At 45.7% G+C, this 144,179-nt stretch overlaps 1 protein-coding gene across 2 annotated transcripts; it reads left to right on the plus strand.

Moving 5' to 3' along the window:
* Positions 1 to 386: 386 nt before the first annotated feature.
* On the plus strand, positions 387 to 83,541 carry SLC28A3 (solute carrier family 28 member 3). 2 transcript variants are annotated; one of them, XM_074994170.1, is made up of 18 exons: positions 387 to 452; positions 20,305 to 20,403; positions 34,550 to 34,629; positions 44,914 to 45,005; positions 47,429 to 47,618; positions 50,705 to 50,849; positions 53,605 to 53,718; positions 55,971 to 56,048; positions 62,436 to 62,516; positions 62,635 to 62,715; positions 63,762 to 63,887; positions 64,833 to 64,963; positions 65,844 to 66,012; positions 68,309 to 68,506; positions 73,999 to 74,080; positions 75,664 to 75,762; positions 79,857 to 79,980; positions 83,206 to 83,541. In XM_074994170.1, the coding sequence occupies exons 1-18, from the start codon at positions 387 to 389 to the stop codon at positions 83,324 to 83,326; spliced, it is 2,076 nt and encodes a 691-aa protein (XP_074850271.1). In that variant the 3' UTR covers positions 83,327 to 83,541. The 2 variants fall into 2 exon arrangements, with proteins under 2 accessions (XP_074850271.1, XP_074850270.1); XM_074994169.1 differs by lacking the exons at positions 387 to 452; positions 20,305 to 20,403; positions 34,550 to 34,629; positions 44,914 to 45,005 and adding an exon at positions 45,834 to 46,000.
* The last annotated feature ends 60,638 nt before the right edge of the window (positions 83,542 to 144,179 follow it).

Here is a 144,179-nt window from a genome sequence, read left to right on the forward strand (position 1 = left end):
TGCTGCCTCGGAGATCTGGACAAGTAGGACTTTCTGTGCACTGCATGCTTTCCTTGTATGAGTGAGTGAAGACTAGGTAAAAATACATATTTGCTTCTGGATCACTCACAAGGCATTTTTGTTTTCTTGCACGCATCAATGCATCTGTCCTTTTAACAGGCTTGGAATTCTGCTTCTTACCTTGCCTTTATGTGCAGGGGAATGTTTCAAAAGAGCTAGGAGGTGGAGTTATGATTAATGTAAGAGCAAAATGGGAGTGGTCACAGCCAGGTAAACCTTCAGAAACAGAATGGTAAATAGATTAAGTATTTGCTGCCTGCCTGCCATCCTGTGCCCTTGCATTGCTTTGGAGAGACAGCCTGAAATCCCCGGTCCAAGCAAAACACATGGAGCTGAAAGAAAATAGCAGTGCTCTTTCGGGAGCAGATGGATTCTATAATCCTTCCTTCCAGGTAAGCCAGGTTTTTTTATTGTTGTTTTTCTTTTGTTTTTTGGTGTTTTTGTAGGGGGTTGGAAAGTAACTGATAGACTCTTGGAACCTGCACTAAGAGAGAACATTTTCTGCTCTGTGCATACAAATACTTCACAGCACACTTGGAGGCAAATCCTGTCGGTTTGCCAAGACACTTGAATAAAGGACTGAACGCAGCCGGCATGCTTACAGAGGCTCCATTTACTGCCTTCCTTTGTTACCCAGAGTTGCTGGGATAGCTGAGACACATGTTCGCAGTCAGCCTCCTGACTTCAGAGAAATTCACCTGTGCTCGTAGATTGCCACACTGACTTTTCGCACTCAGTTCTGAGCATCTCAGCCTAAAACCCTATTCAGCTGTTAGCAGTACTGTCAATTTGCTGGGCCTACTTTTGTTTGCAGCTGTGTGTTTTGGAATTCATTATCGCTGTGGTGCAGACACCGGCCCCATCAGAGCAAAGAAAATTAATACAGTATGAGGAAGTATTAGACCCCCAAAGCTTAAGTAGTAATCAAAGAAACAGCCTTACTGTAAGAGAAATAGTCACGTACGTCACCGCTCAGGGCAAATCTTTCTGCTTCTCTACGTGCAATGCCTGTAGCAGAATGGTGCTGTTGCAGCGAGCGCCAAGGGGCACATAGGATTTAGGGAATCTGCTCAGGGGGCCCACATGCTAAGCACAACATGGAGCCCACCTTAGCAAAAGTTCCCTGCATAACCATGCATTGCAATGGCAGGAAAGAGCAGCAAGGCCAATGTATCCTCCCTCAGGCCAATGTACTGGTCATGGTCACCTAAAGTGCTGGGACACAGATATGTGAGAGACAAGGCTCTGACACTGCTTTGCTGTGCAGGGACTCCTTCCTTTCCCTCCGCAACTACAAGCCTGCCTTGCTCCAAATTCAGTGAGCGTAATGAGCAGGAAGGACAATTAGCTTTTGCTGTTTGTGGGGACATGCGTATCAGCCAGTCAAAATTCACATAAGGCATCAAGCTTGTATTACAGGGCATCTAGAATAATACATTACTCCTATGTTCTGCATTCTACTGGGACCATTCATACCAACCAAATATTGTCTGTGACAATAGACTATAGCTGTTACTTCACACAGTGACTTACCAAGAGCTCAGAAGCAAAAACAGAATCTCAGATTACCTCAGTACCTTGCAATTTTGATAGTACATCTGAAACAGAACAAACTGAGCAGACAGAAGAGCATTTACATTCTGTGAAATTGAGGCAGTAGCATGCACTTTGGACCTGATGTGACACGAGCAGTCCACGTGCCAGCTGATCATATCTGAATTTGACCAGTGGAGACACTTTTGTTGGAAGAAACTAAAAAGCTGCCTTATTTAGGGATTCTATTTGTAATGTTACTTATTCCCTCAAAAGACACAAATAAGAAGAGAATATTTAGCTTCCAGTGCACAAAAATATATCACTGGGGAGAGGCCAGGGGAAGAAAATAGGCTCTTCAGCTCTCCCTAGTTCTTTCTATTTCTCTTAATCATACAGTAGGCCATTATTCTCTTCAAAGACGTGATGCCTAAGAGTTTCTGTTGCACTGGTAGTATTATATTAAACCACCAATAATTTCTGTGCTACACAATAAAAAGGTCAAAGTAGTCAGCAGTTTTCCAGGCCATAAACATGAGGGCATTGAGGAAAGTGATTAATTTTATTTAAAACTCTTTTTAAATCAGTGGTACTACCCTATAAATATAAACTCTGATGTGTATGAACTGTTTAATGATTAAACCACAAAATAACAGAAAAGACAGACAAAAAAAATCTGCTGTGGTGAGTTTGTTTTAGAAAGTAAATAAGACCGCTTTCAACAGTACTCCAGTGGATCTGATTGGTAACTGGTTTGTGATGTTTTCCTTCATCAGGCATGAAAGACCTACTTGCCTTGCAATATGAGAGACTATGCTAGGACCAAGGAACTATAACACAAGTAAAAATAGCAGTTGCTTTAACTTATTTTTATTATTTGTATAAATATTTGAGCTGCTTCCATCTCCGTTTGGCTATGGATATTTTAAGCAATGCACATAATCCCAGCATTCTCGCTGAACTGCGCAAACAAACTTTTTTTTTATACAATACACTGACAGGAAACACACACAACTTAGTAATCTACTGATAGCCTTGACCATGTGCTGTCTGTCTAGTAACTTTATTTCTAATATAGCCATCACTGTAGCATGTAAGCAGGTACCAATTTTTTCCAAAAAAAAAAAAAAAGGTAACATTTAATGTCTGCAAAGGTTCCTTCTTTAAGCCCTTGCTCTGTCCAGCTTCCCATAATGTTACATGGATTCCACTGGACCTCTTTGTAGCAATGGCCCCAATGAATGCACCTTTCCTTCCAGCTGTTTTGTGTTGGTACGTGTGCCTAAGAAACTGCAAGTTTTAGGGATGGCTACACTATCATGTGGTCACCAAAAACAGCATATTGGTGACAAAACAATGAGCATTTTTACACTTCAGTATGATTTTTTTTTTTTGTCAGGAGAAACACCCATTTTTGTGACAAACTTTCACACTAACAGAGAGGGAGCCATGCTAGACTGTATACTATCAAAACAAAAAGCAGTCAAGTAGCACTTTAAAGACTAGCAAAATAATTTATTAGGTGAGCTTTCATGGGACAGACCCACTTCTTCAGACCATAGTCAGACCAAAACAGACTCACTGGTATGGCCATACTGGGTCAGACCAAAGGTCCATCCAGCCCAGTATCCCGTCTGCCGACAGTGGCCAATGCCAGGTGCCCCAGAGAAGGAGAACAGAAGACAATGATCAAGTGATTTATCTCCTGCCATCCATCTCCTGCCCTTGTAGTGAAGGCTAGGGCACCATACTTTACCCCTGGCTAATAGCCATTTATGGACCTAACCTGCAAAAATTTATCGAGCTCTTTTTTAAACCCTAATAGAGTCCTGGCCTTCACAGCCTCCTCCGGCAAGGACTTCCCTAGGTTGACTGTGCGCTGTGTGAAGAAAAATTTCCTTTTATTAGTTTTGAACCTACTACCCATCAATTTCATTTGGTGTCCCCTAGTTCTTGTATTATGGGAAAAGGTAAATAATTTTTCTATATTCACTTTCTCCACACCATTCATGATTTTATACACCTCTATCATATTGCCCCTCAATTGCCTCTTTTCCAGACTGAAAAGTCCCAGTCTCTCTAGCCTCTCCCCATATGGGACCCGTTTCAAACCCCTAATCATCTTAGTCGCCCTTTTCTGAACCTTTTCTAATGCCAATATATCTCTTTTGAGGTGAGGAGACCACATCTGCGCACACTACTCAAGATGTGGGCGTACCATAGTTTTATATAGGGAAAGTATGATATCTTTTGTCTTATTATCTATCCCTTTTTTAATAATTCCTAACATCCTATTTGCTTTACAACTGCCGCTGCACACTGCGTGGATGTCTTCAGAGAACTATCCACTATAACTCCAAGATCCCTTTCCTGATCTGTCGTAGCTAAATTTGACCCTATCGTGTTGTACGTGTAATTTGGGTTATTTTTTCCAATGTGCATTACCTTACACTTACCCACATTAAATTTCATTTGCCATTTTGCTGCCCAGTCACTCCATCTGAAGAAGTGGGTCTGTCCCACGAAAGTTCACCACCTAATAAATTATTTTGCTAGTCTTTAAAGTGCTACTTGACTGCTTTTTGATCTTCACCCTTATAAAAGAGTGTTGGTTTTTTGTTTGTTTGTTTGTTTGTTTGTTTGTTTTTTCTCTCCCCTCCCTTTGTTGCCAACAAAGGGCCAGTGTAAATACTGCTGTTTCGTTTTGTTGCAGAACTGGCTTCCGCCAGCATTGCACCCAATGCCTGCCCTGATGGCATTGCTGTGTGTTTTGGTCTTTGCCACCCTACAGGCATATGTCCCTCCATTTTCAAAGCTCTTGGAAGAACCTGACAGCTGCGTGAGCTGCTTTGTTTGGGAACAAACAAACAGACGGAACATTGGAATGCTCCTCAGCCCAGGCCGGCTGCCGCTGCAGAGGGAGGCGGATGGGCTGCTGTGCTGGGTGGACATTCCTGAGCAGGGAGGCACACTGGGATGGGGACAGCACACTGTGAATGATGGTTCCCCTAACGTGAACATGATCTGTTGACAGAGGGGGGCAAGTGTGAACCCGCTCTGGATATTTTTATTCCATTGCCTTTTGGGTGTTGACATAGTCTCAGGCTACCTCTACAGTACGAAATCAATTATAATCATTTGAATTTATCTTGTAACGCTAGATTATAGAAATTCAAATTTAAGTATGCTCACCTCCTCACATGCTCCCCACAAAGTTGACTTGTTGCTGCCCCAATCAATTGGCAAACATCGACTGTTGCGGCAGTGCATTGTGGGAACATATCCCACAGTTCCCTCATCCCTGTAGCATTCTGGGTGTTTTCACTGGTGTGGCATGGAATTAATGCCCTGCACGTGGTTGGGGGTATTTGACATCATTTTCCCACGTTGCATTGGCCTCATTCCCCTCCTGTGGAAAGCAAACATCCACTTTTTCAGGGCAGAAGGAAGGAAAAAGGAGGGCATCAACAAAGATTGCCAAATTAACAAAAATCTCTTGCTCTATAACAGCATTGCTTTTTAAAACAGTAGTTTTAACTGAATTCTCAAGGATTTCATAAAAAGCAGCAGGTGTCTGAGTCTTCTCATCCAGCCCTCCATCCACTGTCCCCCCTCCCTTGGTCCCTGAAAATAATACAGGCACAATGCAAACTTGAAAAAAGAGTAGACAGTAAAGATTTTGGGAGAAACAAAGATTTTCTGAGGCAGGTTTTTGGCTTGCCAGTTCATTTACAGCTTCTGTGCCCTGGGATCGCCTAGTAGTGTCTCTTCTCCCCTCCCCCTCCACCCACTCTTCCCTGTGTTAAGGGGGCCGAAGTTAGAAGAGAGACAACAGAAAAAGTGAGGAAAAAGAGATGTGGCTTCCCTCTTCGCTACACAGACATGGCCAACTCTCCAAATTTCATTGCCATTGTGGGGGGGGGGGTTGATTATTGGGGAGGTTGAAATGATCAGTTGATGTGGTCCCCAAAAATCATTCTGGGTGGTGGGGTGTGGAGTCCGTGGCTTGAGGGCCACTTGAACTGTTCCCCCCAGCAGCACCCAGGCCCAACAATTCATAGCCACTGGGGAAACACCCCCTGCTCCCCACCCCCCGGTGACAACTAGCCCCAGTGTCCTTGTTGTGGGAGGGTTTGGGGGAGGCGTTACTTCCAGTCAGCCACCATGCCCCACAATTCATAGTCACCGGTGGAGACGTCTCCCAGGCGGTTGCAAGCCCCCCAGAATCTTAGCCACCTGGGGAGGCTTTCCCTGGACAGCCGCCAGGCTCTGCAGCCTTAGCTGCCAAGGGAGACTTTCCCTGTTGGCAGCCAGGCCTCTCAGGTCTTAGCCACAGAGGGGAAGATTTCCCCTGGGCAACTGCAAGCCGCCAAAAATCTGTCCCTCCCTTGGAGCCCTCACTGCATGCAAGCCAGGATGTAGTGCTACGGGGCAGCACGGTCAGCACCAAACGGCACGCATGTCCTCTTATTGGGTCTGGGGCTAGCCACGTGATGTGGTTGGGTGCAGAAATATCCCAACTGCATGGCACCTGTGGAGGAGGAGGAGGCCTCTTAGAAGTTTCTCAGCCTCTGTACAAGCACAACCCCCGCCCCCAACAGCCTAGCTGCCACATGGTATGGCAGGGCAACAGCTGGGGCCAGGGAGCACAGCAAAAAAAAAAAAAGAAAAAAGGAAAGAAAAAAAAAAAAAACCAAGTGTCACGTGGCTGAACTTCTATATTGGTTCTGAAAACCATTTTATATGCCCATTGTGGCTATTTGCCCCAAATATTGTGCTAGAGGTGCCATGCAAGGTGTCAGATGAAGGCTGATTATGCCCTGGATCTGTGTATGCTACTTGTGTGCCTCTATCATGTATGTAGGGAAAGTGTTAGAATTTCAGCTCTGCAGCTGTGTGAGAAACGTTTCGGTGCTGAGGCGCTCAAAGGGACATGTGGCTCCACCCCTGCCAATACAATAAACTGAGCAGAAGCCCAGGTGGCCAATACCCATTTTGTGATGGTGGGATTTTCCCACTGGGGCTGCAAAAAATGGAAACTCAGCACAGTGACCCACCTGGTCAGGTGGTAAGTTAAGGCCTGTGGAGAACAACAGAATTTTCCCTCCACATATGAAAAGCTATCAGATGGGGCCCCGGCAGGTATTTTCTTTGTTCTTCTGTCCTCGGGAGTTAAGCCTGTCTGGACTGGGGGCCCATCCCTCAGAGGAATGATGTGGATTTAGCAGTGTCCATCTCAGATCGTTCTGTCTCATGGCCTTGAAGGGTCCATGTCCCAGTATATGGACCCCAGTGGGCCAGATCTACAATGCTCCAATGACTGAATCTATGTAACCTGAAATGAACTTTCAGACACACTCAAGAATCGGCAAATATCATTGCTGGCCTGCAGGGGTATTTACAACTGATGCATGTAAAGTATTGCGTTAACAATTCTCTCTAAGCCTGTCCTTTCTTTGTTATTTATAAACCCTTAGATATTGGATCTAAGGATCTGGCTTTTGCTTGGTAGTTTGGGTAAGATCCAAGTACACATTGACCAGGGGCTGGGGCTGGGCCCTTCGGGGCCTGGGAGGATGTGTGTGGTATTTAGTGAACAAGGCTTAAGAGCCTCTCGCCTGAAGTGGGGTTGTTGGTCTGGGCGGGTAGAGCAGCTGAGAAGTCTGTGGGTTTTTCTTGTGTGGCTTCTGGCTGGCCAGTGGGGCTGGCAGAAGTGCTACGGAGACTGGTTGGGTTTGCCTTAGTGAGACGGAAATCCCAGGCTGGGGCTGTGAGTAGCTGGGATTTTAAGCAACGGTCCCCTGGAGTGACTTCTCTAGCTGTGCCCAGAAACCCCGTCCTATCACAGCAGGTGCTCAGCTAGCAGAAGTAGAGACAGAACCATGAACTCCGTGCAGGGGCTATTTGTAATGGGTAGATGCACTCACAGCACTAATAGCAAAGAGAGACATTTCTCAGCCTCTCATACAAGCATGAGCCCACAGCCACAGACTTGCTGGTCCTGAATTGAAATTCATGGTCTTCCTGTTAATGAATTCCTGCACCCCTGGAGAGCAGCAGCCAGAGCAGGGTATTGAGGGGTACATACTCAACACCTCAGGAGGCTCATAAAGTTGATTTAAAGACGTGGCACTTCCATTCAAACATTTAGATTCAAACTTGACACTAGACCCAGCTGGTTTCAGTGATGTTATGATACTGATGGTATTTACAGTGAAGACAGGCATGTTGTAATATTGAACTAACTGCCTTAAATTTGAATTTATCTCCTACTGTAGATGTAGCCTGTGTCATCTAAGCACTTTTCCCTCTTCAGTAGCAGCTTCAGCTTCCAAGAAGTGCCCCTAAAGGAAGGCTGATGAAAGTTGTACAGCAGCCTCCACACACTTGGAAAATCCAGCTACACTTAAAACCATTCCCAGGAGATGGCCCCGTTTAGTGCGTGAAAATCTTTTTGAGGTAGCAAAGAGGAGTGGTGGAGCTTAATAAATATTGGGTGCTTACAGGCACGGCTGACAACCTGTGTAGCTCCTCCTTCACTAAATTTTATCCATTCTCCATAGCACCCTCTTACCTGAGCATGTAACACAGCTGGAATGCTGCAACTACAAAGCCTACATGCTAAATTCCTTGTTGCAAGAGATACCTAGAAGCAGGGCCATAACAAGGGTCAGGTACCTGAGGCACTCATCTCAGGTGCCACTCCTCAGGGGGTGCAGTTAACTGGCTGGGGAGCTCCATCTGAGCTGCATGTGGCTCTTTAAGAGCCATTTGCAGCTCGTAGTGCTGCTGGAGGCTGATGCTGCAGGAACAAAGGCAGCTGCAGCTCCAGCTGGGAGGTTTGGGGTGTAAAGTTTTGAGTGGGAGTCACTGGCTGCAGCTGCTTTTGTCCCTGCACCAGCAGTCACCAGCAGCATAGTGACCTGCAAATGGCTCTTAAAGAGCTACATGCAGCCCAGAGGGAGCTAACCAACCATCTAACTGCACCCCCAGGGTGCCCCTGCCCTGGCTGCAGCTGCTGTGGGCACTCACAGTGCCTCCTTCACCAAACTTGCTGGCCTGGGAACTCACCAGCTAGATTTATAGGGGTGCTGGGGTCTGCCAGGTGTGTGGGATTTGGGGGAGAAGCTGGGTTGGGGGGCGGTCAGGGAGCTGCTGGGTGAATGGGGCTCCGTGGAGAAGTTGGGTTTGGGCAGCTGGGGTGGATGTAGAGAAGAGGAGCAGGCTGGGGTCAGTCTGCCCCCTGCCACTCCTTCCGCTTTATCTCTGCTACCTGTCGCCCTGGCTAATGCTCCCTGCCCCGAACCATGGAGGATGCAGCCTGCTCAGCCAGCCGCCCCAGCCCCACTGCCTGGGTGCCAGTCTGCGCAACAGGCGTGAGGGGGAAGCAGGCACCAGCGTCACCCGAGCTGCCTCCTGCTGGCTGTGGGTGACGCCCCTTCCTGTGACTCACTTCACCTCCCTGCCTCCTTATCTTTATGACAGATCAGTTGGGATTCCTGCCTGTGAAGGAACCACAGTGGGGTTCAAATTACTGTTTATTTTCTGTCTCTCACATGTAAAGCCTAGTCACGTATACACACCGCTGCTCTGGCTGGCTGTTAAACAGAGAACACACTGAGCATACCTGCTCTCTGCCTCTCTGCACATACAAGGTAGTGCAATGGCCTTGTAAACCCAGGCTGTGAATTCAGCCCTTGAGGGGCCTTTCAAGGTTCTGGGGCAGGTTAGATTAAGAAAAAGTGGGTGAGGGACGGCGATAGGCCCTGCTGTGAGTGCAGGGGGCTGGACTTCATGACCTTGCAAAGTCTCTCCCAGCTCTCAGACATGTTTTTGAGTTTTCTTTGGGAGTGAGGGAAGATGGGGCAATGTCTGTGTGGCTGAGCTGCCAGCACATCCTCCCCTAAGGAGGAGAAACTGACAAAAGTACAGTTTGATGTTGTTAAGGGCTGTCTCGTATTCACATGCGTTGAGGCTCTTGAAGCATTGATTTTTTTTTTTTGTAACTGAATTTGAAAAAAAATGGCTGTTCTCGCTATTTGGGTGCAGACCCCTGCTCTAGGCTCTGGGGTAGGTAATGCCCCCCTCACTAGAGCCAACATGCAGATAACACTCTCTTACATCCCTCCCCAGGGGGCCACCTGGGAACAGAGCTCAATCCCTTCCTTGCCTGAACACCTCAAATAACTATCTGTCCCAGTAACGACTCGTGGCAGGGTCATTCTGATGGGCCGTGCGTCCAATTTGTTGTCTCCCCACCTGGATAATGCACTTTCTGTGTAACTCTAATACTTGATGCTTAGTGTGTTGCCTGCCCTACCCATTTCTCCTGGGCAGGCCAGGTGCATCTCAACTGCATCTGCCTTGGCATGTTTTGCACCTACTCTTTAACTTTCAGACAGATGTTATACAGCTGGTGTCTTCAGGTCCTGGGCAGTCCTGAGTCCCTCATAACTATAATAAATAAATGGGGGTTTTGTCATTTATTATTTATTTCCCCTTTTTTATGAAATAACTACTATGAATTTATAAACCTTAGGGGGTAAAATTTTATATTCTTGCCTCAAGTGCAAAATTTGCTAGTTATAGCACGGCCTTGTAGCTAGGACTCCTGAATTAACACAAACCATTTTTTTAATGTCTTCAAGCTTTTATTAGAGATTTTCATTGGAAGAATTCCCCATCAGGCATGTAAATCATTGTGTATGTTTAACAATAGAGCACTGCCTTGTGCTTATGGAACAGAATGTCTTTGTTAGACACTGAAATATCTGTATCCCATGTGTCTGTGGGGTTCTCTGTATGGTTACAACGTACCTAAGTAATGTTGAATGGGGGCTATGCAATATTGTGTGTTCTGGAGCATGGCCATTCTTAGTTGGTGGAGTGATTTTGTCTGGTTAATTCTGATAACTTTGAATGCTGTTAATGTTAAGCCAGTGAACACCTCCCTGGTTTGATCATCTGGACATCTGTGCTGTGCTGTTGCCTAATCAAGGCTGCGTCACTAATGCCACAGTCTATCCATAAATGGGCTGTCTTGTGTAACAAAATTCAGTTCCCACCCTATAACCAGGGGCTAATCTGGCTCATCTCTCAAACACCCTAATTGGATTGTTATCTAAAGATCGCTCAAAGTTAGTGCTAAGACTGTGGGCACTCCTTAGAACTCCTAAGTCATGGTTTCCCAAACTGGGGGGCATGAAGAAATTCCATGGGGGTAGCAAGGTGACCTAGCCCCCTCCACCATTCTACCCCACCTGAAGAAAGATCTGGCCTTTGCTTCCGGCTCTCGGCCCCTGCCATTTTAAATGAGTGACCTGGCACAGTCGCTATAAAAAGCAGGCAGCTGACAAAGACCCAAGTGAAGCTGGTTGCCCTCTGTAAATGAGTGACTCTGGGTTGCGGGGGGGGGGGGCGGCGGCCAGGATGTGATTAGATGGGAGGCTGGGGGTGCCTGGCTTTGTGGGAGGTCAGGGGTGAAGCTCGGGTAGGCAGCTTGCAGGACTTGTGGGGCTCAGGTGGCTGGCCCCAGCAGTGTGGAGCTTGGACTGGTGGGTGGGTGGCTGGCCCTGGCAGCGTGGACCTCAGGAGGCTGGCCCTGGCAGCACTGGGCTTAGGCAGGCAGCTTGTGTGGGTGGCTGGGGGGTGATTGGCTGGTCTCGGCAGCACAGGGCTCAGGCAGCTAGTGGGCAGGTGGATATCTGGCCCCAACAGCATGGGGCTCGGGCGGGCGGCTCTGGCAGCACAGATCTCAGGCAAGTGGGCAGCTGGCGTGGGCCCATCTGGAGTCTGACATGGGGCTCAGGCAGCTGGCCAGCTGGGGCTGCACCAGGCAACCACAGGGGGTCAAGAAGCATTTGTGCTTATGTTTAATTTTAGACAACATTTTGATATCAAGCTTTTGTGTTTTATGTCAAATTATGAATTGAATTTTTTGTTGGTAAAGAGGAGGTTGGGGGGCATGAGGATTTCTCTAAAATAAAAAGCGGGGCATGATGCCAGAAAGTTTGGGAACCACTATCCTGAACAATAAGTTTCAGCTCCTCTTTCCCAGACCAATGGAAGGTAGCACATACTGAGGACTTGCTGGGGGGACTCCTATGCATTCCAAATCCCTTAACCTGTTAAATAACCAGCAAATACAAAGCATAAATTGAGTTAAACACAGAAGGTGAATGGCACAGCAGTAGGGAAGTCAGGAGGTAGGAAGACTCAGGCTCCCACGAGATGAGAACCCAAGACAAGCCAAAGGGCAGACCAAGATTATATTTCTGATCCTCTGTGACTTTTAAATGAGAAGCTTCAAGAGTTGTTTGTTTTCTTTCTGCTTCAGGTATCAGAGATGTAGCTGGGCTAGTCTGTGTATCTTCAAAAACAAGAAGTCCTCTGGCACCTAATAGACTAACAGGTTCTTTGCCCACAAAAGCTTATGCTCCAAAATATCTGTTCGTCTATAAGGTGCCACAAGACTTCTTGTGCTTTCTGCTTCAGTTCCTCTGGTTTTACTTCTCTACCTGTCAAAAGTGTTGTCTGCTGTGACAGCGAGTGTTGTATTTCTTTTTAGTGACAGGTCCCAGAGGTGCGATACCGCGAAGGATGAAAGACAAAGACGAACATAGACAGCAGGGGGCCAACAGTTCTATAGTCTGAAGGCCCTGAGTTTATTATTCTCACAGCTTTTATAACCAAGTGAGAGCACATTATTATGAGAAAAGCAGTCAGCTACAATATAACTGGCTCAGCACTTCTATCTCTAAAAAAGCCACATCAATCCTCCCAGTCCTTGAACATGAACTCTCAAACACCTAATTAAAACAACACAGCTCCTTGCGGTTTGCCTACAAGAGAGCAGGTGTTTCGTTTGCAAAACATGTTATGTTGCTCTAGATGCCAAGAGCCCAGCCGGGCCTGGGAGACACGTGGGGGGGAGAAGGCAAAACTCCTTCAAGCGAGCCCTTTCTTATTGGTTTCCATAAGCCAGGCAGTGCAAAACCCCAAGCCCAGTGGTCACCAGCCTTTTTAAGTACACGTTCACCTTTTTGAATTTAAGTGCAATCCAGGATCCCTGCTTATTTCCCTACTCCTTCTTTGCTACCCTGCTCACTCCATCCTGACTCCTCCGCCCTCACTCCCTTTCACCAGGCTGGACAAGGGGTTGCAGTGCTGTGAGTTGCAGGCTCTGGTCTTGAGCCAAGGGTTTCAGAGTGTGGGAGGGACTCTGGGCTGAGCCTGGGACAGGAGGGAATTCAAGAATGAGGCAGGGGCTCAGGATGCAGGCTCAAGCTGGGCATCCCTTATATCAGGCAGCTCCAGGGTCATGCCACAGTGGAGCTAACGCAGGCTCACACCCACTCCAGCCCTGCACTGCTCCCAAAAGCAGCTGGAGGGGACAGCTAGGCAAGCCAACGTGAGGCGCAGATTCTTTTAAACAGAGAACAATTGCAGTCTGAGAGGTCTTTGTCTCTGTGGCTGATGCAGGGGAGACAGAGAAATGATTGCTCCTAAGCAGCTGGAAATAATCTAGTAAATATCCTGGACATCTCATAATCAGCCATAGGTACGTAAGTAGAAAGAAAATGTTTAGTTAGTTGTGATCAGGTTTATGCTTGCTTTGAAAATGGTGTGGACTTTTTCAGATTCTCTGGTTAATTATTTGATTCTTTCCCCTGTACTCTGTCACTTCCAAGATGAATCCCAGAAAAGTAATTTTCTGTGCTACACCCAGAATGTTTTTGAGGAGTTTTCTCTTGTTTTGTGAATTATTTTTAAGGCAATGATCTGTTTCTTGTGTCCTCAAGAAGGGCATGTGTATATTCATGCTTTAGACTGAAAGGTCAACTATCAGATTACAGTTCTTTGTTTCCAAGCTCTCTTCTAAGGGAGGATTAAGATCTTGGGGTTACCCCACAGGGATACATCCCAAGTGCGTCGTCCTGAGCTAAAGGGATTTTTTTCTCACTTGGGTGATGGCAGTGATATTTCTCCCGCCCCCGGGGTAGGGAGTCTGTGACCTTTGGAAACTTTTTAGGCAGAGCCATTAAAGGCAAGGTATTTGAAGGATTTTACCGCAACCAACTTCCTGCTCTCAGAGCGTTGGAGTGGGGAGGAAGCCCTGACAACCCCTTCTCTCCCTCTTCTGCCCTGCTCAGGAAGCAGGAGGCTCTCGGGGGGGGCAGCTCCAAGAAGGGCAGGAGCAGGACCACCTGTCAGAGGCTCCAGGATCTGCCAGTCGATCCTGATCTACTGATTGGTGACCTCTGCCCCAGCCCATCTGTTACAGTGGATGTGAAAGTAAGAATGTATCCCAGGCTTATAGCTGCCTTGTTCCGCATAGCTGATTTAAACATCTTAAACTATTGAATGTACACCAGTGAGTTTAATTTACACTGTTTCTGCATCTTCACATTGGGCCCACTGAATTTAAATCTGATAGATCCTCTTCCATCTCTCCACTGTATGTGGGAGGCCGTTTGTTTCAATTCAATACAAAAGCAATGAATATTTCTCTTCTTTGTTCAGTAGCTTTGATACCTGTCAGCATATGCTGTCAACAATTGATTTAAAAGTTCCAAATTCCTGGACATCACAAGACTGTCCTGGAAGAATCTGTCTCACAATACAAGCATATTGATGCCTTTATAAGAACAGTGACATGCTAGTTAATAGAAAAGGCAGGATTAAAAAAAAGCCAGGGGAGAGAGACCTGGTGAATCACCTCTAAGACCTCTTCATTTACCACTAACTGAATAAACAAATGCCTGAAACATTGAGGAGATGGACTTTACCTGTCAAATAAAAACCAAAGGCTCTGGATACCAGACAAGAAAAGAACATGAGCAATTATGTAGTTATATTTGGACATGTAAGTACCGTGATTGTGCAAACACATCAAATATTTCTCCACATTAAAATCAACCAAGTGTCATTTACATATGTCGACACTGGATACACATTGAAGTTCATAGTCACCATAACTAATCTGTAACAACAATATCACAGTTTCTTCCTCAATAATCTGTAACCTTCAAGTTGTTCCTCTGATGCTGTGATATTAGCCCATCTTTCATCATCACCCGGAAAACATTTTGTGTGCGCACTATGTCTAGACAGAATAATAAACAATGATAAAGGAAACTGTGCTGGCTTTGTTTAACAGATTGCTGTGGAGTCACATCTAGAATATTCTTCAAAACTGGTATGCTAGAAGTGGGGGAAAGAGACAAGAGAAGCAAACCAAATGGTTCCAGATTTGAAGTGCATGGTTATGTAAAAAGGATATGCCAAATAAACCCCTCTCCTGATGCTAAGAGGACATCATTCAGGTTTACAAAATAACTTCACTATCGGACAAGCCCTTCACATTCAACCAGTTGCTAGTTTGCTACAAGGAAACCCCAAAACTGTGTCTAGACTAGCCCCCAATTTCAAAGAGGGCATGGTAAATAGGATGTTGGGAGATTACTAATGAAGCGCTGCGGTGCATATGCAGCACTTCGTTAGGCTAAATCTCCCTCGCGGCAACTTTGAAGTGTGAAACTTCGAAGCGCCAGCTTGCATGTAGTCGTGGGTACTTCTCGACTCCTCCTTTTACTCCTCAAAACAGCACTGTCCTGTTGCCAAAACTTCAGTAAGTGGCTCGGCACATGTAGTGGTCACAATAAAATCCCTAATTAGGGAAAATTGATGGTAGGCTTGATTTTTCTTTTTTTTTCTTTTCCCCTTTAAAAGCCCACTGATGCCAATGGAAACACTCCCTTACTTCAGTGAGATTTTCATCAGTCTCTACATAAATAGTCAAGCCCTACTAAATTCAGGGGGTCCAGAATTTGGCCATATGACTTGTGATCACGAGGTTTCTTTGGATGGTTGTTTTTGTTTTTTACATTGTGCGATCCATCATATCAGCAGAAAAGGTTGTTATGAAGCATGAGTATTGTAAAAGTTAAGCAAAACCTTGATGATCTAGTTATTTTTCCTCTTTCAAATGAGAACTTACATTATTTAAGACAAGTATCAGAGAGGTAACCATGTTACTCTGTATCTTGGATAACAACAAGTCCTGTGGCACCTTTATAGACTAACAGATATTTTGGAGCATAAGCTTTCGTGGGCAAAGACCTGCTTCATCAGATTCATGAGTATGTGGGGGGGGGCGCGTTCAGAGGGGTATTTAAAGAGTGGTGTCCGGGTAGAAGGGAGGACCAGAGCTGACAAGTTCTATTCAGCAAGGTGGAAAAGGCCCATTATCAGCAGTATGTATCAAAAGAGGAAAGAACAAGTCACATCAGACAGGGAATATGGCCCGTTGTCAGAGTCTAATGCGGAGATGTTAACACCTGTGGCAGAGAAGCTGCTTTTGTAAGGGGCCAGCCACTCCCAGTCTCGGTTTAATCCTTGGTTGATGGAGTCAGATTTGCAAATAAATTGCATCTCAGAGATTTCGCTCTCCATTTGAGTTTTGAAATTTCCTTGTTTTTAGGACTGCTACTTTGAAATCTGCTTGAGTGTCCAGGGAGATTGAAGCGTTCTCCCACAAGTTTCTGTAAATTACCGTTCCTGGTGTCTGATTTATGTCCATTTATTCTTTTACAGAGAGACTGTCCAGTTTGGCCAATGTAAATTGCAGTGGGGCATTGCTGGCACATGATGGCATATATTATATTAGTAGATTGTGTAGGTAAAGGAGCCCCTGATGGTATGGTTGATGTTAGGTCCTGTGATTATATCACTAATGTAGATATGTGAGCAGAGTTGGCAGCAAGGTTTGTTGCAGGGATTGGGAGAGTACTTCAATCTCCATCAACCAAGGATTAAACAGAGACTGGGAGTGGCTGGCCCCTTACAAAAGCAGCTTCTCTGCCACAGGTGCTAACATCTCTGCGTTAGACTCTGACAATGGGCCATATCCCCTGTCTGATGTGACTGGTTTTCTCCACTTTTGATACATACTGCTGATAATGGGCCTTGACTGAATAGACTTCATCAGCTCTGATCCTCCCTTTTACTGAGACCCAAATCTTTAAATACCCCTCTGAACCTCTTCTCCCCCCCGCCCCCCACAATCCCCAACTCACTCATGCATCTGATGAAGCGGGTCTTTGCACACAAAAGTTTATGCTCCAAAATATCTGTTAGTCTATAAGGTGCCACAGGACTTCTTGTTGTTATTTAAGACATGAATTCTGTGGGCCATATTTACCATGATCTATGAAAGTTGTGTGGGGCTTGATGTAAACATAGTTAATAAAATAACTCACTATGATTTTAGGTTATTGCAAACTCGTCTTCACCTTTACTGGATTTCAGAAGACAGTTAGTTACAGTTACTTTTAGACATATGACACTTCAAGAGTTTAATAGTTTGCATGTTTTTGTTGCTTATTTTATGAAATGAAATGTAAATGAAATGAAAGAAAATCCTACAAAATCCCTAATTTATTCCAATAAGAGAGGAGTGAAAACTTCAAGGAAAATGCCTCCCCTTTGGCCATAAAGATATAATTACCTTCAGGTTCAATTGCACAGACTCTCTGGCATGCAGCTTTAGAACTTCTGTTTTGCTTTAATTTTTTATGTAGTGAGAATGAATTGACTTTTTGTCTTGCATAAAATATTCTGTCAATGAAGATACCATAGATTGTACTCTTGCTAAACTACCCACCAGAGAAGTCTCCTCTAAGAGCAGGATACTTCCCCCCCCTTCATATGTGATGTGAAGATAGACTTTTTTGAGTATCTGAAAGAAAATGTCACTTTTTGGATTTATCGAGACCACAAAAGCTGAACCAGGAGTCTCTTGCCATTATTTCTTTTCCTCCTCTGCTCAAGGAGAAAATTCTCAGTTTGAACACCACACAAAGAATTCTGAGTATACCCTTATGAACACTGATTTTTATATAGCCTGACATACTCTGTTTAATTTTAAGGAAAATATGCATAGGTGGGAAATACTTTGGTATATCTAAGCTCATGTAACCACTTAAATGGTTGAAATGGAAATTTTTGATTTTTATTCCTTAAATGCTTAATGCTAGGACCCTCTTTCAGGACAACAAAAAAGCAATTATGTAGCACATTAGACTCTCAAAATAATTTATTAGGTGATGAGCTTTCATGGGACAGACCCACTTCTTCAGATCATAGCCATACCAGAACAGACTTAACCATTTCTGGACCTCTGTGCTTTATATATTATCAAGGTTGACAGGTCTGATTTGCCAGCCTTTAAGTTTTTCTGAAGAGCAGAGGGACAGGGGCAGGGGAAGGAGGGGATTGGGGAAGTTAATTGTTAAATAAAACTAGGAGGTGCCCCTATTCAAGGATTGCCCCTCCCTTCCTTATGCTCCCTAACTGTCAGCTGCTCTCACCCAGGGGTGGGCCCCATGCTTCAACCATGTTCCCAATACAGAAGTTTTCCCTTCAGTGGCATTGTCCTTGGGGGAAGGTAAGGCTGGCCAGTCAGCTGCCTTTGCAGAGATGTGGGCATCTGGCGTTTTCCTGGCCCTGCCTGGGAACAGGGGCTGTGGGGTTATGAGGTCATAAGGTGATGACTTCTTTGTAAACCCCTGGAACAGATGAGAAGGATGGTAACCCTTGGGTTTCAAGACACATTTCAGCCTTCTTTATAAGATATCTAAGACACAAGCCTCCTTCTCAGCCTTAGCTGGATCCTGTTAACTGCTCTTCCATCGTTTAGCCTTTGAACGGTAAAGTTCTGCATCTTAATTTCTTTATTAATAAAGCTGTTATAAGCAGGACTGTTAGTGACTTTAAAAATATCACTGGCACTTGAACCATACATAAAGGTCAAAAGGCCAACTTTTGGCACTCAGCCTCAGAAAGGGGCTGATCCCAGCTACAGACCCTGCTTTGTGTAGCTGCAGCCTGCACCTGGGCTGCTTATGTTTCTGTCCCATCAGGATGTGCATTCAAGACTGCACCCCCAGACTGGAGCTGGAGTACACAAGGTGTGGCAACTCTACATTTTCTGCAAGACTGACCCTTTTGTAGAGTGGCGCTGCCACCTTTTAATAAGGATTCAAATTTATCTGAGGTGAGATGTTGCTCAGCGCACTCACTGCAGCCTGTTCATCTCATTTCAACCAAGCAGGTAAAGCATACAACAAACAGGCCATAACACAGCATTGTGAAGAAGCCATCTTCCATTTCAGCACTGCTCTTCAAATGTGATGACATCAACATCAGTCACGACTTAATACTTTCCCAAAGCACTGCCACTAGACTAGACTTAAATTGTTCTTGTAATGTTAATGAGACATTGAAATGCTATTGTAATTTAAGGTACTTACAACTTCTGTTAAACACCGGCTTGTTTAGACTGTTTTAAACAAACCTCAGGGAAAAGAGAGAAATATTGGGACTAACTGGAATTGAAGATACTTAGCATTTGTTTATTTGCCTGTTTCAAGAGCATTCAAGTGAATAGATGAGTGCATAAGAAATAATGCTATTTCAGTTGAGTAACCCTTAAATGGCTCATTTTAAGTAACCGAGTGAAATATTTACTTCAGGACAGGGGGCGCAGGTTGTACAACTTAGCTTTGTCCAGCCCATGAAATTCCCTAACCCAGCTCCAGGCTCATGGATGTGAGAGGGTGGGGTAAGGAGGGCAGTTGCATGGGGCCTGGCTTTTCAAAGGTGCCCAGAGCTCCTGATTGCTTAAGGGCAGGGATAGCTCACTGGTTTGAAGGTTGGCCTGCCAAACCAAGGGCTGAGCTCTCAACCCTGGAGGGGGCTGTTTAGGGATCTGGGGCAAATAGATTTAAAAAAATGCTGCTTGGTCCTGCCAAGAGGGCAGGGCACTGGCCTCAATGACCTCCCAAGGTCGTGTCTCTCCATGTGTCTGCCACTGCTACTGTGGCAGCAGCATTGTCTAGAGCCCCAGGCCCCTTTGAAACACTGCAGAAAAGCTGCTCCACACACCTCTGAGACCTGGTGGGTAGTGTCCAGCACCATGCTCCAAGAAGTCCTAAAATCTACTGCCTGTAGTCCCACCCCTTCCACCTGATGGCCCACCCCTTCTGGAAGGTTGGAGCAGCCCCCCACACACACCTTGCCCCCAGCTCACAGTGGCTGTTGGCAGCACTGCCCATGTACAAGCTCTTTTTATGCACTGAGGTTGGACTCATTATAAATAGAAGGAGCAACATACTTTGCTCTTAACCTACCTACAGAACACTATCCCCATCACAACAGAGTCATCTCTGAGGTGTAATCTTTGTTACATGCTTTCCACACAGACATATTGACATAACTGTTTTTGCTTTTTTTTTCTTTTAGCTTTAATTTTTCTTTCTTTGCCCTTTTTTACTAATGACTATGTTCTCACAAGGCTTGGTAAGAACCTCATCTGACTAAAACAGTGGAAGTGATGTCCCTGAATTCACATTATTATTAGGACCATTATTAAGATTTGGCATCTGCCATTTCTTGTTTCTCAAGAGCAAGATTTTTGTTTTTTAAGTAATTTGAGGGATAAAAGGACTTGGCACCGAACACCTTTAAAGCACTCCTTTCTCTGCCACTCTGTCCAAGGGTTTTGCATGCAGATCAATATTGAAGCACAGAACAACTTTCTGCCTCTTCTGTTTTAAAGTGCAATTATACTGAACTATCACTACATTATAGAAAGAGGTTTTGATTCTGGTTTTGAACTAACATCTTATTTACAATGTTGCTATTTCTCAGAACAGCTCTGAAGATGAAGTTATAAATGAAGAAGGGCTAAGAAACCATTCCTTCAGAAGCGGGAATTTACAAAATACGGACGCTGTGCCTACTAACCCAGTAAGGATTATGTTTTTCTTCAGATGAAAATAATATCTAGTTACTAGAGTAATCATGTTTACACTCAGAACAGACCACAAGCATAACAGGGTTAGTGGTACCATCCACACAGAAAAGGACTATGCATTTATGATAGTACAGATTGAACCTTTTTAGTCCAGCATGCGCTGGTCCAGCAACGTCTGTAATCAGTCATGATTTTAGTTAGCCACATATCCACTTAACCTAGGTGTGACCAAGTTTCCTGCGGTCCCATAAAGTTTGTTTACAGCATCAGTCCTGACTCTGTGTTCTGTGCTGTTGCATGGTTCTAAATTACCCCTTCTAAGAGCCCAGTAAGCAATGAAAGTGTTGATAATGCTGCTAGAAAAGATTAACCTCTTCTGGCAAATTCTCTGGTTCAGCACTGATCAGATTCCTGAAGATCCTGGAACTGAGATGTTCATCTTGTATCTCCAGGAATAAAATAAATAACTGAATCAGAAGTGAAATCTGTAAACTAACAAGTGAGCCAGTCTTCTTCTCAGAAATCCTTTAAAAAGACATGGTGACATTGACATCACTACCAACATTCCTGAAAATGTTTTATAATTTTGTAACAACTCTATCCAAAATGTACCTGCAGCATATCAGTGCTGGCCATGTTGAGTACTACGGGCAGAGAGCTGACATGGTATGTCTGCACTTTGAGTTGCAGATATAACTTTCATCTTGAGGAGGCATACCCATGCGAGCTCTGAATAAGCTAGGAAGCTGCCAACAGCGCGAGCAGCGGGAGAGGCTAGCCATGCCAGTACACACCCAGCTTCTTGGGTAGGTACGGGCAGGGGTAGCCAGCCCTGGGGTGAAAATAATACATTTTGATAGGGGGCCACTCCAAGATTTTGGTAAGTGGTCAAGGGCTGCACTTTTCAATGGATGGGGTGCAGGGACAGCGGTTGGATGCAGAAGGGAAATCAAGGTAGGGGATTGAGGTGTGGGGTCTGAGAGGGTGTTTGGGTGAAGGAAAGGGTAGTGACCTGGGGCGGCAAGAGGTTGGTGTGCAGAGTTTGGGAGGGGATATGGTGCAGGAGAGGGTTCTGCCTTCAGGGAAGGAAGTAGGAGGAGGTGCAGAGGATTTGAGTTGTGGCCCGGGGCAGGATAGGGGTGCCGCAAAGTGTGCCGTGTCAGGGAGGAGGTATGGGTGCAGGAGAAGATTCTGGTCTGGGGGAGGCATGTAGGAGGGAGTACAGGGTATGGGAGGGAGCTAGGGCTGGAAGATGAGGTGCTAGATGCATGGTTTGGCCAAGAGGCACTAACCTAGGTGGTTCTTGTCCAGTAGGACCCTCAGCCAGGCTCCCTGCCTGCCACAGCCCCAGGCCACTCAAAGTGACCACCAGCTGGGGCCATGTGGGGGGAAGACTTCACGCACTGCCCAACCTCCTGCACAATCTTTGTTGTTCCCATTGTCCAACTCTCAGGTTAAAAATATTGTAGGCTTAGAGGACATGGAAGTGTGAAACCCCTAACAGATGCTTTCAGACACAATGAGTCTGCAGCCAAAAAAATCATGTTCCAAGTTTATATTTTTAAACATTTTAACCAGTAGCAGTAGACTCGGGGATATTTAGAGAAATTGGTAATGTTGTATAACACAGTTGGGGTGATGGAAGGTGTTACCATTCCACTGTGTGCCAGTTCACTGAATATATGAGTTGTTACAGACCCCAGCTATAGAACTGCAGCTGTTTGTGCTTTTAATTCTGGAGGTTGCCTGATGCATTCGGTCTCTGTTGGCTCAGCCAAGAGGGCTGGTGTCATGGCTGCACATAAGACAGTCCCACCTGTCCCTTCTGAGGCAAGTTATATCTATATTTTTGAAACCTTAACGTATTTAACAGCATATTTGTTTATTGCCTACTTATGACTAGGAGACGGGGAACAAAAGAAACCCACTTTACAAACAGGCCTTATGTACCAGCTCCAAATAAGGGGATTTGCCAGACCAGGGGAGGTCCCTTGTTACCTGCCCCCAGCCAGCCTTTGCCCTAATTCCAGCCCCAACCAGCCTCCTTACCTCCAGCCCCAGCCTGGATGCTGCCCACTGCAGCCCCCTGACACGAGCCCCACTGCTGCTGGCCTTGGCTCTGACCCCTGGATGCAGCCCCAATGCCCAGGGCTGCGGCTCTGCAGCTGCATCCCCAGCCATGGCTCTGCTACCACCATAAGTGCTCTAGCCTGAGGTTCTCTGGTCTGCTGGACCACAGATGTTGCTGGACCAGAGACTCCCCAGTTTTCAGCGCTAAAACCTCTAAAATAAAAATCTTTAAAAAAAAAAAATTAACCCAAAGAGACTTCAAGAGTACTGGTAGGGTTAGCTTATGCCCTTATGAACCAGCCAGAGGGTTGAAAGATAGGCACTGGGCTTAGGAGAGCTGGATTTGATTCCTGGATCACCCACACAGTTTCTGTGTGATTTGGGGCAAGTTGTTCACTCTGCCCTTTTTCCTTAGTTCCCTCTGTAAGGAAATGGGGATAATGCTGCCTTAGTTCACAGAGGTGGTATGAGGAAAAATATCTATGAATGAAGATGAGGGTTAGATAAGAAAAGATCGTTTAGAATATGAGGGGTATTCTGCAGAAAGAGTCAAAACAAATATTGTTCATCCAAAAACTGCTGAAAAACCAACATTTTTCAGGGCATGGGGGGTTTGTATTTTTGTTGATAGCAACAAAAAGTAAAAGAAAATGAGGCACAAATCATAACATTTGTGTTTAGTCAAAACTCAATTACCCATCTCCAAAAAAAAAAAAACCACCCCAGCTTTGACTGAAATTTTCAACCAACTCTTCTTACATGTGTATGTAAGATAGTGAGGTGAATACAGACTTCAGGTTCTCAGAAGTAGTTTGTGCCTCAGGCAGAAACTGTTAAATGTCTTTTTTCCTACTGATTTAGGAAAGCAGACTGACACAGATGAATTTGCAAGCAACAAATTAGAACCTTAATACTGTATTTTAAATAATCAATTATGCAAGCAGGTGCTCTCTGTTGTTTTGAAAACTCAGAAGTTATTTGGCTATACCCTGACATAAACCATTTGAAATTAATTGGTTCAAATTCCTGAGTATATTAGTCTACAGATGTGTTCTCCTGTTCAAAAGACAGGGAAGTTATCCCCAGAACATGATGTTCTGTGTAGAGTATTATCCTATTGCACCATCTGTGCACTCACTATATGATGATTTCAGAATTGTACTGGTGTTCTGGAAGTGCCTTTCAATTTTATGCATCTTTCACAACAGGGGCTTCAGATTCTATGGAGAGCTAAATACATTTACAAGGGTTAGGCTGCTTCTACGCATGCCACCTCCTGTCAAAGATGGCATGGTAATGAGGCAATTTAAAGCAAGCTAATGGGGTTCTAACATGCGTTTTCAGCATCTCATTAGCATAATGGCAGCCGCATGAATTTCAAAGTGCAGACTTTGAATTGCAGATCAACAGCGTAGATTAGGGCAGCTTTGAAATAAGGCCCCACTTCAACTTTCTCTTACTCCAATCTAGGTTTTTTGGAGTAAGGCAGTTTGTAGAAGCAGCCTTTTGAGCTTGTTTACATTGCACTACAGTCTGGATGATGGGGTGTGATTTGTAGATCGTGTTAAGTGTTGCACTTTACCTGTCTCGTGGAGACCCTGCTGGGACAAACAACTGTCATGCAAACCAAGTGCCCGTTAGTTTGTGCCAGCTGGGTCTACATGAGTCACAGTACTTCAAAGCACTTTACAAATCAAACCCCATACTCTGGACTGCAGTGCTGTGAAGACACACCCTTAATCCCTGTGAAATGAATTTTATCTAATGAAATTAATTTTGGCCTATTATGATCTACCACAAACAAAAGGCCAAAGCAACATTTTTCTCTACATTTTGGCTCTTGTTGATGTCTAAAGCAATACACGTGTGAGTAAAATTACTCACCGCCATAAGCTTTGGTAGGACTAGGCCCTTAGATCTCTGACATCACATGACATCTGACCATTATATAGCACCAGCAAATGGCAGGACAGTAGCACGAAAACCAACATCCTGTAACTTTCTAGTAGAGCTGCAGAGTGTCTGTTCTTTGAAGGCTTTATAACTCCCAAGAGTACTACCTTCCCAGGGCACTCAGAATCTTATTTTAGCTCCCACTGTTTTGGGTAATGTGGCTCCACGTTTTAAGCATGACTATATCATGGCAAAATTGAGAGTTAGGAGTTATGACTTGGGAAGGTAGAATGAAAAATGGACACGTTTTCTCTTTTTGTGATCACCTGTAATTTAGCTTTGAGTTGCTTGAATCCACCAATCCAAAATGAACAGATACAAAATAATTTATCTGTTGAGAAAGTGGCACTTTGATGGCCTCATGACTTTAGATCCATCAGGATAGAACCCTGCTACAAGATGTACAGTGACAAGACTCCTTCGCTGACGACAACTACCTACAGTGTGAATGACTTGATTCACATTTGATCATTTTATTTCCCAGTGAATACCAAAAAGAGAATAATCAAAGTTAAGGGGAATAGGGCAAGTAATATACAAGAGCCCAGCTCTGCACAGCTGAAGGGCTTTCAAGTCCCTCTCATGCAACTATGAATCATGAAGACTAAAGCAGAGCTCTATCCATGGAGCTTTGGACTATCACACAGGAAAAGGCAGTCAAGTAGCACTTTAAAGACTAACAAAATAGTTTATTAGGTGAGCTTTTGTGGGAGAGACCCACTTCTTCAGACCATAGCCAGACCAGAACAGACTCAATGTTTAAGGCACAGAGAACCAAAAAACAGGAATCAAGGTGGACAAATCAGGAAAAAAAAATGTCAAGGTGAGCAAATCAGAGTGTAGAGGGACAGAGTGACAACTTTTAACCCCTTTATTTCCTAATGCCACATTAATTATTTTTATTTAATTAAAATTAGTTTTCCCAATGAGCAGTTTTGCTTCATGTAGTCTTCCTGGAAACTAATTTAGGGCATTCCAGAGCTTTTAAGGGTGTGTATAATATGCAGCAGAAAAAAAAGTAGTTTGAACCGGGAAGGGGAGGGGAATTATGACAGGTCTTGATTTACAAACTAGTTTTGTGAATGCTGGTAGTATAAATATTCACAGTGTACAAAATCTAAAATTACTCCGTATAGGATTTCTCCAAACTACCAGTCCAATTGAATAGAGCTTTCTGTTTGAAGGTAAGTGTATAGTCCCCAGTATAGTTGCAACAGTACATAAGTTTAAGAAAACGTAATCCTACTTAACAATATAATTTCACACAGTAATCATTCCAGGCACACACCAAGTAGTGAAAAACTGATTATTACAATCTCTCTTTCACATGCTAAAATAACACATTGAAAGGGGGTAAAAACAAAACTATATATGGGCACATCTTTCCTCAATTCCAGAAAATTCAGTTAAATATGGGAAATGTTCAGTTACTTTACAGTTTTCAGTTGGTAAACAGAGAACACAATTTATACCAAGGCCTCTTTTAGCAATTCTTCCAGTATAAAAGGGTTCAACAGGACACATACATGGTGGGAGTGGTTTGAGCATTGGCCTGCTCAACCCAGGGTTGGGAGTTGAATCAGAGAGAGGGCCATTGAGGGATTTGGGGCAAACAGATTAAAAAAAAAAATCTGGAAGGGATGGTGATAGGTTGTGTGATGAGGGTGGGGGACTGGCCTTGATGACCTCTCAAGGTCCCTTCCAGCTCTATGGCTGCATCTACACAACAAGATAAATTCAAATTTATTTCTATCGATTTTCTAATTTTGGAATTTCTAAGTTTGATTTTGACCATCCTCACTTCACACCTTGCTCCCCACATAGGCGAGTCACTGCTGCCACATACATATTAGCTAACATCAACTGTTGCAGTAGTGCATTGTGGGAAGCTATCCCACAGTTCCCTCATCCCCCTAGCATTCTGGGTATGCTTGCTGGTCTTGACATCTTCCCCCATTGCATTTTCATCATTCCACTGTTGATCCATTGGAAATAATGAGGAAGGCACTCAAAATTACAAGAGAATTTTTGGTTTCCCCACATATTACATTGCCAACACAGGTGCAGTGACTGTATTCTCAACTGGTCATTCCTCCCATCTTTTGCCAAAATGTGATCCCTGAAAATAATGAAGGGGCCTGGAATGTTAGATTGAGAAGAATGTAGGAGGAAAGAATTTTTGGTTTCCCCATACATTACATTGCCAACATGGGTTCAGCAACTATGTTCTCAACTGGCCATCCATCCTACCTCCAATCTTTGCTGAAATGTGATTCCTGAAACTAATGCAGGGGGAAGAATGTAGGAAGAAAGGAATAATCTTTGTTTTCCCCTATGTTATTGCTAATGGAAAGGGTTTTGGGCTTTCTGGTGTACTATAAGGCTTCTGTGCAATGACTGTTCTCAACTGGCCATCCATCCCACCTCCCATCATTGCCGAAAAGTGACCCCCTGAAAATCACCTGGTGACCAGGAATGTTAGATTGAGAAGATGGTAGGAGGGAAGAATTTTTGGTGTCTCCCTACAGTATGTTGACAACATACGTTCAGCAACTGTATTCTCAACTGGCCATCCATCCCACCTCCCATTGTTGCAGAAAAAAGAATTTTTGGTTTTCCCCTGTGGCAGCAAGCCCAGGTATGGGCCAAGGGCAGTGGCGGGGGCGGGGGGCAGCGTCACTGGATGACCAGTTGAAATATTCTTCCCCCATCAGCAACAAGCCCCTTAGCCACTCGGGGAGACTTTCCCTGACAGCAGCAGTGAGCCTGTTAGTGGCCAGGGGAGACTTTTTTCCCCAGTGACAACATCAAGCCCAGGTATGGGCCAAGTGCAGGCATGTTGCTGGATGACCAGTTGAGCTGTTCATTCCCCATGGTAGCAGCAAAGCCCCCCCCAGTATCTTGACTGCCAAGGGGGACTTCCTCACAGTAGCAGCAAAGCTCTCTCTTTCCTGCATGACTGGCAGCATTGCCAGCACCGAACGGCAGGCACATCCTTTTGGGTTGGGTTGGGTTGGGGGCTACCCACATGATGTGCCTGAGCGCAGGAAAGATCCAGACTGTGTGGCACCTGTAGGGAAGGGAAGGGAAGGGGTTCACACACAAATGTAAACTGCTGAGAAGAAGTTTCTCAGCATGTTATGCAAGCACGACCCACAGCACAGCCTTGTTGACATGTGGGACGGCGGGGCAAGGGCTGGTGCCACGCAAAGCAGAAAAAAATAGCAAGTGTACAGACAGTTGTGAACTCCTTTCAGAGGCTATTTGAGTAGATGCACACACCACACTAACAGTGTAGGAAGAAAGAAGCCATTTCTCAGGCTGTCATACTAAGATGAGCCCACAGCTAAATGCTGGTTGCTCCCACTTGGAAATTCCGGCTCTTCCTGTTACTGAAGAGCAGCGGCCAGAATGTAGCAGTGAGACAGCCATTGTGGGTTACACAGAGGACACCTCTGGAGACTAATAAATTCAGTTTCAAGATGTGGCGCTTCCACACCAGCCTTTAATCAAACTTCTGAATTCAAGCTTGATGCTGCACCCATCAGGTAACTGTGATTTTTGTAATCTCAAGATTAGTGCATCCAAAATAAAGCTAATGGTCTTTACAGTGAAGGCATTCACGTGGTAAAATCGAGCTAACTGAATGAAATTTGAATTGCTTGCATAGTGTAGACGCAGCCTGTGAGATTAGGTATATGTCCAATACACTGCCAGCATTGCTAGGAGGACACTAATGTAAATTCAAATCAGGTCCAAAAATTATAGCTGAACTTCACAATAAATTTGATATTGAAATATTATGATAAAATTATGACACTTTGATTTATTTTGGTTATTTTCTGTTTTTTAACATTTCAATGTTACGAGACAAAGAAGAATGCTTTATGTTGTGATGTATTGAAAAGAATACATTTCTTATATGTTTCTCCTATATGGCTCTATGTTTGTTTATATATGTAGCAGGTCACATTGGTAACTTTGACTGAAAGGGGCAGAAAGAGCAAAAATGATTGGAAAGTAACTGGAAATGTATATTCACAAATACCAGTGAGAATTCCATGTAAGGAATAGAGTGTATGTGCTTTCATTTATGTTAAATCTGATGATGGTAACAAAGAGAAACTCAAATGTCCCATTTTACCTATAAAATTATGCATTTGTTTTTGGAAAACAGTTTCTCATCTCATCTCTATGTCCCATCCTTGCCCCCAAGCAAACTGACTCAAGTTCTCTTTCACCCTTGATGCCACTACTTTAAGTCAGGCTCTCTTCCCCCAAGCACCTGCTTCAACCTACCGCTTTATTTTCCCCCAGTCTGCCTTTTGTGCCCTCTGCATTCAAACAAGTGACTTCTTCCTTCCCGCTGACAAGTGCCGGCAGAGAGTGGGCTCACTGAAGCTACGTCTACACGTGAAGCCTACATCGAAGTAGCGTATTTCGATGTGAAGACATCGAAATAGGCTATTTCAATGAATAACATCTACACGTCCTCCAGGGCTGGCAACGTCTATGTTCAACATCGACGTTGCGCAGCACCACATCGAAATAGCCGCAGCGAGGGAACGTCTACATGCCAAAGTAGCACACATCGAAACAAGAGTGCCAGGCACAGCTGCAGAGAAGGTCACAGGGCTGACTAGCGCTTCCGGGGCAACAGCTAGCCACTCCCTTAAAGGGCCCCTCCCAGACACACTCAGCCTGCACAGCACACAGTTTGCAGAGCCATAGGTACGCACACCTCAGGCGACGCAGTCATGGACCCCCAGCAGCAGCAGCAGCAGCCAGAGGTCCACCCAGCCGCCCCTGCAGGAGCAGTGCTCGCCCTGCTCCGTGCCATGCAGGAGGCAGCTGAGCACCTCCTTGCCACAGAGGAGGAGATGCCCGCAGGGGAGGAGGACGCAACCCCCAACCCTGCAGCACCCCGACTCCCCCCCGCACCGCCTCATACGCCGGTGGCTGTGGAGCTACCCCACCAGCACCGACTGGTGGGAGCGGCTGGTGCTTGGGGAGTGGGACGACGACCGCTGGCTCAGGAACTTTTGGATGAGCCGGCAGACATTTATGGAGCTATGCCAGTGGCTCACCCCCGCACTCAGGCACCAGGACACCGCCATGCGGCGTGCCCTCCCTGTGGAGAAACAGCTCGGCATCGCTGTCTGGAAGCTGGCCACTCCAGACAGCTACTGATCTGTGGGACAGCAGTTTGGCATCGGCAAGGCCACCGTCGGGGCTGTCCTCATGGAGGTAAGAGGACCCATGGGGGGGAGGAGGGGGAGACAGCCCTGGCAGGGGAGGGCCACACACACACACCCTGCACACCCTTCATTGGTGCTCTCCCATGTGCTTCCCCTGCAGCTCGTCCGCGCCATCAACGCCATGCTCCTCCACAGGCTCGTGAGGCTGGGGGACCCAGATGCCACCATCGCGGGCTTTGCCACCCTGGGCTTCCCCAATTGCTTCGGGGCTCTGGATGGGACTCGCATCCCCATCCGCGCCCCGGAGCACAGTGGAGGACGGTACATCAACCGGAAGGGCTACCACTCAGTGGTCCTCCAGGCCTTGGTGGACAGCCGGGGCCGTTTCCAGGACATTTATGTGGGCTGGCCTGGCAGCACCCACAACGCCCGGGTATTCCGGAACTCGGGCCTGTGCTGCCGGCTGGAGGCGGGGACCTACATCCCCCACTGGGAGATGCCTGTGGGGGACACCACCATGCCCCTCTGCGTCATCGCAGATGCGGCATACCCCCTCCGGCCCTGGCTCATGCACCCGTCCACGGGCCATCTGTCTGCCAGCCAGGAGTGCTTCAACCAGTGCCTGAACCACGCACGCCAGGTGGTGGAGCGCTCATTTGGCCGCCTCAAAGGGCGCTGGAGGTGTCTCCTCACCTGCCTGGATGCGGGCCACACCAACATCCCCCAGATTGTGGGTGCGTGCAGCGCCCTACACAATCTGGTGGAGAGCAAGGGCGAGGTCTTCTTCCAGGGCTGGGCTGTGGAGGCCAGCAGGGCCGCTGTGCAGCCACCCACTGCCCCCAGTCGCCAGGTGGACCCTGAAGGGACCCGGGGCCGGGAGGCCCTGCAGGCCCACTTCGATGAGGCCGCAGGTTGAACACTGCCAGGCCCCCCACTGCACCCCCCCCATCCTCCACAACACTCCCTGCCCCTACGCCCACACCACGGAGCACCCAACAGCACCCCCCCCACACACTTTTCTTGGACAAATAAAAGCAGACATTTGTTTGTGAAATCAAACTACTTTACTGAAACTCTTTTCTTACTAATAATAACTAAAGGAACTTCTAAGTAACTTAATATACGTGTATGTATATATGAACGAAAAAAAACAGGGATAACAAGGAAGGGGAGAACTATTTACATTGGGGGGGGGAGGATCAGACTGTGCAAACGGGGGTCACAAATAAATAAATACAAACTATATACGAGGCCGAGCAACAAAACAGTGGGGGGAATATATACAAGGTGGGGGGCATGTCCTGGGCCCCATGCCCCTATAGTCCAGCACTGGGGGGTGGGGGGCCCGGATCCCTGCCTCGGCCGCAGCCCTGTCCAGGGCTGGCTGGGGGCCGGGCGCACTGGTAGATACGGCTGGCGAGTGTCAGCTGGCCCCAGGTCTCCCTCGGCGGAATGGCCCTCGGTGGTGGGGCGACGGCGGACGGCCCAGCGACAGGAGCAGCGGGTGGCGCAGCGGGTGGAGCATGCAGGGCGGGCGCAGTGGCAGCCGGCACGGCATGGGGGGCCAGGTAATCCGCTATGCGGTTGAAGGTCTCTATGTAGGCCCCCTATGCCTCTTGGAGCCAGGCCAGCGCCCGCTCCTGCAGGTCGAGCCGGCGTTGGTCCACCCGCAGCCGCTGCTCTGCGACCTCCACCTGCCAGCGGTGGAGGGCCAGCAGCTGGGGGTCCGTCGCCGGCAGCTGCTGCTGGGTCCGCCGTCTTGCCCGCCGTGGGGCCGGTCGGTCCTCCGCCGAGGGGCTGGCCTGGAGTGATGGCCCCGGAGGGGATTCCGGAACCACTGACGCCTCGCTGGTGCTCTCCAGTCCTTCTGATGGTGCAGCTGCAGAACACAGGAGAGGGGGAAGAAGAGTGAAGACAGGCGTTAGTGTGGGTCCCGAGCCGTGGCCCTTGTCCCCCCACCCCTGTGCTGCAGGTTCCCCATCCCTGGGAGATGCTGCTGTGATGGCGTTCAAGGGTCCCCCTGCACTGTACCCCGTCCCCTGGCGGGAGTGACTCACACTTCACTCAGCAGGTCTGACAGGAGAGGTTTCTTAGGCAACAGATGCCCAGTTTCTCCCAGAAGTGACAGTACAGCAGTCAGAGACAGTCCTTCCAACCCATCCTGGGGAGAAGACCCCAAGGGGTGCCCCTCTGGGGTGTAGCTTTCCCCCTCCTCAGGCTGGCTGCCTTCCAGCTCTCCCTTCCCCTAGCCTCTACCTGTGGCCCCCAATTCAAAGCCAGCTCGGCTCCTCCCTCCTCTTTGCTCAGGGCAGAGGTGTCACCTGCCAGTTGTAGCCCCAGGATCATCTTTAGCCCCTGGGAGCTATTCAGCTTGTTGCTCATATCTAGCCTGAGTCTCGCGTTTGCACTCCCCCCCAGCTCCATCACATGCTGCTGCTGCGGGGTGTCCCATACCCTCCTCCTGCAGGACCCTCAAGGTTCCGCTCCCCCCTGCCCCGGGGATGGGGCATGGCACTGTCATGCTGGGGGGGGAAGGGGCTGGTGCACTACTGTGAGGAACATGCCACAGCTGTCCTTGGGACCATGGTCATCTGGGCATGTGGAGGGCCCTGGCCATATATCTATTACCCCTGCCCCTCAACCCCGGGGGTGTACACCAGGGGGGGTACATACCTGTAGGTCCACTCCCACGGTCAGGGGACACCTGGGGGGGGGGCGGACGCCCAGCTGCTGCTCCTTGATGGCAGGAGGAGGATCTGGAGCCCCCTCTCAGTGGAGGAGGAGTCCCCCTCCTCCTGCTCCGGTGCCCCGGGGGTGGACTCCAGGGGGGGTCCCCAGGGTGCGGGGCTTGCCTCCGGGGCGGACTCTGGCTCCAGGGCCTGCTGGGGCTCCTCAGCCGAGGTATCAAGAGTGGCTAGAGGGGAGGAGGTGTGCCAGGGGCCCAGGATGTCCCTGAGCTCCCTGTAAAAGGGGCAAGTGACGGGGGCAGCCCCAGATCGGCCGACCACATCCCGGGCCCGGGCGTAACCCTGCCGCAGCTCCTTGGCTTTACTCCGGACATGGTCCGGAGTGCGGGCAGGGTGACCCTGGGCAGCCAGGCCCTCGGCCAGCCGAGCGAACACATCCGCGTTCCGCCTCTTGCTCCCCATTACCTGGAGCACCTCCTTCTTGCCCCAGAGCCCCAGCAGGTCCCGAAGCTCAGCCTCCGTCCAGGAGGGGCCCCACTGCCGCTTCCCGGCCTGGCTCCTGCCCTGGCTACCCTGGCTCCCCTTTGGGGGGGATTCCTTCAGGGTGCTGGGGGGGCTGCCGGGTGGCCATGAGGTCCTTTGGGGGTCGGGGTGGCTGAAGATCAGCGTGCAGGCTAGCCACGTGTTATTGCTGCTGCCTGCACGCGCTCTCAGCTTCCTGCACAGAAAGGGAGGGGGTTGGGACCTTTAAGGGGTCGCTCCACGCAGCCACCATTGAGCTGAGGGGCTGGAGAGAGTGTCTCTCAACCCCTCAGCTGATGGCCGCCATGGAGGACCCCGCAATTTCGAAGTTGCGGGACACGCAACGACTACACGTTCCCTACTTTGACGTTGAACGTCGAAGTAGGGTGCTATTCCCATCCCCTCATGGGGTTAGCGGCTTCAACGTCTCACCACCTAACGTCGATTTCAACTTCGAAATAGCGCCCAACACGTGTAGCCGTGACGGGTGCTATTTCGAAGTTAGTGCTGCTACTTCGAAGTAGCGTGCACGTGTAGACACAGCTTGAGAGCACAGGAGAGACAAGCTCCTTGCTCTCAATCCTGGTACCTGGCCCCACCCCAGCCTTATTTGTTTGGAACTGCTACTGTAGGGAAAGTCCTTCTGAGCCTCCATGTCACTGGTGTGGAGCATGCTCTGTCACTTTTGGGTTTGAGCATGTCCATTTTGGCTCCTGTAGAAGCTGTGAGGAGATAGTGTGTTCATACTTGCTCAATATGGATTGCACATGCACAGGCTGGTCAGCACAAGGAGCTGTGAGATGCTCACCCAGGCTCAGGGGAGATAAAATCTTTGGAGATTTTGGCTGTTAAAATCAAAAACTATTGTATTTAAACTACAACATTTCAAGAACTTATAGCTTGGCCAGATTTAATTCTTGCTATGAAAACGTGCCTGACAAAAAAGCTCTCTCTCTGCCAATCTTCAAGCCCCACTTCCGACGCGTGGGGGCACTAGAGATTTTCAAACAATACACTGCCACAATTTTTTAAACATAGGCAAAACAGCATATTTTTTGATAGTTTCTTCTTGGGAACACGTGGATCACTTTGACTGAAACTAACCCAAAATACCGAGCCTTGGGCAGACATTGGGCATGACGTATTTCAGCTCAAGTGGTTAAAGTTTGGCAAAGCTATGATCAATTGAAAACAGGGCCTTGTAATGAGAAGAGTCTGGTAACTTTAATAGGCAGTGTGACCATATCCATCTAGGATGTAAGATACATTTTTGACCAGCTATACAAATCTGTTCTATTCTTGGCTCTTTTCTTCATCTAGTGACTCAGCAGGGATGAACTAGTCTCCTTCTTTGCCTTCCCATTTTAATATTGTGGGCTTGAAGAAGGTTCAAAATTCAAAACGCACATCACTTGACAGCTATGCTATATAACTACTTGGGTTTGCCTGATGTTGTTAATAACAGTGTTGGTGCCACACAGCAGAATCAGAGCTGTGGATGCAAAATGAGAGAGAATGCATGACAAGAACAGAGAAAGTAAAATAAGAGTGCTTTTGAGACTGTATGATGTTTGTGATTCAGCTACAAAATGAAACCCAATTATGTACTGTGAAACCACATCACTCACCTGTCTTTAAGAGAATCTTGTAATTGGACAATTATTCTAGAAATGTCAGACCCACCTTATTTTTATGTATCTCTTTTCCAGGAGGACACGCACATCCATATCGAGAATGATCAGCATAAAAACAAAGATGACTCAGTAGATGAGAAAACACACTTAAGAGGGTAATTTTTTGGATGAGCAAGTTTCCCACCCATTTTACCCGCACACCAAGCTGAAATTTGCCAGTGGCTCAGCCTCTTGCATGACAGGCCAAAAGTCAGCTGCCACGCATTCCTTTGTCTCCTAGTAATTTGAGTATTGCAAAAACGACATTGTATTTAAAGTTATTATGCCTTACAACTGGCATGTAATGGATACAGAACTGAGCTTGTGATTGTGATCGAGAATCCTTGTAAATAGGAGAAACTAATATTTTTACATCAACTGATTTTGCCCATCTGATCCAGTGGTGCTGCCGTTGCACAGAAGTTTATATAATAGTTGAGCCTGTTAATGGATTCCCACTGAAAGTTCAAGAATCATCTTTGCAATAGCATGGCTGGGCTCCGAAGGCAGCACGTTCCCAGAGGGTAGAGGAGGTTCTGGGAGGTGGAGGTGGGTAGGATCTTCCCTATGCTTTTGTGAGCACTCCAGAAAGGGGCTCGTAGTTTGTAGTTCATGGCAAGGACAGACTAAGGCAGGTACCCCTGGCCAATTTTGTGCACCCCAGACAATGGAAAACCCCAGGGAAGCAACCCCTGCCAGATCACCCCAAACTCTTGCCGGAGCTGCTAACAAAGAAGCCCCAAGTCCAGGCTGCTCTAGCTGGAGCAGAATGGAGGTTGACACTGTGAGCCTGGGGAGCTTTGAAGGCAGTACAGAAGTGAGGGTAGCAGTCTTGGGGACCCTGCTACAACAACTTTACAATCTGATTCCATTTTTGGTCATGACCCCCGTGGTTAGGACACCATGAAATTTCAGGTGTAAATATTTGAAAAAGTGAAACTGACCAATTTTTACAATCCTCTGGCTGTGAAATAGACCAGAAAGAACCATGAACTTGGAAGGTCTCTAATTATTGCTATGCACAGCAAGCTAGCTGGTGGGCAGGGCACAAGGCAGCATGCTGACAGCAGGACCCAGCTGATGGGTGGTGTATGCTATTGGCAAATGAAGCATGGAGCCCTGAGGGTGCATGTAGAGCCCAAGACAACTGCCTAGCTCACATTACCCTAAGGCTGGACTGAATGCATAGTAATTCACACGGGTGCAAAGTCGGTATGAACCACCATCATTCTGATTTGGTAGTGTTTTATACTACTTTGCACGTGTCAATGACTACACAAGAAACTGAGCTGATTGTCTGTCTGAGTGTGTGAAAGAGAAAATCAGTCATATAGCACTTTTCAAAATGTGGGGGGTGTATGCGTGTACATGCATCAAGTATCCATAGAAAAAGTTCCTGAGGTTGAGACAAAATCCTGACTTTTGCAAAAACATGTAGCTATTATATTGGGATGGGAGAAGTATTCACATAAGCACATCATGCTCTGCTTCACTCTTTCCCTTGATTTCTATCACAGCATCGTTACTTCATTGTCTTTGCAACTTTTAGTTTCAAACCTCAATCTTCTTGTTTTACAGTTTAACAAGTCTCCTACAACTCAGCCATTGGGCAGCCAGGTATTTTGAATTTGTCTCAGTCAGACTGGGTTGACCTGGCCATGTGCATGTAAAATTGCTCCATTTATTTGCACAAGTTGGAAATTTGGAACCATAAATTGAGCATACATGCATAAAATATGTATTACACATATCAAGGCCAACAGCCACTGCAGGCCTTGGGGCACAGTGGGTGTGTGGGTGGGTACTCTGAGCCCTCATAAAGGGCAGGACCAAGGGTGGCTGGTGTGGGGCCAAGGGTAGTCAACCCTTAGTGCCACCCAGACTACAGCACAGGGCATAACCCCCACCCCTTGGAGCTGCTCTGAGTGGCACTTCGGCACTTCAGCAGCAATTCAAAGGGACCTGGGGCTTCAGACACTACCACTGCTGTAGTAGCAACAGTGGGGTCTGGGAGCTAGAGGCCCCTTTGAACCTCCAGTTCCCAGTGCATTTGCCCACCTTGCTCCCCTCCCCACCCCACCCCCATTAGTGGGCGTGATGACATACACAGCTTGGACAAGTTGGCCCATAATTTGTTCAGTTTCACAAGAAATCATAGCATTAAATATGTGTTAAACAACATTAGTATTTGTGACACACAATTCGTAAAATAATGTAACTATTTTTATGTAATCAAATGAACTATTCTTCTTTAGTCACCATTTCCAGGTCTTTTGGAGATTTGTGGCTTTATTAGCATTTATGAAACCATTTCCATTTTAAACTTTGAGGGACATGTAAAAAGAAGAAAGGGCAAAAATCAAACCATTTGCCATTACCACCATCATACGTACAAACTGAGCATCTGTAAACACACAGTTGTGTACACATTTTTTAGCAGACTTCTCAGACTTGGGCCCACGAAGTTTAGAATGATCGTAAGGAGTCTGTAGTAGGTAGGACTGGCTAGATGAGTTAGAGCAAAGAAGGTGAAGGGCACATGTTAGAAAATTATTAATTCTAATTTATCTATAATACCATTGAGAGTCCCAAAATAATTAAGGTTTATCCACAATGTTTTATTATTGTTCCCTAGGTCACTTTTATTCTTCTATCAGCAGCTTGATATGTTTACTCTAGGTAACAAAATCTCTTTCTACTCAGTAATCCGAAGAGCACTTTGTTTCACTTGACTTGTTCTGAAGACAGCTTTCAATGTCACTGAGCGTGGAGTGGGAATAGAATTTCAGGCATATGGTGTGGGAAGTGCTATGTCTATTAAATTATTATATCTTCAAGATGGACCTAAAGTTAAACTATCTTTCATGTGTTCTTCAAAACGCATCCATTATGTGTCCTTAATTTTGAAGACAAATGCCTTATTGATTTAGTTTTAAAAATATCAGTGCCAGCAACTTAGTGTTCCTATGTCACAAGTCTTAAATCAGATCAATTCATTATAACACTATATTGTATAGACAGTACAAGGTATAGGTGATGGATTTGATCACAGAGGTCCCCTTGACACTGTCACTTAATGTGCTGAAATACCAATGAGCCAAACTTCCTGCTTTGTTCAGTACCTCCTTCATGCTGTCTTGCTGAGCCAGGCCCTCTAGCTCCTCCAGCACCAACATAGATGTAGGGTCACAGTCCTGTGTCGGGGAAGGCTCAGTCAAAGGGACTTACCAAAGCACCCAGTTGTGGAACTCCAATGGGATCAGAACCCCGGAAAAATCTGTCTTACAGCATATGAAGTTTTATACGGAGCAAGCTTATATTGCCTGCCCTGTTCCTTACCTAAATACAGTGAGAGGGGTACAGCTGCTTCCCTCACTCCGGGTAACAGTTATTTCTACTGGGTTTCTTACTTAACAAAATCACTTTTGTTTTTTATCAAAGGTAAGATATGAGTGGTGGCAAGTAAAAGTACACAGCAAAGTAAATTACTAAGCAAGAGAAAGCAAAAGACACAGCAGCTAAGCTTAATACACTAAGAAACCTGTTACATGCAATACTTCAGCCTGACTGTAGTTCTAATCTTTTTTCAGAGTCTGGAAAGCTTCCCAGCCTGGGCTTGATCCTTCCCCCTGTTCAGTCTTAGATGTTCCCAGCAATCATCTTGGGTGGTAAGCAGGGGTGTCCTCATGTCTGGCAGCGACCCCACTGTTTGGTTTCCAGCCTGTATATAGATTTTTACCCAGGGAGGAAATCCTTTGTGTTCAATTTTCAAACTTTTTCTTGCATTCAGTTGAAAAGTACAAAGACCCAGATGGGTTCTAGCATCCTGTGACCTAATGGCATCTTCTTGTGGGGGACTCTCAGTCCCACCTACCAATGGATGCACAGGAACCCTATTTACAGACCATTGTCCTTATCTGTGAGCCATCAAGCTTCTGATATACTTTTACCTGCTCTCACTTAGGCTATGTCTACACTAGGAAATAAAATCACATTTATTAGTTGACTTTTAACACTAGATTTTTCTAAAGTTGATGGTGTGTCCGCACATGTTCAGAAAGTCAGCCTGGTGTGTCTCTATTACCTTTGTTAAATTCCACTGTGTCAGTAGTGCATTGGGGGTACCGACTCCACAGTTCCTGCAGTGCCATTGCGTTCCGGGTGTTTGTGTTATGTGTGCCAGTGTGTTATGGAAAAAAAATATGCCACAAGTAGTTGTGGGTGTCTGATGTCATCACTCCAGAGTATATTGCCCTCACTCCCTGCTCCCATTGAAAACAAACTACCAAAGGCATTTTCGCGCTACATTTCCACATCCTGCCCCTGACACTTGCCATTACAAGGCTAGCAGGGATCTTGACGAGCTTAAAGCTGTTGCCCAGTGTATTATGGTCACTTCAAAAAGTGTCCTGCAGTATCTTAGGAGCCTGAGCAACCAGGAGGAGGAAGGCCCTGATTCAGAGCACGATGAAACATTGAAGAACAGGACTGCAGAGCTGCTGGCTGCACTGGATTCATTGCACACAGTGGAGCACCGGTTCTGGATCCATGAAACCAGCACAGACTGGTGGGACCGCATCATTTTGGAGGTCTGGGATGACCAGCAATGGCTGTAAAACTTCTGCGGTACAAGGCCGCTTTCATGGAACTTTGTGAATTGCTGTCCTGACCCTGATGTGCTGTGACACCAAAATGAGATCAGCTTTGACTGTTGACAAGAGAGTGGCAATTGCTCTGTGGAAGTTTGCAACAGCAGACAGTTACCAGTCAGTGGGAAATCAATTCAGAGTGGGCAGGTCCACAGTGGGGGTTGTTGTGATCCAGGTAGACAGGGCAATCTATGCCCTTCTGCTGCGAAAGGCTGTGACTCTGGGAAATGTGCAGGACCTAGTGGACAACTTTACTGCCATGGGGTTCCCTAACTGTGGTGGGGCAATAGATGGAGTGCACATCTCCATCCTGGCACTGGACCACCTGGCCTCAAAGTACACGAACTACAAGGGTTGCTTCTCCCTGGTGTTGCAGGTGTTGATGGATGACAAAGGTAATTTCACCAACATCTACAGGGGATGGTTGGGGAAAGGTGCATGATGTGTCCATCTTTCGAGATTCTGGTCTGTTCAGAAAGCTTCAGAATGGGGCTTTTTCCCCCAGACTAGAAGATCACCATCGGAGATGTGGAGATTCACATAGGGGTACTTGGCAACCCTGCTTACCCTCTTCTCCCTTGGTTCATGAAGCTATGCACAGGCACCTTGGACTGCAGCAAGGAGCACTTCAACTTCAGGTTGAGCAAATGCAGAACAGTGATAGAATGTGCCTTTGACCATTTAAAAGTCAGATTCAGGTGCAGTTTGGACCTCAGTGAAGCCAACGTTCTCGTCATGGTGAGGGCTTGCTGTGTGCTTCATAATCTTTGTGAGGCGTAGGAGGAAATTTTCATGACAGGCTGGAGGGCAAAGGCAGATGTCCTGGCCAGTACTTATGAAAAGCTGGACACAAGGACAATCAGGAGAGCACAGATAGGTACACTGCAAATCAGGGATGCTTTGGAAAACAGCTGTACGAATGAGCAGACAGCTACAAGAAGCTGCTGCTTTTAAGTAGTGTGTGTTCCCCCACCAAGGATGCTTGCTGGCCCTTTACGAAACTGCCTCCAACACCACACCGCTCAGCCCCAAACCAGGTTAACCAATAAATGACACTGTTTTGTGACCTACATTGTTTTTATTCAGGCACAGAGGGTTAAGGGGTAGGAAAGCAAGGGAATCCTAACATCACGTGTGGGGGAATGTAAACCACCTGCTGTTGTGTGGAGCATCCCTTGGAATAAACAGTAAGGCTGCCCTTGCCTCCCTTCCCCTCCACATTCTGGGCCCGCTATGACAGGAGGCCAGGGAACATGGTGAGGCGGTCGGGTAATTGTTCGTGATATTCAGGGGGACCCTCTGCAGTTTTAATAGGGACCAAAGGATGTCTGTCTGCCTCTGCCAACAGACGCTTTTCTTGATTTTTTTCCAGATCATTGAACCTTTGCTGAATCATGCTTTGCCGCCATTGCTGTGTCCATTTCCTGTCACCTGCGGCTTACAATCAGTCTTTCTGTGACTCTTGCAATTGTTCAAGGATGAGGTGTTGCTTGGTTCTTTCTTGCAGTGCATCTGGAAGAGCCTGTCCCCAGGCTAGGGCGGGACAGCTGTCACACTCCCACCTGCACTGCCTGTGGAAAACATTCCTGGTCTAATATTGGATACAATTTTTAAATCTGAAACATTTCACAATCATAGCATCGTCTCTTTTACAAGGCCACTTTTGGCCTCAAGGCTGAGATCGAATCAATCTCTGCTGAAGAAAAAAATGCATCGTCCCCTGAGCATTTCCGAGTCGCAGACCTGGTAAGATCCTGGTGGGCAAGGGAGCAGGTGAGGCACAGCAAGGCGCCCGTTAGCACACTAACCCAGTGCTGGACATGCCAGTGTCTGGCAGGCAGGGTCCAGAGAGCCTAGGAGCTGTGTGTAGGGGGAATTCCAGAGAGCCTGGCAGCCACATGGAAGGTTGGGCAGGCCAATCCTGAGGAAAGTAAAGTGTAGAAATAAACTTCCTCTGCATAGCCTCACAAATCGCACCCAGGAAAAAGTATTTTAAAGAACTGAAATCCCATGCCGGACATGACAGTGTCTGGAAGGCAGGGTTCGGCAAGCCTGCCAGCCACATGGTGGGAGCTAGAGATCCCACCAGCCACATGGAGAGTAGGATACCCAGAGAGCACCCCAGCCACATCAAAGGGTGGGGAACTGGAGAGCCTGCATGCCAGGTGGTATGGTGGGGCAATCCTGGGAAATTTTAAATGGATTTTAAACACAGGTATGATGATGTTAAAAGGGACAAACTTTCATGAAATTCCCCATGCTGCTTCTAGGTTGCAAAGAGACATCAGTCTCCTAAGGATAACAGAAAGTGAAAAAGAAAATATGCTCATTCTCTGTGGGCACTAGGCTGGGAAATTTGCAAGAATTCCCTGCGATGTCATGATTCCAGATTACGTACTGGTGGCTATTGCGGAAGTCAGAATAAGTCAGATCTCCGCAAAAACCTTGTGAGAAAAATAAGAGTACCTGTCTGAGACCTTTATGGAGATGTCCAAACAGGATCAGAACTCCATCCCCAGAAACATGAACAAGCAGTTCTAGGAGCCCTGGCTGTGTATGTATTGATCCACCCTCAACCCAGCCGTAACCTACTTGTAGTAGTTTTAAAGAAAAATACTTGCCAGAAGTGCCATCTTCCACATCGCTTGCCTCCAGAGCATCCTGCAATGAGGGGACTGCCTCCAACGTGATGAGGTCCTGGCTGTTTCCAGATAAGCTTTGGCAGTCGGCTGCTCATCTTCCTCTTCTTCATCAACCACCATTTCCTCCTCCTTGCTGCTATCACAGGATTACTGACCAGCCTCTCTTGAGGAGTAGAGGCAGTTTTCTGTGACCATAGCTGGGTCACTCCCCAGAATTGCATCAAGCTGCTCATAAAAGCAGCATGTTTGGGTAGATGACCTAGACCACACATTGGAATCTTTTACATTCTGATTCGCCTGCCTGTGCTCCTTTATTTTATCCCAGCATGCCCTGTGGAATTTCCCCATAAATGTCCACGTTTCTTTTGCTGTTTCATAGTTGCTGCAGGACAGACTCATCCCCCCGCCCACAGCAATGAGATCCTGGATCTCCTGATTGCTCCATGTTTTGGATCTTTTGTGATCCTGTGAACTCATGGCCAGATGTGTGCCTGAGGTCTGCTAGCCATGCTGGCCAGCAAGGAAATAAATTCAGAATTCCCAGGGTGATTCTTGCTTCCTGTTACCTACTTCCTATTTACATAGAGAGCAGCAAACGTGAACAATGGCCAGAATGGATGCATTCGGGGTATTGGGGGATACTTCTGGAGGCTAATAAAACTGAATTAAATAATGCTGTTTCTACACTAGTCTTAAATTGACCTTGTAAATTTTGAATTTAGCATTACTCATTGTGAAATAGGTAAGGCAGAAGAGTCAACCTTAGCACACCTTAAAACAGACCTACCGATATTTGTAGTGAAGACAGGTACATTATAAAATCAAACTAAGTCCCTTACAATTGACTTTATCCTCTAGTGTAGGCCAGGTCTATACTTCATATTTCGAACTTCAAATATATGAATGATTGATGCACACAAAAGAATATATGTATTCAATATAAGTATACAACTTTTCAAATGATAACAGGTGAAATATTTCGTATTAAGCATTGTCCAATTATGAATATTCATAGCCCCCACGACAGCATACTCCATCAGTTAGGCATTTTATGGATTATATGCAGCAGGACTCCAGAAGAAGTGGATCTTCTAAAAGATGAATGCAAGTAAGAATAGTGACTTGTACAATTATTGATAAACTTAATTTTAACTAACTGTATATTCTAAAAGTGCCTTTTAAAAACATCATCATCAACAAGAATGAGCTCAGCGCCTTTTGGTGTCTGATGCTTCCTTCACTATTTCCTTCCATCTTTCCCTGCCCACTGGTGAGTGGCTTAGTTTCTCTAAACTAGCCTCCATACCAGTCTACTATATTAGCTACCCATTCTGTGGGGTGCCTCTTAAAAAAGGGGCAATAATTATTCAATAGATCTGCTCCCTGGCTCCAAATAAATGGAGTACTTAAGAACAAGCTTAACTTTCTGAGGAAATCTTACAGGAGTAACATTCAGAAAATGACATTTGTACTTATCAAGTGAGCAGATTTTGTAAGCAATCACTTATCAGATAACTGCAAGATTATCACTGGGAGCGTCAAGGTGAAACAGTGAAAATAGCAACTAGCCTGACTCAGAGCGCTTTTTGTTTAAAATTTCACCAGGATCAGATATCAATGGGATTTGTGGTCTATTACCATTAGGTTTTTAATTTCTCGAGCATTTTGGCTTTTTCACACTTTGCACTCATTCAACCAGACAGGCTTTTAGTTCATTGAGAGACAGTGGACAAAAACCCCAAATGTTGTTTTTCAAAAGACACACTTCAGACTCAAATTGCTCCTTTCTTATCTGCATATTTGTTTAATATTAAGGACCCTGGATGCTAATGTCATAGACACTTAAATAAATAATCAAATCTAAACCATTAAGTCAGGGTGGAGAACTTCTAGCATGTCAGCTGCACGCAGTTTGACAGGGCTTAGCAGCTGGAGCGCCAACAGATGCTTTGCTTACCTGAGCAATCGCAGTCATGGCCATTCATGTTTCCCATTGACTGCAGTTCACCATTCTCAGCCACTGGGAACTGCGGGAAGTGGTGGCCTGGCCTGCGCTACTTCCCACAGCTTCCATTGTCTGGAAAAGGTGAGCTGTGGCCACTAGGAGACATGAATAGCCATGCCTGTGGATGTCCAACTAAACAAAGCATGTGGTGACCTACCAGCAGCTAATCCTGACAAACCATGTCAGACGCACACACCGGAGGTTCCCCACCACTGCATTAAGCAAATGATGCAGGGGGGCAAAAAAAGATTGTAAGAATATACAATTCAGTGCTAAGCTCTCAAATAGTAATCAACAAAAAGAATTATTGGTAGAATTATATGAAATACCTTGAGAATATATAGTAATATACCATGTGGCCATATACAAATAAACTAAGAAACATATGTATTGTATAAACTAAGAACATAACCACCATTCTTGGTCAGACCAAAGATCCATCCAGTCCATTATCCTATCTTCCAACAGTAGCTAATGCTAGGTGCTCCAGAGGGAATAAACAGAGCACGTAATCATCAAGTGATCTATTCCCTGTCACCCATTCTCAGCTTCTGGCAAACAGAAGGGAGGGACTCCACCCCATCCATCTCGGCTAACAGCCATTGATGGACCTATCTTCCATGAAATTATCGAGTTCTTTTTTGGACCCCTTTATGATCTTGCCCTTCACAACTTCTTCTGGGAAAGAGTCCTGAATCATTTCATGATCCTCTCCTATCTTAACTACCTATTACTAAATTGTGAAATAAATCTGCCCACTGGAAAAATACACCGTAGTGAGTAAGCAGTAGAAGTGTTGGTAATTCTGCTAGACAATATTAACCTCCCATGATCCGGCAAATTCTGTTTTTCTGGCATGGGTCAGGTCCTGAGGTGCCAGATTAGGTTCAACCTGTAGATCAAAATCAAACCAGTAGCACTATAATAGTTCCAGAAAAGATAGCCAAGACTTTAAAAAGAGTTTTCTTTTGCACTTTGGAATGCAAAATTAACTCTGACAGTGCAGGAGATCAAATGCAATGTTGCTATGTGAAATACACCTCTCTCTGGTAGAAATTTATTTCTTTGTTGTCTTTGTTTTGCTCTGGTTGTGTTTATTTCTAGGTATCTGGAAAAGAAATATGATGAAGTCTGTGAGTTTTGCAAGAAACACAAAGCCAGAATTCAATATGTGATATATGGAATTTTAATAGCAGGTACTTTATTTTTAAAAACCATATGAAATAACTGCAGACTCTTTCAGTTTTACTTTGATTTCAGGCTATGTATACTTTGCATTCAATGTCTGAGTTACATAATGTTCAGTGGAATTTAAATCATATACTGGAAAACCATCAGGCATTTCCATGTGGAAGTCTATCAAACCTTCCTGATTTGAGAAGATATAGGAGATAAAATTGAATTCTAGTCCTGGATAATGTTTGCAGACTGAAATTCTCTGCTTGTTCGTGAAATAAATATAGTATTTCCAAAAATTAGTGGAAGCTTCCCTGTGTGGTCACACCAATTTGCTTCTCTGACCAGGACAGGCCATATTTAGGGATGAAAAGGGTAGTTTATTTACCATGTCCATGCAGTGATTAGCTTCTTTTCTGAGACGGTGGGGTCAGTTACCTTAACTTATATCTTCTAGGAGCTTACTTGAGACTACAAACTCATATCTGATACACCACTAACCAGCAATCAGATACTAATGACCAATGTCCATCTTTCATTGGGAGAAGTCAGTCTTATGACCTAATAAATTTGTTATTCTTTAAGATGCTACAGGACTGTTTTGTTGTTAATGACTTTTAGTCAGTTCCAACTTAGACTGAATTCAAATCAGTAGTCTGGAAATGAAAGGCTTCCTGTCCCATTAACATTCTCCTACCTAAGCCATTCAGTGCCCATGCCAAAGTGTGTCATTACATGGGTCATGCTACATAGCCTCAGTATTCTGGAATACATGGAGAACTCATTCATATGGTTCTGTTTGTCCCGCTCCTGACTGTGCAGTAAACGGTGTTCCATTATGTCCTTTTCTGAGCTTCCTTTTAGAGGTCCACCTACCTGAATTCTTAGAACAATTTACAGAATAATCGAAGAGAGAGAGAACCACCAATACTTAGTGTATCAATTCTACAAGTAACAACTTGCCTTACAAAAGGAAAAGAAAGGACTGTATATTGTTGTAGGAATGCCAAAGCAGGTAATTAACGGGCATTACATATTCTCTTTCACATATTATTCAAGAAGCTGTCATGGCCAAATCCATTTGTAACTAGTTATTGCAGGCAGCAAATTTTAGGCCTAATCCAAAACCCTTTTAAGTCATAGGAAAGACTCCCATTGATTTTTAGCAGGCACTTGTCGCATAGTCCAGTTTACAGAAGTAAATCTCTGAATGCTTCTCCTCATTTCCACTAATACTTTTATGTATATTGTGGAAGATGGAATGGGCACTGTAATTTTTAAATCACTCAGTTTGTGCGCAGAGCACATGCTGCTCCATAGAGTATTTAACTTTTCCCCAGTTATCAAAGCAACTGCATTCTAATATATGGAAAGCTTTATTCAGCAGAATGCATCTGAGAAGCCCCTAAAAGCTGTTTTTTATTTAGATTATTCTAATACAGAAGTACAGTTTAATCTGGGGATTACTGTTTAATGCGCGCCTTACGACAATTGTTATTAGATTCTTTTCTGTTTTTAATTTACTTATCCATTCCTCATCCCTGCATTATGTCCATGAGACAGGTCTCCTCTCTCCTCCTATCCCATCTGCTACTTATAGGCTCCAGCTATCCTTGTTTAACAGCATTGCTTTCCCCTTCCTAATTACTGTTTATCCCTGCAGTGTTTATAGTGCACACATCCATGTAGTAGCCTCGTTTTCTACTTTTGCTGTTTACCTCAGCAAAGCCTAATTCTCTCTCTCTCTCTGTTTTGTGCACTCTCCCTGGTTCTGAGTGTTCAAAACTCCCGTAACCCAACTACAAGCCATTATCCAAATTCTGTATTTACTTTTGACAACTATTTGCACCACATCACCCCATGCTTCTGGCCCCAGGCCTGTTGTCTGAATGACTATGTACTGTTTGTTTGGTGGTTTTTAATGAAACTGTGGACATTATTCTTCTGCCACATGTCACACTAGTAGTGGTACATGTCTAATTCATAAAGTACTTTGAGATATAAAATGGAATGATGCTGTTTATGAGTTTGGTTCATTATTATTAACTTGCTGCTACCTTAAAATGGACTTTGCTTTGGTGAGAAATTATTTTAAAAAAAAAACACATCCCAATTCCCCTTTCTCTACCCATTTCCCAGTAATAGGGTTTGACAGCAATTGAATATGTTATATATAATAGCACTGTTCACATTTAAGCCAGGAATCAGGGAGCTATCCATCAGGACAACAGTTAAACATATGTTTTGTGTTAAGCTCATCCTTAAGTTTTATTGAAATCAAGTGGAACTTAAGCATGGGTTCAAGGGCCTTCTTGAACCAAGGCTTTAATTTCCTATTTCCTAATTAAAGAAGTAAGTGAAGAGCCATTTGTTGTGCATTTTGTTTGTTTTCTTTTTTACAGAACAGACGTAACTGATGTACATGTGCTTGTTTCCTTGATAGCTTACCTGATGACAGTCATCGCAGCATGTGTCCTGAATTTTCAGAGAGCCCTGGCACTGTTTGTACTCACTGTTCTAGCCATCTTCTTCATCTGCTGGGATTTTTTAATGGCCAAATATGAAGGCAAAATTGCTGAGTTCTTTTCCCCTTGTGAAAGGTTTCTGAAAAAACAGTGGTTTTGGCTAAAATGGTAAATGAAACTAGCTTCTTACTAATGCAGAAGGGACAAAATGCGATTAACTTAATTTAGCCTTTCAGCTGTTTATAAATATTATGACTTCACTTGGACCATTTTTCAAAAAAATTTTTTGCTGTTTTCACTGGGAAGCGAATGGAAATGCAAGTTAATAAGCACCCTGAATTAATCCTTTTCAGATGTTAGATCACAGCCATTCAAATTGTTACTTAGCACTTGGGTGTATCAGGTTCGTCATTATAACATATAATTTTTATGGCTTTTTACATATCTAAAATGATCAAACTGCTGAAGTCTGAAATGTATTTTTTATGTATCTAATATGTGTAGGTACTTGTATGGCCCCATTAGTGTGGTATCTAAGCAAAATTTTAGTCCTCATGAGACAAACAAGTGTAATGTATAAAATAACAAGTTAGATGTGAACCTCTTTTCTCTTGGTGTCCCTAATCTGGGAACACCTGTAGCATGGAGGAGGAAGTGGCTCTCCAATCTGCCCCTCTCCCAGCTGCGGGGGAACAGCAGTGTAGTGACACACTCTGACAGAGGTTTTACCCCACTTCCGTGGGAGAGGCAGGGGGTGCATACCCATGTGTATCCCCAGAAGCAGGGCACCAGGTACCGCCCCTCCCCCACCCCCCATGCTCGGAGCCTGCAGCACTCTCTCTAGCCTGGCAAAATTTTTAATCAGGAATACCATTTCCCAGGGTTGCTGGATTAGAGGTTCAACTGTATTAACAAAGTGGTTGGGTACTTGGAACGTTTAGGATCAGCTCCTCCTGGCCCCTGCCTGGCGGAAACAAACGCCATGTGAGAGTGATGTGTGAGGCAAGAATCTTAAAGCTTTACATCCTGTTAAAATCCTGACACAAAAAGTAAAGGAAAGTGGTCACCATGACTGCCTTTCATGCTGTTTGCATCCCTTTCTCGATTACTCTCGGGGCTCAAAAAATATTTCTAAAGAGCAATTTTTGTGTGTGTCTTTGGGAAGGATCGGTTTGCAATTAACAGTAGGGATTTTCAAGTTTTTCGCTGGAAAGATTGCACTCCTACCTATGTGCACACAAAGGGCTGATTCTTCTCTCCCGTACTCATGTAAACCTACCACTTCACTGGAGTTAATCCTGACTGACAAGCAGCATATCTAGCCTATGGTCTTTACACACACCACTCCATCCAGTTATAAAGTTGAATGTGATATTGCCTCCAGACAGTAAAAACAGAAATAGTCAGAGTGGGGGCATGTTCACTGTGAAAGAGGGGGAGGGCAAAATGAAAACAACCTGGCAACACCCCCCCTGCCCAGCACTATTCTTGACCCAGAACTGTGTGAGGAAAATCTGCAAGCGCGCACACACACACACTCTGAAAGCAGGAGGATGCAGGTGGTAGAAAACTGCAGAGAGGAGCCAGTCAGACACTTTAGCTAGCAGGTACAGAACCAGCCAAAGTTAGGACCTCTGGACATTGAGAGATTATTCTACAGTTTTGCCTGGACTTTCTCTGCCCTGTGTTCACTGTCTCTTACTCCAACACCCCTCCCCCCACCATCTCCTTCTTTGTCTTTTTACCTCAGGTTCACTCCCCACCTGCCCCCTCTTATCTTCTCCCCTTTCCTAGCCCTCTTTCCCTTCCAGATCCCCCCATGTAACACCCACCCCCCAAAATAATAAAAAACGTAGTGCCAACATGCCATTTCCTGCCATCACGTTGTTCACTCTGCTTGTGCATTCTACCCCTTCTCCCGCCCTGTGTCTTGTCTGTTCAGACTGTACGTGCCTCAGGGCCGGGACCGTCTTAGGTACTAACATAATAAACATGATTAATAATGCAGAAGGGTAGTCCAGAGGTTAGGGTGTCGGCTTAGAGCTTGACAACCTGAGGTTTAAGTCTGCGCTGTCATGAGACTTCTGCTTGACTTTGGACAAGTCATGTGGTCTCCATGTTTCAGTTAGTACTGCCCTTCCACAGATAGGTTTTACAGGGATGCATGAAGGTTGGTGAGGTGTTAGAGTAGCTTATTAAAAGTAGTTAATGTAAGACCTGCAATATGGACTCGTCTTAATTTTGATTGGTTTGTGCCACACATTTACTCTTTTATGTATAGATTCCGGCACATTACTATTGGATAGCTATATATTCTTTTTATCCTTGGAAACGATAAGAGAGGAAAAAAAGAAAAAGAGAAAGGGAGAGAAAAGATTGCTCTAATATTTTTAGGTTACTAGCCTGGATTTTTAAGAGCCCCAGGTCGGGACCTGCTCTGTAACAGACTTCTACTGTAGTTGGGAGCTTCTATTTAGAAGCAGATCCTAAAAGTTAATCTGTCTTTGAATTTTTATTAATTTCAGTGCATGTTAGGAACCTACATACCTTTTGAGAATCTGGGCCTTAAGCTATGTGTGCTTCAATTCCCATCTGTAAACTGGGGATATTAGCATTAGCATTTCAGCTATTAGGATGTTTACATTGAAGGTTGTGAAGCACTCCTGTCCTATGCAAATGTGAGCCAAACAGATCTATAAAATAATAATAAATAATGTCAATATAGGTGTCTAAGATAAGCCCCAGCTAGTCCAAAAGTAACTGAAAAGTGAAACAAAATATTTAAAATGGAAACACAAGTGCAAAAATCAAAATATTTTCCCTCTGTTTTGGGCAGCAATTGGAGAAGGGTTTCTCATGGAGGTTTGGCTTTAGGTCAACGTGGTATACTGATATTACCAGGACCATCCCACTGTTAGTGCCTTCAATCTTATATAGACAACTATTACACACACACACACACACACACACACCATCCCAATTTTTCATAGTTGATATCTGGTCGCCCTATATGGTTGACAGATTTTAATTATATTCATATTGTTTCTGGGGTAATGTTATCTCCGTGTAATTGCCCATTTATGGAGAAATGTATTTTTAAGAATTTGCCATAGGTACTCAGAGACTGGGGTGAGTAAACTTTGATATAGCAGTATTGATATGAAAAAAGTAAAAAAAACTAGAAGTTGGGGTGATTTCCATCTGTTTTTCGCACAATATTGTGTATGCTATTATATGTGTTTCCCTTTCAATAGGGTGGTGTGGATAGCTCTAATTGCAGCCGTCATTTGCTGGCTCATCTTTGACACTGCCAAACAGGGTACCAATCAACTTATCTCCTTTGGTGGGCTTGTGATGTATGTTCTCTTGATGCTAATCTTTTCCAAATATCCAACCAGAGTAAGTATTTGGCTGTCTCTTGGTCTTTTCTCCTTCATTTTGATAAGGCCTCATTGCAATTTACATACAATAGTATATATTTTCTAAAATCCTGACTGTACTTACTATTTATTATACTGCACAGGCAACATGAATTCTGAGATTTCCGAATTTGAATGAGGGACTTTGCAACTTTATTTTTTCATGTAGCATTGAAAGATACCTGTATGCTTATGCATGGATGCATATGGGTCAAATGCATGTACACTTAAAACAAATCTTAATCATAGAACTTGCAGTGCGCCAGATTCTGCAACCTACACAAATACTGAGAAATACTCGCTCATGTTACTCATGTCATTGATATCAATTTGTGTTCTGTGAAGTCAGTAGGACTTCTTGCATACAATCCAACTCAATGTGAATAAAACATGTGAGTGAGAGTTACAGAATTGTGCCCAGTAAGAGCAACAGAAAATCCAGGATTCTCGAGGTTTAAACTGATGACTGTGATGTTTTCTGTGTTCATTAAAATTAAAACATAAATCTATACAGTACATTTTCACCAATTTCTGTGTGGTAAAATAATCCATTTCACTCTCACTTCATGCAGAATACTCCAGTACATGTTACACTTAATAGACCAGGGTCAACTGGTGAAAGTTGTTTTTGTTGTTTGTCTGGCACTCAGATTCCAGGGTCTAATTCCCTTCCTCCATATGTTCACTTAATCCTATTGGCAGTTAAGACACGTTTGAATGAATGAAGTCAAAACAAATCTGTTTTAGTGGTATCCAGTAAAAGGGAGAAGGGGACTGTCAATAGAAAGGTGGAATGAAATGCCCAGTACTTCGGTATCTCTTAAACCTTTAAAAAATGAGCCAGATCCTAAAGTAAGATTCATCTTACTTCGTGTGTTACTCAGATGAAACTTCTGTTCATTTCAAGATTTGCCACAATGGGAGTTTTGCCGTTTAAGGACTGAGTGCAAAATGAATCTATACTTTGGGCTAAAGGCTAATATTGATTTTCCTAGTAGCAGTGACTGGGCCTATTAGAGCAGTGGGTAGAATATAACTTCATGGAAAGGAGGAGGAATCGTGTATGGCGCAAAGTATTAATTCAAAGTTCTGCAATGGTGCAAGGCTTCTGCTTTAATACACTCTAATTACCCTGTCACTCTATTTTCTAAGTATGCTGCTGGTTTATTTATCTTTATTTTCCAAGGAAATGTGATAGCTGCTTCAATAAGCTGCTCCACAGAGATTGTATTAAAGTTGTGCTTTGAATGTCGCACATCCCAGATCCATTTTTTCTTGTGTTTTTTACATATAGCACTAGTGTTTTTCATCTGAGTCATACCTTAATCCACTGTCTGGTTCATTAGATTTCACAAAGCCTCCACTAATATTTCAATATCTATACTGAGGCTTTTCATAGCCAAGAGAGACCAATACAAAGAACTCTGATAAAATAAGCATCCTCATAATCTGTCCTTCTGACGGCATTTTCCATTCCTGAGTAATGACTTTGATTTTTACCCCACACTCCTTTGCAAAGTAGTTCTACCAGCAACTGAAGTGAAAATTAATAAGTGTTAAATCTGTTGTTCTCCTTTAGGACTTCATTACATCTAATTGGCCTATTTTATTAAAGTGAGAGGAAATCAGCAACGCTGTCCCTTTACCTCAGTGTAAAATGATTAGATTTGCAATCTACAAACTGTCATATCTGAGCAGAAAGCCTAAAGTATAGGGTTGTAGTCATCCATTCACATTCGCAGACGGAATAATGCAACAACAAATGCTTGTATGTTGTAATAACAACATTTAACACTCATGTAGCAGCCTGTGTATGCCAATCAACTACCAGGCTGAAGACAGCTAATGGGGTCAGGATCCAGGCAGGAGTGAACCAGAGCAGAAGCCAGAGGGTCCACATCAAGGCAAGGACTAGAGCACTAGCAAACAAGCACTGTTGATCAGACAGATCCCTATGTTGGCTTCCTAGTTTATATATTAGTATGAGTTAATCAGTGGGTTGCAGAGGGCAGTCACTCAGGCCTTCCCGGATGGTGCTTCTAGCTTCAGGGATTCCTCCAGCAAAAACCCAGCCTAAACTTCCAATGCAGATGCATCTGCAGCCTAGAATCCACAGGTTCTTATAAACCCATTATATTCCTAACTATTCAAGTGTTTTACAAACCTAAGGAAGAATCATTATCCATATTTTACAAATGGGAAAATGGGCATAGTCAAATGCAAGGACTTACCAAGGTCCAATGGCCAGACAACAGCAGTCTCCTATTTCTCAGCCCAGTGCTATATGAGCTACATCATGATGTTATATAAAAACCTGGTGATGTATTCACAGCCAGGATAAAAGAAGACTCATTTGTTAACATTTTCATTCTGCGTTGCATTGACACAACAATTGTTTCACCTTTGTACTATGTACAGGGAGTAATGTGTCTCGTGTTCTTTTCTTATCATTGTTCATGGTTTGTGCTCTTCAAGGTTCAGCATGCAATGCTGCATCTTTAGCTGAGCTAAGCGGAACCAAAACAGAGCATCATGTTCAGAGATGTGGCATTAGTCCACTACTCAGTGGTGCAGAGGAGGGTAGTAACCCAAAGAGACAAAACCCTCTTATACTCCATTTCAGCAGCCCCAGAATGTTATGGTTAAGCTCATGCATCATCAATTAGATATGCATTAAATTAACAATTCTTTCCTTTGGAAATGATTTCTGTATTTTCATTTTTCTCTCTGACTAGGTTGCCTGGAGACCAGTATTTTGGGGAATCGGAATTCAGTTTATTCTTGGACTGCTTATTCTGAGGACTAAAGCAGGATTTGGTGTATTTAATTGGCTGGGTAGGCAGATACAGGTAAGGCATTAGAGGGGGGAAAAAAAAAGCTTTTTCTTAATGTTTTGTTTATTAGGATATTTCTATTAAAACGGAACAAGATGACTGCAAAAGTAAGCAAGGCACTAATGAGAGAAAGTGGTATGTGTTCCAGGCAGTGTAAGTCTGCAGACCCCTTCTATTCAGAATAGCCACATTCCATTACACAAGAATACAGCACGAGAAACAGTCAATTAACCAGATTATCAGACTCAAACATTTGTTTCTTGAATAGTTGTTTCACAACAGCTTCTTTAAAACAACTGCCACCATCCTTTCCTCTTGCGATGAAAGGTGGCTTTGTTCCCTGGCAATGCACCTGGTATTCCATAAAGTCGATGGGAGTTTTCCCATAGAAGTTAAAGGGAGCAGAATCAAATCCTTAATGGGAGATATGGGGTCCTTTATGGGGTAACCTGCCCAGTGACCCTATCCAGGCACTTCATTTCCTTCTGGATACCATCTTCAAAAGAGCATGTTATTTTTATGGCAAATTGTCAGACCTAAAGCCATACCTACACTATAGTATTAAGTCTACCTAACTTGTGTTGTTTTATAGTTGGCTACTTGTGTTGGTAGTGCAGATCCTCACCATTGCTTCTGTTATCGGTGTGGCATTGTGGGAAAGCTATATACTATATTAACCATAAGGCTACACCACACAGGGAGCTGGCATTACTAAATTGGAGTAGAGAGACACTTAACATTGCTAGGAGCCAAATTTAAGTGAAGACGTTTCCACAGCTAGCTTGACGCCAGGCAACTTACATCACCCTCATCCTGTAATGTAGACCAGGCCTAATAAATTACAGTTAGAATGTTCCCAATCTTTAATTGACCATCAGCACATTTGGTCTGAATTCAGAACCTACCCCCATCACCATCAAAAGTATCATACTGGTCCACCTGCAAAAGCTCATAGTCCAGTTCAGAAACATCCTTGAAGAAAATTTTGTCTGCTTCAAGGCCATGTAATAGAAGACCTAATGAGACACTGTCACCACAGCCACTGGCACTCTAGCACCAAAGCCTGAACTTCTTACCCTCACGCACCTCCATGTTTCTCAGACGACCTGCACTAAAAATAAGAGAAGGAATAAAATTCAAGCATTGGTGGCAGAAAGACAAGTGGATGAAGTTAGAATTCTGCACCAGGTGCTGCTGATTGAGACTAACATGGCTTTGTAGCGTAGCTGGTGTGGAGGCTGCTTCCAACATGGGCTCCTGCATGTGGCCAACCTGTAAGACAACTGATGTAAAAATCATCCACTTCTGGAGAGTAACAGTGGACAAGAGGGACAGCATGTTATCCAGTGAGGGGAATTTGAACATTTGGCACCAAGAGATACTATATTCTTCTTCTGATGGGCCTTAAAATTACAGGTGAATAATCCACTGTAGACAAATAATGTGGCACTATTCCCACATATACATTTTATTAAAACCTAAATACCATAGTCAGAAATAAAACCCAAAATATTGCCACTGAGCTTCAGAAAACAAGAGTCCCAAGTGTTTTCAACCTCAAATGTAATCCTTTCCTTGTTCTTCTGATTCAGATGCGGCTGGGCTGCTCAAAACTGATCTCACATGGCACATAGCCATACTTTTGATCGTACCTTCTTTTTGCCCTCAGGCTTCAATTGGAAAATGGTTAATAGAAAACCAATGGAAAATGATTGCTCATAGTTGTGCTGTGAAGTTCTGCCAACAGCAAGAGGTTTATGTAGAATGTGCAGATGCCTCTGGGCTGGAGAATGAAAAATAAATACTTCCCTTGGGCTAGCTTGTGGCATTTAGCCACCATCCTCTGGCAGGAACTGTCTCTTACTATATGTTGTACTGTGCTTATTGGGTTCCCCATGTCAGCTGCAACTACTAGCCACTTCTGTAATACAACTACTAAATAATTAATAATTATAACAATGATCGGGGGGGCTGGGTGGTTCTATCTCTCATCACGGAGAGTTTTAGGATTGTGCGTATTATTCACCTTTCTGCATCTGGTCAGTTCAGTAGTCCGGCATAGATAGGCAAGTGCTACTTATGGATATGTGTCTCAGCTGCTTCCTAAGGACAGCAGATCCTAAACTGCAGAACAGGAAGAAGACACCTCATCTCCGCACAAGCACCTGCAATAAGGCCAAAAGACAATCTCACTCTTTATGATTTTTTTTATTTGCTTATTACTTAGCAACGAGACTCTGCTTATAATAAGTGCTTTGTTTTGTTAGATTTTCCTGGAATATGCTGATGATGGTGCAAAATTTGTGTTTGGCGAAAAATACACAGATCATTTCTTTGCCTTTAAGGTAAGCAGACATTATTTACATCTAATCGAGCACAAAAATAGTTTCCCTGGGGAATTTGTTCCATGTTATTTACAACATGCGTGCAACTACTAATGGGAGAGGTGGTATCCAGGGATCAATATCCTCATGAAGATGTGACTGACAGTAAGAAAATGATGGGGAACTGGGGATTACACTTGCCACTTAAAGTTTCATGTTTGTTTGCTTTAAATTCATTGAAGGCAGTTTCAGCAATTTTATGTTTTTCACAGAATAACATTATGAGCTGACACACATTGAAATTGAAAGCATGACAGAATACAAGGGCCTTGGTTGGTCAACAGCAACCACAGGGTTAACTTCTACCTATCTTATCTTCCTGCCAGCAAGTGCTCACAGAAAGATACCAGTCCTGAGATATCATGGATTTAGTTGTCTTATAAATACCATAGACAGGTGCAATGACTTAAGAAGAGGCAGGATTGGAGGCTGAAGTTTCACCAGTGGAAGGCAAGGAACTGTAAATATAGCAGATTCAGGACAAAACTAGAAGCTACATTGAATTAAGCATTTTTATGGATGGCTCTTTCTGCTGCTCATCACCCATGAATGGCACTTCCTTTCTTTGAAAGAGAAGATAGCTAGGCAAGCTATCCTTCTCTTCTCCTTTTCTGAGAAGATAGTTTGGGAAGTGAGCTATCACTAACCCCTTGTTCCAGGAGATAAGCAATTGAAATGTCTCTCCATCCACGCTCTTCTACCTTTTTCTCTTCCGTAGACTGAAGTGATTGCCCAGATTGGAATTCCTGTCATTTAGCTTCCCAGCTATATAGGACCAAATTGGTTGGTTTCTTTTGTAGAAAATAGTGCACTTTAGAGATGAAAGGTTATTTGATTTTGGTTAATTTGACTGCTTCCTCTTAGTTTATGCCAAGGGTTTCTGCTTCATTAAATATAAGGATCTAGTTTGAATGGTTGAGGCTGAAGAGTCTTCCATCTGCCACTTGCTTCTTATTTAGGGTTTTATTGTGAAAGATGCTAAGTTCCCACAATGCCTAGTTTCCATGGCAGATCAGAGTATGCAGCATCTCATGCAGTACATGCACCATAGGTGACATGTCTGAGAGACTGAATGACATTTCTATAGGTTCAAAAGTGTTTTCTCACATTTGACAGAATTTGTAATGGATGTGTAACAGAACAACTAATCAAAAACACCGTATAAAAGTATAACGGCAGAGGTAGCTCCATTTTAATTTGTGGAGAGGGAGTACTACTCTAATAGCAATTAATGTAACATTTGTAGCTGACACACATGAAATTATAAAAAAGCTTTTTGATAATTATTTTCCCATTTAGACATTCAATGTTTTAAAATTTATTCATGGTTTAGGAACTGTCTGCACAAGGAAATTATTCTGGTATATGGTAGAATGTGAATTTAAAGTGCTGTATTTATACCAGAATAACTCCCAATAAGGAATCTTGTATTCTGGTAGATGAATGTCCATACAGGGAATTATAGTGGTATAATTACAGTGGTTTAACTACACCAGAATAATTATATTGGTAAAGCTGATGAAATTTTCCCACATAGACCAGCCACTGCTCACAATCCTGGACATTAGCACAGCACAGAGAACACCCGTAGAACAGAGTGTAGGTGAGGCTGAATTACAGCTTTGATTCTGACCTTAACATTTGCTCGTAACTAAGGCTGAGAGTCTGTCATGGAAGTCAAGGATTCTGTTACTGCCTGGAACCTCCGTGACTTCTGCAGTGGCCAGTGTGGCTGGCCCCAAGGCTGCCAAGGCAACTGGGGTGTCCTGTGGGCCAGCCACACTGCCTGCTGCTCAAGTAGCCCCAGATAGCTGGCTGTGGGCACTACCCAGAAGCAGCAGTCTGGGAGCAGTGGGAGGGTCCTGAACCACCACCCCCTCTCCACCCAGAGTAACCATGGTGACAGAGTCCTGGGCATCCCCCACCCAGATCAACAGCAGCAGTGGTGCTCCAGACTGAGCCCCCAGCCCCAGCAGCAGCAGGACCCCAGGCCACTCTCTGCCTGGAGTAGCAACAGAGGTGGGGTTCCAGGTCTCCTCCCAGCAGCAGCAGTAGTAGGGCTCCAAAGCACCCCAAACCAGTATTAATGGGGCCCCAGAGTGCTCCCTCTGAACAAAAGCATCCCCTGGAAATTTCTTTTAGGGCAGCAGGGTCATAGGAGCATCCCAACCCTTGCATCTTCCCATCAATTAAGATTTTGCGTTAGAGGTATTTTTAATAAAAGTCGCAGGCCGTGATGTTTTGTCTATTGCTCATGAGCTGCCACAACTTTTTCCACTCCATGACTCTTACTAATACTCATGATTACATCATAGCCTTACCCATAGAAGTCTTTTATGTATTCTCTTGGAGCTGACATTTTGTGTCCACAGTTGCAGCTTAGAAAGTGGGAGACAGCATATAAGAAAAATCTCCCTTTGGTCTCTGATGCAGGTAGTAGAACCACAAATGAGTGATATACAGGGAGAAGCAGAAAAAGTGTGACACTTCATGGCTGTCCTACTTCTGCTTTTTCTAGCCCAGTTCCCTGCAGTCAGTGTGCATGTTTGCTCCCTGGTGAAGAACAGAGGGGGAGCATTTGACCTTTTATTGCCAAATACGTTTCACAATCTAACTAACCCAACAAAGGAAAGGAAAGACTCGGCTCCTACTCTACCCTTAACTTGCCCTGCTGTGCATAGATTTTTTTCTATATCTATAATGTTCCCTATTTAGAGAGCCCTGCAATATCAAGGAATATTGGTAAGAATTAAGGTTGCAGGGTACCTTTGTTCAAAAAAAGCTCTGCTTTTGCATATTAGCAACCAAAATATTAACTTGAAGACTTTATATTTGTGTTTGTCCAATATGGGCCAGTGAGCACAGCACAACTGAGAAATCAGGAGAAGCGCCACGTGTAAAAATAGTTTATCATATATTGCATGTCATTCCATTCTTCAGCATCATGCTGAGGAAGGAAAGGCTGACATTTTCAAATGGACTCTTCCATGCTCTTGATTAAAGCTAGCCTGGGTATGACAGGTCAGCTCGGTAATTAGATACGTGCTAATTGGCTGTGTGCCACTTTCAGTTGAAGACATTGACACAAAAGCTGCTGTCATATTAAATAATCAGAGAGCAATTTCAAAAAAATTAACTCCCTAACTTCCAATCCAATAAAGGGTTCAGATGATCGCAACTGGAAAATTAACTTCTTGGCCTGTGGGGGAAAAATTGTGCCTATAGCTGTCTTCAGGTACAAAATGGGAAGCCATTTTCACAACCCAGTCTCTTAAAGTCAGTTTGTAAAGTGATTTTATGAGGGACAAGCCTCCAACAGCATTGGTAGCTGAAAAGTGTGGTGAGAATGACAGAGGTGTCACACATTTTTAAAAGGATGTTCTTTCTTTCCCTCTTCATCTTGTCACCTACCCCCACAGCAGCACTGAAATCTTCTGCCTCCAACTGGGCTGTGAGAAAAGATGTTTGCTTATAATGTTGATCATCTGTTGGCCCCCAGTCTTCTTCTGGGATAAGGGATAAGAAGAAAATTGGGACCCATTATATGGATTATGCCTAAAAATTGAGAGTAATTGCCGTTTGATTGTTTATTTGATATCACTTCTGTGATGCTTCTCCCTAATTCATGAACCCTCAGTGCATCAGAAACTAATGATAAAGGTTCTTCTGTCTGTCAGCTGACAAGAGTTTAACTATATTAGAGGAACAGGGTCACTCTAGGAGAAAACATCCCCATAGTAGTTCTTTTGAAGAGCAAAGGCACTTCTGGCTATGAACTACATAAATCTATTTTGAGGGAGGTACTTTTGGAATATCATCAGTATAAATTATGGTGGTTACTCTTCTCTGGAGAATAAAGAAATGAATTTATTGATAAATGATATATTGGATTTTTGTATCTCTCATGTTTATTTTCATTAATTAACTGCTACTCTTCCAGTTGCACAATTAAAATGCTTTCTGGCTTTAGAGGCATTAGTTTAAACATTACTAATCTCTCTGGCTTATCAAGAACCTGTCCTGAGAGGTTTTTTCACCTATTACATACTAGCATAGAAATGTTGAGTTCTTGTGTGTTTTAAGATATACACATAACAAATGATACAATTTTAATTCAGGATTTAAAAAAAAAAAAAACCAGTTGCCTTCCAGGCTGTACAACCTGCATGTGTTACTCACTGCATCTATGATTGTTTTAGACCATATTTTTAAAGAAAGTTCTTTTCCTTTGTTTTCACTGCAATACAGTGAATATATCCCTGTGAATTTACCTTGAAGGCACTCAGTGACTCTGGTCACTGCTGCAAAGCTCCAAGCATCTGACAGTGACATAATTGGCATTTTATAAGGGGCAGCAGAGCACAGCCAAGAGGACTTTGTAGATTAATAACACATACTAACAGTTAAATTAAGTGGTGTCTGTTAAGAAGTTGCCCTTGATCTTGTGAATGTTAGGTCAACATGGGTCCAAACAAAACATTTGATCCAAAAACCTCTCCAACTTCTAGGAAACAGATACAGAACTGATCCTAAATATTTTATCTTCTCCATGTTTCTGTAAAGATCCACACCAAGATCAATCCTTTTACTCATAGACACAGAACAAGAGCATCAAAAGTGATGTTGTAAAGGCCCCACCAGTCAATTAGATGCTTTGAGGGAGCCCACAAGCATGTGGACAAAAGTGATTCAATGGATACAGTGTACTTATACATTCAGAAAGTCTTCGGTAAGGTCTGTCACCAAAGGCTCTTGAGTGTGCTCAGCAGTCATGGAGTAAGAGGGAAGGTCTCCTATGGATCAGTAACTGCTAAAAAGATAGGAAACAAAGGGTGCGAATAAATGGTCGATTTCTACAAAGAAAAGCATTAAATAGCAGGGTACCCCAAAGCTCTTGACTAATACATGTGCCGTTCAACATGTTCATTAATGATCTGAAAAGGGATGGAGCAGAGAAGCAGCAAAATTGGCTGGTGATACAAAATTACTTAAAACAGTGAAGCCCAGAGCTGACTACAAAGAATTACAAAAGGATCTCTCAAACCAGACAGCAAAATGGCAGATGAAATTTAGTGTTGATAAGGGCAAAGTGATGCATATTGGAGAAAAATAGTCCCAACTATACACACAAAATCGGGGGGCGGGGGTCTAAATTTGCTGTAAACGCTCAAGAAACTGATCTTGGAGTCCTTGTGGATAGTTCTCTGGAAACATTCACTCAATATGCACTGGCAGTCAACAAAGTTACAGAATGTTAGGAGCCATTAGGACAAGAATAGCTAATGAAAAAGGAAACAACATAATGCCATTATGCAAACCCATGTTATGCCCATACCTTGAATACTACAAGTGGTTATGATCACCAAGTCTCAAAACAGATAATAGGATTGGAAAAGGTGCAGAGAAGGGGAATAGATAAGCTTCCATACCAGGAAAGATTAAAAGACTGGGACTGTCTAAAGGGTGACAAGAAAGAAGTCTATAAAATCATGAATGGTGTGGAAAAGGTGAATGGGGTGTATTGTTTATCACTTCATAAAGCATAAGAAGAAGGAGTCACTCAGATTAATGAGCAGCAGATTGAAAAGAAGTAAAACTCTTCTCACAACACATAAGCAAACTATGGAACTCACTGTTGGGATTTTGTGACAACTACCTGTATAAAGGGTTTTTAAAAAATTAGGTAACTCTGGGAAATGGTTTGATGCATAACTATTAGCCAAGATGTTCAGAGATGCTACCTCATGTTCTGGGTGCCCCTAAATCTCCATGTGCCAGAAGCATTTGTCTCTGGCTACTATCTGAAAGAGGATTCTGGCTAGGACCAGATCTCACCTGATATAGCTATTTTTATATTCCCATATAGCAATGGAAAAGTCTGGGTCCAGATCTAAACTTTGCAGTGCAGATCCACCAAACCCCAGACCTCAAACATGCAAAGTTTACAGAATTTTGATCCAGATATTTACAGATGTTAATGTCCAGTAGCAAGTGAAATGACTGATTACTGAACTGCTTTAAACATAGCTGCAGCCAACCTGCAATATATTGTGAAAGTTTCAAAACTGTCAGAGTTTAATCTGGAAAGCATCCAGATCCATGGAAAGCAATTCATCCAAATGCAACACATGTATATGGAAAACAATTCTAGGAGTTCAAGGGTAAAACAATTCCTGAAATCAACAGCTGAGGTTTGATGATTGAGCTAGCAAGCTCTTTAAAAGTTTTCAAAACCGGAATGTATCTCAAAGACTTTGGACCTTTCTTTGACAGAGAGAGAGAGAGAGAGAGAGAGAGAGCAAAAAATTCTTCACATTTTTTAGTTAATCTATTTTGTTTCCAAATTAGGTCCTGCCAATAGTGGTTTTCTTCAGCACAGTGATGTCTATGCTTTACCATATTGGATTCATGCAATGGCTCATTAAAAAGGTACCACGGCACTGAATTTTGTCAATGCTTTTTATCTGAGATATTCAACTATTACACAACTGCTGCAACCATAGAGTCAAATTGTGACATTTCTTCATTTAATATTTATCATTTTTAGGTAGGCTGGGTAATGCAAATTACCATGGGAACATCTCCTGTTGAGTCCCTGGTAGCAGCTGGCAACATATTTGTGGGACAGGTGAGTTATAAGATAGAAAAATATGTTTGCACCCTTAGCTCAGCCACCTATTAAAAGACAGAAATCCTGGACAGTGGTAAGTGAAATACCACTGTTAAAGGAGCTTCTGTTTACAGTGAACATCCATGCTGTGCAAGCCCGCCAACAGGAAGTGGGGGTAAGAGGGCAACTACATAGGGGCCAGCATTTCAGATGGGCCCAAAGCTCACTGTCACTGCCACAGTAGCAGCACCAGTGGCCAAGAGCTCTGGGCCCCTTTGAAATGCTGCAGGATCATCACTCTACTGCTCCACATAGCTTGTCAGGGGAGGGGGATTTGTGCCATGCTCCAAGCAGTGCTTAGGGCTTACTGTATTTACCACCCCCCACCTTCCATCCAAGGCTTTACCCCTATTGGAGGCATGGAGCCAGGGCCGCCACACCTTGTCCCAGGCCCTCTGCTTGTACGTGAAGTTAGAACTGTAATGCATCAGCTCTGGTGCTTGTTTTTAGAAACTCAGATTTTCATCTGTTTATAAATCACCAATAACACACAACCAGGCAAATTCTGAAGGCTGCACTAAAGTTTGCACATGCAGCTCTGTTATGAAACTGGGGGACAAGGCCCTTGGCAAGAGAGCACTAGACTAGTCTGAAAATAGAAAGCAATCAAAAAAAAGAAAACCAAAAGTGGAAATATGGTAAGGATGGGGGAAAGTGAACAGAAACAGAAAAGTGCAGGAGGGAGCATGGCAGAAAAATAATACAAGGGGACAACCGTGCAAAGATTTGGCCCAGCAGGAAAGATTAAGAACCACTACACTGAAGCAACCAAAAAATGACTGTCAGCTGTCAAAGATGGGGGTCTGACACAGTTGCTCCCCTGGGAAAACAAGACTTAGCCTTGAGAGAGCCCCAGGCACATTCAGAGCACTCATCAGCACAAAAATTAACTGACACTGTGATTGAACTGAATATAGTATTAATTAATAAAAAAAACTGATCACTCTATGATGTTTTATACGCCAAATATGCCTTTGACTGTGTTTGTTTCTTCTCATTTTCAGACAGAATCTCCTCTTCTAGTGAGACCTTATTTACCATATGCTACCATATCTGAACTCCACTCAGTCATGTCTGCAGGGTTCTCAACCATCGCTGGCAGTGTCTTAGGAGCGTATATTTCTTTTGGGGTAAGGAGGGGAAAATCCTCGAAAATGCAAATGATTCTGGATTCTTCAAGTTACTCTGGATTCAAATTCAAACATCACTTTGAATCAAAGGGATGTGTGCAGCTGAGATTCCTGACCAATAATGGGTCTACATGTGTGTCCCTCAGTGTGTCAAAGATTCATATGTGTAATTCCCATTATTACCACGAGGAATTATCTACCTTCGTGTGTGTGGAAGACTAAACCCAGAGATTTGTCCTGTTAAGAGGCATTTAGGAGCTTCAGAACCACCACCCCACCACACTTAAAGGGTGCCTGTGGTGTGGGAGACATGGGGCAGGGGGGCAGAATGAGGGAAATTGTTTAATAGGACCGAGAGATTAGGAAAGAGAAGGGAGGCCTGCAAGACACGGAGCGAAGGGAGGGATTGAAGAGGCAGGGGAGGCTGTGTGGAGAGTGTGGAAAGCATTTAGGCAGGAGGAGGAGGTCATGTCAAACACCTGAGAAGGAAAGAGTGTCCAGAGTTCCAGCTGATGAATGTAACCTGCTCCGCAGGGGTTTTGAGGCTAAAGAGTCTGTGACTCCCCCGTTGCTGCTTTTGCTGCAGCTTCTGCAGCTGGGAGGCATTGCTGCTGGAGGCTGGCGTCACCCTCAGGAGCGCTACTCTTCCTCTCTCCGGTCCACTTGTGTATCTGGCACTTGCTAACACCAGGGCGGGAAGAATGTTGTCACTAAAGGCAAATGGATGGTCCTCCTCCATGCATTTCTCCATTTTGTATCCCTGTGTCCTACCACTGCTTACTTTTCTCCTGTGTAAGCAATGCTGGTTCTTTCAAGCTCTTCTTGTATGAAAAATCCTCCATGGTATCTAATGATTTTCATTGCCTTCCTCTGGAATGTTTTTCTGTTTCTATGTTCTGTTGAGATAATTAACCAAAGCTTATTTTCTGGCATCTGGAATTGCAGGTTTCAGCCTCCCATTTACTTGCTGCTTCTGTGATGTCGGCACCAGCATCATTGGCTATCTCCAAACTCTTCTGGCCTGAGACTAAAATTCCCCAAATCACTCTGAAGAGTGGTATAAAAATGGAGAAGGGGTAAGTAGATCTATGCCTAAAAACAGCAGTATAGGTGCTCAGACAGCATGTTGATGAGAACTGTACAACCTAATTTGCACACATGACACTAAGGAAGCCGAAAGGAAATAGTTTCTGAATTCATTCAAAGAACAAACAGATCTAGCTGAACAGAAGTGGTGTTGTCCCACTGGCATTTTCGCAGAGACAGAACTGCAAAGGTCCGGTGCCATTCTACAGAATCTTTTCCTGTTTGTTTGTTGTCACCTTTGCTTTACTTGAAAGCACTTACTAAATGCCTGTAAGCTAAAGTGCAGATCGATGGATTATTTCACATACAAAAATCAGATAATTGAGTGCATATAGTTTCTGATCAAGAAAATCCCTGTGGAGGAGTGCAAAGAAGCAGGAAATGCAAGGAGCCCCTTCTCGTCAGCTTGCACTTCTATAAGGCCTGACTTTGACCTCTGTGGTGAGCATAGCGTCTACACCTTCATCCTGTAAGCATGAGTCAAGCCTGATCTGAAGTTCACTGAAGTCAGTAAAAAGACTGCCACAGCCTACTGCCATAGGCCTTGAATCAAAGCCCCAAAGAGCCAGGGAAAGAATGAGGACCATGTTCCCCTCTTTCCAATGATAGCAAAGCTTGATGGCATCCTTGGGGGGGTCATTTCCTAGGGTCCCTTGGGAGGAATTATGAATCTGCCAAAATTTCTCTTAGTGTCTTCATTCAGACTATGGCCCCTCTGTGCCACCTCCAGAACTCCTGAGAGCACCAAGTGGGTGCCCAGTGATTTAAACAGTTTATCATCAACTATAGTGTAAACTTTGTTTCTCAACTTGTCCATGAACTGGAAAATGTCTCTCTAGTTTTCAAATTCTCTTGTTTTCCTTGGTAAAGAGAATCAAAAAACCTGCTGGAAGCTGCCAGTCAGGGTGCCTCTGCCTCCATCCCCTTGGTGGCGAATATTGCTGTGAACCTCATCGCCTTCCTTGCTCTGCTGTCTTTCGTTGATTCAGCACTGTCTTGGTTGGGGAATATGTTTAACTACCCACAGCTGAACTTTGAGGTATTGTCCTCGTAACATTTTTTTTTCATGATTTATCTTTCTTAAAGAAAAATGCCAGTGATTTTCAATCAAACATTAGCTGTTTAAATATGTATTCCTTTTTAAAAGAACTACTCCTTTAATTCCTAGCTCACACAGGATAGTCTGTGAAAAACAGCTGATGCAATGTACATATTTCTATCGTTATCATTGTCTATGAATTCACCCCCAAAGAGGCTGCCATTTTTTGCAGAGTGCATTTGCTTTAGCTCTAATCTCATCTAATCACAGTTACTTTCAATGAATAGAGAAATCAGAAGAGCTTTTTGCATGCACCAGCCACATAATTAACACTTCGCTAAACACCCACAATGGCTTTTGCTTCAGACCACTGCACTGAATCTTTTATCCTTAGCCTTGGCAAAGCTCTGAAGGAGAGTTATGTTACACTAGAAACAGTGCAGAAGCCCAGCATTAGCACTGTAAGTAGCCATTAACTACAGTGATGGAAGGGGTGGTTCTGTTCTATAGCTCAAGCAATCTAACTCTGTAGTGTAGACCAGCTTTCCCCCAGGGAAAATAATGTGTGTCAGAAACTGGTTTAATGGGTGTGGCATTGAACAGCACTAAGCTCCAAATTTCCACCAAGTTGTGTTTAAAAAATGCATTAGCTGAGTTGTAGATTTTTAGTTAGAAGACATACCTGTATCATTTTGCTGGGCTAAAAGGCTTCTGAATGGGACTGTCTCTGGACTAATCTACTTTCAGGTTTTGTACAGGTACAGCTATTATTTTGATTCGGGTTAAGTTAGGATTTTGGTTAGACCTTAGTTCCCCCTAAGGTGCGTGGCCACATAGCTTCCCTTTAAGCCACATGCAAGGGCTCAAGGCTGCAATGGGGGAAAAATCTCTCCCTGAGCCCTGAAGCTGCTGGGGGGTAGTCTAGAGGCTCCTCTCCCCCCTGGCCACAGCATGGAGCTGCTCCAGCCAGCAGAAGGGAGCCTCTCCTTGCCTACCCCAGCAAGGAGTTGCTGTGGCTGAGGAAAAGGGGCCCCTCCTTGCCAGCCTCAGAAGGCAGCCACCCAGATTAGCCCAAGCCCTAACCCTCTGCCTCACCTTCAGCCCCCACCTCAGCCCTTAGCACCATCCTGCACCTCAAAGAACTCATCCCTGATCCCACTCCACGCCCTCACCCCAGACCCTGCCCCCCCTCCTGCATCACAACCCTCAGCACAGATCCTGAGCACCCTCCTGCACCCCAGGCCCCCAGCCCTAAGCCCCTCCACATACCTGGAGCCTCACTCCTGCAATCCAAACCTTTCCTCCATAGCCCCACCCCGGAGCCTGCACCCCAATCCTCTCAGCCCCGAGCCCCTCAATCCCAGCTCCACCCTGTAGCCTGCACCCTCACACTCCAGCACCCCAATTCTCTGCCCCAGCCCTGAGCCCTGTCCCACACCCAGAATGCCTTGACCCTACTCCCACCACGAATTTCACTTTGTGCACCAATACATAGGAGATATGTGTCATGTCACCTCCATATTAGTGCACATAAGTAAATTAATTCCTTTCAAGGGTGGAAAAAATGAGAGGGAACACAGGTTAGAAAAGTGATTTTTTTTCACCAAAACAGTTACAAGCTTAATGTGCACAGTTGTACTGAAATAAAGGTGCCTCTTACTTGTATTGCTTGTCCCTCTTCCTGTACAAGAATATGCTATACTGCTACAAGCACTTTATAATGATACAAAAAGGGATCATACCAGTTTTATATACCAGTATAACTAAAGCTGTACATCTTTTGTACGTAGACAAATTGTTTGTCTTTCTCAGGTGGTGGTCAAAGTGTAATTAAAACATCTCAGTTAACATATTTTCAAAAGTTATTTTCTCAGTGTAGCTACACCAGAATATGTCCGCAGAGAAATTAGTCCTTAATCTCTCTTGCCGGTCCCCTGAACCATGGCCTCCATTTTAGGCTGCAATCCAACAAAGCTTTTATGCATGTGTGTAATCTGAGGCCTATAATTAAACTAGATGCTTAAGCACTTTGGCTGGATCTTAGCCTTAAATTGCCCCTTTTGCAGTAATTCAGGTGGATCTTACCATTTAAAAAAATCACCAGACTGCTAGACAGAGAGAGCAGCAAGATACAAAGAACTATTTTTATGTACTTTTATTTTAAAAAAAAGAGACGTTTCTTCCAAAGAATTTAGCGGACACCTTCATTCTTCAATCAATGTTTTCTCTTGTGATAGCAAACATTTGGGCTGGGCTGGTGCGCCTGGCCCTCCTCTCTGTCTTGTATGTTTTGCAGGTCATTTGTGCTTATGTCTTCATGCCATTTTCTTTTATGATGGGGGTAGACTGGGAAGACAGTTTTATTGTCGGTGGACTCCTAGGCTACAAGACTTTCTTCAATGAATTTGTGGCTTATGAGCGTCTTTCAGCATTGATCCGTTTGCGGGAGAAAGGTGGGCCGGTGTACATTGGTGGCACGAAACAATATATGACAGTGAGTAACATTTTATAGTCCAGAGAGGGAGCCGTGCTAGTCTATATACTACCAAAACAAAAAAGCAACCAAGTAGCACTTTAAAGACTAACAAAATATTTTATTAGGTGATGAGCTTTCGTGGGACAGACCCACTTCTTCAGACCATAGCCAGACTAAAACAGACTCAATATTTAAGGCACAGAGAACCAAAAACAGTAATCGAGGTTGACAATATGGCTGTGGTCTGAAGAAGTGGGTCTGTCCCACAAAACCTCGCCTAATAAATTATTTTATTTTGTTAGTCGTTAAAGTGCTACTTGACTGCTTTTTTGTTTTGGTTTTATAGTCCAGTGATTTACTGAGCCAAAGTCTTAACCTGATGGTGTGCCACTGATTTTAGGGAAATCACAATATGGATGAATATTGCACATTAATATGATGTTTTCTCTTATATTAAAGCCTGTTCTTTTTTATCTTTCCCCAATGGACCTCAGTTATTGAAGTTCATCCTCCTCCAGCCCCTGCTTTGGCCTTGCCATGCTACCCTAGGCTGGAAGAATGTCAGGTCAGGCCTGGTTAATTCTAGAATTTAAGAACTTCATACAGGGAATCAAACTAATTCTCCTTAGTAAAGAGCTCGAGATCCGCACATGAGAAAACCATCATGCACAGCACTCATATAAGAATTTGTACCCTTAGGCTTGAAAGCCCTTTGCAAAGTATAATGCTCCCTCGCTGAAGGTAGATTTGAGTATGATAAGTATCAACCTCATTTTACAGATGCAGACGCAGGAGACGCTAAGATGTAGAAAGATTTTTCCCAAGGTCTCAGACGGAGAGAGTGGCAGAGCCAGGAATTAGTGACGCAACCACATGCAAAGCTAGGGGGGAAGGGAGAGAAGCAGGGATGGGCTGCACCAGTTTTGCAACTGCATTGAGAGGGACATGTCCCCTTCGTGCATAGGATTATTAAGTAACGGAGAGGGAGCCTTGCTAGTCTATATACTGTCAAAACAAAAAAGCGGTCAAGTAGCACTTTAAAGACTAGCAAAATAATTTACTAGGTGAGCTTTCATGGGAGAGACCCACTTCTTCAGACCATAGCCAGACCAGAACAGACTCAATATTTAAGGCACAGAGAACCAAAAACAGTAATCAAGGTGGACAAATCAGAAAAAAATAATTATCAAGGTGAGCAAATCAGAGAGTAGACGGGTAGAAGAGGCAGGGGGTGAAAGCCAAGAATTAGATTAAGCCAAGTATGCAAAGGAGCCCCTATAGTGACCCAGAAAGTTCCAATCTCGGTTCAAACCATGTGTTAATGTGTCGAATTGGAATATAAAAGAGAGTTCAACAGCCTCTCTTTGAAGAGTGTTGTGAAAATTCCTGTTGTGGCTGTTGGTAAGAATCCTCATCCTCCGTAAGACCAAACTCTACAAGATCTTTACCAAATATTCATAAACCTGAATTACCCACTGGGAGAAGAAGAAGAAGAAGAAGAAAAAAAACAAACAAACAGGGTCAGATGAACACTCAGAGACCAGCTACTCCAAGATAGGCCCAAAAAAGCCAAGAACAGAACACCACTGGTCGTCACCTACAGCCCCCAACTCAAACCACTGCAACTAATTATTAGAGACTTACAACCTATCCTTAATCAGGATGCCACACTCCAGAAGTGCTTAGGTGACAAGTCTGTTCTCTCCTACAGACAGCCTCCCAACCTTATGAGGATCTCACCAACAACCACAGCCTATACCACAGGAACACCAGTCCTGGGACTTTTCCTTGCCACAAAGGCCACTGCCAGTTTTGTCCACATATCTATTCTGGAGATACCATCACTGGATCTAACTAGATTAGTCACAGAATCACGGGCACATTCTCATGTGCCTCAACTAACATCATATATGCCATCATGTGCCAACAATGCCCAGATGCATTGTATATTGGACATACTTCAAACTCTCTTAGACAAAGAGTTAATGGGCACGAAACAGACACAAAAACACTCCTGATCCACAAACCTGTTAGCCGGCATTTTAATGGAGTGGACCATTCTGTTAATGATTTAAGAGTTTGCGTGTTACTGAAGAGGAATTCTCACAACACTCTTCAAAAAGAGGCTGCTGAACTCTCTTTTATATCCAAATTTGACACATTAACGTGTGGTTTGAACCAAGATTGGAGTTTTCTGGGTCACTATAGGGGCTCCTTTGCATACTTGGCTTAATCTAATTCTTGGCTTCCGCCCCCTGCCCCTTCTGGCCCTCTGCTCTCTGATTTGCTCACCTTGATAATTTTTTTTTTCTGATTTGTCCACCTTGATTACTGTTTTTGGTTCTCTGTGTCTTAAATATTGAGTCTGTTCTGGTGTGGCTATGGTCTGAAGAAGTGGGTCTGTCCCAGGAAAGCTCATCACCTAATAAATTATTTTTTTAGTCTTTAAAGTGCTACTGGACTGCTTTTTTGTTAGGATTATTAAGGTTATTGCAGAAGCTGGATGTGGCATTAGCAATTTCAACTGTGACCTGATCACTTGAACATGACAATATTACGGTTCTCATGTTTAACTTCTATTCAGTCTCAAACCCCATCTCGGTTGAGGGCTGGAACTATTGGCATTTGGCTCTTTTACATTTGACCTGAGGGCCAAACATTCAATTTACCTGCCTGTGGGGGTGCTGAGGCTTGACGCTTCTGGGCCACAGGGCTGCAGCTGCATTCATCAGCTCACTCCACTATAGAAGGAAGCCCAGCCCCTCGCTCATTCTCTCTCTCTCTCTCTCTCTCTGCAGTTGGATTGAATGAGTATGGTCCACAATTGATTGATTTTTTGTTTCAGAGGGTCAATGGCCTCTGATTAAAAAACAAAAAAATATTCTGCACCCCAATAAAGATACATGTGTGTGCTCAGAGAGAAAGAAAAGGGACCACTTCACTCCTGGATTTCTCCTCCCCCGCCCCACCCACAGCCTATAACAAGACTTCCTGTTTTTCAAAGTCAGGAGAGTACAAGCGAAGGCAGGTAAATGACAGGACACAAAGCCATTTCTAGAGAAAGCAGACAAGCATTCTCCTGCATACCTGCCACATGACTACAACTATCTGCAGGAGCAGAAACAAAGGAACTGCTAATAAACAGGAAACCTATGAGAGCACTCAGCAGACATCAGTGTGGGCTTCGGAAGCAGTTAATGGGGAAGGGGATGCAGGGAGTGAAGTTTTTCACGTTCCCTGCTTCCCCCTATCTTTCAGGTAGGTTGGCTTCTTCAAGGACTGTAGCCTAGTTTGACCCCAAGGCAGCTATCATATACCCTTCAAGTGGCTCTTGTGGGTGTAAAGTCCATTGAGGAAAGAGGCTCTGAGCCTGTGGAAATGGAAAGCAATGCAGACTTCTCTCTGCTCTGAGGCCCAGAGAGAGAAAGTGTTGTCCCAAAAGAAGATGCCATTGGTCACGAAGCAGGGTGTGGACAAGGCCAGCCAGGGGGTGCAGCCTGAGAGTCCAGTGGAGCCTCAATAACAGTTTACACGTGCTCCTTTTGTGCTCCTGGGGGAATTCTTCAGCAAACACCATCACCTGCCTTACCACAGAATGAATGTCTGCTAAGGTGCAGCATTTCCAGCTAGTTCAGGGGCCCTAAACTAGTTTGGATAATCAAACCCTCTGGGATTTTCAATCCTAACCTATACAGCCCCTGTTAACCTGTTTACTTTAAGGAGAATGACAGAAATACTGAAGTTTGCAGCACAGAACAATAGGGTGTAATCCAATTGATCTTGCCATACTGTATGCTGTATCATTAATACTTTGCATGCAGTATACTAGATGGGAGAAGTTACATAGTGCAAATACTTGGATAAAAAGAGTTACATGGTGCAGATACTGGGTAAAAAGAGCAAAATTGCCTCTGAGGGTGAACAGAGCCAGATTAACTCTTCTGGAGATCTGACCCACACCTCACACCCCAACCCCTTGCCCCCAACCCTGAGTCCTCTCCTGCGCCTTAACTCCCTCCCCCAGGCCATCTGTGAGGGAATTAGGGACTTAGGGTGCAGGAGGGAGCTCAGAGCTAGGCCAGGGTGTGGGGTGTGCATTGTGAGAGGGAATTAGGGATTTAGGATGCCAGAGGGGACTCAGGGCTGGGATCAGGCTCAATACAGCCTCCACTGCCCTACATTCACCTGCAGGCACTGCTCCTGACAGCTTCCATTGGCTGTGATTCCTGGCCAATGGGAGCTGTAGGGGTGGAGTCTGCAGGCCAGGGAGCTTCCCTTGGCACCTGTGGCAATCGGGCCCCAGACTGGTGGGGGACAGCAGTTCATTGAGCCACCTTCCACTACCCCCTCCCCACCTCGCCACACACACACACCAGGCAGGGCCAGATAACACACAGAGGCTTTAGGGTTAAGGGAACCTCTCAAAATGATCTTATTTCTGGCAGCCCAGAGGGAGGGGGAACAGCTCCTGAGAGTGTGTTTCTCTGTAGTGTCTCAGGCTGGAATTCTGTTCAATTAAACCTGCTAATAAATAATAATGACATTTTAGAGTTTTATATAGCACTTCAAGAAGTGCAACAAGCTGCTGATGAATCCTCACAGAACCCCTAGAAGTGCATGAATATCCAAATTTCTAGATAAACTTATCAATGTTTTGCAGCTGCCTATTGAATGTGATAGTGGCAGAGCAGGACTGAGAGAATTCAGGGCTCTTAGCTCTCAGTCTTTTCTTGTCTTTAGTGCTCCATCTAAACCAAGGGGTGCATTTTTCATCACTTAGTTATGTGAGTCAGCAATGGACAGGTGAAGCCCATAAACCAAAGCTCTGAATTATTTCAAGGACATAAAAATGGTCATACGGGGTCAGATCAATGGTCTAACTCACCGAGTTTCCTGTCTCTGACAGTGCCAATACCAAATGCTTCAGAGGGAATGTGCAGGACAGAGCAATGATTGACTGATCTATCCTATGAGGCCTAGTTCCAGCTGCTACAATCAGACATTAAAGGGACACCCATGACCATGGGCTTGCGTCCCTAACCATTCTGACAAATAGCATTGTCCTCTGTGAACTTATTATGTGACCCCATTGTTCTGTATATATAGTTGAGATCAGAGCGGTAACTGAGTTAGTCTGTACCTTCAAAAACAACAAGTCCTGTGGCACCTTATAGAATAACAGATGCATCTGACGAAGCGGGTCTTTGCTCACAAAAGCATCTGACGAAGTGGGTCTTTGCCCATGGAAGCTTATGCTCCAAAATATCTGTTAGTCTATAAGGTGCCACAGAAGTTCTCGTTGTAGTTGAGATCATTTTCCAATCTGTGTCACTTTACATTTATCAGCACCATCTATGCTATTTCATTGCCCAGTCACCCAGCAAAGTGAGATCCCTTTGTGGGTCTCCGCTTTGGACTTAACTATCTTGAGTAATTTTGTATCGTGCAAATTTTCACACTACTGAGTAATTAATTTTCTGTCTGAGGTGTGTGTGTTTGTTTGTTTGTAGATCCGTTCTGAAACCATTGCTACATACGCCCTCTGTGGATTTGCAAATTTTGGTTCTCTGGGAATCGTGATGGGAGGACTCAGTAAGAACAATGTGTATTTCTCATTTTCACAATTTTTGCACATATAATCCAAAAAAAACTCCAGTGTGGGACACATTCTTGATGAACTTTACCACATTGCTAACCCTCAGCTGCATTCGGGCTGCTTTTACCTCTCTCTCCACCCCCAGCATAAAGCTGTCCTAAGCCTAAATAAACCAATCACCAAAGAGCTCCCCTTCTTTAGTGGGTCCTGGGGTTGTGTAAAGCAGTTGTGGCAGTCCCTGTGGCTGGGATCATGCTCAGGGCATTCCTACACCCTGGCAGTCCTCTGCCACTGTTCCCTACCATCATGACTGTTGACAGTCAGCATCCAGGCTTTGTACAAAATAAATCATTTCGTGCGGTGGGTTGTATTCTTGCTGGTGTTTTGGAAAATATTGGTTTGTTTTCTGTTAGAATGCCACGTTAGAGAATCAGTTGATAAACAAATTCCAACTTCCCTGTTCTTTGGGAGTATCACAAAATTAAAAATGAACTTTTTAAAATAGTCTTACCTGATCCCATACAGATGGTCTCCTGTCTTCAGTGGGGTTCTGTGACAGCTCTGTTGTCTGAGAATAGCGCAGAGGTCTGCATCCTGTAGCTCTTTGTGGCTCCCAATGCTGTAATTGCAAAGCTTTAAAAAAAAAAAAAAAAAAAAAAAAACCTCCTGATTATTTTCAATAAATGGTGAGCGTCTAAAATTCCAACAATGAACAATAGTAAACAACATGTGATCTCAAAATGCTGGTTAACTCCCCTTTTAATATGTACAGTGCATTGTGGGATATGATACGGTATCTGTGTTTTGATCGTGCTGCTAATAAAGTCTCGATTTTGAAAAGGAGGCTTGCGGCATTCCTGCTGTAAAGTCAACACATATGTTAAGAAAGAAAACTTAAATTAAATGTGAAGTAAAATTGGTATAATGAAAGTGGGTGCAGGAGTGCAAGTCAGGAACGCATGAAGTATGAGGAAATAGAATATGTAAAAAGTTTGTGAGCGACCTTCAGTAAACATGTATTGCATTACAAATCATTGTGTGTGTGCTGTTCTTAAAATCTGGGTTACAAAAAGTATGGTTTGACATTATTTATTAAGTACTGTCTTTATTAAGCCCCATGCATTACAGCTCTTGAATTATTGCGTTTTTACCAAATTCAAAAAAAATACCTCTTCTTGCTATTTTGGTTGCCGACCCCTGGAATAGCTCATGCCAAGGCACCAGAGATGAGCAGAGATCAATGAGTGTATAAAATGATACAAGGGGAAAACAAGTGGGTTGAGTGAAGATGGTACCTATTAGCCAGTTTCAGTAGAGTATTCTGCACATATTGTTTGCGTAAATGGAACCAAGATTTTTTTCTATTTGCAGCTCAGGTTTTAGTAGAAAGAAAAACTGAGACCTTTAGTAGACAGGAAAATGTGCATTTATTCTACATTTGCACACCCCTCTGAGAATACCAGATTTATTTTATTTGCACCGATCTGTCAGTATCATGATTGCAATTTGCTTTCCTAGAGGATATGCTTTCTAGAAATTTCCTTCTCTCCTTATATGATGTTTCTGATTTTCTTCCAAGCATCTATGGCTCCTTCCAAAAAAAGGGACATTGCTGACAGCGCCTTTAGGGCAATGATTGCTGGTACTGTTGCCTGCTTCATGACAGCTTGCATTGCAGGTACTGTGCATAAATATGTAGTATTTCTAAATGACCACAAGGTGTCAGTGTGTTAGTACACTACTTCCCCAACATGTTATTTAGTTATATCTACTCCTGGCTTTGAGAGGGTTAAATATTGTTCACGAGGGAGAGCTTCTGAAATTTGGCATATTAAAAGACCTTGCCTCATTTGTCTTTTACAGATAATTTATTGATCTTAAAAATTGTTAGTGGACCTCCAATTACTGATACATCTAGTAAAACGATAATTACCGGTTACAGGTGATTTATAAGCCCTCCCATATATCCCTATGATGGTTTAATATGGAACTAGAAGGTAAAGAAGTACAAGAGTAGGAGTGAGGGAGTAGAGTACTTTTCTTTTTAGTGGGCCTGAGTCTGTTCTCAGAGTGGGCTAAATCAGGAGTCACAGCAGGGAATTCAGTACAGCTCTTCCAGTTAAGTGAGATCAGAAACTAGCTCTTTATTTTCAAAATCCCATCGAAATGTGGGTAAAAGTCTCAAATTGAGTCGTGAGTTACAAAAAAAGTATTGTCTCAGAGAGAAAATGAAAACAGGATGTAACATCAAGAATCACACCACCAAAGGGATTAATTTATTAGCCAGTTAGTGAGATTTCCAGAAAAAATCAGCTATGATTAAATTCTACCATAGTTTTCTTTCTGACTATCCCCCTTGCAATTTCCATGTAATATCCTGAACTGTCATTGTCAAAGTCAAAGAATTCATGTTGCTTTAGTTTAGTTTAGAGATAGGGTCCAGAGTGACCTAGATGAATTGGAGGATTAGGCCAAAAGAAATCTGATGAGGTTCAACAAGGACAAGTGTAGAGTCCTGCACTTGGGACAGAAGAATCCCAAGCATTGTTACAGCCTGGGGACAGATTAGGTAAGTAGCAGTGCAGCAGAAAAAGCCTGGGGATTACAGTGGATGAGAGGCTGAATGCGAGTCAGCAGTGTGCCCTTGTAGCCAAGAAGGCCAATGGCATATTGGGGTACATTAGGAGGAGTATTTCCAGCAGATCTAGAGAAGTTGTTATTCCCCTCTATTAAGCACTGGTGAGGCTACATCTGGAGTACTGCATCCAGTTCTGGGACCCCCAGTATAGAAAGGATGTGGATGCACTGGTGTGAGTCCAGGAGAGGGCAATGAAAGTGATTAGGGGACTGGAGCACATGACTTATGAGGAGAGGCTGAGGGATCTGGGCTTATTTAGTTAGCAGATAAGAAGAGTGAGGAACAATTTGATCACAGCCTTCAATTTGCTGAAGGGGATCTCTAAAGAGGATGGAGAGAGACTGTTCTTGGTGGCAACTGATAGCAAAACAAGGAGCAATGGTATAAAGTTACAGAGCAGGAGGAGGAGGTAGGATATTAGGAAAAACTATTTCACTAGGAGAGTGGTGAAGCACTGGAATGCGTTACCCAGAGAGATGGTGAAATCTCCATCTGTAGAGGTTTTTAAGACCCAGCTAGACAAAGTCCTGTCTGGGATGGTCTAGATGGGATTGATCCTACAATCAGGCAGGGGGCTGGACTCAATGACCTACTGAGGTCCCTTCCAGCCCTAGGATTCTATAATTCTATGATTTAAAACAGTGCATACAGATCAAGTCCCAAGTCAGAAAAGTCCACTTTTTAAGGCTATCATTTTTCCTAGTATGGGCCTGTGTAGCTCCTTCTGTTTTTGAAAGCTATGAAATTAGTACCCTTGACATTACATGAGTTCCACAGCTCTTTTGAGTTAAACAAATGACAGCTTTACATTGCATGAAAAAGCTGAAGCACTAGAAACCCTTAGCCAATAATGTAATTTGTAGGTCCTGGACTGATTAAAAACTCAGAATATCCATAGGCAAATATTCTGTATACACTAAAATCTATTATGGCAAGACGACTATATTCTAACCTCTCCTGCACAGATAATGCTTTTCTTATGCCTACAGTAAATTCTGAGATCCAAGTAATTTATGGTAATACATTTTCTGAGACTATAGAGACATGAAACCAAGTCCTGCAACCACACAAACATGAATGAACCTTGTTCTCCTCGTACCAGTTTATGCCTGTGTGTTTTATATTTTGGAAAATGCTTAGAAAAAGTTAAGTTTTATGCCGAAAGCTGCAAAAGCAATGGGAAAGAACATGTTAGGGAAAGAACGTGTTAAAAATTATTTAGAAAAGCTGGATATGCACAGATCCCTGGGGCTGGATCTAATGCAGCCATGGGTGCTGAGGGAGTTGGCTGATGTAATTGCAGAGCCATTGGCCATTATCTTTCAAAACTCCTGGCAATCTGGGGAGGTCCTGGATGATTGGAAAAAACAGTAAATGTAACGCCTATCTTTAAACAAGGGAAGAAGGAGAATCTGAGGAACTAAAGACCAGTCAGCCTCACCTCAGTCCCTGGAAAAATCATGGAGGGGATCCTCAAGGAATCAATTTTGAAGCACTTGGAAGAGAGGAAAGTGATCAGGAAGAGTCAACATGGATTCACCAAAGTTATATCTTGCTTGACCAACCTCACTGCATTCTTTGGTGAAGTAACTGGCTCTGTGGATATGGGAAAAGTGGTGGATGTGATATTAATGGATTTTATCAACGCTTTTTGATACGGTCTCTGAGAGTATTCTTGCTAGCAAGTTAAAGTAGTATGGATTGGATAAATGGACTTTAAGATGTACAGAAAGCTGATTAAATCATCATGCTCCATGGGTTGTGATCAATAGCTCAATATCTGGTTGGTGATTGATATCAAGCAGAGTACCACAAGGGTTGGTCCTGGGGTTGGTGGTGTTCAACATTTTCATTAATGACCAGGATGAGGGTATGGAATGCAACCTCAGCAAGTTCACGGATGACACAAAACTAGAGGGAGAGGTAGACACAGTGAAGGGTAGGGATAAGTTCCTGAGTGACCTAGTCAAAGTGGACCATGAGAAATCTGATGAGGTTTGACGAGAAGTGTAGAACCCTGCACTTAGGACATAAGAATCCCAAACACTGCTACACGTTGGGGACCAAATGGCTAAGCAGCAGTTCTGCAGAAGAGAACCTGGACATTACAGTGGATGAGAACCTGGACATGAGTCAACAATGTGCCCTTGAAGCCAAGAAGACTGATGGGCCCATTAGTATGAGCATTGCCAGTACATCTAGGGAAGTGATTATTCCCCTTTGTTTGACACTAGTGAGGCCATATCTGTAATACTGTGTCCAGTTCTGCCCCCACCCCTCTCCATTGCAGAAAGGACATGAATGCTTTGGAGAGAGTCCAGCAGAAAGCAACAAAAATGATTAGGGGGATGGAGCACGTGGATTATGAGGAGAGGCTGAGGGATTTAGGGTTATTTAGTCCACAGAAGAGAAGAGCAAGAGTGGGTTTTGATAGCAGCCTTCAACTACCTGGAGGGAGATTACACGGAGGATGAAGAGAGGCTGTTTCCGTGGCAACAGATGACCCAAAAAAAAAGGAGCAATGGCTGCAAGTTGCAGTGGGAGAAGGGGAGAAGTGTGGGTTAGATATTAGGAAAAACTACTTCACCAAGAGGGTGGTAAAGCACTGGAATGCGTTACCTAGGGAGATGGAGGAATCACCATCATTAGAGGTTTTTAAGTCCTGGCTTGGCAAAGCCCTGACTGGAATGATTTCGTTGGGGTTGGTCCTACTTTGACCAGAGAGGTTGGACTTGAGGACCTCGTGAGGTCTCTTCCAGCTCAATGATTTGATGTGTCTGAAATCAATGAGCTTCACCCAGAATCTGGCATCTTCTGTTTCAGCAGTACTGTGTGTCATATGGTACAGCTGGGAGAAACTGTACATCACTCTTCTTTGAGTTTAGTGTGGTGTCCTACGCCCAGTATTCAGGAAATAAGAATATTTTTACCTTGTATTAGAGAACATGAAGTAACTAATATGAGGTAAAAATCCTAATGAAGACAAGGCATTTTGAAGTTTCATGATCATTAACCTTTATCTTGACCTACTAATGCCAGTTTAACCTACAACTTGTCTTGTTAACATGAGGTAAGAACACACATTTTTTCTTTCATCATTTTAGGAAACTGACACCTCTGTATTCAATTTCCAGGAATATTATCTGTATCTGTTGCAGAGGTTCCATGCCACACGTTATTAGAAGATGCCTTCAATGCAACAACTTTGCCAAGTAACATCACAAAAGTAATTGGATGCTGCCAAGATCTCTTTAACAGGTACTTACGAGTGCTGCATTTGGTCTCATACTGATTCTGTGAAGTCACATTTTTGTGAGGGCTCCTGTATTTTCAAATCAAACTTATAGGGAAAAGATGGTAAATTAAGGCACAAATAATGGAAATACATAGAAAAAATACCAGTGCCCACAGACATTGCTCTGGAGCCAAAATAACATTTTGTAAATGTAAATAACCAGAACAGTGCCTGTGGTGCCCCAGAGCTATGAAAGAGTTACAATCCAAAGCACACGGAATTTATTCACTCACTCGGGATCCTTTTATTTTTAATATATTGGTCTGTCTCCAACCACTGGCTGCAGATGACTTTGCACACCTCAGAAATTTATAATTTTAAACCTATTTTGTTTTCTTGTAGTTGTGCATTTCCTCTCTATCAGATATCAAATAGAGATAAGACAGCTGAGAAGTTCAGAACAAAATGTGAAACTCCCTGAAATTCAAGTGATTTTTAGACCTGGAAACCTCATTTGTAGCACTGTTTTGGCTGTCCCTTTTTTGATGCCAAAGAAGACCTCTCCAAAGTCTGATTATTGTTGGATCCTGGGTTACGATTAGGGCTGATTGCTATCACTACTAAAACCTTAAGAACAGTAAATGCCTGTTATCTGGCTAGGGCGACCATTATCTCCCTGTCCCAAATACAGACAGGGAAGCCAGGAAGGAAGCAGCAACTGCCGGTCCTCCCCTGGAGCCTCTGGGAGCCCTGGGGAAGCGGCAACCCCCAGCGGTGCCTGGGAAGCGGCAGCCACCGGTGAGCCCCAGGGAAGCTGCAGCTGCCAGCCTCCCTGAGAACCCTGGGGAAGCGGCAGCCACCCACACTCCCCCACTTCCTTGAGTCTCAGGGAAGTGACTCCCCCCAGCAGCTGCGCCTGCATAGCTGCTGGCAGAAAAGGTTAGTCGGGGAGGGCCCAATGAGTCCATTTTAAAAAATAAGTCAGGACGCCTTTTTAACATCCCGGGTATGGAACCATCCCACCCATTATGGGATGGATGGTCACCCCATACCTGGCACTTGGATAACTGCCAAGATAACCAGCAAGTTCTGTTAACCAGCATCAGTAGCTGCAGGGCCAGCAGCCCCACTCATTAACCAGAAAATTTGATCATCCAGCAATCTCTGTTCCCCAAGGATGCCAGATAATCAAGCTTCTACTGTATTTGAATTCCCACAGTACATGACCATAACCACATATTTGAGATAGAGCAGGATCTTTTCCTTCAACTCTCTGAGTCTGGTTAACAAAAGAACATACTTTATTTCGAAAGCATTGTATGAATTTCAACCAAAACAGTTCTTGAGATAAATTTGTATATTTTATAACTTGCCATAAAAGATTTAGCAAAGTAAACAAAGGTATTATATAAATAGGGAGCATATTAAAACCAAGTTTAGATTAAGACACGAGGGAATAAAAGTCTGTTTTTTAAGTTATGGCAGGCACATATTTTATTCAAATGGTTGTGCCTTCCTTTCGCATCCACAATAAATTTATTATCTGTTAAGGGTCAAGGGTCTAATACTTCTTGCTCTTTCACAAATGTAAAACAAAGGAAACTTACGGCGTTTTCTGTTCCCCCTCTATTGTCCACTAGAGGTTTCTTTGGGGGAAGGAGGATGTAGCACTGGTATAACTTCAGTGGTGACTGACCCAGACTTCAGGATAAATCATAGAAACACTTCAATAAACATGACTTAATATAGTTCTTATTTACTTCATATCTTTATTTATTTTGTCCCTCTAAATCTTTTAAGGAAAGTTATCACAAATGTGTAAAAGATCAAATATATACAAAAAAAATAATAATTCATAAAATAAATGCAGTGCAGGGGCTGCTGTAATGTAGCCCCACTGTATTCTCTGGCACAGCTCCTTACCTGATGTAAATGTTACATCATTGAATGCCACTTTGTCTCAGTCTTTGCTATTCATTCCTGTCCCTGAAGGTGAGACTCTGGGAATGCGGTCTTGCAGAGCATCCTGCAGTATTGTGGCAACTTTAAACTTCCTGCTGAAATTTTCTCTTTTAATACAAATCTAGGTCACATCCTAACATTAATTTTCTACTTTTGTTGTTGTTTTGAGATTTCTAATTATGTTTTTTTTCACTTGGATGCCTTTATATGAGAACTAACTTTCAATATTGCATACTCAATGGGACTGGTGACCATATTATCAAAATCAAATCCCTGTACTCTTAATTTATGGTGACACTTTTATGGTTGCAGAAACTCATATATAAAAGTGCAGGATGGGAGGTATTGAAATAGTATGTTGGTGCCATTGCCATGGCTTCTGACTGAATGTATGTTACTTGGGCTGTGTCTCCGCTATCAAGTTCTTTTGAAAGATTTTTTTCAAAAGAAGGGGGTTCTTTCGAAAGGTCCCAGGGAGCATCTACACACACAAAGCGTTCTTTCGAAAGTAAATAGAGTGCAGTGCTCCTTTCAAAAGCGCTCTTCCACTCTCGTTTCAGGAAGAGCGCCTTCTTTTGAAAGAAAATGTGTGTAGCCGCTCTGCTCTTTTTAAAGAGCAGTCTTCACGGCACCTGATTTTTTTGATCCCTGGCCGGTCCTTTCAAAAGAGCGGGGGTTGTGTGGGCACTCTCTTTTGAAAGAAATTCTTTTGAAAGAAGTCCTTCAGGAAGAGCACTTCTGAAAAATCACTGTAGTGTACACGTAGCCTTGGAGTGGACAAGTTTGTCCCATACCTTAGTGTTCTGAATGAGTTTATCATAAAACGATGAATAGATGTCACTAACATCACTTAACAAAACAAAACTAAAGAAAAAAAAAAAAACCAGGTCGGCTAGAGTCCTCACTCATTGGCATATTCCCATCACTCCCAACAATGTTTACCACACTGAAAGCTGATTTTCCTTGATTCTTTCTCCCTGGTAAATGCAAAGTACGTTCTACTCAGTACAGTGATACGGAAATTGAATTTAAAAACCATCTGATTGATTAAATGAAACAGTGGGGTGTTTCAGGTGTTCCGGAATTTCCTTGGAAAAAGGGATTTCATATGGAAAACAAGGACTGCCCCAATAAAATCAAGGCATATGGTCATTTTAGCATTGCAGGGGTTTAGAACTGTCTAAATCCCATTTAAGTATGATAGTTTAACATTCTAAATCCCCTGGCCAAAATATGTATATCGTGAAAATAGAGCTGATTTCCTTCTTTAATTCCTTCTTCACCAGTGCAAACAGTTCTCAAGAGATCTTCTTAGAAGGAAACTACAGCCTAAGCTCCTTGAGAGGATGTTGTCAAATACTGGAATCTCCCACATTTAATTGCAGTTGGACCACTCCATTATTTTGAAGTGTGACTAGTCATAACTAAGAGGCTGGAAGAGAACATCTGTGATTCCTGAACACTGGAATTAACCATGCAAAGAAAGAATGATCTGTCAGCATTAGAAATCCTTCTTTTGGGAGAACAGGCTCATTTTTGTCATCTGGCTGTATATATTTTATAAAAATGTGTTAAGATTTAATTGACAGAGCAAACCAAAATATTTTGTGCCTTTTCATAATAAACCCATTCTATATTTTAGAAATCTGGGGTTTTACTTGGTATTTAGAGAAAATGTGAAGAATTTTCTTTTTCTAAAAATGAAAAGTATATGTGTGAAAATTTAGGCTTTCTTCTTTTCAGATGATTGGTTATGCCAGTCTGCCTGAAAACATTTTCATGGGTTTTACTTCTTGTATAGCTCCGAGTGTATATTTCCACAGCACAAGACCATGTTAATGCCAAAGATGTTACTACAAAGCTAAAATGAAGCATTTAAACATGAAAATCTGAGAAAATTGTTGGCTGAGATTCCCATACCAAGCTTAACTCGCACACCAAGATAAGAACTTCAAACCCTTTGTTTTTTCCAATCTAAAAACCTGTTTTTGGCAAGCCTGTTAGCGCACTAAATTTTTACCCTTACGTGGCTATGTCAAGACCGTAAGCCACTTCTATTAGTATTATTTTCTTGGGATTTATGATAGTCGCTTCTGATCGTAGGTTCCCTAGATTACAAAAGGTGTCCACAGTTTGTAAAACTGAGGAGGAAGACAGTGGATAAAAGGAAGGATATTTACTATTGCAGTCTCCAACAGAAAAGAACAGCAAATGCCAATTCTGCCATCTCTCATTATATTATTGCAAGGAAGACACACATACTTGCTGGGTTTTTTTAAGTCCCTGTTGCTAGCATCAGAAGATTGCATGAGAAACTCAGGTTTTTCTAATTTTCATGTAAGTTTATAGCCTTTGTGGTTGCAGATGAAAGCTTGAAAATATAAAACAAGCTCACCCTGAAGCCTCAGAAACCAGAAGGGAGAATCCAAACTATTTTTATCCCTTGACTTTTAGTCAGTCTCATGATTTTTTGGTGGAATCTAACTTGTGATCATTTGAAAATTAAGAGTTACTGAAACGCACTCTTAGTAAAACAATAAACCAAAAGCGTTACCTATAAAAAAAAGCCAAATCAGAGCTGTTCCTCAAATCTCTTTCCTAGGTAGCAGTGGGAATTGTGACTGAAAGTAACATTCCTTTAAATTTCCGTGATGTGGAATCTCTTTTCCTATCAATGAGGGGGATCCTATTTCTCTCTACCTCTCATTTCCTAGCTTGATCCAGCCCAGCCCAGCTTTCTGAAATGGCTGTCATTGCCATGACTATATTTCCAAGCTGGGCTTGCAAGACCATTCTTTCCAGTAAAAGTACAAAAATGGTAAGACCCTTCCCACTTTCAAAAGTGACTCCTGTAAGACTAAGTCTACATCTACACTATAAAATGAAGTCAAACTTCTTGAAGTCAACTTTTTACCACTAGATTTTACAAAGTAGAAGATGACTGTCTGCAGATGTCCAGAAAGTCAACACAGCATGTCTACATTGCCTTACCTAAGTTTGATTTCATCAGCAATGCATTGTGGGTAATTATCCCACAATGCCTGTTGCATTCTGGGTTTTTGTGCCAGTGGTGCATGGGGAAAAAAGTGCCACCAGTGCTTGTGGATGTCTGATGTCATCATTAAGGAGTGCAATGCCTCACCTCCACCCCTGCTGCTGGAAAATCAACAGCCGGCCCAAGGAATTTTCAAAGGCGTTTTTCAGACATTTTTCCAATGGCATGTCCCAGCTCTCACTGCTGAATGGCACTAGCATGGATCCTGAATATCTTAGAGTCATTGCACAATTTGTTATTCCCACTTCCCAGAGTGTTATGCAATGTTTTATTAGACAAAGCCAGTGAGAGGATGAGATGGATGCAGATGATTTGGATGACATTGAAGAACTGGAGAATAGGAATGGACAACTGAGGGCTGCACTGGATGCCTTCCTTAGAGTGGAGCACCAGTTCTGTAGACATGAAACCAGCACACACTGGTGGGACCACATTGTTTTGGAGGTCTGGGACAACTGTATGTTCAATGCCACGTTCGTGGAACTTTGTGAATTGCTGTCCCCCACCCTGAAGCACTGTGATATCAAGATGAAACCGTCTTTGACAGTTCACAAGCCAGTGGCAATTGCTCTGTGGAAGTTTGCAATGCCCAACAACTACCAGTCAGTGGGAAATCAATTTGGGGTGGGCAGATCTACAGTGTGGCCGTGATGATAGAGGTAGCCAATGCAATCTGTGGCCATGTGGTATGCAAGATTGCGATTCTGGGAAATTTGCAGCACATAGTGGACAGCTTTGCTGCCATGGAGTTTCCTAACTGCAGTGGAGTGATATGCACGTGAAACACACATTCCCATCCTGGCCACGGACCACCTGGCATCAGAGTACATAAACTGCAACGGGTACTTCTCCATGGTGGTGCAGGCTTTGGCAGATCACAAAGGTTGTTTCACTGACATCTGTGTGGGACGGTCAAGAAAGGTGAAGAATGTGTGCATCATTAGAAATTCCTGTCTGTACAGAAAGCTCCAGGCTGGACTTTCTTCTCAGAATGGAAAATAAAGCTTGGCAATGCAGAGATGCCCATAGTGAAACTGTGCAACCATGCTTATGATTTGCTCCCTTGGCTCATGAACCCATAAGCAGGTACCCTGGACTGCAGCCTGGAGTGTTTCCAGTTGAGGCAGAGCAAGTGCAGAATGGCTATGAAATGTGCCTTTGGCCATTTGAAAGCTAGATTCAGGTGCCTTCAGATACATTTGGACATTTGCCAAACCAACATCCCCACTGTGGCTGCAGCGTGCTGTATTCTCCATAATTGTGAATCAAAGAGAGAAAAATTCATGCTAGCATGGGTTGCAGAGACTGATTCCCTGGGCAGTGCTTATACACAGCCAGACACAAGGGCATTTACCAATGCACATTCAGAAGCAACAGGAATCAGGGAGGCTTTGGAGGGGGTGCGGGAAAAAAAAAGCATAAATGAACAGAGAGGTTAAGAGCTACTTAGAAAAGCTAGACATACACAACTCTATCATAGATTTAATGCATCCAAGGGTACTGACAGAATTGGCAAACGTCATTCCAGAGCCTTTGGCCATTATCTTTTAAAACTCATGGAGATTGGGAAAGGTCCCAGGTGAATCTGCTGCATTTGATTATTGTGATACCATTCCAAACCCCCCCACAATAATGTGTGTTTGACCCTTAAGGAAGTACCTCCAACTGCATCCCACCCGTTGTGAACCAATAAATGACACTGTGGTTTTCACAAATCCATTCTTTTTATTTACAGGGGGAAGGTTACGGCAGGAGGTAGGAAAAGAAGGGGAATCCTGGCATCATATGTGGTGGAACGTGAGCCTTTTGCAGTGTGGAGAAGTCCTGGGCATGGAGCAAGAGACTGTCCTTGCCATCCCTGCTCCCCACCCCCGCCATGTTTGGAGACCCCAAAAAGGAGGGGTCCAGCCATATGGAGGGGAGGCTGAACAACAGGGTGTGGAGGCCACATAATGTGTCCTGTGATGGGTGTCCCTTTGAAGCTCCAGCATGGACCACAGGATCTCAGTCTGCTCCCTAACAACCACCAGGAGCTCTGCCAAGTCCTTACTCCTGCACTGGAGCATGGTTTGCTGCCACTGCTGGGTCCACCTTCTGCCAGCAGTGGCTTTGGCTCCCTCCTTGTCTGCCTTTTCAAATCGCTGCAGGATGAGGTCCTGTTTGGATCTTTTCTGTCACCTCATCACAGCGACCTTGTCTCCTCCACTCGTGCTACCCGTTGAAGACAGTGAAGGTCAAAACTTAGATACAGTTTTTAAATGTGGCACAAATGCCGTGTCTGCACTAACCCAAATCTTCTAAATGGCCATGCAAATGGCCATTTTGAAGATTACTAATGAGTCCCTGAAATACATATTCAGTGCCTCATTAGCATGCTGGCGGCCGCAGCTCTTCAAAATTGCTGCGGCTCGTCCAGATGGAGCTCCTTTCGAAAGGACCCCTGGGAACTTCGAAATCCCCTTATTCCTATCAGTACATGAGCTGCAGCAATTTTGAAGAGCTGCAGCCGCCATCACGGACATTTCAAAGATTTGGGCTAGTGTAGATGTAGCCAAAGGGTTTATGCATAGAATGACTGGGTCTCTGTGTGACAATCACTGCAACTTTTGTTTTCCAAGGCCACTTTTGGCTTCCTAAGGATGACAAACAACCTCCACAGAACATAAGCTGTTGTTTATCCAGACCATTTCATTGCGGACATAGTAAGATCTTGTGGTCTTAAGGGTAGTGGGGGGGGCAGAGTTCACACAGCCTGGCAGGCATGTGGTATCGGGGGGTGGGGGGGTTGGAGCTCGCTGGACTCATGGCTGGCTGGGGTGAGTGGGGTCTTCACTGTAAAGTGTGGGGAAAAAATTTCTCAGTCTCCTCCTAAATCCTGTGAAGGGGAAAACCCATTTAGAGTATGGAAAACACACACTGGACATGCTGATGTCTGGGAGCAAGGTCTGTACAGCCCAGCAGCTGTGTGGAGGGCAGGGAGGATTCATACCCACAAATGCATGGCAGGTTTATTCAGTCTGAAGAGGTCTAGGAACAGGGTCAGCTGAACAGCAGTCACTAGATTCCTTTGGTTCAATGTACAGTAGGCCAGATAGTTAAACAGTTTTCCAAGACGCAAGCAAAAGAGTAGAAAATGCCAAATCAACCAGGCGGTGTAAAGATTTTTGATAGAAGAGATGCCAACATTCCTGCTTGTCTCAGAGAGTCCAGAGTTTCATAAACAATTCCTGCTAGTCTCCTAGCCACAGCCCCAGGATTTTTAGATGCTCCTTTGGTCATAGCATTTCCTGAATCCATTTAACATGCACACTGTCAGACAACAAACAATATGTCAATAAACAGGGAATACATGCAGTATATATACACTGTGGGTGCGTCTACACTAGCTGGCTACTTCGAAGTAGCTGGCACAACGTCGAAATAGCATGCATTGCGTCGACACGTGCCATGCGCTATTTCGATGTTGAAATCGATGTTAGGCAGTGAGATGTTGAAATCGCTATTCCTATCCGAAGATGGGAATAGCGCCCTACTTCAATGTTCAACGTTGAAATAGGGTGTGTGTGTAGACGATCCGTGCCCAGGGCTTCTGGCTGCTGCTGCTGCTGCTGCAGCTGGGGGTCCATGCTGCGTGCACAGGGCTGCTACCGGTTGTCAGCTCTGCGGACCTCGTGCTGTGCAGGCCGAGTGTGTCTGGGAGGGGCCCTTTAAGGGAGCGGCTTGCTGTTGCCCCGTAAGGGCTAGTCTGCCCTGTGACACTGTCCGCAGGCTTTCCTAGCCCCCTTATTCCGATCAGGGCTGCTTTTGTGTGTAGATGCTCCCCGTGGGGCCCATTTCAACATAGCACTTTCCTACGTCAAAGCTGAACATCAACAGTACTGGCCCCGGAGGATGTGTGGACACTACATGTTGAAATATCTTATTTCGATTTCGCTACATCGAAATAAGCTATTTCGACCTAGCGTCCCAGTGTAGACATAGCCTATGTAAGCCATACTGTTTCTACCTTTTTTAAATGGTTGGTGTGAAAACCAGCTATTGTAACTGCTGCCATGCCAGAGTATGAACTAGTTTATACCATGGTACTATTAGGCACAAAGCTAAGTTATAATTCCTCACTCTGATATAGCACTTTTCATTAGTAGATCTCAAAGCCTTTTACAGGTACAGAAACTGAGGCACAGTGAGATGGTAAAGTTTTTTTAAAAGAAAAAAAAACAAATTTAAGTCTGGTCAGTTTAAAAATAAAATAACTTCGGGCACTATATCTGTCATTTTGTGTGCCTCAGAATTGTTGGGTTTTTCTAATGCTATTTTCCTAACTTCTTAATCGTGTTCTCCCCAGAATATCCCATCCTCTGTTTTAAAAATTACAAAAACATCATTGTAAACCCACGATAATTAGCAGTGGAACTCAGGGGCAAATGTGGAATGTGAAATTACTTTTAGCATTTTCCAAAAATTGGCTAGATTTCAAGTTGATCACATCCTTTAAATAGGATATCTTGTATGAGAAATTCAAAGATTAATTCTTTCTTGCCCCCTACAGCGTGGTTTCCCAAACTAGGGGGTGTGCCCCCGGGGGGGGAGGCATGAAGAAATTCCAGGGGGGCATGAGGCAATCCAGTTCCCCCCCAACATACCCTCCACCCGAAGAAAGAGACGGCCTTTGCTTCTGGCTTTCAGCCCCTGCCATTTTACGTGGTGACCCAGCGCAGCCGCTATAAAAAGCAGGCAGCTAGCGAAGACCCACATGGAGCTAGCCGCCTCCTGCAAAGGTGAGTGAGTGTGGGTCAGAGGGGGAGAAGGAGGAGGATGGAGTTAGATGGGGGGATGCTGGGAGTATCTGGCTCAGGTAAGGAGGATGGGGTAAGAGCAAGAGGATGATGGTGCCTGGCTTTGTGGCAGGGGACAAGCTTGGGCAGGTGGCTCACAGGCCCCAGCAGCATGGGGTTTGGGCGGCTCAAACTGGCAGGGTGGCAGACAGCTGGACCCAGCAGCGCAGGACTTGGGTAGCTCAGGCTGGCAGGTGGGTGGCTGGCCCTGGCAGTGTGGTGCTGAGGAAGGTGGGTGAGTGGCTGGCCCTGGCAGCGTGGGGCTTGGGTGGCTGGCTCGCAGGTGGCTGGTCCCAGCAGTGGGGGGCTCGGGCAGCTGGCAGGCAGGTGACTGGTCCCCATGGCTCATGGCAGGCAGGTCACTGGCTAGCCCCAGCGGTGCAGGGTTTGGATGGACGACTCTGGCAGCTCAGGTCTCAGGCAGGTGGGTGGCTGGCACGAGGCTCAGGCAACTGACCAACTGGGTCTGAACCAGGATCCCGCAAGGGGACAAGAGAAACTATTTGTGCTTAGTTTTAATTTTAAATCACATTATTGTGTCAAGTTTTTGTGTTTATTTTAAATTGTGAATTGAATTTTTTGTTAAAGGAGGGATGGATGATGGTAAAGAAGAGGTGGGGGAGCATGAGGGTTTCTCAAAAATCGAAAGGAAGGCATGATGCCAGAAAGCTTGGGAGTCGCTGCCCTCGAGGGCACAAAAGTTAAGTTGCTACCCCTGTAACAGATACTTTTCAGCACTGATACAGTTCAAGGGCATCTGTTGAGCAAACAGTTTGCTTATTATCTCTGCTGTTGAAATGACTGCCAAAAGAAGGTAGCAGAAAGCTGGATAATGCAACTAGAGGGAATGACATAGAATCTGTAAAGTAACAAAATTAACACTGGGTTTTAATTCAAAAGTGGAAGGTTAATAGCCAGAGGTGTTGCAGCACTGTTGGTCCCAGGATATTGGGGAGACAAGATGGGTGAAATAATATCTTTTATGGAACCAGCCTCTGTTGGTCTGCAAGACAAGCTTTTTGAGTCTACACAGAGCTCTTCAGGTCATGGATGCGAGGACTAACTGTGCCTGATTCGGCATCTCTTACAATGCCATATTAATTGGGCATATTGGTGTGAATAAGGTTGAAAATTGAATCCCTAAACCCAGACTCTACTGCCTTTACTTATGTGGAACAATGCTGTATGCTGCAGGTACGAATGGTATGGGAGGAATGGAACTCCTTGCAGATTAAGCCAATGCTCAGCATGAATGTGAATAATGGATTCAGGCCCAATATGTGAATTTTTCAGGTTAGGGACCATTAATTAAAATATATTCTCTTTGATCACAGTATAAATTAGGAGTAGTTCCATGGAAATTGGAGTTACTCCACACTTACAGCAGTATAAAGAACAGTAAACCTTGATTCCCTGTGCTTGATTCTGATCTCATGTGGTTTAAAACTCATTGAAACCAGTGGTGTTATCCCTGGTATTACAATGCTAATGTAAATGGGATCTGGATCAGGTCCTGTGTATTTCTACACACCACTGCTGTTTTTCCTTGTGTCGCAAATGAAATGCAACACAACAGAATGGGAAGTAGCACCAAGTCTTGGCTCAGGATTAAATAGGCTTTTTATGTTGGCATGTAGACAAACAAGAATTATGGCATTTTCTTGTTGCTATAGTGTACTGCCGCATAGGGACTCACTATAGCAACCAGCATACAAACCAGAGAGATGTTGATTGCTATGCATGGGTTGCCATGGTGTAAACAAACCCAGGTATTTTTCCCCCTCTGTATTGACTGATGACTTACATCTCAGATAGCTAGAAAAGTCAGACAGCTACAATAGCCTGCCGTCAAATTGTCAGCGTGTAGGTCTGCTTTCAGTTGGTGCAAGTATGAGCTCAGGCCTGGGCTTGGCAAGAGGAAACCAGAAAATTATCTGCATTTTAGTAATAGTACCGAAAACGTACTAAAATTATTGCCTTTAAGAAACATCGCATTTTGCTACCCTTTCCTTTCTGAGGCCTTGTCTAGCTCTAGGAGCATGTTCCCGCACTCAGCTTCAGAAATCATATGATCTGACAACATTAGAAAAGAGAGTTTCATGTTCAGGAAAAATGTCCTTATGGAAAAAGCACTCGACTTAGACTCCAGAATAGTTGGGTTCAGTTTCTGGCTCTGATATAGGCATCCCGTGTGACCACTGGCAAGTTATTTAATGTCTCTGTGCCTCATTTCCGCAACTGTAAAATGGGAATAATACCTCCCGGTCCCATGGAGGTGTTGTGACACGGTCAGCTAGGCTACGTCTACACTTCTGTGGGCAGATTGCAGCCACACACAAAGGCAGATCACGCTCTCGACAGAGAGAGGCCAGACTGCCTGACCACTCTCCTGACGGAACGGACCCTGGAACCCCATCAGACAGGGTTGCATGGCCAGCAAGCCTTTTGGGAGCCCCAGCAAGTCACACCCATAAAGCCCCCTCCCCCTGTTGACATCTATTCCCTGACCATGCTGAGGCTTGCCTCCCTCCTTGAGGGACTGCATAGCCACTACTGTAGGGCTCACACACTTCATGAGAGAGACTTTGCGCTTTCCAATTAGCCATGGGGCCAGAGCAGCTCCTCAGTGACCCTCCTTAGGGCATCTCAATGGGCTCTTTAGGCCCATAGCCCTACCCTGTACCCACCATGACCCTCCTTCACCCCATCGCCCCCCTCGACTCCTTCCCAATCAAGAGGGATTCAAGGGTGGTAAACAAATATTTTCTTTACTATAACATAAAAAAATGTGCACAGAATAAACATTGAGATAAAAATTATATACAATGTGAAAGAACAGTAACTATATACAGTGGGGGTGGGTGAGATGGGAGCATCAGAACTTGGATTTGGGAGCTTGGGACAAGGGGCATGGGGGCATCGGGACAAGGGGGGTGTGGGCAGCTACAACCATACATGGGAATGGAACCCCAAGCAGTGTCAGCGTTGGGATCCTCTCCTGCTGTGGGTTTGGGGTCCTCGTTAGGGCTGGGAGCACAGGGAGTTATGGGGGTGGAGGGCCTGTGGTGGGGTCAGGTGCAGCAAGGGGGCAAGTGTGATGGGGGGGCAGGCATGGTGGGGGACTGGGGTGCAGGATGGGTGGCCAGCTCCAGCATGCCCTGCGGGATGGCCAGCAGGGGCAGAGCAGTGGAGATGGGGAGTCAGAGGCGGGGGAGTAGTGGGGAAGTGGGGACAGCAAGGGGGATGGGGGCAGCAGCTGCTGGGGGCTGGGTCAATATGTCCCACAAGACGCCAGTGTTGGCATCAAAGTGGGATACCAGTTGGTCACAGGCCCACATCTGCCACACTGGGTTAATGGCCAAACGGGGGTTTCTGGCTCCAGGGGGTCCCTGCATGGGTGGTGGATGAGCCAGATTCAGCTTCTCCCTTCCCAGAGCCCCCACACGTGCATGCAGCTCAGAGCACTGTTTACAGAAATGGATGCTGAGTCCCACCTGCGGGCATAACCACACGCTGGGAGCCACACCCCTTGTTATGTCAGTGGTCAGGCCAGTGCCTGTGTGGCTGGCCCACTCCCAGCCGTGGCAGGGGCTGGTCTGGACTCCTGGGAGGTGGGCAGTAGGCTGGTGCCCATGCCCAGGGTCTGCCTGCAGGATCCAGGTGGAACACACTGCCTCACACATGGTTCCACGTGCTGGGCCTGCAGCATGAGGTCCCACGCAAGCCAGCCTCCTGATCCTTGCAGCATGGCCCTGTCTGCCCCCACCCCCGCTCCCCCCTCCCCACACACACACACGCACACACATCATGGAGTGTGTGACATGTGATGTGCTTACCAGAGGGTCCCTCAAACAGTTCCATGGGTACCCTGGATGTGGCCTGGCTGGAGGGGCCTGAGTCCAGGACAATCACCCGGGTGCTCTCACTGGCTTCAGACCCCTTGTCCATCTCTGGCTCCAGCTCTTCCTCCTCTGGCTCTGTCTGCAGGGTGGAGCCTCCTTGGTTGTGTCCACAGGGTCAATCAGAGGGGAGGTGTCATTGCCCCTCAGGAAGTGGTGGCACGCCGTATAATAGCAACAGGTGGTGGATCCTGTGCCTGACCTCCTGCCAGCATCCTGGGCCTGGGCGTCCCCCTGCCAGAGCTCCTTTACTTTGTCCTGCACCTGGTCCAGCATGTGGGCGGGGTGGCCCCATGTCTCCGGCCAGGCATAAGCAGGGCCTTGGCACATCTTTGCCGAAGGTCCAAAAGGATATCCTCATTGGCCCACAGGCTGAGGTGGTCCTTGACCTCATGCCTGGTCCAAGATGGGGCCCATCAGTTTGTGCCCTCCTACCTAGAGGGTCCCAGAGGTCAGGGGGGTCGCATGCTGGCTGGCTAACTGGCTGGCTTGCCATAGCTCAGATGGGTGGGAAGGAGAGGCTGTGGAGCAGAGAGCTTGCTGCTGGTCTGCTTCCCCACTCTGTGTGCTGCTGGTCTGCTTCCCCGCTCTCAGGGTACTGCCACAGGATTTCCGGGGCTCCCTGAGGCTCTAAGAATGGATGGAGGCAGGGAGCATAGAAGTGTGATTGCTGTGGACAGGGCATCTTCCTGGGCCAGTTGGCCAGCACCATGGAGGTCTTTTCTGTTGACAGAAGGACCCCCAGAGTGTCCACACTGGCTGTTGACAGATTCTGCCAAGAGAGGTGCTCTGCCTCATTGGAGAACGGCCAAATGCTGTCAACAGAAGTGCTGCATTCTGTCAATTTACTGTCAACAGAACGCCTTTGTAAAGTGGACACTCCGTGAGTTTTGTTGCCAAAATGCCAGTTTTGTCAAAAAAACTCTGTAGTGTAGATGCAGCCCTAGGGTGGCAGTGCAGCGGGGTCATGCCATTGTTGGCCAAATGGATTGTGGCAGCAGGATTGTTGTAGGCATGTGAGCACACAAAGTCATTGCCTCGGGCCTGATATTGCACCAAGGAGTTAAGGAAGAATTAGAAACCACAGAGCAGGTACCCTTGGGTTTGGGGGCCTTTTTTCAGTCAGAGGCCCAAATTCAGGATCACTCACATAACATGTTCACTTTAGTCCTAATCTACTGCTGATTACACGTTTGGTAAACTCCAAAGTAACTCTTCTCTGCATCTTTTATATTTGTGGTGTATGTACTACCAAAGGGGGTCACCAGAAAGTATGGTAGGTGTACAGGACTCTATGAATGAAATGTAGCCCATAGATTCTGAAAAAAACTGCCCATGGATTCAGCTTAAACCATTGGAGAGCAGAATTCAGCTCTGTAGCTCTGCACTTATTCTAATGGAAATCCAGAGCAAAGCTACTGTGTAAATTGAATTACTCTGGATTTTCTCCTGGTGTAACTAGTGCAAAATCTGGGCCAGCTGGAGTTTTATCTGTGATGCTGACCTGATCCTATTCAGGGGAAAACCCTGTCCCAGAAGTACTCAGAATGGTCAAGCAGGTTTTTACACCCTCTTGATGATAGCTGAACTGCCATAATTAATCCCTAGTGGAGCCCAGAATGAGACCTGCAGTTGTCTGTCCATGAGACTTGCATGACATTAAGACTGTAGCTTCCCTTCTCCCAAACATCTTTGTCTTTTCTTATGACTTTGCAATGACACCTTTCATGTGTTGCAGTGCAGCCAGTACACGGTTCTGGGTTAGTTTGGCTTTATTCCCACCATCGCTATATGATAGAATGTTTGTATGTTTCCCTTCTCGGATAGACATCACTAGATGGCAGAATATCATCAGTGAACGTGTTTCATAAGAGAGCCTGCCTATTATAACAAACCAATTTGCTGTACGGGTTGAACCTCTAAAAATCGGGATGCTCTGGTCCAGCAACATCCATAGTCCAGCAGGTCCACCACAGATGTTCCTGATCCAGAGAGCCCCAGGGGCCAGGAATTGGAGAAAAGCAGGACCTGCCACCAGGAGCCATGGCAGCAGGTTAGCCTAGCCAGGAGCCCAGGTAGGACCAGCAGCCCAAGTGGGGCTGGTGACCGGGATCCAGCCAGGGTATGCAGCCTGAGCAGGGCCAGCAGCGTGGCGGGCAGCCCAGCTAGGGCTGAATGCAGAGCTGGTCAGAGGAAGGGGCAGAAGGTGGAACCAGGAGAGGTGCTGGATAAGGGGGCTGGTGACCAAGTGAAGTTATGGGGGTAACTGGGGCCAGGAACCGAACTGGGAGACAAGCCCGACAGGGGACAGAATTGACCTCCACTGATCTGGCAAATTCTCTTGTTTGGAACCACTGAGGTCCTGAGGGTGCCAGACCAGAAAGGTGCAATCTGTATTATGCCGAGACAGTGTCTGTTACCGATGATTAAAACATAAATATTTTTATTAACTGAGTCCAACTGCAACTTATTATCAAACTACTATTAATTCTGACCCCCAACTGTTAGGCGTAACTAGTCACTTTGGGTGCCTCACTTTAAAGTGTGGAGCATCCACCCTCTGAAAACCAGGCGTCACTACAATGACTTCCATTTATCACCCGTAATCACTAGTCACGTTCGAAAATCTTGGCCAGTGATGTTTAAAGCCGCGTTCACTGAGGTGGTTGTAGAACAGGCCTGTCAAAAGCAGAAGTGGGTGGGTGGTGGGGCAAATGGGGCAATTACCGTGGGGACCCATAATTCAAAAGGGCCCTGGGCTCCCAGCCCTGTAAATTGTCACTGGAGTGCCCCGCAGCATGCTCTGCATGGCTCCAAAGGTCTGCTTGTGGGGTGGGTGCATGCCGGGCAGGGCTGGGGGCATGAGGCCCTGCCCCTTCTGGGAGTGCAGCAGCAGCCACTCACACCTTCCCCAGAGGCCTCACACGGCTGTTGCCCCCGCTATTGTAGAATGATGGAGGCAAGTAATTAATATCAGAATTACAAACTAATAGCGAGAGATTTAGCGCTATGCCACTTACAGACAGAACACAAAACTAGCAAGTAAAAAGGGAGGTGGGAGAAGAGTTGGTTTATGCCCCCTGTGCATGTTCCTAATGCTGGGCTGTTTGTATGAGCCAAAATGGCCCCTAGAAATATTAATAAACTGGTGGGGGGGGCAGGTTGCTGCCTCAGTTATAGCAGACCTGTTGCACTGGCTATAGGCAGCTATATGGCCCAAAATAACTCTAGCAGGCTTCACACTTCTGCCTGCCCCTGGGAGCAGGACTTCCAAAGGGCCCTCTTAAAATTACTGGAGGTTCTTATTGAGTTTGTGCAGCAGGGAATTCTCCCCAGCTGGATTTTAATTGCAAAGGGAAGCTAATGTGGTCATGCCATCAAAGAAGCCATCAAAGATGCCGAGGATAGTGGCTCTAGAAATTAGTAGCCTGGGCAAAGGAAGGGAGTCAGAAGCATTGCAGAGGAGTAAAGAAAAGCAACTTTAGAAAAAAGTATGATCCTGGATCTCAAACTTAGGCTAGATGGAAAATGTCATGTTTCTTGAATATCGTTAGTTGTCGATGCTGATAAACTTTTATACGGAAGGCAGAAGGAAACACAATATAGTAAGCCCTCAAAATGCACAGCTCCAAGTTGCATGTAACTCGCATTAATGCTCTGGTTCCTGTCTCCCCTGGGCTTACAGGAGCTGGGAAACTGACCAACCCACCAGAACTGGTTAGTTTCCTGGCTCCCGCCGGCAGTGAGGAGACCAAAACCAGGCTGCCACCATATGCTGGTCAGTTTCATGGGTCCCACAAGCAGAAGAAGGGAAGCTGGGAACCAAGCGGCAGCCTGGTTCCCACTGTCCACCACTCTGGGAGTCAGGACACTGACCACCCTGGTGAGCTGGTCAGTTTTTCCCAGTTTCTGCAGGACCAACGGAACCAGGAACCAGGAATGCAAGAAGGATCACAACCTCCGTGTAGTAGGCATCCTTCAATCCCGAGGGATCATGGGTTTGCGCCCCAGTTGGACTGATTCGAGCAGCGTCTTCTGTGGCTGTGCAATCCAATCCGGGAGCGGCAGTCCTTTCCGCACTGTGAGCAGCAGTAGGCAGAAGTCACTCTGGTATCACGGGCACGAATCTTCCTGAGGGCTCTCCTGTCTTCCGCTTCCTTCACCAAGGTAGTTTCATAGATAACAAGAGCTTCCTTCACTCCCTGTTTCCAGGCATGGCTGTCTGAGGTGAGCAAATGCCAGGTGTTCACACTGATAGAGAGAGCGCTGAGGTCACGCTTGCACGTGTCCTTGTAGCGCAATTTAGGTCACCCTTTCGGTCTCTTTCCAGATGCCAGTTCGCCGAAGAGAAGGTCCTTCGGTATTCGGCCATCTGTCATGCGTGAGACATGGCCCAGCCAGCGCATACGCCTCTGTTTGAGAAGGGTGAACGTGGAGGCGGTGCCTGCCCTCTCAAGCACTGCGCTATTGGGGACCTTGTCCTGCCATGAGATACCGAGTATGAGCCTAAGGCAGCTCATGTGGAATGTGTTGAGCAGCTGCTCTTGTTTTGAATGCAAAGTCCATGTTTCACTGGCGTACAGCAGTGTGCTCAAAACACAGGCTGTGTAGACCTGCACTTTGGTGTGTACAGTGAGCTTATTGTTAGCCCATACTCTCTTCGCCAGCCTGGAGAATGTTGTGGCGGCTTTTCCAATGTGCTTGTTGATCTCGCTATCAAGTGACAAGTTGTCCGAGATCGTGGAGCCTAGGTACGCGAACTCATGGACGACTTCCAGTTCGTAGTCTACCTCCATGTAACTTGGGGATCTACTGTAGCCTTGCCCTCCAAAGATGCTGGAAACCCTACTTATGTGTGTATATACTTATCACTGCTGAACATGGCAAAATAATCCACTTCACAAAACAGTAACCTGTTTGCAGTAAGAAACAAGAGCTTGTATAGTACACAGAAGGCTCTCTGATTCTTATCAAATCTCTTTAGAGTAGAAAAAAGATGGTGTCCTTCATTTTTCTCTCCGAGATGATCCATCTTCTAACATGTGATAACAAACCATGAAGTAGACTGGAGGTGAAGGTATGCTGAGAACTAATTCTTAGCTCCTGGTAAGTTGACCTGTAAACATTTCCAAAACACCCTGAAAACTTGGAAGGACTTAACCTGGAGGTGGTAAGGCTGAGGTACAAAGCCTACAAACTTCCTAATCTGCTGGACAAACCTTTTATATGTATATGCACACATTAGATATGTTTAAGTGAGCTATTTTCATTTTCTAGTACTTTCCATTTAGGTTCCTATGCAATGCTCATCACCATGGTAACTGAGCCCCTAGTTTTCTTAATGTACAGTAGAACCTCAATTATCTGACATAAACAGGACTGACGGGTGGTCACATAACCAGAAATGTCAGATAATATGGGGTTGGATACTGGCTGCCATGGAGCTGGCTGCCGCTTGCTGCAGGGTCAGCTGCCGGGGGAGTGGGGCCACTTGCTACAGGACTGTGGGATTGGGCTGGTTGCTGCAGGGCTGGCAGAGCATGTCGGATAAAATGGAATGTTGGATAACCGGGTTTCTACTATAATTCCCTGAACTTACTTCAGATGCACTACTACTACTACTCAGATGTCTACTTTACTGGGCTATCTCCCATGGAACCAATTTAGCCTGAAAATGAATGGAAGTGCTGACTATTTCATCAGTACAGTATATCCTTGAGATGCTTTCAATTAGTACCCAGTGGTGCAGTTCTGAGCTGCAGACTTTCAGTCCAGATACTGCCAAATAAAGAATAAAAGAGTCAAGTAAAAATAAAATGGAGCAAGTAATGTGCTAAGCCGCTACAATATTTTTCCTTTTCCTTTTGTTTTTAGAGATAGTACCAAATATATTAATATCTTTCCTGTACATGAAGCATTACCCGGGCCATTGACAGAGGGAGGGGGCATAAAGGGGGCCGTTGCCCTGGGATCAGGAGATTCAAAGGAGCTTGGCGCTCAAGCCACTGCCACTACCAATGTAGCTATGGTGGCAGCCACAGCTCCAGGCCCCTTTGAAGCTTCACAGCAACACTGCTCTGCCATTCTGAGTGATTGTGAAGGGGGGCCCAGCACCGCAGTCTGCATAGTGCTAAGTGTTGACTGTGCTAGGCCACACCCCTTCCATCCTTGGCCACACTCCTTCTGGGGGCATGGATCCTCCCACCCCCCCCAAATTGCCCCATGGCCCACAATGGCTGTCAGCCCTATAAATTCTTTCCAGAGTGTTTTTTAACATTGATGCCAACAGGATAGACCTCCAGGCCAAGGCCAACTCAATAGCCAAAAAAATGTTCAGCTGATCATTGGTATTATCACCAGTAGAGGTGAAATTCACCCCCGTGCAAGAGGCTGATTCTGAGGATGTAAGCAGAACTTCAGAACTGCATATGCCTTGTTTTGGCCTTCTGCCTTGGAGTGAATTTCTTTCTACTATCAGTTACAAAAATCCAGTATTTGTATACAAAGAACAGCTGTGCTGAAGATAACAGAAAGTGTTTGTCTCTGAAAAATGGATTGTATGGTTCTTATTAAGGCACAGAGAACTCACATTTAAGAATTAAATTATTATTTAAATTTTCCATAGCACAGTTATGAGTGACTGTGACAAGCGCACAGAAGTCCGGAACCCCTCTTCTAAATTAAAGGGTGAGCTTTCATCTCTCCAGCCACACACCACATTCCTACCTAAAAATATGAGCTGGTCCACAGAAGGACTTGACAAAAATGGTTTCTTCTTACTCAGAAGAAGTGCTCCGTGGGTGTATTCCACCTTATCTGCTTACTTAGGTGGCATAAATAATCATTTACTACTACTTAGTCATTGTAGCATTATAGATTCAATACAGTGAAGACACAGTGAGCTAGATCCTTTTGCTTCATCAAAAGAACTGTTCCCCACATCTCCGTGCACACCACTAAGATAGTAATAGAGTTACACAGATGTCATTGATGATTTACAAGAGAGGAAGGACCTAACTTGACTCTCAAAATCCTGTTTGAGCTTGCAGCACTGGCATTTAGAAGAAAAATCTCTTTTTTCCTGCATGTAAACATCTGAAACCACCAAATAGTGCACCATTAAGACCTTATCTGATAGTCCTAATATAAAAAATAGCAAGAGGAAAACATGATAAAATGAGTATAGGAACCCCTTGCTATTCACAAGAGATATGTACTTGAGACCACCACAAATTGTGAAATCAGTGAATACTGTGGGCAAAGTGTGGTCCCAGAATAAATCAACCACATTTTCCATATAAAATGATGTAAAGATGCAATAGATGAATATTTACATGTCATAATTGCTGGGCTTTTTTCTGGACAGGTGGTAATTTAAAATAAGCCCTTAGAAGGAGGTCACAAGCCTCCTGAGCACAGATCCCAGGACCCAGACAGTCCCCTGCTGCAATCCCAGGCAGGAGAGCTCCACCCCGGTTCTCACTAGACCCCACCCAAGCCTCCTAGTGGGAAGTGGCTGGCACGGAAGAGCAAGACCAAGGACAAGGCGGAAACAGGTGAAAAATTAACTATTTTATTAATGCACACTGTTAAATAACAAACTAACTATACTGAACTAAACAATGACTATAGCTATAAACTTACGATGAACATTGTTGGATTGTAGATTCCTTGGTGTAGTTATAAATTTTTATTTCTCCGGAAGGCAAAAATTCAGTTTGTTAGTGATGGAAAGGTGTGAGGGGTGAAGGAATTTATATTATCCCTGCTACCAACTTTTATAGGCGGAGCGAGTGGTGCTAACCCCCGCTCCTGGCAGGGGGCAGGGCGCTATGCCTGCCCCGAAGATAGGCCCTTGGGGTCAGTCAAGGGTAGCTCCTCTATTTGTGGGAGGCCCTCTGATACCCTCTTTGTGGGCACTTTTTATGATGTGCTCCTGGGAGGCCTCAGCTCTTCCTCAGGAAGCACTGTGTTGGTAGCTTGCAGGAGGCGAGGAGGCTGGGCCTTCACTTGCTATATGTGGAAGAATATAGGTACCACAAGGTAGGGGATACTACCTTCCTAACAGAACTATCAATAAAGGATTCAATGTTAAACCTATACTATAATAACAACAATACTATTAATATAAAGCAGTAAACAATTAATAATTAAATGTGCTGTATTATAACCCTGGGCACACAGGTCCGGCCCTGAGTGTCAGGCCCTCGAGTTCTGTGCCGACCCCTTCGGGCCCGCACACTGCAAGGGCGTGACCCCTACACCCCCGTTGGGGGCCCCGATGTCCCAGGTGAGATTTATTTTAAATGTGTGTGAGGTGTCAGTTTCAGTAGATAAGTTACGTGTCCTGAAGTTGAAGTCTGATCCAGTAGAGTGAGTTGAGTCCAGGTAGAGTGGAAAAGCCGGTAGTCAAAATGGTGGCGCCGGTGAGGTGGGCATGGAGGTGTTAAAGATGGCGGCCTCTGGGTTTGGCAGCCAGGAGCACAGTACCCGCCTGAAGGCGGGCCAGTTCGACACCTGGCTGCCGCCCCGCAGAGGCCGCTTGCCGCTGCCGCCATGTGGGAGAGGAGCTACTGCTAGAGAGCACAGGCACCGCTCAAGTCCAGTCAGCGCCGCAGGTGTAGTGGCGGCGCTGAAGTGATTTCAGCTGATCTTCGCCGCTCTGGGCTAGCCTAAGGGCTCGGCGGACGCCGCAGATGCAGCCACGCCTCCCTATATGGAGTAGCAGGGTCTAGCCTGTGTCCTCCAGGGCCACAGAATGGCCTGAGGCACCTGCTTATATGCAGGGAGTTCATGCATGAGTCATGATTCTAAATGCATATTCATGATTTTACCTGCAGTTTTCAATTAGGTCCTCTGGGGCTCGGAAGGTGCTAGAAGTTCTCACCTCCGCCCAATCAGAGGCCTAGAATTCAAACACTTGATCATGAATAATTCATGAGTTCAGGTTACCGGGGGAGCTAACTGACAAAAAGTGACTGTTGATAATGCTGCTAAATGGCAGCCTGTGACAATTTAGATTTTTCACGTACCTGCACTGATTTTACACTGCCAAAGGCATGTATTCCCTGGCCCATAGGGACGATAATGTCCAAGGTGTTACAAAATCCTGACAATAATGCAATAAACACACGTAACATCTGAAATTCCCAGGTACGACCTCACTGCAGCTTCAGTTTCCCTTTTCACTTTCAAGTTCTGTTATTAGAATGCACTGAAGGGGTAAAGCCAGCCCCGAGGTTATCTTGGTGGTATTGCAAATAATTGAATTTTCCCACTAGAAATAATCCACTCAATGCTACTGTTATCATTTAAATTGTTTGTTCTGTGGGATTCAGGTACACCCAGCAAAGACCCCGGGGCAGTCATATGCCCTTGCTCAAAATGATGCACTGAGCCCTTTCTTCGTGCCAAGGCAAAAAAAAACTGTGTTGGTCTTTCACAGTTCTTTTCGACAGCAGCCTTGGAGGCAAACCTTATCCCAAAGCACTAGAAAAATAATACGTTCTTCTCATTTATTCCTAAGGGCTCCAACTAGGGACCATTGCATAAATACCACAAAGGCCATCCTTAACCAAGAGAGCTTTTAATCCAGTTGTTAAGGCTTAAAAAGCTAAATAAGGTATGGTGTTCAAGGTAATAAGAGAGGCAGGTGTGTGTGTGTAAATGAGTAATTACAGTGGTGCCTTTCTGAGTACGTTAAAAACAAGACAAATTAGGCAGCCAATGATGGTACAATAGTGAAGTACAGAGGAAATATACCCTAATCTTTCTTTCCAGTCATGAAAGTGAAGATCCACAATAGTTTTAAATAATTTCTATGATATATTCCCAGGATTTTAATGAACTAGTGCACTGAGCCAAATAATCTCTCACAATTACTACCATGTCAGGTGTAAACATAACACTGCAGCTCTGCCTACACCAAGAAATTTCAGAGCTGTCATTCAGCACTGATGATAAACTACAAGTTGACAAGTATCACAGGGGTAACCATGTTAGTCTGTATCTGCAAAAACAACAAGTAGTCTTGTGGCACCTAATAAACTAATAGATATTTTGCAGCATAAGCTTTTGTGGGAAAAGACCTACTTCGTCAGATGCACGCATCTGACATAGTAGGTCTTTGTCCACGAAAGCTTAGATGCCAAAAAACAATCTGTTAAACTACAGGTTAAGCTTATTAGTATAGACACAGACATTGAGACCTTTTGTCCATGCCAGGGATCTCACAAGGGCCGTTCACTATAGTTTGCAAGTGTGAATAGACCAGAACTGAAGAAACTGGTGGCCACTGTTCACTATTTTTTCCCAGTCTTGCTTGTACTGGAGAGTTTGGGTGGTGGGTGGGTGTTTCTTTTGGAAAATCTTCACATGGACGTTAACTTACAGGTTTCATTTTACAAATAGGGTTCTACAGGGTTTTAAATTACAGAATGATGATGTGTGAGAGACATTTTCAGAAAACACAACCTTAAATGTACCACCAAATACTAAAATGAACATTGTGCCCAATTCACTAGCTCACGACTGTAGTTCTGCACCAGCCTACTAGCTCAAATCTTCCTTGAAACCTCTTTTACATAGAGAGGTTGTACCTCCCTGGTCTGGCACCCTTGGGACCTGAGTGGTTCTGAATGAGGGAATTTGCCAGACCAAGGAAATCAGGCATCTGGGCTTGCCGGGGGCGGGGCTGCCCAGCTGTCTGGGCTCCCCTCCTGGCTACTGTGCTGCTCCCTGGCTGTCTGGGGAGCTCCGCTACAGGAAGGATTCCCTGCTACCAGGCTGCCTGTGGTGCTCCCCACCCCCAGCCTGTCGTCCCACTGCCCCAGGGCTACCAGCTCACCTCCCCTCTGCGGGACTGCCAGCAGGGCTCCCCAGCCCGGGCTGCACCACGCTGCTGTGGGAAAGCTAGCAGGGCTTCCTGCCCCCACCAGGCTCCCCACCTCTGGCCTGGTTCCCCACCATCGCAGGGATGCTAGCAAGGCTCCCCACAGGACTCCCTGGCCCCAGACTGGAATTAGCAATCTTTTTGTTCATGGGAGTAGTCCTTAGCTCATGTCTCAGTATGCAATTCCTATATGTAAATGTTCCTAAAGCTCCACCACGAAACCACTATGAGCTCCTTGCCAGTCCCAAGCCTGGATGAAGGAGGAGGGTTGGTCATATGAGTGTCAATGCACTGACCGTGAAACAATATGAATGAAATCTGATGCCAGTACGACTAAATGATAAAAGATGCCGGCTCGAATATAGCCCAGATAAACAAGGTCCGCGATACCAGTCGAGAGATTGGGGTTGAGTCAATAAGTTGGCTACCGAAAGAAAATTACAACTAACACATATGCTATCAATCAGAACATGGGATGTCCGAACACTGTGGGCAACTGGAGAATTAGAGCTGCTTCGGAAGGAGATGGAGAGATACCAATGCGATATACTTGGACTGGTAGAGATGCGTTGGATGGCTTCGAGACTGATGTGTGATTGCAAAGTCATTTGGTCAGGAAACAAAATGAAGCGTGAAGCAGCAGTTGGATTCCTTCTTAGCAAAACAGCTAGAAGAGCATTATTAGGATACAAACTGGTGAGCGCAAGAATGATGGTAACGAAATTCAAAGGAAAACCCTTCAACATCTGTCACTCAGGTGTATGCATCCCCATTGGACAGTACAGAGGAAGAAAGTGGGCTATTCTATAAGGACTTGACAAAGACGGTGGAGGAGATACCGAAGTAAGATGTGTTGATCATCAGAGGAGATTGGAATGTGAAGGTTGGAACAGATAATGAAGGTTGGGAGAGAGTCATGGAAAGGTTTGGATATGGAGAAAGAAACAAACGAGGTGAGAAATGACTACAGTTTGCTACACAGCATGAGATGGTGATCAGCAACATGAGATTCCAACAAAAGTACTGTAGGAAGTGGACATGGCAATCGAATGACAAGAAGTCCAAGAACATGATAGTTGTGATTCTGATAAGAAGATGAGTAACCTTAGTACAGCAATGCCAAACTTTCCAAGGAATGGTTATAGACTCATGCCACAGTCTAGTGACCATAAACATCAAGGTAAAACTCAAAGAAAATGTAAGACACAGTTTAAGAAAAGAAGAGATGGAGCAAGGCTAGGTGAGGAAGAAACAGGGAATGCATACAGAGCAGCGCTCAAAGAGAAGATTAAGAATATCACCACAGAGAAAGACCTAGATAAGAGAGTCACAAGGACAGCCACGGCAATAGAAGAAGCAATTGAGGAGACTGTTCCAGAAGAAGAGAAGATCAATAAAAAGTGGATTACTCAGGAGACACTGAAGTTGGTACAAGAGAAGAGAGCGTTGAGGATCAGAAGAGATGTTTCTGAGATGATGAAATGTCCCTAAGGTTAGACCCCAGTGCACTTGAGGCTAAAATTCACAACGTTCCACAAAAGTCTGAATGCTGCATATTGAAAAAGTCACAAACACTGTAAATGACTCTAATGGAAATATCACTGAGCCTTCACCTTAATTTAACTCCCAGTCTAAGCAACCTTATTTGCTTAGAAATACAAAGCAACCTTATTTGACTATTATTTTAATAAAAATGAGATACAGATACAGGTTTATGGCCTCTAAGTAGTGCTATCTCTGTCTTTGTTGTTTTCTCATTACTCTGACACAAATTACAGGAGCATTTAAGCACAGAATGTATTCTTGTCAATCTTGGTCACTCAGAGACTGTGAATTTTCTGACTAGATGAAATGCATGTTAGATCTGAAGGGGACAAGGGACATCTGCACAGATGCCTCTTTCTTCCATTCTGGTGTCCATCATCCTTGCCCTGGATAGTATTGCTCATGTATGTTGGGGTTTTGTTTTTGCTGAACTGATACAACCCCTAGTACTGCCATGATACACTACTGCAAAAAGTGGCTCACGCCCTCCCCATCCTAGTGCAGCCATACTGTGATATTTTATACACAAACAGCTCCCTTTTAGGCGCCTAAATAAGGGTTACACCTTTTCAAAATGTTCAGGTCCCAACAACTCACAACGTGTTACTCATGGTCAGGTACTGAAAGAGCTCCATGCTAAATGATCAGAAGCCTTCTGAAAAGAGTGCCCTTGTTTAGAAAGCTGAGTTCTTTTGAAGGTCGACCTCTTGCCGTACCCCAAACCATAGTGCAGAGGAGACTTTGGGGACTCCACAGCCCCACTGGCATGAGTCAAGGCCCTTTTAAACTGGTCACCCAATGTTACCTTTAATTTATACCCCTTCCAAATTGCACTTGTTTTTGTCTTCGATCTTTCTGGGAGGAAATCAGGTTGTTTGACTTTCACAGCATAAGCTCTGTGGAAGAACTAACCACTGAAAAAATATAGTGTGGTCTGAAGAAGAGATTTAGGCCTTGTCTACACTTGCCCCCAACTTCGAAGGGGGCATGTTAATCAAGGCAACAGGAGATTACTAAGGAAGTGCTGCGGTGAATATGCAGCACTTCATTAGGCTAATTCTCCCCGATGGCAACTTCAGAGCTTCAAACTTCAAAGTGCCGGCATGCCCGTGCTACTTTGTAGTCTCTTTACTCCTCAAAATTTCTGGCCATTTAGCATGGAGCTCTTGGCTCATAATTTTGAGGATTAAAGGCACTCTGAAGTAGCATGTGCACTTCGAAGTGCCTGTGGCTACACGCATGCCGGCACTTCAACGTTTGAAGCTTCCAAGTTGCCACGGTGGAGAATTAGTCTAATGAAGTGCTGGGTATTCACTGCAGCACTTCATTAGTAATCTCCCATCGCCCTGATTAACATGCCCCCTTTAAAGCTGGGGGCAAGTGTAGACCCAGCCTTAGAGACCCATTACTTGGGATTGTGGGAAGGGGACACTGATTTCCTTAGCATGACACATGTGTGTGTGACACTCTCCTGAAACTAGCCAATCAAGAAATAGGGACGGAATGGTGACCATATGAAAGACCTCAATACTGGATATGGGGAAACAGGCGCTCTGGGAGGGATGTAGAGGTTGCAAGTATCTTTAAATGGTTTATTGGGACAATTTCCAAGAAAACAGGGGGCTGTGAGGCCTCCAGCTACCAATGGGTTATGACCTCGTTATGTTGGAGTCTTTCTTTCTGAATATCAGTATTTTAATTAGCAGTACTTTCCAAATTAAAGTGTTTAAGCAGCTCTTGAAAATTTCCTCCAAAAATCTAGAGCCACCTTTTTTGAATGGTTCTTGCATTGCATAGTGACATCGCATCAGTGTATAATGTTTCGTAACTATGTTAGAATGTTGTGGAAACATCTGAACCTCAAAACTCCATCAGAGGAACAAAGCATGCTTAGTGATGTGAACCACGAAGCATCAAGAACATTCTAATATAGGTTATTTATCTCAATCCATAGCCCCTCTCATCAGGTCCTGTGAAACTCTCATCTATCTCTTCATATATCATCATCTTCCAGAGAAGCCTAATGGTTTGCTCTCCCATCTGTTGGGACTGGGGATGACCTGCACCACAGTATATGAGCAGCATCATTAATTGTCTTCTCAAGACAGAGAGGAGGACCTGGAACACAGGCCAAAAACTCAGGACTGTCTTGTTCAAAATGAGTTTGTTGAGAAGTTTAATGTCTGCCAAAGATGCATTCACCACTACTGTCCCATAAACACCAAAATTAAAAGTGAGCATGGAGTTTAAAAGTGTCAACTGTTAGGAAACAGTTAAAGTATAAAACATTTTAGAATTGTCTGAAGAATTTACATATCATAGCTATTTTCTAAAACAGAAGAGTGCTTTTTGTCCTGGATTGACTGAAGCTTTGCATTCATTAATATTGTAATTCTGACTTTTATTGATGTTCTCTGTTCGGAATATCTAATGATAAGAAATATGCATATGTCATATGTCTGAAACACAATAGTTTCCCGAAGGGAATTACAGTAACTGATAAAATCAGTTTGCTTAAACCGATGTTTGTTCATGAGATAATAAGCACATAGTGTTTTGCATTTAAAACCTAGTTTGCTGAAAATATTTTAATAAGATTAATGCCAATTAAATGCATATGGTGAGAAGGGGACAAGGGACATCCTGACCCTCCACCATGAATCTTGCATAAGTGTACATACGTTTATCATTCTTTCATGCATTACCCTACCTCTCAACAACATGTCCTTCTGGTTCGTAGGCTTACCCAATTTCAAAAATGTCATTGCTACAGTATCAGAGGGCAGCTGTGTTAGTCTGTATCTGCAAAAACAACAAGAAATCCTGTGATGCCTTATAACCTAACAGATTTTTTGCAGCATAAGCTTTTGTGGGCAAATTTCCATCTGTTGAAATTTTTCAACACTGGAGTTAATTTTCCCTCTTTAATATTTTTTTCAACGTTGGAGAAACTTTTAGTTTCATGTTTCTGTTGGTGTGGCCTCTCTTTGGTTAGCTAAGGACTCGCATACTGTGGCAACGGGTGCTCTAGAAAGAGCTTAGATTGAGTTGCCTTTACGCCACAGACCGGAGCTCTATGAGATGATTACCTCGCTCTGAGCTTCCTGGCATTCCACTGTAAATAGTCTCATCTGGCTTTATCCTGTTGAAGCATAAGAGGATTCTCGAGACTGAAATGATAGCACATGAAGAGCTCTCTAAGACCCTATCCATCTCATGTGTTTCCTGGACTGATAATACTTGAATCCAAGGTGAGCTGCTATTGTGTAAGCATGCCACTAGAAAACATGCATCATCATGACCTCTATCCAGGCTTTGATTGTCTTGTGCCTCAATTATTGCTACCTTCTCCCCTTTAGCCTCACTGAAGTATATCTCGACCCTCTCCAGCCCATTCAAAAATCTGTTTCTAAAATCATCTGCCTTGCCAGTTGCTCCTGCCGTGTTCCACTCCTCCATAATTTATAGCTCCCTCCCACCTCTCTGCTCTTGTTCCTCCTCTCCCACTCACACACCTGCATCTCAATTAGTGGTTTCCATATTCAGGAGCAGCTAACAGGGAGTTTGCCTGCGAGTTCGCCTTAGGGGTGAGCCCCATACCAGTTGTCCGTGTCTTATATGTTTGTTTCTCTTGTGCCTTTCAAAGCAGCACTTGAAACATCTAGGGAAACTCTCTGAAGAAAGGGGAATAATGAACAGTGACATGGCTACCAAGAAGTCTGCAGTTGTGACCTGCAGGGCATGTGCCATGGTTGTCTTTCTCGTGGACAATAGGAAGAATTTTGTATGTCCCAAGTGCAAGCTGGTTGCCATATTGGAAGAGAAGGTTAGAGGACTTGGGCCGTGTCTACACATGCCCCAAACTTCGAAATGGCCACGCAAATGGCCATTTCGAAGTTTACTAATGAAGCACTGAAATGCATATTCAGCGCTTCATTAGCATGCGGGCAGCTGCGGCACTTCAAAATTGAAGCACCTCGCCACAGCACGTCTCGTCCAGACGGGGCTCCTTTTTCGAAAGGACGCCACCTACTTCGAAGTCCCCTTATAAGGGGACTTCAAAGTAGGCAGCGTCCTTTCAAAGAGGAGCCCTGTCTGCACGAGACGCTCTGCGGCGAGGCGCGTCAATTTCAAAATGCCGCGGCCGCCCGCATGCTAATGAAGTGCTGAATATGCATTTCAGCGCTTCATTAGTAAACTTCGAAATGGCCATTTGCGTGGCCGTTTCGAAGTTTGGGGCACGTGTAGACGTAGCCTTGAGGTGCAAATATCAACCCTTAGGTCCATCAGAGAAGGTGAAGACTTTCTGGATAGAAGTCACCATTTAGTACTGTAGCAACAGCAGGCTGTTCAAAATAAGGAAGAGAACCAGAAGCATGTTACCTCCAGGAGAAGAAAAGTAATTCAGATCTCTCCAACTCCAGTGGAGATAAACAACTGCTTTCAGCCTATCTGCATAGGTGATATGATGGAGATAGCTGGGGCAGATACCTCACAGGGAATGGATAAGAAGATGACACTACAGATTGTAAGGCCTGGGATGCACAGTCCTAGGAATGGGGGGGTCTATGACAACCACCTCTCAGGGAAGAAGGTAGGTGGTGGTGGTTGGGGAATCCCTCCTTAGGGGGATGGAGTCATCTATCTGCTGTCCAGACCTAAAATCCCAGCAAGTTTACTACGTGTTGGGAGCTAGAATCTGGGATGTTACAGAGCCTCTTCCACAAACCATCAAACCCGCAGACTATTACCCCTTCCTACATCTCCATATAGGAACTAACGATACAGCCAAGAGCAGCCTTGATGAGATTACTGTGGGTTACATAACCCCAAGAAGAAAGCTCAAAGAATATAGAGCGCAAGTAGTGGTCTCATCCATCCTCCCTGTGGAAGGAAGGGGTCTGGGTAGTGATCATTGAGTCACCGAGGTAAATGCATGGTTGTGTAGGCGGTGTCACACAGAAGGAGTTGGTCTCTTCAAAAGTGGGATTCTGTTTCAGGAACAAGGACTGCTAGGAAGAGATGGGAGCCACCTAACAAAGTGAGGAAAGAGCATCTTTGCTCACAGGCTTACAAACCTTGTGAGGCAGGCTTTAAACTAGGTTCGTTGGGGTACAGTGACACAAGCCTTGAGGTAAGTGGGAAAGGATTAGGGTACAACAAAGTAGGATTCCTGGGTGAAGAGGAGAAAGTGGGCCAATCAGCCTCTTCTCTAAGGTGCTTGTACACAAATGCAAGGAGCATGGAAACAAACAGGAGGAACTAGAGGTCCTGGCACAGTCTAAGAACTATGAAGTGACTGGAACAACAGAGACTTGGTGGGAAGACTATCAGAAATGGAGCATGGTCATTGAAGGGAATAAACTGTTTAGGAAGGACAGGTGGGAAGAAGAGGAGGAGGAGTTGCACTCTAGGTGAGGGAGCATTTTGATTGCTCAGAGCTCCAGTATAAGGAGGGAGAAAAGCCAGTTGCATGTCTTTAGATTAAGCTTGGAGGCAGAAGCAATAGAAGTGATGTTGTAGTTGGTGTCTGCTGTAGACCGTCAGAACAGGGAGATGAGGAGAGGTCAGTGTGGTAAGGCTCAGTTCTGGGGCTGGTGTTCAACATCTTTATTAATGATCTGGATGAAGGACTGGATTGCACCCTCAGCAAGTTTGTGGATGACACCAAGCTAGGGGCAGAGGTAGATACATTGGAGGGTAGAGGTAGGATCCAGAGTGACCTGGATAAATTGCAGGATTGGGCCAAAAGAAGTCTGATACAGTTCAACAAAGAGAAGTGTAGAGTCCTGCACTTGGGACGGAAGAATCCCAAGCAGTGTTACGGGCTCAGGACTGACTGGCTAAGCAGCAGTACAGCACAAAGGGACCTAGGGGTTATGGTGGATGAAAGGCTGGCTATGAGTAAACAGTGTACCCCATATTAGGGTGCATTAGGAGGAGCATTGAGAGCAGATCTAGAGAAGAGGTTGTTCCCCTCTATTCAGCACTGTGGTGAGCCCACTTCTAGAACAATGTATCCAGTTTTGGGCCCCCCAATATAAAAAGGACGTGGATGTGCTGGAGCAGGTTCAGCAGAGGGCAACAAAAATGATTAAGAGACTGGAGCACATGACTTATGAGGAGAGGCTGAGGGATTTGGGCTTATTTAGTTTACAGAAGAGAAGACTGAGGGGTGATTTAAAAGCAGCCTTCAACTTCCTGAAGGGGAGCTATAAAGAGGATGGAGAGAAATTGTTCTCAGTGGTGACAGATAGCAGAACAAGGAGCAATAGTGTGAAGTTACAGAAGGAGAGGAGTTGGTTGTATACTGGGAAAAACTATTTCACCAGGAGGGTGGTGAAGCTCTGGATTGCATTGGCTAGAGAGATGGTGGATTCTCCATCCCTAGAGATTTTTAAGTCCTGGCATGGCAAGGTCCTGGCTGGGATGACATAGTTGGAACTAATCCTGCTTGAAGTCCTGAGGTCCCTTCCAGCCCTTTGATTCTATGATTTTATGATTTCTTCAGACAGCTTAGAGAAGCTTCCAAATCACAGGCCCTGGTTCTCGAGGGAGACTTTTAATTATCCAGATGTTTGCTGGGAGACCAATAGAGCAGCACACAGACAAGTTTTTGGAGAATGTTGGAGATAACTTCCTGGTACAAGTGCTGAGGGAACCAACCATGGGCTGAGCACAATTTGACTTTCTGCTCACAAACAGGGAAGAATTAGTAGGAGAAATGGAAGTGGGTGGCAACCTCAGCTGCAGTGATCACGAGAGGGTAGATTTCAGGATCCTTACAAAATGAAGAAAGGCGAGCAGTAATATACAGGCCCTTGATTTGAAAAGAGCAGACTTCAACTCCCTGAGGGTACTGATGGGCAGAATCCCCTGGGAAATGAAGATGAAGGGGAAAGGCGTTCAGGAGAAATGGCAATATTTTGAAGAAGTCTTGCTGAAGGCACACGAACAAACTATCCCAGTGCATAAGAAACCAAATATGGTAGGTAACCAGCTTGTCTTAATAGGGAAATCTTCGGTCAGCTTAAACTCAAAAAGGATATGAATAAGAAATGGAAACTTGGACATATGACGAAAGTAGAAATATATGGCTGTAATCAGGACAGCAAAGGCACAATTGGAACTGCAGCTGACAAGGGATGTGAAGGGTAAGGAGGAGGGTTTCTACAGGCAAGTTAACAATAAGAGGGTTATCAGGGAAGGTGTAGGGCCGTTACTGGATGAGAGAGGTAACCCAGTGACAGATGATGTAAGAAAAGCGCAAATACTAAATGCTTTTTTGCCTCGGTCTTCACAGTCAAGGACATTTCCCACACTAAGGTGCTAGACAATGCAGTATGGGAAGGTGGAGGGCAGCCCTCGGTGGGGAAGGAATGAGTTAAGAGCTACTTAGAAAAACTAGGTGTATACATATCCCTGCGTCTGTATTTAATGCACACAAGGGTACTGAGAGAATTGGCAGATGTCATTGCCAAGGCTTTGGCCCTTATCGTTGAAGACTTTTGCAGATTAGGAGAGATTCCAGATGATTGGAAAAAGGCAAATGTTGTGCCCATCTTTAAAAAAGAAAAGGAGGACAATCGAAGGAAATTTAGACTTACTGGAAGGGAAGGGATAATGGAAGGGATCCTCAAGGAATCCATTTTGGAGCATTTGGAAGAGGGGAAAGCGATCAAAAGTAGTCAGCGTGGATTCACCAAGGGCAAGTCCTACCTGACCAATCTAATTAACTTCTACAAAGAGGTAACTGGCTCTGTGAACATGGGGAAGTCAGTGGATGTGATATACCTTGACTTCAGTAAAAATGTTGATAGTCTCCCACAACATTCTTGCCCATAAGTTAAGCAAGCATGGATTGGATACAAGGGCAATAAATGAATAGAAAGCTGGCTTGACAGTCAGGACCAATGGGTAGTGGTCAGTGATTCAATGTCTGGATGGCAGTCAGCTTCAAGTGGAGTGCCCCAAGGCTCAGTTCTGCGGCTGGTTTTGTTCAATGGCTTTATTCATGACCTGGATGAGGGACTGGATTGCACCCTCAGAAAGTTTGCAGATGACACTAAGCTAGGGGGAGAGGTAGATACGTTGGAGGGTAGAGATTGGATCCAGAGTGACCTGGATAAATTGGAGGATTGGGCCAAAAGAAAGCTGATGCGGTTCAACAAGGAGAAGTGTAGAATCGTTTACTTGGGACAGAAGAATCCCAAGCATTATTATAGGCTGGGGACCAACTGGCTAAGCAGCAGTACAGAGGAAAGGGACCTAGGAATTATAGTGGATGAAAGGCTGGATATGAGTAAACAGTGTGCCCTTGTAGCCAAGAAGCCCAATGGCATATTGGGGTGCATTAGGAGGAGCATTTTGAACAGATCTAGAGAGGTGGTTGTTTCCCTCTATTTGGCACTGGTGAGGCCACATCTGGAGTATTGTTTCCAGTTTTGGGCCCCACAGTGTAGAAAGGATGTGGATGTGCTGGAGCAGATTCAGCGGAGAGCAACAAAAATGATTAAGGTGCTGGAGCACATGACTCAAGAGGAGAGGCTGAGGGATTGGGCATATTTAGTTGGCAGAAGAGAAGACTGAGGGGTGATTTAATAGCAGCCTTCAGCTGCCTGAAGGGGTGCTCTAAAAGGGGTGGAGAGAAATTGTTCTCAGTGGTGACAGACAGCAGAACAAGGGGTAATGGTCTGAAGTTACAGAAGGAGAGGAATAGTTTGGATATTAGGGAAAACTACTTCACCAGAAGATTGGTGAGGCACTGTTACTTAGGGAGGTGGTGGTGGACCCTCAGGTATGACCCCACAGGGCACACACCTTGGAGGCATGGGGCGGGGGCACCATACATGACCGGGGGCCTCCCACACCCCCGGCTCACCAGGGCCCAGGCAGACCACAGCCCCCAGATGGCAGCATGGCCGCCAGTGCCCATCAGCACCCACTCCCACAAAAAACACTGCACCCTGCCACCAAGAGGAGGGGTGGTGGAGCGGACCACACAAAGGGGCCACCCCCAGGGACATCACATGCACTGATGGGGGACAGGGGATGGGGACCCAGCACCCATGGGGGGATGGGAGGCATGGGCCACAGGGCAGGGATCCGTACTCACAGCCTTCCTCTCTCTCTTTCCCCATTTCTGCAGCCGCACCATCCAAGGGCCAGGACAGTCTTGCATCATCAGTGGTCCCAGACAGCTCCCCCCACGTTGACAGACTGCAACCGCTTGTGGGCACCCTCGCCAGAGCCAGGGGCAAACAGGCATAGACCCCCCCCACATTGCTGTCACCCTCTGGTGCCAGACCGACATCGCAGAGCGGCAGCTGCACTTTGAGAAGCATGAGGCTGCCTGGTGCCGGGAGGCCTGCAGGGCGTTTATGGCCACCTTCAACAATATAGCCGCCTCCTACCAGGAGCTAGTGGCCTGGCTGCCACCTCTCTCCACGCCCCCACCAGGGCCCCAGGGCAGGAGGCCCCTGGGTCTGAGTGCTGGGCCGAGGACCCACCCTGGCCGTACCTGCCAGTCCTCGCAGCTCCCAGCCAACCTTGCGGGGGACCCTGGACAAGGGGGGCACCTGCGACCCAGAGCCAGCAGGAGTCATGCCCATTCACCCCCGCCCTAGAGTGATGGGCCAACGGCTGGGTCATCCACATGCCCCCCTCATGTATATAGTTATCCCCCCGCCCCATGTGTATAGTTCTGATCATTGTTATTTTGCAAAATATGTAGTGATCACAGTTCAAATGGTTTACAATATAGTTACTGTTTTATTTTTGCCAAATCCCTGTGTAATGTGTGCTCATTGGAGAGGCAGTGTGTGGGTGGTGGGGGCGGTGTGCAGTGGTAAGGGCGGTGTGCAGGGGTCCCCCCATCCCTGCACAAAGGCTTCCCCCTTACTATCCACAAAGTGGTGGAGCGTGCAGCAGTCATCCACTACCTGGGGGACTTTGGGAAGGCCAACGTCTAGGCAGGCCAGGAGACAGTGCCACCAGCCCCTGAGATGCCCAAAGGCCCGCTCAGCCACCTGCTGGGCATGGTTCAGCTGGGCATTGTAGCCCTCCTGGTGGTGAGGTGGCCTATGTAGGGGAGCATGAGTCAGGGCTGCAGTGGGTGTGCCGCATCTGCCACCAGGCAGTGGGGCATGGTGGTGTCCCCAGTGGGATCTCCCTCTGGGGGATGTGTAGGCCCTGCCTCTCGCTGGTGGCACAGACCCGAGTTGCGACACATGTGGGAGTTGTGGGTGCAGCCGGACCAGCCCACGTACACATCCTGGAACCGGCCCTGGCTGTCCACCATGTCCTGCAGGACCGCTGAGTGGTAGCCCTTCCTTTTTATAAATCATCCACCTCTGTGCTCTGGGGTGCGGATAGGGATGTGGGTCCCATCGAGGGCCCCAAAGCAATTCAGGAACCCCCATTGCAGCGAAGCCCACGACAGCTGGGTTCAGGTCCCAGATTCAGATGACCTTCTGGAGCAGCAGAGGATTGAGCGCACGGACCACCTGCAGGCAGGGTATGTAGGCATGCATGAGGGTGTGCAGGGTGTGCCTGACTCCCCGACCCAGGCCCCCACCCTGACTTCCCTCCCTAGTCCCCCCGCCGCCCAGTGGGTGGGTGCCCAGGCCTCCTTACCACCATGATGATGGCCCCAGCGATGGCCTTGCCCACACTAAATTGGTGTCCCATGGAGCGTTAACTGTCTGGAGTGGCCAGCTTCCAGACAGCTATTGCGACTCTCTTCTCCGCGGGGAGGGCATGCCGCATCTGGGTGTACCGGTACCTCAGGGCAGGGGTCAGCCATTGGCAGAGCTCCAGAAATGTCTGCCGGCACATCTTGAAATTCCAGAGCCACATGTCATCGTCCCAGTCCCCCACGACTTGGTGCTCCCACCACTCGGAGCTGATGGCGTGGCTCCAGAGCAAGGTGGGGGAGGTGGGACAAGAGGGCCCAATGGTCTGTGGCATTCCCTTCTGCTCCTGGGGAGAGGTCCCCTATCAGGAGCTGCTGGCTGGCCACCTGTGCAGCGCTTAGCAGGGCGCCTGCTCCGCGAGTGGCAGCCTGCCGGGAGTCAAGCTGCTGCTACTGCTGCTGCTCTGGGTCAATGTCTGTGGGCACTGTCTGTGGGGCTTGTGGCAGCTCCGCAGGCCTCATGCTGTTCAGGCCAAGTGTGTTTGGGAGGGGCCTTTAAAGGAGCAGCTTGCTGTTACCCCGGATGTGCTTCTCTGCCATGTGACCCCCTCCGAAGGCTTTCATGGCCCCTTATTTCAGAAGGGGCCACTTGTGTGTGTGTAAGACGCTCTCATTTGATGTCCTTTCAACGTACTGCGTCACTATTTCGACATTGCACAGCGACGGCATCCGCCCTAGCGGGGGGTGTAGACAGTATGCGGGGAAGTAGCATGTTTCAATGTCTCCACTTCGAAATGCATTACTTCAAAGTAGCACTCTAGTATAGACATAGCCTATGGAATTTCGCAATGCTGGGTTGCTAACAGCCAGTGGGAAATCATTCTGGAATCTGGGGCGGGGGGCAGAAATCCATGGTGGGGCTGTGGTCACGCAAGTGTGTGAGGACATTAATAAGTCCCCTGTTTGTTATGCAGGATTGTGATCATCACTAGTGTGCAAGATGTAGTGGACAGATTTGCAGCAATCAGATTCCTGATCTGCTGTGGGGCAACTGCCACCACCCACATCCTTATTTTGGTGCCAACCCACCTTTCACCAAGTATATTAACAGGAAAGGGCATTCTTCTATGTTTATACAAGCATGGGTGAGTCGCCTGGCACGTTTCATTGATGAGATTGTGGGCCACTCAGAGGAGAGGCATGATGCTTGTGTCTCTCTTTGAACACAGGACTGTGCATAAGTCTGGAGCAAACTAGAGGATTCCCACTGCAGATGCTGAGATGTCCAGAGGACTTCTTCAACACTCTCAGCATATTCCTTGCTCCCCAACTCGTAACGCTGTGCACCAGCCACCTTGAGAGCACCAAGGACAGGTTTACGTATTAGCTGAATAGGTGCAGAATGGCAGCTGAATGTACTTTTGACAGATTGAAGAATGCTGGTGATGTTTACTCACTACATTGGAGCTCAGTGATAAAAATATCTCAATGGTCATAGCTGGTTGCTGCTGTATAATATCTGTGAGGTAAAGAGAGAAAAACTGTCACCAGTGTGGATTGCAGAGGCGAGACAGCCAGACAAATGGGATCGTTACAAACTTTCAGCATGGAGCTAGGTGATTAAGGGAGGCTTTGAAAGAGCATTTCAATGGTCAGACATAATAGTGTTTGGCACTGGATTGTTCTCTGGGTTGATGCAATAGTGTGCTGCTGGCAATTCTATGGTGCTTGCTGTACATTCACAAATATAAATATCTCCCTCAAATTATGTTACGTTGTGCTTGCCATACATTTCCAGGTACCTGCACAATGTGGCTACCTCTAAACTACAAAATAAATTCAAATTGATTAAAGTCAGCTTTTTACCACTAAATTTAATAAAGTCGAAGATTAGTGTCTGCAAATCAGAGAATCCTAGGGCCTCAGAAGGTCATCTAGTCCAGCCTCCTCGCTAAAGCAGAATCTACCCCATCTAAATCATCCCACCCAGGACTTTGTCAAGTTGGGACTTAAAAACCTCTCGGGATGGAGATTCCACCACCTCTCTTGGCAATGCATTCCAGTGCTTCACCAACCTTCTGGTGAAATAGTTTTTCCCAATATCCAACCTACCCTCTTTCTAGACATCTAGGGAGTCAACATAGCTTGTCCCCATTGCCTTATCTACATTTGACTGAGTCAGCAGTGCATTGTGGGGACCTATCCCATAGTGCCTGTTGCCCATTGCATTCTGGGATTTTGTGCCAGTTGTGTATGGGGCAAAAAAATGCACCGCAAGTCCTTGTGTGTGTCTGATGTCATCATCCCTGAGTAAAATGCTCTAACACCCACCTCCCAGCCTTTGGAAAACAAATGGTCAGCCCAAGGAATTTCACACCATTTTTGGGCCATTTTCCCAAAGCCTGCTCTCGGCTCACGCCACTGCACAGCACTAACATGGATACTGAACATGTTAGATCCATTGCACAGTGTGTTATGGCCACTTCCTGAATTGTTGCGCAGAATTTTATTAGACAAAGCCAGTGGAAGGATGAGATGGATATGGATGATTTGGATGATGATAGCAAAGAACTGAAGAGCAGGGATGCAGAGCTTCTGGCTGCCCTGGATGCATTGCTTGCAGTGGATTGCTGGTTCTGGAGATGTGAAACAAGCACACACTAGTGGAACTGCATCATTTTGGAGATCTGGGATAATGAGCAGTGGCCGCAGAACTTCCACATGCACAAGGCCACTTTCATGAAACTGTGATTTGCTGTCTCCCGACTTTTAGTGCAGTGATACCAGAATGAGACCTGCTTTGAGAGTTCACAAGTGAGTGGCAATTGCTCTGTGGAAGTTTGCAATTCCCAACAGCTACCTGTCAGTGGGAAATTAATTTGGAGTTGGCAGACCTACACTGGGGAGCCATGGTGATGCAAGTAGCCAATGCACTCTGTCACCATCTGATGTGCGAGACCATGACTCTGGGAAATTTGTAGCACCCAGTGGATGTCTTTGCTGACATGGGATTTCCTAACAGTGGTGGAGTGATAGATGGAATGCATATCCCCATACTGGCCCCGGACTACCTGGCCTTACAGTACACAAACTGCAAGGGGCACTTCTCTGTGGTGCTGCAGGCACTGGTGGATCACAAAGACCATTTCATTGACCACCTTGTGGGATGGTCAGGAATGGTGCATGATGTGCGCATCTTTACAAATTCAGGTCTTCATGAAAAGCTCCAGGATGGGACTTTCTTCCCAGAACAGAAAATCAAGGTAGGCAATGTGGAGGTCCACATAGTGATACTGGGCAACCCTGATTACCCTCTGCTCCCTTGGCTCATGAACCCATACACAGGCACCCTGGATTGCAGCACAGAGCACTTCAACTACAGGCTGAACGGAATGGCTGTGGAATGTGCCTTTGGCCATTTAAAAAGCAGATTCAGGTTCCTTTTGACCCATCTGGACCTTTGCTAAACCTACATCCCCACCATGGTTGCAGTGTGCTGTGCCCCTTGCAGTGTGCTGTATTCTCCATAACATTTGAGAATCAAAGAGGAAAAAAATCATGCCAGCCTGGATTGCAGAAGCAGATTCCCTGGGCAGTTCTTATGCACAGGCAAACACAAGGGCCATTCACCAATGCACATGAAGAAGCAACAGCCATCAGAAAGGCTTTGAGAGAGAGCTTTATGAATTACCAGAAAGCCAAATGAATCTGCTGCATTTAACTATTGTGATGCCCCTCCCATTCTCTACAATGATGTATGCTTGACCTTGATCTGCACCCTGCCCCACGTGACTCAACCTTTGCCCATGAAAGTTTATGCTCCAAAATACCTGTTAGTCTATAAGGTGCCACAGGACATCTTGTTGTTGTTAGTGAATAAACAACACTGTGTTTCACTAAACCATTCTTTTTATCTACAAAGGAAGGGTTAAGGAGTAGGTTGGAAAAAGAAGGGAATCCTGATGTTGCATGTGGTGGGAAGTGAGCCTTTTGCAGTTTGGAGAGGTCCTGGGCATGAAGCAAGAGATTGTCCTGGCCATCCTCTCTCCCCACCCCAACCCGCCACATCTGGGGATCCTGACAATGGGGGAGTTGAGCAATACTGAGAGGAGACTGGGCAACAATGAGTCCTGTGGTGGGTGTCCCTCTGCAGCTCCAGCATGGTACGTAGGATCTTGGTATGCTCCCTGACAGCCATCAGGAGCTCTGCTGAGTCCTTGTTCCTGCACTGGAGCATGGTTTGCCTCCACTGCTGGGTCCACCTTCTGTAGTGTGACCATATTTCCCTTTGTGAAATATGGGATACCCGGTAAAATTGCTTGGAGTTAAGCAAGTTCAATGGCAATCCATCAGAACCGTGTAGTACAAACATTCAAAATAACGTTAAGTTGACTGGGTGACTATTTAAAAGATATCCTGCATTGTTATAACTGTGTAATTGTGTGCATGCGTTTTAACATAAATATGTGGGGGTGAGGGGATATGGAGGGTTTTTGAATGAGACAATGTACGGTCCACACATGGCAGGAGGATTGATGTATGGGCATGAAACATTTGTTAAGGTATGCATAAATTTGTTATTCTGTAACACATACCATTATAATCCACAAACAACAAAATACAGTGGACTGTATAGACACTAGAGATGTTGCTTTCTAGGAAGCTTAATGCTGGGATGGGTTTAATAAATTGCATGTGCTGTAATATGTAAAATGTTGGGCTTGGCATAAGTATATTTAAAAAGCATTTTAAAATACAGTTGATGCATGTACTTTTTTGGACATATGTACTCAACTCACCAGGGCAATGGGCTGTTCAATACACAAATGAATAAAATATTTCATTTCTTCTCCTTTTAGGGATCTACTGAAATGGTACCATGCAGATTCTATACAACAACAAGGACTGCAGAGCCAAGCAATAGGGACTTTAGAAACTGACTGTTCCTGTTAGGTGAGTTGACTTCAATATTTGTTTTTGCCATTTCCCAAAGGATATAAAATAATAACTTACTCACCTTTATATGTGGAGTAGAAAAGTGTGTGACATCTCCTTTGACGTCATTTATTGTGATATATTCTTTGTGCTACAGCAGTAGCTAGAGACGCTGGCTGAGATCGGAGCTGCAGAGACGGTTCAGAGTGACCGATGAGCCCTACCCTGATGAGTTTGCAAACTCAAGGGCAAATTGTAATACATTTACTCACACTGAATAAAACCTTAATCCAGGCGAAGGCAGTGAGACTATTCCCAGACAAATGTGAGTTCGGTCTGACCCTAAATAGGCAAGACAGACGAAAGGCAAGAGAGAAAACCGAAACACAGAACAGTGGCCTTGCCAAGGACAAATCTGAGAATAGAAGACCTCTCTCCTGAGCTGCTGCAGAGCTGCTGCCCATTAACCTGTGCCTCCTCTTTTCAGCAGGCTTTGGACCAAGCCCTATGTGAGTAAATATACTGCCATTTGCATATATTCTACTAGTTCCCCAGGCCACCCAGAAAAGCCTTGTTGCAGAAGAAAGCATTGAAGTTAATGTAGGAAGCTTGGCTCTGAATTTCTTGAGTACATAAGGATTAAATTCTCAAAGTTAAGCTTACATTAACTTAGCATGTTTCGTGGTGAGAGACTAATCTCTCCTGTGAGCTCTAATTCTCTGAAAACATATCAAGGGGCTGATGACATGGTAACCAGAAGAGCCGGTTCTCAAGTGGCTTGAAATATTATCAGGACTGGAGGGGGGCATGTGTCTGTAGCTAGATTTAACCACAGCTGGTCTTCATTGTGGTTTATATAGAGAAGCTATCCCAATGTTTTTAAAAAGAAAAATATATCCCTTATCTCTTCTAAGAACATTGCATGCAAACAACCCAAGCCAGAATTTAGTCTTGTTACTATATTTTGTTTTGTTGGCTTTGGTTTTGTTATTCTTTTTGGAGAGAAACTCTGAAAATATGGGATTGGACAACTCAGGGGTCTATTGGTGGACTACAAAGCCATTCTCATCTAGGTAAGATCCTCTTCAAACAACTTGCATGCATGATTGGGATGGGATCTGGGGACTGTAGGGAAAACACACTATCTAGATGATTCTGCTGAAATGATCAGCAGCAAAATCATTAACGGTTTTCAGAGATCCCTTTCTATCGAGACCAATAAATAACCAACACTTCTCTTTCAAGCCATCTACAGATGCATTGCACTGCTTGTACATAGTTGATGTTTTGCACATTTTCTTTTTCATTACCATAAGGGCTAGGAAGAAAAATTGACTACAAGTTTGGATTTTACAGTAGTATTTCCTGTAAGCTGAGCACTCAGGTGGCCACCCAGGAGAGACTGAAATGCCATCCAGAACACTCACAGCCAGCAGCATGTGTTTCTACTGGAGGTGCATGTCTGTACATGCCTCCAAACACATAACAATATTAATTCCACACATGGATGAAAAAAATTAGGTGGAACGTTGATTTGCTGCATTATGATTCCATACCCTACATAGCTTAATGGAAGATGCTTGTGCTAATTTCGTTTAATAGTAACTTTAACATTTAATAAGCCAGGAGGTATGAAATGCACAGTTCCAGTCACTTGAACAGTCTTAATCTGCTCTCTTTGTAATGCACTGATTATCCTGAGACAAACACAACTACTGTGCAGCTTTATAATGTACAGGAAACCAGATATAGCGGGAAAGGGTGAGACATAGAAAAGCAAAAGAAAATATGAGAGCTGGAGGCAAGGAAAAGAAATATTCAGAGAACCAGGGGAGAGGGAGAGGAATGAGGGTAGAAAGAGAAATCGGGGAGCCAGGAGTTGAGAACACTGGGGAGGAGGAGACACAAAGGTGATATAGGAAAGGTGGCAGGAGAGAAAGTAAAGGGGTTACCTGGGAAAGATGTGCAAGGTAGATGAGTGGACCCAAGAAAGGATGACAGAAAGTGGTAGAAGGAGAGACAGGAGAGAGAAAAAAAAAGTAGATGAAATGCACATGAACAATGGAGGAGAAAATGTAGGAACACAATAAATGGAGGAACAGGGAAACAAAGAACGGAAAAACAAGATGTATAACTGTACTTAAAATATGTCTGTGTACAAAACTTCTTGTTTTTATTGTATTTTCCTATGAGAAAGGTGCAGATGAAGGGAAAAGCTCAAAGTCCAAATTAAGCCTAGGGTGAGTCTCTGGGCTGGCCTTGGCCTATACAGGGTGAAGAAAAATGTCTTCTAGTTCATTTGGCCTTAAGCTTGGTGGCTCCCCATGAGAAATAACAGTTGTATAGATGTCCCTGTCTTCCACCCTTCCTTCAACAGTGCATTCCTTCTCACTTGCTGACCTACACCCAGGCTATGGGGAGTTTCATAGCTTTCACCAACTTGTGAAGTTGTATAGTCTCTGGAGATCCACTTACCTGACCCTTGAGGCCAAGTACAACTTTCCAACCCAGAGGCTCTGGAGAAATGTGAGAAGATTCCTTCTCCATTTCCTTCTTCTCCTTTGGTCAGGGAGGACAAAAGAGAGTTAAAGGTATGCTCAGCCTAACAGGAAACATGGTAGGAAGAGCCTGTGGCTCTATGTAAGACACACACAGCCCTCAGAGTGGGCCTGCTCACTGTTGCATGTGGATTGTCTTCAAATTCACCGGGGCCATAGGGCGGAACAAACCAGTACCTTTCCTCTACCCAGATGAAATGTTGCACACGTGCTTTCTGTAGTCTAGTTTAAATGAGTCAAGCAATGGGGCTTCCACCATGTTATTTTGCAAGCTATTTCTCTAAGGCTGCGTCTACATTACAAGATAAAAATCAAATGTAAAGGAGTTAGCTCAGTATAAAAATGTCACTGTCTTCATTGTAAATACCATTAGCTTGAATTAGTGGAGCCCTAATACCGGTAACAAACTGGCAATATTACCGGATGGATATAGCATCAATTTTGAATTTAAAATTTTGAGTAAAGGCGAGTGTAGAAGCACCACGTCTTTAATTTGAATTTATTAGCCTCCAGAAGCGTCATGTATGTGTCCCACAAAACCACGCAGTGACCCTCCATGTAGGGCTGCTTCCTTCTCTGCTGCTCTCCATCCAGGTGAGCAGGAAGAAGGTCACAGGAAGCCCACTAATTTTTGATTGAATTAGAATTTGAATTCTGCAGCACCCAGGCCTGCAAATTTAAAAGTCCAGAGGTATGGCTAACGGAACTGCGCAGGTGTGGACAGGGCTGATAGCACAGCTGCCCGCCACTGCAGCAATGTCCACAGAGGACGTGCTGCATAGGGAACCCAGGCGGGTTTGGGGGAGGGCTAAATTCTGTTACTGGGTGCTTTGAATTCTGGGACAGTGCTTTGCATTCTGAGATCCTAACATGAAACACCCACAAGCAACCAGGGGTAAGGCACTGTGGGATAGGTACCCATGATGCACTGCTCATGCTGTCGAACTTGCAGAGGGCAATGGGGATGCGGAAACTCGACACAGAAAAATGATGGGTCAAATTTCAGGGGGGTTTGTGGACACTTAAATTCGAATTCAGAAGAACAAGTTTAAAAAATCGAATTTATTAAAAATCAAATTTATGTTGTAATGTAGACATAACCTAATAGACCTGCCCTTGGGGAACTGTAACCTGTCTTACCCTAGACCACATAGATTGCTCCCCTCCCTCCTAAGCCTCTCCACCTTTCCACCAGACCCGACGATTGTGGGGTGGGGGGGAGGGAGCAGTTGCCCCAGGTCCTGGAGATTCAAAGGGGCCCAGGGCTCCCAGCTGCTGCAGCTGCTACTGCAGCAGTGGCGGCAGCCAGAGCCTGAGGCCCTTTAAATCACCACTGAAGCACAGTGCCAGGCATTCTATGAAGTGTTGACAGGGAGGGTGTGCTGTGCTCTGTGCAGCATGGAGGTCTGGCTGCCCCCGCCCCCCACGCTGCCCCTTCTGGGAATCCAGTGCCTGCCCCCACACCATTTAGCCCATGGGCCCACGGAAGCTTTAGACTCCCCTGCTTTCCACTAATTGTTATCCGTAACTCTGCCACGTCCTTTTAATCAATTTTAATATATTTACAATGTCCTTTTTAACTTTGTTTTCTAAGGAGATGACTGATTTGGGGGATGAGGTGCCCATAACCCTGACCACAGATTCAATAGTAGAGTGAAGAGGGAAACTCTGGTTGGTCAACACCTGTTCTGTAACACAAAGAAGAGAGGAAGGATGGTCCAGTAATTAAGGCCCTGGCCTAGAACTGAGGTCTACAGCCAGCTCCCTCTTCCACCACAGACTTTCTGTCTGATCTTGGACAAGTCATAGTCTCTCCATGCCCTGGTTTCCCAATTGTAAAAAGAGGCTACTAGAACTTCCTTACCTCATAGGGATATTGTGAAAGTAAACACATTAAAGATTGTGACACACTTTGAGATATACTGAATAAAACCCTCTAAGAGCTAGGGGTGATGATGCCGCTGGATATGTGGTGTAGAAATGCATTGGGAAAGTTTTATTTATTTTTGAGAGGGACCTGTTTTGTGACTAGCTCTATTTCCTTCTCCACTAGATGGTCTGTATTAATTTCTATGTTGTTTTGCCTTGCTTTTTCTTAAAAAAAAAAAAAAAACATAATTTTCTTTGAAAAATAATCCTCCAAAATACATTTATGATTAAAAAAAATTCTCCTCTGTGTCTTTTCCAGAAACTACCATCTTCTCTAGATCTGTCTTTTTAGATTGTAAAGTCTTTGGCTATGCGACACTAGCAGGATCTGTTGAGAGAAGTTCCTGTCAGTGGATAACTTCCAACAAAACTTCTGTTGACAGATCACAGCCAGATTGCCAAGCAGATCAAAAGAGCGATCCACTCTGTCAACAGAGAGCGGCTAGACTGCCTGGCCTCTATCTCAACAGAACAGCCAACCAGACGCATTGCAGACAGGACTGCTTGGTGTCCCAGAAGCCCTGTCTGTTGTCAGAGGCCCTCCGGGAACACCCAGACCAGCTTTCTGTAGACAGAATCCTCTCAATAGAGGTGCGCTGCTTCATGGGGGAGCGACAGAATGCTGTCAACAGAAGTGCCACTTTCTGTCAATTTCCTGTCGACAGAATGCCTTGGGAATGTGGACACCCCGTGGGTTTTGTCAACAAAACACCAGTTTTTTGGACAAGCCTCTCTGGTGTAGACATAGCCTTTGAGAGAGAGAGAAAGAGACTACTTCTGTAGTTGTGCATGGATGTTATCAGTGCTTAAATAATAACTCACTGGAGTCAATAGCCCTTGTATATTTATTCTGATTAATATTTATCAAAGTTAATAACAAGTTTAGTAATTGTCAAAAATTATCAAGCTGACCTGATTCTGATACTTCACTGTTAGAATGGTAGACTTCTTTTTGGCAATACCTTTCCAAGTCATTTGCTGATAAGCTAGATAAAAGGTACATTTCTGTAGCTTTACCTAAGAATGCTCCAGAATGTTTTGGGTAATGTGTCACATTCAAACGCCACATGGACTAATGCACACAAAATGGAACCCTGAATTACTTTAAAGCCTTCTGAGAATTTTCTTGGGAAACCATTCAGGCCATCTGTTTTCCTAGTATGCGTTCATGAATGGGTTTTTTTACATCTAATGTGTTTTCCAAGTTATTCTTTGTGTGGGCGTATATGTGGGGCACTGGTAAATGGCTGGGGAAGCCGTTTATTTGTTATGGATTCCAGGATAGTCTTTTCAAATTATGCATTAGCTCGGACTAGCCTACAGGCTTTATCTACTTACTTGACATTACTTTCCAATTGCTTTTGGGTATTAATGGAAGCTATTTTATTATTGTTGCTCTGTTTTCCAAGTGAATATACAATGTCGAGTGGCCAGTTTTGGTTGGATGTATTTCTGGAGGTTTCATGCCAATTCTGGACGGTTGGCAACTCAGTGCCAAACAATTCCCTGCTTGCTCTTCAATTTCCTGCATCATTCCTTTAAGTAGCAATGCAGCATATAGTAGAGATTGGAGCAGGGGATCTCTTTTACTATGTAATCACTGTGAAGTAGAAGATTCATTCCTTTAGAACAATTAATATTTTCTAAATTTTTATTTTCACAAATCCCAACTTTTGGTGGATCACTAATAATTATATTTCTGTAACATTTCCTCCAAGGAGCTAAAAGCATTTTGCCACAGTAATTAAGCCTCCCAGGACCTGACAAAGTCGTAATAATGAAATATAGGGTAATGTTTCAACCCCCGTTAAGGCGACCATCCGTCCTGTATTTGGCGGGATGGTCCTGTATTTAAGATGCCAAAAAGGTGTCCCTACTTATTTTTTAAAGGGTACTCATTGTCCCGTATTTGGGCCCTCCCCCTGCTGGCCTTTTCTGCCAGCAGCAGCTGCACAGCTGCTGGCCAGAGAGCACACAGATCACTTTCTAGAGCCTCAGAGAAGCAGGGAGAGCGTGAGCAGTTGCTGCTTCCCTGCCACTTTCCTGGGGCTCCCAGGAGCTGCGTCTACACGTGCACGCTACTTCGAAGTAGCGGCACCAACTTCGAAATAGCGCCCGTCGCGTCTACACGCGTTGGGCGCTATTTCGAAGTTAACTTCGACGTTAGGCGGCGAGACGTCGAAGTCGCTAACCTCATGAGGAGATAGGAATAGCGCCCTACTTCGACGTTCAACGTCGAAGTAGGGACCGTGTAGACGATCCGCGTCCCGCAACGTCGAAATTGCTGGGTCCTCCATGGCGGCCATCAGCTGGGGGGTTGAGAGATGCTCTCTCTCCAGCCCCTGCGGGGCTCTATGGTCACCATGGGCAGCAGCCCTTAGCCCAGGGCTTCTGGCTGCTTCTGCGGCATCTGGGGATCTATGCTGCAGGCACAGGGTCTGCAACCAGTTGTCAGCTCTGTGGACCTTGTGTTGTTTAGTGCAACTGTGTCTGGGAGGGGCCCTTTAAGGGAGCGGCTTGCTGTTGAGTCCGCCCTGTGACCCTGTCTGCAGCTGTGCCTGGCATCCCTATTTCGATGTGTGCTACTTTGACGTGTAGACGTTCCCTCGCTGCGCCTATTTCGATGTTGGGCTGAGCAACGTCGAAGTTGAACATCGACGTTGCCAGCCCTGGAGGACGTGTAGACGTTATTCATCGAAATAGCCTATTTCGATGTCGCAACATCGAAATAATCTATTTCGATGTTGGCTGCACGTGTAGACGTAGCCAGGGTGTGCCCGCAGCTGCTGCCTCCTTCCCGGCTCCCTGGGGCTTGTTGGAGCTGGGAGAAACTGCCTCTCCCCCACATATCTCCCTGTCCCATATTTGGGACAGGGAGATATGGTTGCCCTATCCACCATATAATGTAGTTGGCTCTGGGCTGCAAAACAGCCACTATTAAATGCACCACAACACAACAATTTAGAACATAAACAGCTCCAGGTGACACCTCCATAGCATATAGCTGTGTAAAGCTAGGCAAGAAATATTGATAGTGGCAGCATTGCCTCCAGCAAAAACTGTTACTGGAAATAAATGCAACAAATCTATGAGAAGTACAAAGGCGAATGAAAACTCCCCCATTTGGTAGGCAGTTGTAAGAAGGAGAATATACCAGGTTTAGATACAAGAATGAGGTGGTCTGCTTCTGGAGACTTATGGAACAAGGGAAGAGTTGGTGAAGGTTGAGGGGAAGTCTAATGTTTTAGTTTTATCTTTGTCCCAGATCAATTTCCCTGGTATTTCTTTACGTTATGATGGTTTTAAAGTGAGCTCTGCCAGGAAAAGAAACCAACTTACTTTTTGGTTATTATGTAAGGAAAGCTTAAATCTTCAGCAGTCATTTGGTATCTTCTGGTTCTCATGAACCTACAGTGTTATTCAAACTTTCCAAGTTTCTTGTGCTTTTTCCTAACATGACAAAGGATCTCATTAGGCTATTTCAAAAGAAGTTCATGTCAAGTTGCTTAGGCTACGTCTACACTAGCACACTACGTCGAAGTAGCCTATTTCGATTGTAAGAACATCGGAATAGGCTACTTCGACGCGTATCGTCTACACGTGCTCCAGGGCTGGTGCCGTTGGCGTTCAATGTCGAAGTAGCGATGGGGAACATTGAAAGGAGCCACCCCAGAAGGAAACACGGAGCGTCCACACACACAAGCACTCCCTGTCGAAATAAGGGGCCAGAAAAGCCTACAGACCGGGTCACAGGCTGGACTAGCCCTTCCAGGTCAACAGCAAGCCACTCCTTTAAAGGCCTCCTCCCAGACACACCCGGCCTGCACAGCATGAGGTCCACAGGGTACTGTCCACACTCTCACAGACCAAGTCACAGCAGATATGGACCCCCAGCAGCAACAGCAGGAAGAGGAGGCAGGTAGTCATCCAGGGGGCAAGCACCCTGCTAGGTGCTGCCTGGGAGGTCACCCAGTGGCTCCTGCCAGAGGAGCCCTCCCCGGGCTGTCATCATGGAGGTAAGGAGGCCCAGGCACGCACCCACTGGGGGGCAGAGGGGCTGGGTGTGGGGCTGGGAAGGGAGGGGTGACGGGGAGTGAGGGGCTGGGCAGGAGGGTACCTGGGGAGGTGCCTGGGAGGGGGGGGCCTGTGGGGAGGGCCCTCGGGCACCCTGCACACCCTCATGGGCACCTGTGTTCCCTCCCACAGGTGGTCCGTGCGCTCAATGCCATGCTGCTCCAGAGGGTCGTCCGACTCAGGGACCTGGACGCAGCCTTTGCTGGATTTGCTGCCAGGGGGTTCCCAAACTGCTTTGGGGCCCTGGACAGGACCCACATCCCCATCCGCACCCCAGACCACAGCAGAGGAAGATACATAACCCAAAGGGGCGACCACTCCGTGGTTCTGCAGGCCATGGTGGACAGTCAGAGCCGCTTCCAGGACGTGTACGTGGGCTGGCCCGGCTTCACACACGATGCCCGTGTTTTTAGGAACTCGGGCCTGTGCTGCCGGCTGAAGGCGGGGAACTACATCCCCCAGAGGGAGATCCTTCTGGGGGACACCACCGTGCCCCTCTGCCTCGTGGCGGATGCAGCCTACCCCCTCCAGCCCTGGCTCATGTGTCCATACACCGGCCACCTCAACGCCGGCCAGGAGTGGTTCAACGCCCACCTGAACCATGCCTGCCAGGTGGTGGAGAGGACCTTTGGCTGTCTGAAGGGCCGCTGCCAGTGCCTCCTTACCCCACTGGATGTCAGCCTCCAGAACATCCCCCAGGTTGTGGGGCATGCTGCACGCTCCACAACATTGTCGAGAACAAGGGGGAGGTTTTCGTCCAGGGGTGGGCAGTCGACGCCGGCATGGGCTTCCCCCCACCAGCTGCCGCACCCAGCCGCCAGGCCCACCATGAAGGGGTACGGGTCCGCAAGGCCCTGTGGTCCCACTTCGATCAGGGAGACCCCTGAGCACCTCCCTGGCCTTCCCCAGAGGACCCCTCCACACACAGCCCACAATGCCCACACACTGCCCCCACCACCTGCACGCCATCCCCCCAACAAGCATACGCCTCCAGTTATTTGGAAAATAAACCTTTTTTTTTTTTTTTTTGAAAACTGCTAACTTCGTTTTGTGTACAACAGAAACTGCAACCAATATACAAAGGGGGACAACTATATACATGGGGTCCCAGCAGACGGCTTGGCCGTTGGCCCATCAGTCTGGGGTGGGGGTAGAGGGGTGCGACCCCCGGCGGGTACAGCTCGCGACCTCCCCCCCGTGTCTGCAGTTCCCGGAGTGGCTGGCTGGGGGCTGGGAGGACTGGCAAGTATGTCCAGGATGCCTCCACTGGCCGGTCTTCAGCCCCAGTGGGCTGTGGTCCTGGGGAGCTGGCAGGAGGGGCAGCAAGCAGCGAGACAGGGTGGCAACGGGTGGAGTGGCAGGGAGGGCGGCCCAGAGGGTAGCGGGGGGTGGGAGCCGGGTGACGGCCTCCTGGATTGACCCAGCTATGTCCCAGAAGACTCCCATGAAGTCCTCCCATGCCACCCGCCGCCGGGTGGACTCCTCCCTGTTGAAGCGGAGTCTCTCCTCCACCACCTCCATCTGCCGCCGGAGAGCTGCCAGGAGCTGGGGGTCCACAGGGGCCATCCCCAGGGTGGTTGGACCATCCCGCTGGCCTTGGGGGTGTCTCTGGGCGCTGGCGGTGGCTGACCTCTGGCAGGCTGTTGGGGACGATGGAGGGTGCCTGGCTGCTGGGGGCGTCGGATCGTGCAGCTGCAGAAAGGGAGAAAGGGAGGGGAAGGCTGTTAGTACCATGCCCTGGCCTGTGGCCCATTCCCCCCGCCCCCTCTTGGGTGCTGGGTCTCCGTCCCTGTCGGTGGGTGTGATGTCCCTGTTGTCTGTCCCCATAGCATTGTCCCCCCGCCCCCGGGGTTAAGGCACATTGCTGTCCATGGGTGTGGGTGCTGACGGGCACTGATGGCCGTGCCACCATCCTGGGACCATGCTGTGGCGGGGCGGTTGCATGTTGGGGTCCACTGGGGGGGTGTGAGGCTCCCGGTCATGTCTGGTGCCCCTGCCCTGTGGGGTACATACCTGACCGTCCATTGCTGCGGTTGGGGGAAGCCCGGTGGGCAGATGCCCAGCTGGTGCTCCGGGAAGGGAGGTTGATCAGGAGCCCCCGCTCCTCGTTGCTGGATCCCTCCTCCGCTGTCCCGAGGTGGGGCTCCTCGGGCGGACCCTGGGATGCGGGGCTGGCCTCCGGGCCGGACTCCAGCTCCGAGGCCTGGTGGGGCTCATCAGCCATGGTGTCAAGGGTGGCCAGGGGAGAGGAGGTGTCCCGGGGGCTCAGGATGGCCCTGAGCTCCCTGTAATAGGGGCAAGTGGCAGAGACAGCCCCAGACCGGCTGGCCGAGTCCCAGGCCCGGGTGTACTCCTGCCGCAACTCCTTCACCTTACTCTATACGTGATCCGGAGTGTGGGCAGGATGACCCCAGGCAGCCAGGCCCTCGGCCAGTCGGGCGAATGCTTCTGCGTTCTGCGTTCCACCACTTGCTCCCCATCACGTGGAGCACTTCCTCTTCACCCCAGAGCCCCAGCAGGTCTTGGAGCTCGGCCTCCGACCAGGAGGAGCCCCACCTCTTTTTGGCCCCCCGCTTGGCTGCCAGGGGTGCCTGGGTCCCCTCAGGAGGGGAGCCCTGGGGACACTCGGGGGGCTGGCTCAATGCCATGGGTGGTGGGTGGATGGGTCGGGGCCTGTACAGGGCCTGTAGAGGGAAGCTGCCTGCACGTTCTCAGCTTCCTGCCACAGGCAATTCGGGTCCATGGTGCTTTAAAAGCTGCTGCATGCAGGGACCATAAAGCCCCGCAGGGGCTGGACAGAGTGTCTCAACTCCTCAGCTGATGGCCGCCATGGAGGACCCCACTATTTCGAAGTAGCAGGACACGGATCATCTACACACACCCTACTTCAATGTTCATTGTCGAAGTAGGACACTATTCCCATCTTTGGCTGAGAATAGTGATTTCGACGTCTCACCGCCCAACGTCGATTTCAACGTCGAAATAGCACACGGCGTGTGTAGAAGCGACGGGTACTATTTCGACATTGTGCTGGCTACTTTGAAGTAGCCGGCTAGTGTAGATCCACCCTAAGACAAGTTATTTGGGGGGTGAGATATGGTTTTAAAAAAACAAATTTGGATAGTTCCAGATTTCAAAACACTATCTGACACCTGAGCATAAAGGAGTTAAAAATGTTTCTGGACACAGATCAGACATGCAAAACATGAAATGAAAAGAACGTTGGAAAACATGGCATGGTAATGAAAGCTCTCATGAGTTTGCCCTCCTCACATTACAAGGCACCAGACATGTGAGTGAGAAACCAAGAGATGTTCACATTTGTGGATTATCTGTTGAGGATAAATTCAGCAAAATGCAATGAGAATCCAAACTCTCTTGCTCCCTCTGATCTTGGGCTGGATTCCAGGATGCAGAACTCTTCTAAGATGGGCATTGGAAAAGCTTCTTTTTATTTAATCACACAAATTCAGACTACAAATGTCACACAGGCATCTGCTAAAGGCAAGCTGCACTTCCTGGATCATGTTTCAGCAGACAAAACATGACAGTCTTGGCTGGAGGAGGCCAGCCACCTCTGTGCATGTGTGGAGTTTCCCCAGCACAAAAATAAACCTTTTCAGAACTCCTGTAACTGAAACGTTTTTTAGGAGAGAATGTTCAGATGTTCATATGATGAATTTGGATTTTCCTCATGAGTTTCTCTGCAATTTATTTGCTTTTTTTAATTGATGAGTTTTCCACAGAAAGGATACGTTTTTGGCTCAGAAGGGTTTAGAAAAAAAAGATCCAATTATTTTCTGAAGGTTCCTATGCAGCCCCACAGTTTCCTGCTCCTCCATGTACTTATCTAAGCATCCACAGGTGCCAAACGTGACAAAGATAATAGACTTTGTTGATTCTTAGCATGAGAAATGTACGACTCGTAGTTGATACATTATGTGTTCCTACATAAAACAGCAGGAACAGCTTGGTGTAAAGTGATGCTAAAATGTTCTGAAGCAATCAGTGCAATTGTGTTTAACAAAATATAGCAAAGTGAGTTGAGATAGAAAATATTAAGCTGCACTGAAGAGGCAAGGGGAAAGGCACAATGCTTCAGCTGTATTACTGACCCAGAAAACTCTGACCACTTCTTGTAGAGTGTAAACCTTTCACCTTAAAGCCTGAGATAAACTCCATTTTGTCTATTCGTGCCCACTGTCCATTCCTAGCTGCCAGAAATCTTATTGAGAGAGGGATTCTTCATTTCCAAGAGGGAAAAGAGAGCCATTAACAAAGCAAAGTTGAAGCTGGGGATCAGACAAGTTGAATGACATCATGAAACCAGGTAGATGAAATGACTCTCTGTATGCTCAGAGATAGTACAAGTAATAGAAAATGTGTTTGGTTTCGTTAACCAACTTTTGCCTGAATTGTCTGAACAGAACTATTGGGTTCCAAAATATTACATTTTTCCCAATAGGCATCAAGAGGGAAGAACAAACAAGCAATTGATATAATTATTGGCCAGAAGCTATTGAAATGAGTGCTTGACAAGGGCCAACTTGAGTCAATATGTCCTGCACAGAAAAGGGTGAGAAATAAGGAAATCTCAGAATATTTCCAGGAGAAGCACTTCATAAATGTTCTGAGCTTATCAGATTTTGACTCCTAAGAAATGCAGCATTTCAAAATGTTTGCTAAGGGTTTATTCAAAACATACATTTTGTTAATCTGTAAGTACTCCTGTCCTCCTCCAACCCCAAGTTTGCCATCAACTCTTCATAACATAAACCTTACAATTTAATAATTGGATCTTAGCCCTACTAAAGCCAAATTCGAGTTTTGACACTCACTGCCATGGGAGCAAGAGAGGGTTCTTCTACTGAAGTCCATTCCTATTTATATAGAAATGAGTGATTTAAAGCGTTTTAAAATGAACACACTGCTACCATCCAGGAAATACCCTATTGTTAATCACAAACAAAAATGTTAGTAATGCTTAGGAAAGAGACGACAGCACCAAGAGGCAAGTTGGGAGTTTGTAGGCCCTGGGCCAGAGTAAGTGGGGGCCCTGTGCAGTCCCACTGCCCTCCCTCATCAACACTTCTGCTGGGGAAATGGATTCAGGGGCTTGCCTCATTATGCCCCAAAGGGCAGATGGAATAGGGCAAGCCCCCATGCCCCAACCCAGCAGGAGTGCTGAGGAGTGGCTCAAGGCTTGGGAACGCCTGTTTTTTTAATGGAACCCACCCCCACCCCCATTTGGGCAGGGCCTCTGGGAATGGGCCCTCTTGGCCCAGTGGCTAATCAGCCACAGCTAATGCACACTAATAAAGAACTGCAACATGTCAGTTATTTCTGAGTTAAGTGTATTGGTAACAACATGAATTATGGGGCAGCTTAATTTTGAATTACGTGTCTTTGGTCTCTTTGAGTAACTTGCTGCCCCCCCCCTTTTTTTTTTTGAAGATGGCCAAATTAAGTCCTTAAATGCATGCAACTGCTAACTTGACCCAAAGTGTCATGGCAGCCTAAGTGTATTTGTGTTTTTAAGTTGTATCCAGGGATATTTATGATTAGACTAATTAGAAAGTAATCTGTGGCTGCCATGGCAGTTTCAAGATGCTTTCTAATGGTCTCACTAAGACCTTGTCTATACTTGACAATGTAGCAAATTACCTGTTCTGGAATAATTACTTCAGTGTAAACCTCCTGGTGGATACTCTTATCCTGAAATAACTATTCTGTTAATTCCAAGTGTAGACAGTTTCTAACTCTATAAATGGAATAGATAATTCTCTCATTTCTGCTGAACATACCGGGCATTTTGGGGAAGTTCCTAAGTCCTCAGAGGATTTAACTTTAGGAACTCCAGATATTCATTTCAAATGATTATGTTTTCACTGCAGTTCACTTCAGTAATTGACACGGCTGTCTGAGCAGCTAGTCTGGCCTGGGTGTGAGCAGCCACACTGAAAACAGCATGTCTGAGTTATTGTATTCTATCCCATGTGTTTCCGGGATGACACAGGGCATATCCCACAGTTCTTTGTGTTGCGGCAAGCTGAGCCACTCTGGGATTCTTTCTGAGACTATTGTGCAAAAGCTTGTCTGTCCTTCTGGGCACCCAGTAGAAATTAATTTTGAGAAGGCATTGGAGGACTATTAGCATTCAAGTGCTTTAGCCTGAATCGTCATTGGAAAATAGACAGCTTTTAGCCCATAGCACAAGATCAGCTAACTAGCCCAGGTTTAAAGCACCACCATGCTCTGGTCAGAAGGACTAAGAAGGAAGTTAGGGGCAACACTGGAGTAGAAGCTTGAGTTAAGTCTTCAGTGATGGCTCCCCCGAAAGGAGAGCATAAGCTACAAACTGCTGTCCACAAAATGTAAGTAGATCTGGGTTAATATCCTGAAGTATCGAGAGAGATGAATGATGAAATATGGTACCAGGAATAATGGAAAAATGACAAGTGTGGCAAAAACTATCCCCACTGTATGGTAACTGGCAGCCTGTGTGCCAAAGAGCTTATATTCTAAAAGACATGACGCAACAGATTGCTTGCTTTGTTTGTTTCGTCAAAGGGCAAATGGGAGGAAAGTTCATCCCTCAAGCCAGGCTATGCCCAGCTGAGATACCACGTGAGATGTCACTCAAAGTAAATGGTGCTGTTTAAAATATGATGACATGGGCTCAGCTGGTCTCCTCTTGTCATGGCTTTCTACCTTTGGAGGGGTGGCTACGGCCTCGGCCAGGTCAACATTAAGGCATAGGGTTCCGCCCAGCCGATATGAAAATCCAAACTTTCATTTACTATAAATGTTTACATCTTTGCAAAGAGAAGCTCAGAAATGGGAACTTAGTGTAATCAATGCAGTTCTGTCTTTCTGAAGCTGCAGGCAACTTCCAGGATTGAGAGGAGAAGCCAGCCCTCATATTCACTACCAGATCACACCACTGTGTGTGGTGGCTCACTGGAAGAGTGATTAGATGCCCTGATGAGCTCGGCAGTGTTGATTTCTTTGGTGAATCTCAGGTACCCCGTGGGCTCTGCTCCCCTTTGGTCGTTTGCTTCCATGGGTCATACTGAGAAGAAATTATTTAAAAAATGGTGATATGCGCCCCAAGTGCCATCCTCTTGAGCCACCAAAATGAAAAGTACAGTATAGTAAGTGGCTAGGGCAGATCAATCTCTCTTTTCACAGGATTCTCAGTAGTGACATAATCACATAGTTGATATCTAGATCATGATCATTGGAAGTCTCAGTTAATGCCTAAGATTAGCACAACAGTTCACACCTCTCAGAGCCATTATTCCAGATCCTCTGCAGATTTCACTGTATTACTTAAACAAAACCTCACACTCCATTTTGTAATATCTCTACAAACAGTTATAGACACTGGTCTTTAGCAGGTGAACCCCCCTCCCCAGTTCCCTCCCTCATTGTAATATCCCCCATCCCAATAACCCAGAATGACAGCACACATCTAAAAGGTTACGTCGCCAGATCTTCTGGCCCATCTATCTCAAGTCTTTCTGCCATTTTGGACTCCCCCATGAATAGGACTTCAGACTCTGCAGATAGTTCCAACTGCTCCAATTCACCATCCTCTGGCTCTGTATGCTCCCTACTACCCACCTAACATACCGAGATGCTTTAAACACTGGCCACATCTCAAAATGGGCTTCCGTACTTGGAGTGCTGCCAATGACATCTCATCATAGTATGGGCACATCATTGTGGAATCACTGGCCTGGGAGCTATGGTACTTGGCTATTCTGTACTGTTTCTTAATTACTTTAATTTTCTCCCTGCACTGCTGTCCCATAACTTTTTAGAAATTTGATAGTATTGTAAATATTTGAATTTTGGTTCTTGCTTCAGTACCATGGGTCTTGCTATCCTGGCACCAGAAATCCACAGTAACTACCTGGTTAGCTGCCTATAGCTAGCTTAGAGCATACTGAAAGTATGAAGCCTGCTTAAAAGCTATTCTCAAAATGCAGTGAACTATGCGAGCAGTGTGCAATTCCTACTAGCAGCTACATGTGCCTCAGATGGCAAGAATATACTGCAGTCCAATTTCCAATGGTAGGCACCTTCCAGTCAAGAAATAGTGATTAGATCAGATGGCAAGGAAGAGGGGTTCAGAGCAATTGTGGGACAGCACTGGAGGATTAATGACACTATATCATTGTCACAGAATCATAGAAGTGTAGGACTAGAAGGAACCTCAATAAGCCCTCTAGTCCTGTCCTCTGCGCTGATCACAGGACTAAGTGATAACTAGAACATTACCAATAGGTGTTCTTAAATACCTCCAATGACGGAGATTTGACAACTTCCCTAGGCAATTTGTTCTGGTGCTTAACCACTCTGGTAGTAAGGAACCTCTTTGACTAATGTCCAACCTAAACCTCCCTTGATGCAGTTTAAACCCATTGCTGCTTGTCCTACCTCTCCTCAGAGGCTATTGAGGACAACTTGTCCACTCTTCAGCTACGTCTACACTGGGATGCTACATTGACATAGCTTATTTCGATGTAGTGAAATCGAAATAAGCTATTTCGATGAATAGCGTCTACACATCCTCCAGGGCTGGTGCTGTCGACGTTCAACGTCGACGTTGGACAGCACTACATCGAAGTAGGCACTGCAGGGGAGAGTCTACACGCCAAAGCAGCGCACATCGAAATAAGGGTGCCGGGAACAGCTGCAGACAGGGTCACAGGGCAGACTAGCGCTTCCGGGGCAACAGCTAGCCGCTCCCTTAAAGGGCCCCTCGCAGACACACTCAGCCTGCACAGCACGCAGTCTGCAGAGCCACAAACACGCACATCCCGTGGAAGCAGCATGGACCCCCAGCAGCAGCAGCAGCAGCAGCAACCAGAGGTCCACACACCCGCCCCTGGAGGAGCAGTGGTTGCCCTGCTCAGTGCCATGCAGGAGGCAGCTGACCATCTTTTATTTCAGGAAGATGAGCTGTCCTCGGGGGATGAGGAAGCAGCCCCAGACCTTGCTGCCCTCCCAGCCCACCCCCCGCCGCACACACCGCCGGCTGTGGAGATACCCCACGAGCACGAACTGGTGGGAGCAGCTGGTGCTTGGCAAGTGAGACAATGACTGCTGGCTCCGGAACTTCAGAATGAGCCGGCCGACATTCCTGGAGCTCTGCCAGTGGCTCACCCCTGCCTTACGGCACCAGGACACCCCCATGCGACGTGCCGTCACCTTAGAGAAACGGGTTGGCATTGCTGTCTGGAAGCTGGCCACTCCAGACAGCTACGGATCCGTAGGGCAGCAGTTCGGCGTGGGCAAGGCCACCGTCGGGGCTGTCCTCATGGAGGTAAGAGGACCCACGGGGAAGGGGAGGAGGCCGGGGGGGGAGCCCAGGGGGGAGGGCCAGACACACCCTGCACACCCCTCACCGGTGCTCTCTCATGTCCTTCCCCTGCAGGTCGTCCGCGCCATCAATGCCCTGCTCCTCCACAGGCTCATGCAGCTTGGGAATCTGGATGCTGCCATCGCGGGGTTTGCCAGCCTGGGCTTCCCAAATTGCTTTGGGGCTCTGGATGGGACCCATATCCCCATCTGTGCCCCAGAGCCCAGCGGAGGACACTTCCTCAGTAGGAAGGGATACCATTCGGTGGTCCTCCAGGCCTTGGGGGACAGCCGGGGCCGCCTCTTGGACATTTATGTTGGCTGGCCTGGCAGCACCCACGACGCCCAGGTGTTCAGAAATTCAGGCCTGTGCCACCGGCTGGAGGCGGGGACCTACATCCCCCAGTGGGAGATCCCTGTGGGGGACACCACCATGCCCCTCTGCGTCATCGCAGATGCGGCGTACCCCCTCCGGCCCTGGCTCATGCACCCTAACAAGGGCCATGTCACAGCCAGCCAGGAGCGGTTCAATGTGCGCTTGAACCATGCGCGCCAGGTGGTCGAGCGCACTTTCGGCTGCCTCAAAGGGTGCTGGAGGTGTCTCCTCACCCGCCTGGATGCAGGTCTCACCAACATCCCCCAGGTTGTGGGCACATGCAGCGCACTCCACAACCTGGTGGAGAGCAAGGAAGAGGCCTTCTTCCAGGGCTGGGCTGTGGAGGCTGGCAGGGCCGACGTCCAGCCATCCGCTGCCCCAGTCACCAGGTTGACCCTGAGGGGGTCCGGGAAGCCCTGCAGGCCCATTTTGACCAGGCTTCAGGGTGAATGCTGGCAGGGCCAGCTGCGGGTGAGCCACCCACTGCACCCCTCCCCATCCTCCACAACACTCCCTGCCCCCACGCCCACACCACAGGGAACCTGAGAACACACACCCCCACACCTCTGTACAATAAAAAAATGGAAATTTTAAACAAAACCCTGCAACCCTTTATATTATTAATAATATGAAAAACAGAAGAATAAGGGCGGAACTATGTACATGGGGGGGCAGTTATAAAACAGGGGTAAAACAAAAACTATTTACACCAACATGGGAGGAATGAGTCCAAAGGAGGGGGCCTTGGGGGGGGCGACGTCCTCGGCCACGCACACCTATTGTCCTACGCCTGGTGTTTGGGGGGCGCGACCCACGTCTCGGCCGGCAGCCTGGTTGAGGCTGTATGGGGGCCAGGAGAACCAACAGGTATGACTGGGCGGTGTCCAGAGGCCCATGGTCCCCCTCGGTGGCAGGCCCCAGGACGGCCGATGGTGGAGGGATGGCGGGCAGAGTGCTGGGGGGGGCCAAGTGCTGCGCGATGGCATCGAACGTGCGCATGAAGGCCCCCCAAGCCTCCTGATGCCAGGCCAGTGCTTGCTCCTGGAGGTGGAGCCGCCGCTCCTCCACCTGCAGGTGCCGCTCGGACACCTCCAGCTGACGCCGGAGGGTGGCGAGCAGCTGGGGGTCCGTGGATGCCCGCAGATGGCGCCGCCTCTGTCGGGCTCGTCCTTGGGCTGGTCCATGCTCCGCTGAGGGTCTGGCCTGGTGGGATGGCCCCAGTGGGCTCTCCGGGATGACAGACGCCACGCCGGTGCTCTCCGGGCCCTCCGATGGTGCAGCTGCGGAACACAGGGGGGAAGAAGAGTGGAGACAGCCGTTAGTCTGGGCCCTGACCCGTGGCCCTTGTCCCCGCACCCCTCTGCTGCTGGTTCCCCATCCCCGTCCCCCGGAGATGATGATGATGATGATGATGGGTGTCCAACCCCCCCCGGGGACCCTAGGTTCCGCTCCCCCCATCCCCAGGGATGGGACATGACACTGTCCTGTTGGGGTGCAGGGGCTGATGGACTCTTCTGAGGGACATGCCACTGCTGTCCTCGAGGCCATGGTCATCTGGGTGTGTGGAGGGCCGTGGTCATGTCTCTTGTCCCCGCCCCTTAACCCCGGGGTTGTGCACCAGGGGGTACATACCTGACGCTCCGCTCCCACGGTCGAGGGACAGCCATTGGGCGGACACCCTGCTGGAGCTGCAGGAGGGGAGGGTGATCTGGAGGCCCCCATCGCTGGAGGCCCCCTCCTCCTCCTCCGGTGTTCCAGGGGTGGGGTCCTGGGGGGGCCCCTGGGGTGTAGGGCTGGCCTCCGGGGTGGTCTCCGTCTCCGGGGCCTGCTGGGGCTCGTCGGCCAATGTGTCAAGGGTGGCGGGGGGAGGAGGTGTACTGGGGGCCCAGGATTTCCCTGAGCTCCCTGTACAAGGGGCAAGTGGCGGGGGCGGCTCCAGATCAGCTGGCCTCGTCCAGGGCCCGGGGGTAACCCTGCCGCAGCCCCTTCACCTTACTCCTGACGTGGTCAGGAGTGCGGGCAGGGTGACCCTGGGCAGCCAGGCCCTCGGCCAGCCGAGCAAACACATCCGTGTTCCGCCTCTTGCTCCCCATTACCTGGAGCACCTCCTCCTCGCCCCAGAGCCCTAGCCGGTCCCGGATCTCGGCCTCTGTCCAGGAGGGTACCCGCTGCCTCTTCCCCCTCTGGCTGGAAGTCTGGGAGCCCTGGGTTCCCTTGGGGGGGGGGTGCCCTGTGGGTGCTTGGGGGGCTGGCTGGCTGCCATGGGGTGCAGGGTGGTGGGTTGGGGCTGCAGAGAGATGTGCAGGCTGTGCACGTGGCTGTGCTGCTGCCTGCACAAGCTCTCAGCTTCCTGCACAGGAAATAAGGTGGTGGGGAGCTTTAAGGGGCTGCTGCAAGCGGAGACCATAGAGCTCAGGGGCTGGAGAGAGCGTCTCTCAACCCCTCAGCTGATGGCCACCATGGAGGACCCCATTATTTCGATGTTGCAGGACACGGATCGTCTACACGTACCCTACTTCGACGTTCAACGTCGAAGTAGGGCGCTATTCCGATCTCCTCATGAGGATAGCAACTTCGACGTCTCGCTGCCTTACGTCGATTTCAACTTCGAATAGTGCCCGCTGTGTGTAGACGCGGCGGGCGCTATTTTGAAGTTGGCACGGCTACTTCGAAATAGCCGGCTAGTGTAGACGCAGCTTTCATGTCACAACTTTTTATATGCTTGAAAATGTGATCGGGTCTCCTCTCGATCTTCTCTTCTCCAGACTAAATGAAACTATTTTTTAATCTTTCCTCATAGGTCATGCTTTCAAAACCAGAAAACGTATGTGGCTAGAAGTGCTTCATTGAATTTTGCACAACAGTTAAACACATCACACATGCATCAACTTGTTTTCAGCCACTGGGGTTTACTATAAAACTTTGGGTGGATATTGTCAAAGCTACCTTGGATTTCACCACACATCTCCCATTAATTTCAGTAGATGTGTGCGACTAAAATTTCACTTAGGCTTTGAAAATCTCAACTTTAAAAAAATGTTTGTACTAACAAGAATTTGTGCTCAGCTTGTTATTTCTTGCGGATGTTTCAAATCAACAAGGAAAGACATGAGTGTCTAGCCTTCTGTTCAATTACTTCCCTTCTCCCCAGTTCCCTTTCCTTGTTTATAGTAATAAGCAAACTACTAATAATTGCTTTTTAAGCCTTATTATGTTCTAAGAGCCACACAGAGAGATGCTTGAGTTTACTTAGCAAGGTCCTTGCTTGTTTGAGAACACATGTACCTAATTCTTAATTGTGAAATATAGCTACAGAAAAAAAGATTGTACAACCAGAGGTTGCGGAAATGGTTTATAAACTCCGCTTAGGCCAAATTAGCAGTGTGGGCAACAATACAGAGCTGTGTTTTCTTCTTCAATGCATATATTAGCAGATACACATGCAAAACAAATCCTGCTTTGTGGAGAGTGAATTATGTAAATGTAATTTATAGCATTAATTTGGACTTGTAAATTTAATCCACTCAAACATAAAAAGGTTTTCGTGCAATGAATATTTCTGACATGGTTTAATACATTTAAAATAAATATTGAGCAGCTGACAAAAAACATGCCCTCCACATCACAAAAGCTGTTTTAAAACAATAATTTAAGTGCCTAATGAATATTTACTATCCAGGGTTTTAACTCCCAAGTAAATTTTGCTTCTAAAATAATCATTATATGGTCTATACAGGTGGCAAGTATTGCTGGTTTTGGATCATAATTGTTCATGCTAGAAGCATAGTGGGAACTGAGTGCAACCATATTTTAAGGTACTTTTCATACAGCCAGATTATTTAATACAAAATATAGCACAGTTAAGAACTATTACAACCATATTTATGTTTCAGTGCCTTAGAATATGCAATGGATTTTATGTCCACCAATACGTTTCCTGAAAGTGAAAGTTGTGCAGTTTTCCCTGAAAAAAAGGTTTTATTTTTACAAAATGGTTCTAATAAATTCCTCAAGCATTTGATCTGTAGCGGTTGTGTGGGGGAACCCAATCCAAAAAGTGGGACTGGCTACGTCCCCTTACAATCAGTGAGGCTAGGGATTGCGAAACACCTTGCTAGAAATGTTAGTTACCTTGCAGAAGTGAGGCTGAAATGTATAGAA

The sequence above is a fragment of the Carettochelys insculpta genome, chromosome 5 (genome assembly GCF_033958435.1).
Source record: "Carettochelys insculpta isolate YL-2023 chromosome 5, ASM3395843v1, whole genome shotgun sequence".
Classification (NCBI taxonomy): Eukaryota; Metazoa; Chordata; order Testudines; family Carettochelyidae; genus Carettochelys; species Carettochelys insculpta.

Coding starts and splice junctions, on each gene's coding strand:
- SLC28A3 (XM_074994170.1), top strand. CDS start 387: ATGGAGCTGAAAGAAAATAGCAGTGCTCTTTCGGGAGCAGATGGATTC. Junction 66,013..68,308: donor ACCCACAGCTGAACTTTGAG/GTATTGTCCTCG, acceptor TATGTTTTGCAG/GTCATTTGTGCTTATGTCTT. Junction 74,081..75,663: donor AATCGTGATGGGAGGACTCA/GTAAGAACAATG, acceptor TTTTCTTCCAAG/CATCTATGGCTCCTTCCAAA.